Here is a 143,854-nt window from a genome sequence, read left to right on the forward strand (position 1 = left end):
CGGCTTTTCGTTGCCCCAACGTGCACCAAGAAAATCGGCGGTGCGCCGGGGTGCAGTCCCATCAGGCATTGCGGCCGGGAGCGGGAATCGAGAAGATGGCGGGAGTAGCAGACGCGCAGACTGTCGAGATGGCGATCTTGCAAAAACGAACACGCCTTGCAGCTGCACTAGATGATTTCCTCGGGTCTTCTGACGGCGAGACGACGAGCTTCTCACCATCGCCGCGATTACTGGCGATTGCTGCGGTGGCAAGGAGCGCCCGAAAAGCACGAACTTCGTGGAAAGCGGCGCGAGGCGTTTCGATGACAGCGAGGTACGGTATTATCCGTATTATCTGGCGTTTCGTTTTCTTGAACCAATAATGATGGCCAACATATACATGTGGAATTGTCACCCGCTTCGTGAACCCATCGACAATCACGTCCACGATGTTTATTTCTGTGGGACCGTCAAATCCGCGAGTAAAGAAATAAAAGCAATTGACAGCAGACGGGCATCGTGCGCTGACCTACGCAAGAAAAAACGAACAAAACGCGAAGTGACGCAAGGTGGAGCTCGCCGCGGTGCACCGGCGCGGCGCAGTTTGTCCTCGACAGTGGTCCTCGATGTTGCACCGACATCGCGCTGCACGACCGAGGAGCGCTGTGCACTGTGCTGGTTTCAGGGCGATTCCGGTTTGGGCGCTGACGTTATTCCGAAACCGAAACTACAAAGTGATTTTGACAAAGCAGCCTTTTGTATTTTATTGTCAGCACACTGTATAAGCTATTCATAGAATATTAGTCGACCAACTAAACGACCTTATTAGGAAGCGCAGATGAGTACGATTGATTTTGAAATAACGTCCACTGGGTTAACAAGAGTAGCAAGGCGGAAATCCAATCCGATCCAGTTGGCTGGCTAGCGGCCAATTAATTTTTCGTACGCTGTAGCGATTCCAAAGCTTTCAGCAAGTCAGCCGCGCAGCTCTCTATGCTCTCGGTTTGTTAAAGCAAAGCAGCTCAAAGTCACACAACTGGTGAGTACGCAGGTGAGTTGGACAGCAGGCAAGCTTTCTCGGGGCGAGCTTACATTTTGTCTGGGCTCTCCCAGCAAGCTTGAGCGCGGGGCCTTCGGACGCGGGCCACAACCGACGTGTGTTTCGTTTGAAGTACAGCACGGTTAGTGCGGAGGCAAGCTGGTGGAAGTTTACCACGACAATTAACCTGAAACTAGAGCACGGAAACGAAAATTCAAGGTGGCAGAAAACGGGAGTAAAAAAAAGTGGGACAGACAACATTTCTAAACGTAGGCTGTCCTTCTATTTTCTTTTTCTCTACCGCTTTAAATTCCATTTCGCCGTGCCCCAGTCTCGGGTCAGTGACATAGTGGTGTGTTTTCCGCTTGAGCTCCGTTGTCAGAGGCTACTCAAGTCTGTCGATCGATCGCGTCGTTTTTAATTGTTTTCTTTTTTTTATCTTTCGCAATAGAGCGTTGACCGACGGCGCACCTACCCAGCATTCAAATGCCCTCTGACGCTACTACAACCGACCGTTTAACAGCCGTCCCTTAGGGAAATCCAGCATCCTTTTTGCATATTGCAGCCTAAATTATAGTCACTGACATAGCAAGAACGGCGAGAAGGCCCGTACCCCCGCACGCGTTCCAGTCCAAATGCCAAATTGCGTCGTCGAAGGCAGAGAAACTCGCGCTGGAGGCGGTACAACTCCCTCCAAACCCTTCTCACTTTGTCAGCGACTATTTGCCCCTTTTTTGTTTAGCAACAAACTTGATGGCGCCTTCTAGCGGGTGGCCCCGACACACTTCCGGTTCGTGTATAATTCCTCATTTTTTTACTCGGCAGATTTTACCATTAGAGTGAATTAACCCGTCGTTTAGTTCGGGACCGGACACGTTTGAAGGCTGTTCGCGCACTCGGGAAAGAGCGAATAGTATGCCTACTTTCTCTGTACTACTTTGTATTTATGGCCAATTATGAGTATACATAGCTCGCACCTTCGTCGCCAAAATTGCGTTCAGGAATGGCCGTTCGCCATGCTGCCTTACCAAATAGACCCTTTCCTAAATTCAGTGCCATCTGGTGGTTCGTATAGCAGTTTATGTTTTGCCTAATCAATGGCGGAAATGAAATGGTATCGGCACCGTCACTTTCGCAAGTCAACGGCACGCAAAGAATTGTTCAATGTGAGTTCTTTCTCCATCACTTTCAGTTCGATGGTGACCAAGAACCTGCAGTCGGAACAAAGCTACAACCCACACCGATGCCTCGAGAACATTCTATACACCAAAGGGCTTTAAAGCCGATTGTGTGCTGCACAGATTGACCGAATCTGAGTTATTAGAAATGAACACTTACGTAGCTCTTGTGTTCCATTCATACGTCACGTCGTACGAGCCTCCCGAACGTACAGGCCTCTCATCATCCGCTTTGGAGCATCTTCAACGTCTTCCTTTATCAGCAAGGAGGTTGTTTATCAGTCACTAGAAGGCCGCCATTGGCCTTCTAGTGACTGATAAACAATCTGTGGAACGGCACAGATGCCGTTCCACAGATGATAGTGATCAAAGTGGCCAGACTGGATTTCGGAAAGGGTCTATTGCCATCTCGCTAGTGCTGTCAAGGAGGCTCTTGTACCAAACAGTGTCAACCTAGCGTCATTCTGCTTGGCTGTGTGAGCATTGGGCTGTACGGTTGCACGTTCAAGCATCAACAGTGGCCGTCGTTATCAGCGGAACGGCGAGGCGGACATCGGAAGTTCCATTTGTGGGCCCATGTCGCTGGCGATGCTTCAGTATACACAAAGAAGCAGGAAAACATCACTTTCAAGGTCTGCACTTATTGTTTTTCTACCTTTATTATCTGTACAATCGGCACGGAATGAAACCCGAACGCCGGAACGCGTGGCCATCGAGACAGGCTGCTCCACCTGGTGGGCCCCTGAGAACTAATGAAAATGCGCCCGGGGTTTGAGGGTGCGGGTCCTGCTAAAATGTGCTCGACCTTCGCGCGGCGCGTCTGGGACTTACGCGTTTCGCCGGTAGCGCGCTGTAAGCGCCGTCACTCGGGGTGTTTTCGTGTCGCCACACTGTCTCCCCATGTCGCCCATTCGACACTGGGCGGCCGCTTAACCTGGCTATAGCTCTTTGCGATAGGTCCTGCCCAGACAGGGTGGTGAATTTATTCCGCTCCGGAATTGATACGCCTGGCATATCGGTGGTTACCGAAGAAAGTGTCAACAAGCAATTCCTCGCTTTTTAAGAATCGACTGATAACTTCGCACGAAAGCATGCGCATTGCTCATAAAAACCGAGGCATCCGCGTCAGGCTGTTGTAGTATTTTTTTTTCATAAAGAGTATGGTCATGCGAACAAACTAATTTTATTTCACGTTTATGACGTTTCACTATTTCTCAGAAACCTCGCGTGGCAAGATGTTCCGGTGACACGTCATCAAGCACTACGGGTCTTCCGTGCACGAAATGTTTCACCTTTCATTTCGCCCTTGCGATACACAAAGCGATAATGAGTGACAGCTCTGAAGAGATATCGCTGGGAATTCAATACACAAAGCGAGTGACAGTGCTTTTTGTATCGGATGTGACGGCGCTTACAGCGCGCCACCGGCAAAACGCGGAACTCCCAGACGCGACGCGCGAGGGTCGAGCTCACCTTCGTAGGACCCGCACCCTCGCACCCCGGCGCATTTTCATTAGTTCTCGGGCCCTCTAGGTGGAGCAGCCTGTATCAACGGCCACGTGTTCCGGCGTTCGGGTTTCATTCCGTGCCGATTTTACTTACTTAGCGAAAAACACCGACGTCCCGCAATGTACAACAAGAAATGGAAGTTCACAAGCTCTTGAACAACTTAAAGTTGTCGCGGCAAAACAAACATGCCCAACATATTGTGTGGTTTCTTCTTACACTTTTCTGTCGCTCTCTTGTGAATTTCTGCCTTACGCCTCGTATTGTTAATTAAATGTTTTAATATTTTTGGGGGTTATAGCCCTTCCTGCCCCCCTTGTTCAGACGCCTCCACAGTCTCGTGCAGAAACTTTGTACGCTAACCAGCGGCACGTCTCTTGAAGTCTGTCCAACGCAGACACTAAAAGTGTGTGGCCAGTGTTGAGCACTGTGTCAAGCAAGCTCTCTCAAGTATTTTTTTTTTCATTTGTGCATGGCATGTGGACGATGCAGCACTAGGCTGTGTGTTATTGATATACCATGTGCAAGGGTAACATGACGCTGCAAGAAGCAGGTTCATGGCAAGCGAGATGATGGCAATTCATTTTATTTTTCACCCAGAAATAGAACAATTGGACGTTCGTGTTCAGACATTGTGAGGTCGGTCTCTGCCTTTGAGGTACGGCAACACTGGTTTATGCTCTAAGTAGTGTTCCATGTTTTCGGATAAATTCAATAAATTCTGAAAAAGACTCGCCGCTAAAAATTTTTGTAGATTCGGATCTATCCGAAAAAATCTGAATTTCGATGGTGAAAGAAACGGTATTTTATAAATAAGCTTGGCCAGAACACAGGGTCAATGGTCCTGAGGAGAGGCCTCTCCAGTTTCCTTTCATATCCGCAGTATTGACAAAAGAAGGTTCACCGTTTATCTTGTCAAGTTTTCTTCGGGACAACTGGTCATTGTGATTCCGGGTCACGACAAAAGCCACGGTTCAAGTTTTGAGTTTGAACTTCCTAAAGGAACGTGGGGCATAGTGCTTTTATGTCAAGGAAAGCTATCATCACAGGGGGGAAGGGGCAGCTAAAGGTTCTACACACTTGTTGCCAGTTTTGTTGTGGAACAGTTAGTGATGCCGATGACAAGGGTGCAAATACCCAATCCAGCTGAAGGAATATCGTTTGGCACAGGTGAGTTTTTTTTATAAATTTAGGGCAGGTGTGTAAATCTAACTGCCCGCCTCTGAACTTTTTCTTGCTTATCTATGTCTATTTTAGTAAGCCTTGTAGGGCCATCTTCCTTTCCATCTGGGTAGAAGCTGAGGGAGAGGTAAAAGCAGAGGGTACATTGAAGCACCGGGCTCTGCTTGGAACGATCAGTGGGCATCGGCATTTGAACGTGTTCGGATGCCGATGAATAGAGACAAGGGCAGCTAGCTTTGTGTCTACCCACCGATCATTCCAACCAGAGCGCGGCATTCGACGCCCCCTGAAGCTCTCATCTCCTCCTCCCTCAATTTCTACCTGCATAGACCCTCTACACAAAATGAAACAAAAAAACTATAATGTCCATGTTTGGGGGATCGCTTCCATTTAGCCCAACCCCAAAACTAATGCGCCCTCCAAATGCTTCCGTGTCTAAGGTGCGCCGTGAGTCCACGTCCAAAATATGCCACAGCCGTTACTAGGTGGCGGACATGGGTATTTGTAGTGGGTCCAGCGTCTCGAAAAAAGATGCGGTAAATGACAAATTTTGGGCCTTGAGACGATGCCCCCTTTGGTGGTCGAGTCGGCTCTTCTGTGCAAAAATTCTTTCTGCTGTGTCCTTACTAAAGCAAATGGGATGGCGTCATATATCTTGGCCAAGTCTGCACATCTGATTCTGTCTGCAGAACTCGAGCTGGCTGGTTCTGTCTTTTACTGTCACCATGTCGAGGAAGTGGTTGTGCAATAGACTCGTCGCTCTTCTCTATGTCTGCCTGTCTTTGCTAGAAAGTGCAGGGTGCTTAACCCATCTTTCAGTGGAAGTGTTACCGCAATGATGCTTAAATAGTGGGCCAGATGGTGACTGTTCATAATTGGACTTAACGTTCGTCTTGCTGTTTTACTTGCAGTCTGTTATTTTTGGTTTGCCTCCCATTTGTAGTGTCACTCTGGGAACTCCATATATCATTCTATATTCAATGATCCCGGCAGAGGTGCGGCAGCGTAATTACAAGTCGTGCGTGTAGGGGTGTGCGAATATTCATATTCAAATCGAATAATGATTGTTCGAATAACTCTATTCAATCTTTGATTTCCTACTGTTCTAGCTTTTAAGTAATTCAATTCATTGAATATGAGTGTTGCTTAAAAAATTATGGTTTATCCAGGAACACTGTTCATATGGTGAAATAGTCTTCACAGGCATCTGTTGGATCTAAATCAAGCCTGCATTCCAAAGCCTTGACAAACAAACCATTCTGACAGAGAGGAGTCGTTTCTTGTGTTCCTCGAAGGAAGCAGCCATGCTCCCAGCTTTTAGGATGCGCTCTCCAGAAACCCGTAAACAACACCATTTTAGCTTTGTGCACCATAAACATATTCTCGGTTGTAACGTTTATAGTAGAAATTATTATTAAAATACAAATAGTATGCGATAATTGAACCGACCTCTTGTGCTAACTCCTCTTTCCATGCGGCATTGAGCGAGTTACCAGTGTGGGGCTAGGTGTCTCGAGGCATAGCTCGATTCAAACTGCTCAGCCATATCCACTGATTCATCCAGCACGCTGCATATCCATATGTGCATGGGTGGACTGGGGGCCACATCATTCAGCTTTGTTGTTAAGTGGGGATATTATCACCATTTTTATTTGGGCTTGCCTTCCTTCGTTCCACGTGCCCTGCAGGAGAATAAATGCGTAAGATTTCTAACCCATACAACTTTTTTTAACAATCTTGCAAATACAAGTTTTAGTATTCGTATTCAATTCATCATTCAACTTGTGGCCACTATTCAGCACTATTCTATTAAATTTGATTCAAGTTTAAATATTGTGGCGACAAAGTGGCACGCTCGTGGCAGCGCATGTTTGGCAGAGATGGAGCTCGTGTTTTGCTATCTACCTTTCTGTGATCTCGAAAACTATTAGTAACTCTGTTTGCTTATTCTAGAGCTAAAACACCTCCACAATATCACTATTTGCACGCCTCTAACTTCATGCCATTGCATCATTAGATGACAAGCAAACTTGATATTACTAGATAGCAAGTGAAATGATGGACATGTTCACACGAATTTAACGTAGAAAGCCTATAGTTCGCATGGAATGGGAAGTTTTATGAACAAACCCAACATAAATATGCACTGCCTCAGTAACTAGTGTTTATGAATCAATGTAAATTGCAAGTCGGCACTCATTTGTGTTGTATCCCTTGTGGGCAGTTTTGAGAGAAATTCTATGTTGTGTCTATTATGTTGCAGTGTGCACTCGCGTGCACTCATGTGATCCCTCAAAATCAGTTGTGAGTACTTGCAATGTGCATTCCTTATTCCCAATCCCCATTGCATCTGTCCCATTTAAAGGGGCAGTGCCATGATTTTGGCCCTCCCATAAATATCACTTAAAACAAAGTCCCTGATGCTTATGACCTCTAAGTAGGGTTCTCTGTTTTCGAATAAATCCTATAAACTTCAAAAACACTCGCCAGTAAACTTTTCAGCTATCCATATTTATTAAAACAAACTCAGAATTTCAAGGTTACGATGGCAAAATAAAAAAACGGAAGACTGAATTTTACAAATAAGGTTTGTCAGAGTGTCAGTGGGCCCTTAAAAAAACCAATTCAGTTTTTTTTTTTTTTTTTTTTTTTTTTTTTTATTATTTGGATTATTGACAACAGGTAGTATCCCGTTTATCTTGTTGATGTTCGTTCAGAACACTGGGCCAACACTTATGGGCAGCGACAAAAACCACTGTTCCGCTTTCCAGTTTGAACCATACTATTCATGCTTTTTAGAGGGAGGAGCTACGAGTTGTGTTTTTATAACAGTGAATGATGTGAACCTGTACATTTCATAAGATGGGAAGGGAAGCTGAAGGTTTTATGCACCCAGGGGTTTGTCTCTTTCAAAGTACCAATATTTATTGAATAACACATATTTTCAAGATTTGTCGTGGGACAGTTAGTAGTGCCAATAGCAATGGTGTCAATGTCACATGCAGCTGCAAAAATATCTTTGGATACTAATGATAGTTTGTGAATTATGTGTTTATTTTTGTCCAGACATTTTTATTTTTACTTTGAAAAAAAAAAAAAAAAGAACAAAGTAAAATTAAAGTCAGAATTTTGGAGAATCGGGGTTCTATCAAAAATAAACACTGATAAACCCTGCATTTCTAATCAAAAACAAACTCTGAAAGACAACCTCCAAATTTCACGAAAAATAAACTCAGAAAACACAAAATTCTACCTATAGACCGACATGCGGGCTTGACGTCGCGGAGCTGCGGTGGCGCTGCGATCGCGCCGGAGCCGGCTGGTGTGTGCAAAAGGGCGCACGTTTCGCATGGGCGTCGTAGCATTTCAGCATGCCACGAAGCTGTTTTGCCGTTAATTGCACCGAAATGTACAAGAAAAGTAGCGGAGTGAGTTTCCACAAGTTCCCGGCAGACTCTGAAAGGCATATATAGAAAATATCCGTGGTCGAAAAGAATGGTCGCCTTGGGCGAACGACCGTTTGTGCAGCAGCACTTTCTTGAAGGCAAGTGTGGCTTCCATTTCAATTTCCGTCCTGAGGCTTGCTTATGTGCAGGGAAACCGTCGCCTGATCAAGACCACCCGGATTTTGTTCCCACTGTGTTCGTGCACAAAGCACCGGCCAAGCGCTTTTCGCTCCACCCGCCGTGCTACCCAGCAAAAGGGGATCGGCGACAGAACGGCAGTGTTGTAGGCATTACCGAAAAAAAGTAACGAAATACGTTACTCATTACTTGCAAATAAAAGGTATGCGTTACCGAGCTACCTTACCTAAAAATAAAAGGAACGCGTTACCGCTACCAGTAAATAGTAACACACATTGCTTCTGCGTTACTTTTTAAATTATGATTTAATATGTTTTAAGGCTTTGATGATACAGATAAGCATAAGCTCATATATCAAGAAATATTATGTTCATGCAGAAATTGAACATAATTACTTTATCTACTTTTACGGTTTCACCTAAATACTCACGAGAAAAAACGCAAAGAAAAACATGGGTTGACGCCTAAAAACACAAAAAAATTAAAGTGTAATTCCTTTAAGACTTGGGAAGTAGTAACGAGTAACGTAAGTATGTTACCCGCTACTGTTTCGAAACAGTAACGAGTAGGTTACTACTTTAATGAAAAAAGTAATGCGTTCCTGGTAACGCCGTTACTTGTAAGGTGTTAACGCCAAGACTGCAGAATGGACAAAGCGTTACCGCTTGTCCTGCCTTGTGGTCGTGAGGGTAGGAAAAATATCATACCTTGACTTCAAGACGCTGTGTGTATTTAATCAATTATTGAATACACTTCCGTTGACCCACAGTATGCTGATCCCGCCGGCAGTACGGAAACCGACTCAAAGCAATCGTAGGCCTCGAGAGACTTGTACGCCTGCACCGTGCCGGCCGTGAACTGGCTTGGCGAAAACTAAATAAACAACACCGTGAGCCGTCGATTCGGTGGCAGCAACTTCACGTCGGAAGTCTAGCAGGCCTTGTTTACGGCGTACGGATCCTCGAAGGCAATGCCGTCCACGCACAGTTTGTTTCGATACCGTTGCCGTTCAGGCTCGGGCAGCGAGCTCAAATAGTCGGGCATAGCATACAACATACGTTGTCAGGAAATACGACACACAAATAAAGCTAGAAGTGTCCCTACAACGTTAAAAACGAGCGCACAGCACACAACGCAATGGCGAAAACACAAAGAGCCAGTCCGCTTTGGCCCACATAGCTACTGCGCATGCGCGGCCTTCCGGCCGTGTTGGCAAACAGTCGCTCCGCGTGTCGGTCTATAAACACACACATTAGTTCTTTTCGCTTGTTTTATAGTAGTTACAAAACAAAAACAAAAAAAATGGAAGAAAAACGAGCACAGTGTTTTTTTCCGCAGCTCGCAGCCAGAACAAGCGGCCATGTGATCTGGAGCCGATTATATTCCACCATTGTTTATCATATCCACGTGCTGGAGTTGGAAATGCACAGGACAGGAACAGAGTTTCAGACATTGTTAAGATTTGGCTATTGTCGTCATTGCAGCAACTGGACACAAGCCAATACCTGAATGGTTGTCAAGCTATTGATTATTGTGAGCCCAAATCAAGTGTCCATGCAATGCTCATGTCCAGTCTATGAACCGCATTCAATTATCACTGGGGGACTATGCCAATGCTCCAACCTCCAAATTACGTCTTCAAATTTCTCGAAGAGATTGAGAGAAAACGCTCACTTTTATTCTTGAAATTACATTGCAACAAAGAGGTTTCTTGGTCAATGGCATTGTATGCAACTACTTGGGTCCCACTAGTGCCAGTAAGCTCATGTAAGGTAAAAGACTTCTAAGGTGAGCCAAAGCTGGCTCAGAGATTGTCTTACCTTAAATAATTTTTGTTTAAAACCATATCTGTTTTTACTGTTATGTTTTATAAACTGGTGGCATAGGATACTGGCCCTTGGAATGAGTTATGCTATGATAAAGCTCGTTAGGTATACAGAGGGACCCAAAAGAAACCGGAATTTATTTTTACAGATTCAAATTTTAGTCACCTTCAAAGTTCTCTCTGCCTAATGCAATACACTTGTCGAGGCATTTCTTTCAATGCTCTAAACAGCCTCTAAACTCATCAATTTTTATGTTTTTCAGTGTTTCTTATTTTTGTTGCACATCTTCCACATTGGCAAACCATTTCACTTTCAGAACTTTTGTGATTTGGAGAAACAAATAAAAGTCACTTGGGACAAGGTCAGGTGAATAGGGAGGGTGAGGTATGGGGTTCATGCCATTTTGGTTGAAAATTGCTAAACCCTTGCGGTGTGGGCAGGCGCCTTATGGTAAACGAACTGGAATTCCCTTCCTAAATCCATAGTACGTGAATCTAACCCAAAGACGTTCCGTGAACTATGCAAGGCACACCCGAAAAGCGTTGATCCTTAACATGTTAATCTGTTAATTACTTTTTCTACATGTTATGTTCTGATATCTGTCTTATTAGTTTGTAGTTTTTTGTTTTCTTTGCGTTTTCCTATTATTTACCTTGTCGTCACTCATTTGCCATCTGTATATGTCATTTGATCCCCCCTCATGTAATGCATTTCTTCTGAAATGCCTTTGAGGTACAATAAACTGAACTGAACCAGTCTCCTGTTTGCCAGAACTCGATTTGTCATTTTGCCTACACGAGATAACAGCAGTTTCTGACCAAAACGGTATGACCACTGTACCCCACCATCCCTATTTACCCAAATTTGCCACGCGTGACTTTTTTGTTTTTCTGGATGAGAAGGTTCTTAAAGGGAAACAGTTTGCCATTGTGGAAAGAGGTAAAGCAAGAAACGGCAGAAGCACTGAAAGTCATCAACATTGACGAGTTTAAAGGTTGACGATTATGAGAAATTCTTGACAAGTGATTATAATGCAATTAAATGCAAAAGTGCAGGCGAGCTGGACAAGAATGACCTAGCTGTGCTTGGAGATTTGTGTTTGTCCTTTGTCTCTCTTGTTCCCCTTCTCCAGGGATTATTTTCGTCATTCTTGGCAGGTGTTTGCATCAAGCAGATAGTACTTTGAAAAATGAATGTGTAAAAATAAATACTTGATTTTGTAAAAATGAATTTCGGTATCTCTTGGGTCTACTCTCGTATAATGTGCCGTGCTTGGAAGCTGCATTGAGCCACTATAAGGGGAAAGGTAACAGAGAGATTCTTCATTGTCCATCCATGGGCATTATGGGAGTGCTTTACTCAAATTTACAATATGCAGTTGTTTACTACACGAGCTCATATACCAATGTAAAACAAAATGCAAGATTTTGTACTAAGCTGAAAAAAATGCCTGTGTCTATTTTCCTGCTGAATCACTGCAATAAAACATTTCATTCTAAAAATACAATATGCATTATGACACTATGATGTTTCATATGCTAACTAATGCCCAGCACTTATTCTTTTGGGGCTGAGGAATTCCGAATAAAGTTATTGTTATTCATACGATTTACTTTAACAACTCGCGTGTTAGCATCTCAATAATTGGACTTTTACTGTCAATATCTAAGGTAGGCTGTTTTCTGGGGTTGCACATTGAAATCAAGGCAGCTACTCTAAACTGAGGGCAATGTCACTCTCTTGACCCGATTTCATGCGTCTTCCCAACAGGTCTACTCAAGACAGTGTCAAGCGGAAGAGCTTCGAATGAAAGGACAAGAACGAGCTCTTTTTGCGAGAAAACCGATTGGATAGAGGCACTGAATAATGTCATGCATGTGTTGTTTCCACATCCTGTTTATACTTTTGAGGGATGTGCACCTCATGCCTCTCTTGTATATCCATCTACTGACTGATAGGAATATGTAATGTGCATTACCTCCATCAAAAACTAAGCATATATTACTTTTTTTTAGGAATACATTCTAAACATTGTGTGATGGTGTGCTTGTTTATGCATATAGGTTTCCTTTGGCTCTGGTGTTCTTGAGGTAGTCTTATAAATGTGCAGGTCACAGATTTGTTTATTTATTGTGGGTGAGCAGTGCTACCCTTTCTCTTGTCTTCCCCCTTTCAGCTCGGTGCAGCTTTTGTTCTGCGTGTTGCAATACCACTAAAAAATGATGTATCTTCCCAACAGACTTTGTAGGCTTCTACGATGAGAGGGAAAGCTTGAACCATCAGGACAGCGAGAGTCAACTCTCCTTCCAAGACTGGTGGACAAGGCGGCCATGGGCGAGGCAAGCGCGACAAAGGGACAAATACCAGTGCCGCTTTTGTCCTTACACTGCGCGGCAAAAAGGTTGCATCACCATTCACGAAAGAATGCACACAAAGGAGAAACCCTACAGCTGCCTAATCTGTCACAAAACGTTTGCACGGAAGGGTCAGCTGGACTGCCATAAAAGAGTGCACACGGGTGAAAAACCGTTCCGGTGCCAGATCTGTCACCGGCAGTTTTCGGAACGGCGCCGCTTGGTGCGTCACATGAGGATCCACACGGGGGAGAGGCCGTATAGATGCCAGTTTTGCCAGCAGGCGTTTGCTCAGAGCACCCACCTGTTGGCTCACGAAAAGATACACACGGGTGAAAGGCCATTCAAGTGCACCACGTGCGGGAAAACATACAAATTGAAGCACAGCTTGAAGCTTCACGAGAGGACCCACACGGGAGAGCAGTCGTACAGGTGCGAAAGCTGTGGAAAGGCATTCTCGCTGAACCGATATTTAACTGAGCATCGGAAAAGGCGCCACATGTGATGGATACTCATCACATGTGGCTTTTCTGATTCTGTGGTCAATTGAATTTAAGAAAATAAATGCAGGTAAAGGACAATTGAATTTAATTCCATTGACCAGATATTGCTCATATATAAATTATTGAATTTGTATTAATCAAATCAGTAAGCCGCACTTTCTTGTCGCCAGGTATTTCAGCACACTGACAACACTGCTTTGGTTCTTGTAAGGAAGGATGAATTTGATGCTATGCTTTGTGGCAGGTTTAAAAAAGCAGGACGATCTCCTCCCGTAAAGCCCTCCACTTCAGCAGAGCAAACATGGAAGGGAGGTGAGTCAACATCACCTCAATAATGCCGTAGCGCAGATAGAGATATCATCAGCGAAGGCCAATGCTGATCACTGATTGGACATGACGATTGCATCAATGTTCGTCTCAAACTTGACTCGAAGCCGAGCGCTGACGCACCACTCGTTTCCAATCTGTTCGGCGTTGGCCTTCGCTGGTGACTCTGGAATGTCAGAATCATGGCCTTGTGTTCTAGGCGTTGTTGGGCGAGTGGATTTGTCTCCCTCTCTCACTTCCTGTCCGGCATTTGCTTGGTAGAGTGGGAGTCTGTGCAGGAGGAGTTTATTTTGCGTTTCTTAATTTGCAACAGTGCATAGATTTTCATTCCAGATATGGACTAGTGGCATCATTCAAAAACAGGCATATGTTTATTGACATCAGTAAAACAATTACTGTGGTTCCATAATCACAAGTTGTTAAAACTTATTGTGCCATTAGCCTTAAGGCCCGTTCACACTCTTGCGACCTCTTAAAACTGGGTTCCTTAAAACCTTTTACAAGAAGAGGACACACTGGCACCATCTATTGGGTAGGAGTGTAAACTTGGCGGTCCGGCATATTTTCTGTTTCTCTTGTGCATTATCCTTTCTTGGCTCGAAAAACTTTTGTCAACGTTACAAACGAGCCTTTCTTATAAGTATTGCGCACATTTGACCTCGGAAATCCCGCAAAACCTTCGCTCTTGTGAAATGCAGTGCCAGGGTCACCGCATAGATGGCGCCAGCGTGCCAGTGTGTTCTCGAAATTTTAAGAGGTTTTAACAAGTCTCGTCTCTCTCGGGCGTACTCGGTTGCAAGAGTGTGAACAGGCCTTTACATGTGTCCAACTGCAAAAACCAAGAGTTCTCCACAAAAGTATGGGTCTGGCAACAGAAGTAATAAAACAAACTCCGGACAAGGGACAACATTGTCCCTCGTCCGGAGTTTGTTTTATTCTTTCTGTTGCCAGTCATTGTTACCAACATGCTCTTCACTTAATGGGTATGAGTCGTCAGTAAAATATCTGGGTATGTTTTATATTTTTTATGATGTATCCTGAAGCGCACACATCGATTGCCGGGCCAAGTGCCTTCGAGCAGTGTCCACCTATCTGGATTGCAGCTGACACTCAACTGAAATGGCTTTGAGATTTAAAGTGTGCGAGGTACTTGAATTATTCAAAAAAGCAAACCAGCTGAAAAAGGAAGGAAGGAAAAACAAAAGACAAAAGAAAAAAAGTATAAGAACTAGTAGAAGAGCAGGATGATTTATTAAAATGGTCCTCCAGCAGTTGGTTGTCTTCTCTGTTTCTCCCTCCTTGGTTCCACCTGTGATTTACGAGACAACTTGAAATGCAGCATATGGAGCGATATTGGGTCATTTAGAAACTAGTTTAAAAATCGTCATTATAAATTTTTTTGCATTAAAGATTGGACGGTTTGCTCTACCGAAATATTTACCAATGTTAACAGGCAAACTTTTTCAACTGCAGTCACTTGGAGCTTGTAAAAGAGAGCTTGGTGTATCGACTATGATACCTGAATTGTTGTACGGGCTGTATGAAAAGCTGCATATTTTCTTTTTTGCTTTCCTTTTTTATGTGGATATTTGTAATATAAAAAAAGAATTATAACTAGTATTTCTGCTGTTGGGCCTCACATACAAGCACTTTTGTGGGCCTGTGTAAGATTATGAATTTTTTGTTGTGCAATAAAAACAACGACCTTAGTGTCATTACCAGTGGAAAAGATGTGTAGAATGTACTCATTTATATCCAGTGCTGTTCTCAAAACTTTTCATGTACACCAACACGGTGTTTTGTTGGCAGTGTCCTTTGCAATGTTTCGTAGGCTAGCCCTTCATAAAAACAAACTGTTTGTCCAAATATTTATTTTCAAGGTACCCCTGCAAAATATTGACAAATGATAAAAGAGGCTGCCATGTAATATCTGTTGACAAGTACACGAATAAAAGAGAATGCCAATTTCTTTGTTTTTCGTTTACAAAAAAAAAAAGTTTTTTCATTTGGCTTTTGAAAAGTAAATGCTAGTCCGGATATGTGAGTAATATGAACAGTAGGGTGCCTTTTGTAACTCTGAATTGTTTAGGAATACATTGTTTCACTCGCATAAGACATTTTTCATCTATAATTATGCTATGTGAACGAATCAAGCGAGATAAGGTTTCACGGAAGAGATGGTTGTTTAAGCGAAAACCAATTTTCAATCATATCCTGGATTGATGCTAAACCGCTTTGTGGTTTACTATGTAACTTTGAGCTCATACACGTCGGGAGAAAACTTCCTACATTTCTCATTTTGTTGTTTGTGAACACTTAATTAATATTTGCATGACTTAAACATGCAAACATTCTAATATTCATATTTATTAAATTGTACTATAGGTTGGAGATAATAAACGCCGGTGGTCTTAGTTTACATGTAAATTCTGATTTTTTTTTTAAGTTGAATTTCTAAACATTGATGGCCTATGTGCCTTTCATTTCATGTATGAGAAAGCATTTGCAGTTACCGAATTTGGGCACATTTATTCGACATAACGTTTGTATTTGGGACATTAAAATGTCACAAGCGACCACCACAGCATTTTGTGGTGGTCCGCTTAGCTCTGAAGTGGGCTTCTCTCGTGACACTTGTGCATGGAGGCGGAAAACCGGCCTCCATGGCGAATCCCTATCATTTCGTCGAAACTCGTTTCGTGAAATTACGTTTCATTGACAACTTTTCATGGATACACGTTTCATGGACACACGATTCGTCGACGCTATTGTTTCGTTAACACTTGTTACTCGAATTGCATGCTGTATGGACATCTCGTTACGCATGTATCACTGGGGTGTACGTTAATCCACCCCCCCTCGGCGAAAGTGTGTGGCGGCTCTTTGCAAAAATGTTAACCCACCTGACCAACCCGTACACGCCACTTTGCAGCTACAGTCTCGTGCAGCTTATTACAGAAAAAAAGATCATTTGAGCTGTCGATGACACAATTTGTCAATGAAACATTGCGTGTTGATGAAACGTTTGATGAACTGATTGCCACTGCTCCATGGCTACTGTTGAAGGCAGCTAGCTTAGCCAAAACACATCTTTCAGACGAGTCCATATACCATATTCAGAGCACTACTATGCGACTGGTGGTTTTTTTCCTGCGGCCGCTTCATGAAAGCGTGCGCTCGGCTGTAGGCTGCAACCTCAGCCGTAGTGAGATGTGGTCGTCCACACCTGTAAATCGAACCAGAATAACGACATTCATGCTTTTGCATTCATAACTTGTAAAAAGTGCTTAGGTGTCTTCGGATTTTTCTTTTATTGAGATCTAAGGTTTAGTAGGGATTGCTTTACTGACAACTTGAATAATATAATAACTCGCAAAGAAGCAAAAATAATATTGCAAGCATTCATTCTTTGTCGTGCATTTCATTTGAGCTATCGTTTGTTGCCAAAAGGACCAACGTTGGAAACAGCTGGAAGAACCAAAGGGTTAAGCTGAAGTTCAAGTATCAACAGTTTGGCACGTGACCCCCCTCCCTTTCTATTCACATTTGCGAGACAAACTAATGTTTAATTACAGAAGGAGGGATCATGTAACATGCGCGTTTTCCTTTCAGCAGGGCGGAAAATGAAAATCGGGAATTAATTCGGACCATTTTTACTGTGATTTAATTTAAATCTTCACAGAAGAAATAATCCCGAAAATCATTTTTATTTACCATTTGTCTAACCTTTGATATGGTATGCCTTCCGTGTTGGTTTTTAACTGAACTCAAGGAATCGTCATTCATGAAAGATATATATCAGATTGAACACAGACAGAAAACTCTTAGCAAATCGGGTCACTTAGAAACAGAACGCGAAAAACAAAAATCAAGACTTTTTAGCTAATTTAGAATATCAAACTGTTTTTGTTCTACTATGGCGGGGATTACGCCAATAAAAAGTTAAGTGTGCACTTTACAGTAATTTTCTCCGCATTTTTATCATAGAGTGATCGGATTGATGAATCGGACATGTTGAGCAATTCAGGATACAACAAACTTTGCATGATTTTTGTCACTGCAAAAATAATCTACGCATTCGGTCTCTTCCTCGAATCGACGAATTCCGTATAGCGCCGGTCGAAACCGAAAGTAGGTAGCATATTTTAAATACGTGCACTCTCATTTAAAACTTAGTAATTTAGTAAAAAAAAATGTTATTAAAAAGGAATCATGTCCCGAAACTTCAAGCTACCTCACAAATGTGGTAAACACCCGAAACGTTTGACGATAATCGCGAGAACACGACACATGCTGCCATCTGTTTAGAGTCGCAGAAACTAGACAAAAAAATATAAGGAAAAAGAAGTCGATTTCGAAATCGGCGAGGTCGAGAACTTCAGACCCCGCGAATTTCACTTTCATCGTCTGTTGGGAAGAAAAGATATCTAACGAACACTGACATCGCCGGTCAAGTCAACAGGTAAATAGCGACCAACTAACACGCTGACAGCTTCTGCTCGTTTCACTGGTACGGAGTGATGTTCATTCGTAAACGCGCTCGTACGTTTCTCCCGTGGAATATGCCACATCGACATCACCCCTAGTCCCGTTGAAACCACTGTGGTTGAAACTGTGATGACCTGTGTATGACTGGTGGAAGTAACCAGAGCTTTTCGCCGACGTATTCGTGCACATTTCTTGATGGACTGAGGCGAGCACTTGTCACGACCCAGGTATGTCTACCCGCAGAGCAAGGTACCGTCGAAATGACTCTCTCGATGGTTCGCGTTCTCACGTCCATTCGTCGTTTTTGTTTGTACGAATGGCTTCCCGCTGCAGGTGGCTGTGGTCGTACTTCTTTTGCCTGCTTGGGTAGAGCTCTGAATTTTGTACGGCGTCATAATTCACGCAGCAAAAGAGGAACCTACGTTCGCGCGAAGTGCGCCTATTTATTGTAACGCGTGCACCACACAGGCAACAATGATTTATTCCCAACACACATATCCTACTTATTCAACACATCTCTTGATATAAAACATGAGGTCTGCTCACTGGCACATAGTAGATTTTGTTTCTTTCATGAATGAACTTTGTAGTTATGTGGAAACTCTTAAAAACAGCCTTCACATTGTTAGCCGGCCGGGACATGTTGAAGCGTTTAACAAAATTATTCTAGAGAGCTGGAAATTAGGACATTGCACTTCAGTACGGCTACGGTGCCTGGAATGTGCCTGCAATTAGTGTGCTTGGTATATTGTTTTTCCGTGCATTGGAACAGGTGCTCGCTAAGGCAACAAATAATATTGCTATAGAAGCTTGCAAGGGAATGCTTTGGGTCGACGTGATCTAGCACTCTTTTCCGATAGCTGCAGTAAGCAGATAATGGAGTCGGTCAAAAGCAAACGATGGCGTTCAGACGAAAGCAGACGACGGCGCTCGGTCGAAAGCAGCCATCACCAACGTTTGCTTGCCGCATCTATCAAGAGATGGCGCCACCCGCACAACTCTCGGTTAACTTCGTCCGCATCTTAGCGAGGCAAGGTTTGCGACGCGGCTGACTTCTGTAGGCACGTGTTTTACACCAAACTCTGTCCTCCGACGTCCTTGTGCAGAGGGGAGCATGGAGTCCCTTTGGACCCTCGTCGGCCTGCACCCTTACGAGGTGGTCTACGAGCAGGGGGTGGTCCTGGTCCGTCCCGAGAAGGTGTGGCCTCCAGGGAAGTCCCTCCCCAAGGAGGTGACCCCCGTGGGGCCCTTCCTGCGGGTGCCGGAAGGGGCCCTGTCGAAACACCAGGATTTCCTCAAGGGGCTGCGGCCCGAAACGGTCGTCTTCGCGGACTGCCTCCCGTTCGGGTCGAGCAAACGCTTCGATCATGCCGTTGCTCAGGTGCGTCCACCGCTAGAGTAACAGTATGTGATCCACTTGCAGTGCAGATTATCGCGGTGGTCTCAGCTTTCGGTTCTTAAAGTATTGCGGGAAGCAATGGGTGCTCTTGCATGAGATGGGGTGGGCACGGCACTATGCAGCGGGGACGCACCGTACATGAGTCATTGTGCACCTTTGGTGGCTTAAAATGTGTCGGCTGCTTCTGTCGTCTGCTGCGTCAGTGTTCTAAACCACCACTGGAATTATAAACAAAAATGCAGTTGCACAGTCTCCTCTTGGTCCACACAATTTTTTAAAGGTTTAAGAAGCTTCCTGCTTGTCAGATTTCAGAGAAAGAGCTACTCTTCGCAAACACAACGCGAAAAATATGTCCCGTCCTAAACTCTGCGCTTCCCCCCCAGCACTTTGGATTGTTTTGGCACAGCTGACCCTTTTTCACTAGTGAGGACATGGCGGTGAAAGGGAAAGGATGGCGATACTTTGGCTCTGCCATATTTACCTACAGTACCCACTGCAAGATGCCGACGAGCTGGTTGTAAAGTCACAGAATCTTCCCCAAGTTCCGCATCATCTGCTTGGACGAGCTTTCCGGTTGGTTGATGTCGGCCATCATAAAGCCGGGAGAAAATATTTGCTCCATTCCTACACTGTTGTGGCAGAGGCAGTAATATCGGAATGTATCGTGCGTTGCTTCGTGGTGGTGTTGTGCAGAAGAGCCTGTACGTATCTCGGGCCTCAGTGGTGCGAAGATAGTCGTTGCATAGCATCTCTCGTCGTGAGCACCGTCGTGTGTAACGCAATGCTTTATATTTTTGGTAGGTGGCAGAGCTGCAGAGCTTGGGAAGCACTGCTTTGCAATATTTTCCTACCTATAGTCAGCAGACTATACATGTTTAAAATTTAATAGTATATGCTGTGCAGTTTATCTAATGGTGCAGGCTACAAAAGAATTTGTTTTTCAATATTGCTTTTTTTCAGGGTGGTCGTTGAGATTATGCTGTCTCATGCTAGGCATTAATCAGCAATAAAAGCTTAGTCTGTCAGTTTGTTGCTTTTGCCCTCGGTGTTCCCGTGGGTGGCGCACAAGGTAGCAGCACCCAAGCCTACAACATCGGTCAAGCTTGATCTCAATGGCACAAACACCCATTTCTTGGAATTGTATAATCCAGTTGTTCTCAACCACTGATGTGTCGGCGATTCCTTCTGGCTTGACAGAGGTGATGGGGCCCCATTTGCCCGGATGGGGCCCCTGATTACAATGACAAAAGGGTATGTAAGAAAACTAAATGCATGGAAATCCACTTTGAAGCTTTTAAATGAAAAGTAATCAACCCTAATCACTTGGATTCCATCGCTTGGTTTGTCTAGCTTTGTGGGACAGCCAGCCTTAGTAATGAAAGAAGTTTTGTTGCTTGGCTCGACTGAAGGTCGAGGGCTTTGGGGACCTTAAGAAGGCCTTTGGGCACCCCAAAGGGTCCACGGACCCCCATTTGAGACCCACTGGTATATTCATTACTAGAGGTAAATAAGTGACTGCGACATCTTTCAGAAGCCACGGTTAAGGGCAACACAAGATGGGCTCTTCCAACACGCATTTCATGTGCTAGTCTTCCCCCTCTCCCACATCCCCTCTCTCCTCTCTCTCGGGTTTGATCAATGCCTCTGCGTCACGGCCACCAAATCGCTACAGGAAGCGACGCTTTGAAAGGGGAAGGGGTCATATAAACGTGCTCGCGATTGGGAACACACTGGTAAAAGATGAGAAGGAGTTCCGAGTATGAGCTCCTTAAAAATGCATTATAAGTTTCTATCGGCTCGAAATCTTCTTCCCACGCCTCTCGTCAACACGGTAATGCCCCGAACAATGAAGCCACAAGCGCCGCGTCGGCGTTCGGCTGGGACTTGCGTTGAACGTGTCAAGACCCGATTCCCAGCTGAATGCCGACGCGGTGGTTGCGCCCAGTCCACGACCCGCGCTGGCCGCGGGCAGACGACGCAGAAGACGAAGCGCTGTGGCCTCGTCATCGAGGAGGCACTGCTGGTCTCCTGCAGGTTTTCTCCCGGACGCCGACGGTGGTACTGGTGCACAACACGAACCTCCTGAGCTCCCTGGTGAAGGGCTTTGCGGGTATGCGGACGCTGTACCTGCTGCACGACTTGAGGGTGCACGTGGGGGCGAGGGACCCCGGCATGGTGCACGTCGGCCCCTTGGAGCTGCGTCAGTTGTACGGGGACTGCTCGGCCCTGGGTGTGAACCACCTGGTGGTGGACACTGAGGCGGCCTGTGCCCTGGCCGGAGTTTGCCCCAACGTGAGTGGTGGCCGGCCCCCCTGGCTCGGAGCGGCCGGGTGGTCAGCTCGGGACGTTGGTGCTTTTTATTTAACCGTTTAAGCACCATGCCCGAGTGTACCTGGGCGTGCTCATATGCGGGTTTCAGTTTATATTTGCTCACTACCTCTCCCATCTGGGCTGTCGATTTTATTTTTTGGCATGTGGGGCAATGTCTTGTATCGTACTAACACCTGTTGACGGCACGTGAAAAGTTTTGTTTAGGGGTTTTCGTCTCCGGGTTGCTCCTTCGTTCTTCCAGAAAAGCTAATCTTGAGTCATTCAAACATTAAAAAAGAAAATGTTGGTCAAAATTGTTTTGAAACGAGATAGAGGGGCCACTTTGCATAGTACCGTTCCTCGAAAAGTATAATGTGAGAAAAATATCCTAGGTTGGAGGCATACAGACATCAATGCGGAGTGTAAGTCGTCTGGTTGTTGCACAGGGGTCGCGGGGACGTCAGAATGATGCCGAGCTCTGATTGGCTTTGATTGAAAAGATAGTGGGTAGATCTCAATACTAGATGCCCTGAGGTCTACCCACTATTTTTTTCAGTCGGCCAATAAGAGCTCGGCGTTATGACATCCTCACAATTCTTGTGCAAGAAGCAGACAAACTTGCACTCCGCATTAACTTTCAGCCCATAGCTCATTGTGTCTTCGATAAGTACACTTCATAATCATGCTACTCTTTTTCTGCATGGGACCGCAATATTTGTTCGACATGTGGGAAAAGAAACCCAGCTTTCGAAAAGTCAATGCAGAATACAGTTTTAACGCAAGCAAAGTAGACATTTGTGCAACCATCGTATTGCTGTTGCCATAGCCTTAGCTCTTTCGTCATGAGGTAAATTTAGTGAGCCAATGTCATGCTAAGCTTTGAAGGACACCACTCTGAGTAGCATGGTCAACTGACTGGTGCCACTATTGGACATGTGATCACCTGACCGTGTGATGTGCATCAGGCCACGCCAGGTCACGTGACCTTGTGGTGTCACGTGATATCGCATTATCATGCGACTCACAGTGACGTCAGGCAACACGTGACATCAGGGTGTTGCACTTCCCAAATTTTTATGTTGTTTCTTTTCGGACTTGACAGATTTTTCTAAAAAATGGTGGGAAAGTTATGGCCAATTCGCCTGGGCCCGCATCGCACCGGTGCAGTGCGGTTCGTGGTACACAAAAGGCTAGAGGGGTGAGGGGAGCTTCCTTCTCTCCTCGCCAGTCTTTCGTGTACTAAAGTGGAAAGAGTTTACTGCACCGGACGGGTGCAATGCGGGCCCAGACGAATCGGCCATTACATTAACACGGTCTGTGCAGGTGGGCTTTACGGCCAGGGCAACCTAGTAATATAGGGGGATAGTTGTCACGATAAGTTGGATAATTAACTAGAGTTTGTAAATTATCTTTCTAGTTAATGAGAATAAACCTATGGTTCTATTTAGAAACTTTGTAAGGGTCATCAAGTACTACCTGTAGCAATGCCACAGCATGCCGGAGCCCGCGCGAGAAAGACAAGCTGCTAGGTTGACGAGTCTATTCCGTCTGTCGATTCAGTATACAGACCAACACGCATCGACGCGGCTCTGTTTAGCAACACGGCCAGAGGGCTGCGCATGCGCAGAAGCTATGTGGGCAGAAGCGGCCAGGCTCTCCGTGTTTTCGCCATTACCTTATGTGGCATGCGCTCGCTGTTGACGTTCTAGAGACGCTTTTAGCTTTATTTGTGCGTCGTATTTCCTAGCTTTTGTTGTATGTTATGCCTGACTATTTGTGCTCGCTACCTGAAGCTGAACGGCAGTGGTATCGAGACAAACTGTAGGTGGTTGGCGTTGCCTTCGACGATTCAAACACCGTAAACAAGAACTGCTGGAGTTCCGACGTGAAGTGAAGTTGCTGCCACCGACGTCGATGGTTCACGTCGTCATTTATTTAGTTTTTGCGCCAAGTCTGTTCACGTACAAGTCTCTCAGGCATACAAGTCTCTCGGGGCCTACAATTACTTTAAGCCTGTTTCTGTGCTGCCGGCGGGATCAGCAAACTGTAAGTCCGGAGAAGTGTATTTATTAATTGATTAAATATGTGCATCCAAACGAGATCTCAATTGGTAAGACCAGCAGCATCTCCGATGGTGATCTTTTGGTGCTCTGCGGCGTCCGTCGGTAGTTGAGAAGTACCTAACCCCATCAGATTGTCTTCCGTGTTCCCTTCCTTCATTTTCCAAAGGCCATCCTTTACAGTTTGAACCACTCTTTCTGATGCTCCATTGGATTGAGAATGGTACAGAGCCGTCTGGAGGTGCGTAATGTTGTTAATTTCCATAAATGTAGCAAACTCTTCACTTGCGAACTGCGTTCCTTTATCTGAAACTACGGTGCGCGGTACGCCGAAACGACTGAAAATGCTACGTGGGCCGCTGACCGTCCTCGTTGTGTTGGCGTGTTTGATGGGCATGGCTTCGATCCATTTAGTGTGGGCATATGCAACGGGTGCCGGCTTCCCCGCTAACGGCCCAGCAAGATCTAAATGTTTACGAGACCACTTATCTTCGTTTTTCAGCCAATTTACCGGGGGAGCTGCCGTTTGCATGCACAAATCGGTTACGCATTTCTTGCAGCGAGATGATAGGTAGCTCTCCAACATGATGCTCTGGCCCGGGCCACCAAAACGTCGACTGCGCAATTGATTTCAATGACGAAGAACTTTCATTTCACGCAGAAGTTGCAGCATTCTCTTTTGGGCTTTGGCCGAGAGGACCATTCGAGTTCCCCAGTACACCGGCTCATGCGCTACCGATAACTCCAGCTTACGATCGTAACAAGGCGGCAAGGGCGGCGCCAGAAACATTCTGCTTCTGGGCCAGCCATGGAGTATGTGGTGTTTTGACACGAGTTGGAGCGGAATTTCTGCGTTGGTCACCACTCCCTCGTCCATGCTTTTGAGAGCCAACATGCTCTGGGGTCTTGCCTTTGGTAGCCAGCTCCTTTCACTGCAGCAGAAGTCTGCCGAGGGCACCTGAATTCAGTAGCTGTCTCTCTGGCACGTACTGCAGCTCGCAGCAGTAGCCACCCAAGCTTAGCGCCCAGCGTTTGATGTGAGTGGTGGCCATTGCCGGTGTCTGGCGGTCAGTTGGTCCGTTGGGAGCAGTCCCAGGAAGGGATGGTGTTCGGTAAGCAAGGTAAACTCTCGACCCCGACCTGAAAGGTAATCCCGACATTTTATCCCGCAAAACAGAAGTGCCAGCGCCTCTCGCTGCCGTCGAAAATAATTTAGTTCAGCTTGGGGTAATGTTCTGGAGGGAGAGCCAATTGGTTTGTGCACGTTGCCGGCAGTGTGGAACAGAACTGCGCCTGCGGGTTATGCAGACGCATCACGTTTTAACTTTAAATCCTTTGACAGATCAAAATAAAGCGGGACTTGGGCATCTTTTAACGTACTGTACGCTTGGCGTTGTTGACAGTGCCTTCTTTGTGCTTGTTTCCACCGCCACTGTGCATTCATTTCCACGAGTCGATACAGAGGGAAAAGCAAAGCAGACATGTTTGGCAAAAGTCTGGAGTAAAACGCCAACGTTTCAAGGAACAAATGCAGGTCACCAATGTTGCGCACACACTGGGTGCTTGCGTGATGGCCTTCACATTTTTTTCTGTTGGCTGGAGGCCATTACGGTCTTTCCGATGACCGAGATAGGTAACAGCCGGCTGGCAAAATGTACACTTGTTCTGCCCTAGTTTAATGCCGTGTTCGCGGAAACGCTTCAACAAGTTTTTCAGCTACTCCCTGTTATCATCCCTTTTCTCGGCAACAAGCGCGTCGTTCAGATACCCTTGAACGCCCGGTAGTCCTTCCAATACAACATCCATTTTTCTCTTAAAAATGGCCGGAGCAGAGGAAGTAACAAATGGAATCAATTATAACCAAATAAGCCTCTCTGAGTGTTGATTACACAAAGCTTTTGGGCGACTTTGTCCAACGGCACCCGATTATAAGCATTACGTAAGTCAAGAGTGCTAAAAACTTTACCGCCGTTTCAACAGGCAAGCGTGTCTCGAACCACGGGCAAAGGATACTGTTCAACTGTGCAAGCTGCGTTCAAAGTGGTTTTAACATCTCCGCAAATTCTGTCCTTGTTATCTTTCCTAAAGGTGCCCCAACAATATTTGGACTTGGGTCAAATAGTTGTGGTAGTTGTTCCCTGTCACGTCTGGAGTAAAGAACTGGAAAACCAGTTTTGCCCGAGTCCATTAATCCTTGTTTTTTTTAAACTGTCAAGCAGTTATTGGGCACCTCCCAACCACTCTCAACTCTTACACCGACTCCAGAGTCACGTGAGCAGTGACGTGTAGCAGGGTGCGCTGGAGAAACAGAGTAGCCGGTCAGATTCTCTTTCGGAGCCTCGAGCACACGCTGCCTCTGCTTGCGATTCACATAGCTACCTTTAAGCTTGGTCTGAGCAATGTGGAGAGTGGGGAGAAAAAGGAGGAGGAGAAGGGAGGGGGAGGAGGGAGGGGAGGGGAGGAGCGAAGCGCTTGACTTACCATAAGGAAGTCGGGTCGACAAAGTAGGAACGGGGTAAGACTCGGAGAGAGGAATGGTTTTGTTCACCTTGAGGAGATGGCACCGCTAAAACTGCATATAGTATAATTTTGTCCATGATACGAGGCTTTTGACACACTTACGTTGAAACAACAATATTTATAGATTATGGGCCATTATGTGCCTTGGATTGAGCACATAATGGCCCATCTTGCCAACTTATTACAATGCAGCCAGCCTTCCACCTTGCAGCTGCAAATTGCGAAATATTCCCATTGTTTGTTTGCTACTACACAACGGAATTGCGATACCTCCAAAGAATGAGGCGGCTTGTCTGTCCCTTTCAGTAACATAAACAATATAAAACTTAATAACTACAGATTTTTTCGAAGTTAATATATTGTTGCACCACACCTTTAACTCCTTTTAGGCCAACTGGTGACTTTTAACGGGGAACTTGTGAAAGGGCTGGGATTCCCGAGGAAAGTGTGACGGAATGCCCCAGAAACTGTTGCGCAACGTGCAACACGTTCTTGAGAGAGCAACCTACAAAAGAATGCACAATTGAGAAGGACTAGTCATTACGTGAGAAGAAAGGAGAAAATTCCGAACGTGCCCCGACGGGAATCGAACCTAGGCCCCACAGTCACGAGCCCGATGCTCTGTTTGCTGCGCTACAGGGGAGACTTGCGGGGAGGAAACACCGTTAAAACTCGCTGTTCGCACGCCAAACGTCTTTGCCCGTCGTTCGGCGCTTGCGTTTGAACAGGGAGTAGAGACGAAGGGCAGCTAGTTTTGCATCTACCTACTAATCATTCCGACCGGAGCTTGATGCTGCGACATGCCCGCATGCTCTCATCACCTCTCCGTCGGATTCTATCCGTATAACCCGAGGAAGCTAAAAGAAAAATTCGGTTGGAACCAACTTGGTTACTGAAAGCTTCTACACTTCTGTTTTCGTCCTCCTGCTCGTTTTGTGCTTTCGTACTGTTACATCTGTTCCAACACGCTCATCAAAATCTTCAACCATGTTGTCGAATTAAGCAATTAGCTGCAGACATAACTGAAAGAGCTGCAGCCGGTCACATGTAAATTTTTGCGCTAGCAGGTAAACAGATTTTGTGTCTAGGTCACATGACATCAAGCCGTGTGAAGTCATTTTCCCCGCTATATCTAGCGGGGAAACTGAATTCGTGTACAGGCCACGCGACCCCAAATCATGCGACGTCATTTTCCTCGCTAACTTTAGCGAGAAAACTGAACTAGGGGGTTCCAATCATGTCACATCAATTTTCCCGCTAAATCTAGCGGGCAAACTGAATTTGCGAAAAGATCAGATGACATCATTTCCCACTTTAAATTTAGAAAGGAAGATAAGCAGCCAGTAACACCTTTAAGTGGCCTGAAAATAAAATAAAAAAACAATTATCGCTTAAAAAAGAAACTGTGAAGTTTGTTGCAAATTGTAAAGAATACTGTGGACACACATTTTGTAGATACCAACTTTACCTGTAGGGTTGGGATAAACTTTCGAGTAAGTGTAGCAGAGGAACAAGAGAAATCGTCGATTTCACCATCTGCTCAGTTGACAGAACTGGAGACAAACCTGGAGCAGATGGCCGCACTGCCGTCGGAGATCCTGAGGGTGTTCGACATGAGGGGGAGTGAGCTGCGCTCCTGGAAGAGCCTGGTCCTCGGTTCGAGCCTGTCGAATGCAGACGTGCCGACCTCCGAGGAGATAGTCTCCATGGCCGCCCAGCGGAACCCGGTCTTGCGCCACCTGCAGGTGAGCTCCACCGCTTATTGCGCGGCATTCTAAATTACCGAGAGTCGATGACGCCTCATTTAGGGGCTTTTTTTTGTCTGCACTCTGACGAGGTAGAGTTGACATAGATTATCCGACGTTGCCATCTGGAGACGGTCTAAAGACGACGCCTGGGTGCTTGAGTGCTTCGGGAATTCCATAACGACTTTTGCCCAGGTCTACGGAGCGTCGCTGTCTGCAATCTACGCCATCGTGGACTTCGACGAGATTGCCTCGCTCTCCATGAGGGCAGAGTCCCGCTCCATATGGAACATGAGCTTCTGCTACGAGCTCCTCGACAAGTTCAGCCTGACTTCGCTCGCCCTCAAAGGCTTCCTGGGGATCGACTTCTCCGCGATTGCCGCACGCTCCGCCAGACTCCGGAGACTCTCGGTCACCTCGTGTCACACCTCGAAGCGGCTCGTGTCCAAGAGCTCCTTTCCGGAGCTGGACACTCTGGAACTGGACGTCCTGACCGACGACGAGCTCCAGAGCCTTCTGGCGGCGTGTCCGAAGCTGGTGACCCTGAGGCTTCGAGGCCTCGCGGCCAGCCGTCGCTTCTTGAGCACGTTCCCGGGGAACTTGTCTCTCAAGAGGCTGGAGCAGTTGGAGCTGGCTTGCCCAGAATCCCTCGCAGACCTGGGGGTGTCCACGGCGAGACTCGAAACGGTGTTTGACAGCCTGCCCTCTCTGCGATACGTGGCGGTAGAGTCCTACGCGCTGCGGCTGTTCCTGGAGAGCCGCCTGCCCCACGTGGCGCTCGGGTGGCTGTCGTGCACGGTGTGTGCGGCCAAGTTCCCGCAGCATAGCAAGGAACAGAGCAGCATCTGGCACAAGGTCCATCGCAAGTGATGCTGGAGCTGCCATTGGGTCTTCTCATCCGTGCCTTCCCAAGTGGTGCGGCACTCTGGGACGGTCGTCGTGCCGTGGACTTGTGATCCCTACCGTGCCGTTCGCTGCTGGAACTTCGATACTCGTGAAAAAAAATGGCGGTGCACCGGGGTCCGTCTTCATTCCGCGCTGGACATTGCCAGAAGTGTTGGAAAGATGACGACTCTACGGCTTTGAGGCAACGACGGGACCGACAACCACACCTTAGGTCTTCGATAGTGTTCATCGACGCGAAGAAGCACCAATGCATGCCTACAATTCCACGTTTGGCTTGTGTTTCCAGTAACTAGGGGTTTGGACTTGAGCTCCTGCATCCAGATTTCAGTTTGATATGTCTAAATGACGGCCGAGGATTTGCCGAGTGATGTATAGCTATGTGGGCCCATTACCGTGTGAACCGGGGTCTTGTTTATGTACAGATGCTGAACTAGAGACCATGAGAGGTTACAAGACATTCCTCGAACTTGCCAAAGATTTGACAGAATGTGTCACACTTGTATTTTATTTGAGAATGCTGACTCACGACTTGGCAGCATTGGAAGATGTAGGACGAGGGGATTCTACACAAATTAAGGGCTACCTGTGCAGGCAATGTCCATTCTGCCTTTCAATGTGTGGATGATGCGCTGTTGATTATTTTGGGATAGAACGCTTTCTGCGCGTTTGTTTTACGAACCTAATGACCATTACCGAAACAGAATTTTATAGCGGGTTACATACTGTTGCCCATGAATCATAGAAACATATCAATTTGGTTCAACAATGAATGACATGCCAGTCATATAGTACCGGAACGGAAACATACACTGCCTGCATGAATGGTCTATTGGAAACGTGCTTTTCGCATCATTATAGTGACTAGATTGCATGCAAAAATGACGGGTTCAAAAATTGCCTCTTTTTGTGGGGCTCATAAGGCAATGCTTAAGATATGGTGTACAGCGGTAGCCAATAGATTAGACTAGCGCATGCATGGATGTTTGAAGAGGAAAGGATGGATGTGACTTACTGTATTGTAGAGCTGGGAATGAACATTGATGCTTGCAACATATCACTATTATTTACTGGTTTTTCGAAACCTCCAATCCTTTATTTGTTATCTTGTGCTAACCCCTTGAGGCAGCATGCAAACCTGCTGCGACTTTAGAGTTGCATGTTCCGACGATTTGTTAACTCAAATGGAAACTATGTACGTAAAGTGCAAAAAACTATGGCCGACACAGCTAGTGCAAACAAATAAATGATGGTTTTATGATTTTTATCTGTGAAAACTAGTCGTTCAGCAGTGTGGTCACCAGTGCAGCAGCTTAAGCGGTAACCCTTGGTGTTAGTCACAACACACCACCCGGGGAAGATGCAGTCATACAGCATGCATTTTACATCCTGGTACATTTTCTATGGGAGCTAGCCTGTCTTTACAGCAGCACTAACATTACACCTGTTCAGGATGGATGTACAGAGCAGTCCACTCGTAAAGGGAGCAACGCGTGGCTGGCACTCCGTGCAGCGCCGCCTGCAAGCACTCGCACAAGCCCCGCACAGACACAGTGAGCACCAGAGGTGGTGTGTGCCGTACGTCGTCTGCTACTGTACCGCTTTTTCGCGCACGCTACGGTGCAAAGGCAGACAATGCACATGCACTGTGATGTGTGTGAAAAAGCGTTGCAGTAGCTGGTCGACACATGGTACACTCCTCCGGTGCTCACAGTCTGTCACAGTCGCTGGCACTCTGTGGAGTGCCAGCCATGCGTTCTGGTGCTCCCTCTAAGAGTGGACTGCTTAAACAGTTGGGCAAGAAGCTAGTAACTCCACGTGAGCGGGTGTTTTCCTCGAGCGCCTGACTGGCGGCTTTTGGTCGAATTACTGCCAGCGTAATAGCATCGTCTGTGTGAAGCAGACGGGGGGGGGGGAGCCCATTGACGCAAATAAACTGCCATTATTGCTTCTGCCTGCGTCTTCGTCCTCCAAACAAAAGGAGGGAGAGGTTTCTTGAGGAGGCAAGCACGGCAATCGCTGGTGCGAAAACAAGCTAATAAAAAATGGGCCTTTTTTTTTTTTTGACAGTGCTTCGTTATCTTGTTTCAATTTGTTCACTGGTGAATATTTTCTTTTTACGAGTGCCCATTATTCATCAACTTGTGAATCCTTCGCCTTTTTTTATTCACACGATGCTGTGGCACAAAAGTGATAACAGCTGAGCCCGCAACATTGGCACTAGTTTGAGTGAAATCCACACAGTCAGGCGCTCCCCAGAAAGAAAAAAAAACGCCCACTTGCATGAAGTCGTTAACTTCCTGCCCGACACTCTAAGCATTTTGGCATACAAGCTGCGGGGCCAATTCATTCTGCGTCTGCTCATAGCCAAAAGGGTGCCTCGCCGATTATTTGCTAGTCGTATATTTTCTGAAATGCATCGAGCCCATATTACATTCATTTCGACGTATTCAGACCCAGCAATACCTTGGCTGCCCGATGGGACACAATGATCAATTTGTTTTTTTTGTTACGCACTAAGCAGCAAAGATTGTGGGCAAGCAGTTTATTTACAGCCAGAGTTGATGCGGCGCAGAAAAACCTGTCATGTCTTGCCTGTTCGAAATAAATTTGGTTGTTTTATATCAGACTCATATTTTGAATGGGATAACAGTTTCTGCCATTTTGTTCCGTGTAGCTTCGATGGACGAATTGGGAAACACTTTTTGCAGTGAGCAGTAGTGTGCAGGGAATGTGCCAGCTAGCTTTCTCATCTGCCTTATGAATGCACCAAGACAATGTATATTGAATCGGAGGCATTCTGCATTGGCTTCCAGAACACCGGATTGGAGGTTGGATGCTGACTACTGAATACATACTGGTGGCTTGATGTCGGATAGCCATGCCATCGCGTCACTCCTCTCGACTAACCACTGCATATTTTTGGGCGCTGTAAAAGTAGAACCTGAAAAGTAATCGAGTTGCAGCACAGTAATTATGCAAGAATACGAGGAAGATGAGAGAGCAAATCATTCAGATTTGATCGGTGGCTTAACACTCTCTCGTCCTTGTGAAGGAAAAAAATAGATTTTTGGGGTTATGTTTTTTCTGCAAATGTCAATTTTTGCTAAACGTTATTGGTAAAACGTTAAAATGAAAACGATGAAAGTTGTTCCATGTTTTCGTTGACAAAAAATAACTAAACAAGATATACTACATTTGATTCTCACTTAGAAAGAAGAACGCCGTTTACAACTTCCTGTAACGCCGAATTAGAGTGCAGCTCTTGAGGAAAAGAAGGGAAGGGTACCGAGGGTCATGTGTTCTCGTGGGGAGAAAGAGGGGGGGGGGGGGGGGGGTCACGTGACCTTGGCGAGGGGTCACGTGACTCCCCAGAGAAATGTTTCCGCCAGATTTAGCGGGGAAATTTACCCATAATGGCACTGCACAGTTACGGCGACGGCGACACCGCTCAAGCCAAACTGGCGCCCAAGAGCTCCGCTCTAAATGAAAAAAAAAACGTGATAAAAATGAAATAAGATGCACAGTGGTATGCTTCATCTGGCTAAACTTCTTTGAGACATGATCACTGCTGGCTTTTAGTAAAAACTAAAAACATGAGGTTGAAGGTGGCATTCATAAAATGTTTATTCATCCAAAAGAACATAAAATGAACACTAGCCTAGTGTCAACGGTTTTGTGCAACACTCGTAAAGCTGGTACAACTTTAATTCTGCAGAGAAAGATGGGCAGATTATAACTGGAAAAGCTGGTTCATATAAAAAAACATGCTTTCTGCACAACAATTTATAAAAACAAATTTGTTTAGTGAGATTTAAACAGCAGCAAATACATGCTGCTGTCGTACGTTTGGTACAAAATAAGCTGGTTCTGAAGACACTGGCTTTGATTAGCTAGCACAATGTGCACTAAGGCCCACTAAAAATGTAAAAACAATGTTAAGGAACACCAATGTTACATAGATGACGTTTCAGCAAAATCTCTACTCCAGTTTCACCCAAAGAAGGAAAGCTTCTAAGGCTTGACTTCTAAGGCTTCACCAAAAGTTTAAAGCCAGTCTTTTTAAAGCATTCCAGTATTTAGTTTATGGTTTCTAAAATCAGAAAGAAAACCTATCAGACTGCAAGGGTGGCAGCGTTTACGAGTTCCATGAGTTAGCTTTGATATTTTTAATGCTCTTTATAAATTACATAGATGATGAATTACTTGATCGACTAGATATGCAGTTGCTCTTTATAAATTCTATAGATGATGAATTACTTGATCGACTAGATTTACAGTTAAGACTCAAACCTCAAATAAACATTAAAGTTTACCAAAGGCACGTTTTCTTTGCATGGCACTGATAACTCTAGGCATAAGGAAGTATGGAAGGAGCTACGAAGGAAAAAAAAAAAGAATATTACACAAGTTAGTTTTTTAAAAAAAAAATCTTTTGGGGCCATATATTAAGTGCTCAACCTTCGTCACATTGAAGGCCGAAAATTCACTTAGTAGCTTTATTAAAACAATCAAGGAATGCAAAGTTTCGTGAGAAGGAACTGCACCTATGTGTTTGCTGAACATAGTTGGGCACTGTACTGCGTGAGCTTGAAAACAAAAGAGAAACACTCAGATTCGCATAGAGTCATCACAGGTACCTAAAGCTTTCACAAAAATACTTTTTTTTTCTGATTACAATACTTTGCAATCAACACTTTTTAATGACTGTGTTACTACAAAAACAATATATTGCCAAATGCTCAGTCTCCTCCTCCTCCTCTTCTCTTCCCCCCCCCCCCCCCCCCCCCCCCCCCCCCCAAATGTAGTTCTGGCGGTATACACCAGATGTGTAAGTTTCATTACTAACCGTTATCCAACAAAAAAGCAATTTTCGGAAATTTTCAGTGAGACAATGATGGCCCGAGAAACCCACAAATACATGGGGATATGAACGGCGTCGGCTCCCGGGAACGGGCCTCCTCCTCTTGTCTCAAATCTCTGAAAGCTGCTCGGAACTTTTGAATCGGATAAAGGCAAGTTCTCAAACTTTGGCATTTGATAACAACCGCTATAGTCTGCTGCAGGTAAACAGAACAAGCCCCCCCACCACCCCCCCCAACAAAGCTCTCTGCTCGCCATGACTAGTAGTTTCCTCCTCCCAGTTGCCTCCTCATTCGCTCTGCTGAGGGATTTAAAGAAGCTAGTTCCACTATTCTTAACCTGCACCAGACTCCAGGGTATTTCAGCTAACTTGTATACACTATGCATGTCTAACTAATGCAGTCAATTCTGTCTTATAGAGTATGTTGAGATATTTCTTGCGACGTGCCAAACTGTCTAATTGACGAATTAATTACTTAACTTTTAAAATATTAGTTTGTGCGCAAGCCCTCCAATGCAAAAAGGTGTGCGTGTGTTAAAAATATCCGGCCATGCTGTTTCCATGGGGTGGCCCCTGCGCATTTAATTCTTTTGAGGTTCAAAGAAAACCTGCGAGAACTTAAAAATATTTTACGTGACTGGAGTTTGCTAGCAGGTAGCCTCATAAAAGTTTTTGCCACATGATGAGAAACATACACCGTGAACAATCTCGTGTCGATTCGACGTGCATACTGTGCAATAGCATTTTGTAAGCCTTTGCACAAGTTAGCTGAAACTTGTAACTGCTGACGCGTTGTTCCTTTCTTCGTCGAAGAAAACACAGCTAACTCTTTTCCGAAACACCTGACACAGCGTACGTGCTGCACTGTCTGTTCATCACGTCGGCCTCGAGTGCAGCTTGTTCCACAAGTTCCCGTGCCGCCTGCTCTGTTGGGGAAACTTGGCCGCGCAGACCGTGCAGTCGTACCAGTGCAGTGTTGCGTGCTTCATTCGGTTCTCGACGTACAGCCGCACGTCCAGGCTGTCTGTCGCCACGTGGCGCAGCGCCGGCAGGTCCTCGGTCAGCTGACGCAGGTTGTCGACGTGGAGCCCGCACTGCTTCAACGGCGAGTGCAGGCGCAACTTGAGTACCTTCAGCTTCCGCAGCTGCGACTTGGGGAAGGAAGGCTGCAGGAACATGATGCAGGCATCCTGGTTGTTGAGTGTCAGCGACGTCAGGTTGGGGCACCTGCGTGTCGTGCGAGGGTCATTAACCTTCCGACGGTTGTCCTCGTACCTGTACGGCGTCCGTTCTAAATTTGAAAAGGTGATGTCCCATACCACATCCGAGAACTTCCTTTCCTTGGTACAAAAATTCCCTTTTTGAGCTACTTTTGAATCCCCCCCCCCCCATCCCCAGATATTTCCCCACATTTTTTTACCTTGATCTTTCGCAGCAACAGATTTCTGTGTTCATGCAGGCCACTTTGCGCGCATCTTCCCACAAAAGCCGCGTGAAATCGCTCGTTTAAAAAAAACAAAATTTTAGTCGTCAGTTTATATTTTTAAACATGGCCCCTGCTGTGCCTAGGAGTCGTTGAGACACCCCTCCTTTTTACACCGTGACTCTCACTTTCTCTTGAAACATTTGGATCACGAGACATTTAAAAAAATATATACATTTAGTTATTCCTAAAGCTTTTCCCGAATTTTCTCGTTATTCCTTAAAATTCCCTGCAATTGCATTAAAATTCCCGTTTCCCTTTTCATGAATATTGAGACCAAAAATTCCCTGTAAAAGAGAAAATTCCCTGCATATGGAACATGACTAGGTTGAAGTGCCCGACCAGATGCGAAACCCCGTGCACCGTGCGAGGTGTTGCTATTCGTTATATTTTTGGCAAACTATAATATTGTTATGTCCCTTGTCTACTGCGCGTGTAAGTTATTAACGAGACAAGAAAAGTATAGAAACAAACAACTGCTTTCTATTGTGGTGCCTCTGCCCCCTCCTTGTGTTACCGTGACCTGCTCATCGTCTTCTACTCTTATGATCACAGGACACAACAGCATTCACACAGTTTTGTCTCGCTTTGCCAGGGGCTATTTATAGTTCTAGAACTAGACGCTTCGCGCACGTGACAAGTGAGAGATGGTCACTTTGCGTGTTGGCTTCTAGCGCTTCTCAGGATGAAACTCCAAGGGTAAGAGCTTGCCGTCTGACGGAGAAGCTCTGAAGGTACCTCCGGTTAGGAATCTGAAACCACCGAATGTTGCAGAAGCAAATGTGTTCCAACAGAATCAAATGGAAGAAAGGCGACTTTTCACCTTCCATATTTCCTTATGCTTCTAAACCTGAACAGCTTGCAAGCACTTTATATGCTCCCACTAGAGATAATTAAGAAAAAGCCATCACATTGACCCTTTCTTTATACTATATTTTAGAAACAAAACCCTATAATTGGGAAAAATCTTTTGGGAAAAAAAACTTGGCCATGAAAAGGTCAAAAATAGGAAAATATGAAAGTTTATTGTTCACAGTTGGGAGTATCTGGTCACAAAATAAGAATACCATATTCGCTAACCTAGAAGTCTCACTGGTGTATATGTCGCACCCCCTATATAAATATCAAATGTCACAAAGAAGTACAGGGTGTTTTAGGTTTTAATGTTGTCCAGAATTTCAAAAAAAAAAAAAGGAATTGTGCAGGATTGAGTAAGTATATTGTGTGCTCATCGAGTGCCTTCCGCACCCACGGCCGTTGAAGCTCGTCTGCTTAAATGGCTTTGGTGGCACACGTCCAAAATAACAGAGAATCAGGTGGAGCCATTTAAGCGCGGTTATTGCGATTCGCTGCTTTCAATGCATGAATTGACAGCGCACCGCATCCAGATTGTGCACCTTCCACAGGAAGGTACACTTGTTGTTATTTTAAAGGGATACTGAAGCGAAACTTGAAATACACCTATTATGGTCAGAAATAGGTTCAATATGATCAATGATATTCATAAATCATAATCGCGCGTTTGTATTTTGAACGGATGGCTATATTTTTCACCCTGATGGGCTCGATTGGGCGCGCGCTCAAAAATCGGCCATCGGAGAGCGCGATGCGTCTTGGGATATTGGCCGCATTCGTGACGTCACTTGTGCCAGACGGGAAAGGCTACGGCGTGAATGTTGTAGTTACGAGCGTTGCCACTTGGTGGCGCGTCGACGATTTACCACCTGTGACAACGTGGCCATTTGAGATGTGCAAGGGCTGCTCGCACGCTGCACCACGGCAAGTCGGCAACCACGGCACCACTGACAAAACCAGCTCTGAGGCCGGATTCTCAAAGCGAACTCACGACGAAAAAAGTGCATAATACAAATTTGAGAGAAAACCCGTACTTTCGAAATGAAATTGTCGTAACCTTTACGCAGGTTACGACAGAATCCTACGACAGCTCCGAAGCTGTCTTACGCACTTTTTACGATCAAATCAACAAGGCCGACAGCGTTGCTCAGTTACTTGGTATCAACCACCAACGGACATTTATTTTTCTACGTGCTCTTCTCGTGCGTCCCGACTTCAACTAGCAAGAAAAAAGAAAGGAGTACTTAAAACAGACCACGACGATCAAGAACGCAGGATCCACAAACACACGAGAAGAGCTACAACGGCCACGATTCTGCCGACCGAGCGAGCTCGGCAGAATGTAGTAGGCCTAGCAGCAACATCGACTCGGCGCACCGTTGCTCCGGCGGTCCTTGGCCAAGACCGTCGGTCCATGACCGGCTGGCCTACTGAATGGAATATGCTCGCGCGACCCTTGTGGACCCTTACCGGACGAGTAGTTTGATCCCTCAACTAAATTTCAGAGGTCAATATTTTCCCCTCGTCATCTCGATCTCCTTGTTTTCCGAGACAGCGGTGACGCACGCTGTCGTCGAAAAGGAATTCTCATTGATTCTATCTCCTTGTTTTGTGTGATATAGAGCTCAAATAAAAGCCATACGGATTACCTTCGCAACTCGGTATGTACACTCTGTTATTAGTATGCCATTTTCATTCTGACTCAACGCTACGTCACTGTCGGTCTAACCTTTCTTTGCCGAGTGTCATGTCAGTATCGAGTTGCAATCGTAAAAGATCGGTCCAGAAGCGCTTACGGAAACGCGGTCTAACAGAGCGAATCCAGCACTTCGATCAAATGCATGTGTCCGCTCCGAGTGTGAACAGGTATTTGCGTGGCTCTTGCTGACACCCTTGTAGTTCAAACATATTCTTTTTAACGTCGGCTCGCAGCTCGCGACTCGCAGCAACTAATACCGGCCGTGCCAGAAGCATGCTCGGGTCGTGTCGTGCGAAGTGCCGCAACGAGAACGAGCTCACTGTAGCCGACTACGCTTTGGCTTTCTCCGCCAAGGCTTTGCAAACGCGTTCAGGCCTAGGCGAATTCTGCCGGCACGCCGTATTGCCGCAGAACGGCGCTGCTATTATGGCACAAGTGATGTCACGAGAACTTCCCCCCATCCACCAGATGAGAATTTGAAATCGTTTAATTATGTTTAAAATTAGTTCTCCTGTGTTTTACAGCGCAATATTTATATTTCCGAGGTGGTGCCTGTCCCTAGCCCATATTTATGCAACAAGATCGGCGCTAAAATTTCGTTTCACTACCCCTTTAAAGTGTGAGTGTAAACGGGAGCTTCTCCACATTCTCGTCCTCGAAGTGACCTTCATATTCTTACGTTCAAAGCTGGAAATGTTAAAACGTAGTAGATGGTGTCGAATTCCTTTTCCCAGAGCATGGATAATGAAAGTATAACGCCACACATTTTTCAAACAGCGCATGAAGCAAGCTAACGAGCCAAGGGATCCAAGATCTGCATGATCTGTGCCAGTCTGTCCTGCCCGTGACGTCACGAAGAACGATGACGACAGCTAGAGAAGCACCCCCTGAAGTTTGTGCATGCCGCTAATAGTTTAATAGTTTACCCCCAACGTAGGAATAAAGCAAGTTTCTGTGTGAGTTACGAATAGAGGAAACGCCGTCAGGCACGCCAGTCTGAAGCCTTCTCACCCATCCAGCAGAAACCGCAACGACGGAAGTGGCATGGCTCCAACCTCCAGCTCCTGCAGCTCGCCGAAAGGCTTCATGGGCGCCTCGGTGTTTCGCATCGTGCAGTGCTCGAGCGAGAGCTTGCGAAGGCCGGGGAGCACCGCCGCGAGATAGGCGACGTCGACGCCGTCGAAATAGCGCAGAGAGAGCGCTTCGAGGCGTCGGGACATGGCCAGGCACGGCGTACAGGCATCAAACGAGCACAGTCCTGGGACGAAGGTCACAGAGAGGCTCTCGACGTCGAAGCACATCGCCATGATCACCACGTCCGGCGAGCTTGTGCACACTGTCAGGTGCTCCACGAGGGGGCAGACGAGGTCGACCATCCGCAAGCAATGGAACGACGGTTCGGAGTAGGACTCGGACACCCCCCCGCTTCCCCGGTAGTGGTGTCCCAGGACAAGCGTCTTCCACTCGTGAACGAGGCCGGACCAGACAAAGCGATCCGCCTCTGCCCTCGTGATGTCTGGGAGACTCGCATTCAGAACTGTCACCTGCGAAACACGGCAATTTTTGCAACGTGTCGCGAGGTCCCATACGAATGGCCACCTAAAATTAACGGTTGATTGCGTGGCAAGAAATTATTACGGAAGCAGCAGGTTCGCGTTTCGGGCAGGGTGTCGAACCGGTCATTATTCCGGTTTGATTCAGCTTTGGGTTCAGTAGCTTGTTCTGGTTCGGTTCCGGTTCAGTCGTACGTGCAAAATATTGGTTCGGTTGCCGGTTCAACCAAACGCAAACTGGCTCATGTCTCGACATTAAATATGGTGGCCAGACATTCAGCTTTCACTGCGATAGTCCCATTTTAAGGTTTGTACCGGCCGTCCTGTCATGTTGTCTCAATAAAGCAAAATGTCCCATTGTCGTGGAACCTTGCTTGCGAAGTCAGTACTAAGCGAGCGCAGTGTATTAGGATAAACATAGTATAAAAATGTAAGTTCCAGTAGGGTGCAAGTGTTTAGCTTCTTCACTTGCCAATAAGCTTTGTTTGCACAGACATGCTTATGGAGGACTTCTTTATTTTACTAAATTTGGCATGCTTAGGTTCTGTAGGAAGTGTGCGTTTTCACCTTGAACTGAATAGTAGGAAAGATGCGCTGTAGATGAACCTGTAATTGGGCTAGCTGGTGAACATTAGGTGCCTGTATGTGTCTTCTTCCTTGTGTCTATCAGTTTTTGCACCTTACACCATGCTTTCTAGTAGAAAAGGTTTTTCTTCCCCTTTCACAATCAATTTCGGTTTCAAATTAGTTCTGGCTTGATCAAAATAAAAGGTTTTGATCTGGTTTTCGGTTTATGCACAGTTCGGTTCGACACCCTGATTTCAGGATATGATAAACACGCAGGACACCGCTAGAAACCCCTGTATCAAGGAAGCCGATATTGCACATGGGGGGCGGATCCAGAACTCCTTTCTTTTGGTGGGGGCGGGGGATATATTCACAAACAAGTTTGAAGGATTACTTATTGCACATTTTTTTCTCATGCACTATAGTGCACAGGGAAGATCAACAAAAGTTATTCACTTGCACTGTTGCATTTGCTTGGTATATCGGGATCTCTTATATTCTGTTATATTCAAATTTTGCAGTAGGAAGATCAACGAAAGTCATTCACTTGCACTGTTACATTTGCTTGATATATCAGGACCTTTTATTTTCTATGTTACATTAAAATATTTAGCCATCGTAACTTTTTTTGTTTTTATTAGTCACAATTTCAAATGTTTCCTTCGCAACTGAGTTCTTGGAGCCTCCTGTGCACTTTTCTACGTCGAGATCATAATTTAAAGGTGAGATTTTGTCTTGATAAATTGTGTGTGTGTGAGGGGGGGTTGTGATTGCAATAACGTTCTAAAGCACCTCCCAAATATTTTCTGGCTATGTAAGTGCTGCCTTGTATTAGGTACACTGTTGGCTTATCTTAAACTTAATTAATTTCAAAATGAGAGGTACTAGACAATAGCTTGGTTCATTGGCAACCTGTTACCAATAAGTGCAGTCCAATATTGAAGGTCGTCTGCTTTCGCACAGCGATCTTACCCTTGGGGGTCTTGCTATAGGCGGAATGTAAATATTTTCAATTGCCTTTTGGCTGTGTTAACTTAATTGTAAGAGTTTCAAACTCACCCGAAAAAAATAAGGATGCTGTACCTAATACAACTCCATGAGTGCAAAGTGATAATTGGGACAGTTTTTGAGTAAATGAAAAGAAACTACCTAGTTTCGCCCATTGATTTACAGGGGCTCCCGCTCTCGGTCGCAGAGAGATGGCGAAAGTAGTTGGGACGCACGCTTGTCCAATATTCCTGGTGTTTTTAGGAAATAACTGGTTTACTGAAATCTGTGAACTTCTAGAAGTGGCGATTTTTTTTATTGAGGTGTAGCCATGACAGTCATCATAGTGCACATCGGGTCGTAAAAGGAAAGCGAGGTGCCGAGAGCAACAACGGCAGTTCGCAAAATGGATGCCACCGTTATTGAACCAAAGCCGCATAATGCCTGAAATAATGACTGCCGCCCAAGAGTCCACTATGCAATGATGAACTACTCCAATATAATCAATTATATCTTAATATACGTAAAAACAAAGTCTGCTACAAGCAGAGTTGGTTCAATGGCATAGACAGGAAAACCAGTCAAACTTCACAAATTGGTATGTTATAACCGAACGTCTGCTTAGACCAGATCTTTGTAACGAAGCTATACTGTACTGGGGAAATGCACCAGTCAAAAAAGCGTTTCGGGCACCTCACCACAACCCTAGCACAAGATGCAAAAGGTGCTAAAAGAGAATGAGCCGACGGACCTTTGGACAACGCAGCCCCATCTGCAACACCCGCCGCTGCGTCATGACCAGGTGCTCGCTGCCCAGTGCAGCGCAGTCTCCGTGCAGCTCCCGCAGCGGGTGCCGCGGCCCGTCGGGGAAGGCTGCGGACTCCTCGTGCAGGCAGAGGTCGTGCGGGAGGTAGAGCACGCCCGCCTCGCGGAACACCTCGAGCAGGACGTCCATGGAGTCACTGTTGTGGACCACCACGACCGTGGGCGCCTTGCCGGCGACGTCCGCCACCGCTTCGGCGAAGGCCCCCGGGGGCTTGAATGATGGGCAGTCGGCGAAGATGGCCGCCCGGTACTGGATGCTCGTGAAGAAGGCGCGGCACCGCACCAGGATGTCCGTGTCTAGCCAGAGCAGGCTACCGTCCTTGTCGGAGAAGGCGCCCCTGCGGACGCGGCGAAACGCGGTACCGTTAGACAACAGACTTTAAGGCGTTGGCCGGGAAATACTGAAAAACAACTGCTGCGGAAGAAATTGTTTGAAACTGGAGGTATTAATACACGTCATATTTTATGAACTGTACATGCTTAAAAGATAATATTCTATGTTGTGTGGACTATAGTTAAAGCTCTGGACTATACTGCCCTTGCAAGCGTGGTGAAATCTGGTACAGTCAGGCGGCAAACTTTTCGGCATTAACCAGAAAATAAAAATAAAAAAATAAAGGCTGCGGAAAAAATTGGCCGAAATCGGGGGTATTGACACTTGTCGTATTTGATGGACTTTAGACGTTTTGATAATTTATGTTGTGTGGACTAGCTAAAGCTGTAGACTATACAAGTGTATATCTGGTTTTCGAAATTGCTCGTTATCAATGCAGTTGTCACACAGTTATTGGAATCCATGCAGCTTCACGCTAACATATATCAGTAAGAAAAGTTGAGACCGTCAGCAGCGTGTTGATTTCACCCTCAATGGCCCCCTGGGTGATAAGCAACGTAGGTGTGGCCAAGCGGACAATGTGGATCCAGCTTGAACTTGATGGCACAAGCACCCACTGATGCAGTTGTAAAGCCTTTACTACAGGTAGATAGGTAACTGTAGTCTTTAAGGAACCACGACTGAAACTGCTCTTCATGCACACTTTTTGTTTCTCTTTACACAATACACAATATACAAACAATAGGTACTATGAAAAGATACATTTGAATTGTTTAAATAATCTTTGCAGAATGCTATTTGTTGGGAAACTAATGACTCATCATTAGACATATCGCAAACTATGCACCCGGCAGGATAAAGTGAAATTTAACAGTGCTCTACTGCAGATAGAGGACTGGACAAACAGGTGCAAGTGTAAGTAAATTATGAGAAAGCTGCAGCGATGTCAATAACTTAAAAAAAAAAAGAGTCCCATGAAATTGAACTATTCACTGAATGGAAGAGGAGTGAAAAATGCAGACCATTACAAATATCCTTGGGTCACCATTAACAAAAAAAACTGACTTGGAATCAGCTACAAACACTGAAATGTGCAGACTTTGAAACAAGCATGGCATATAAAACCTTAATTAGAGCTCTGCTGAAGTATGCCAGCACCATTTGGTTTCCCTAAACAGCAGATGTACTGAGCTGAATAGAAAGCATTAAGAAAAAGGCAGTTAAATTCATCCTGAATGAATTTTGGAACTACAAATCTCTGTCAAACTTGCTTAAAGAAGCCAACAACCAAACGTTACAAGCTAGGACAAAAATAAATAAATCTAAAATATTTGTGATCCTTATTTTGTGACAAATTTCTTATCACCATGAAAAATATATAATTTTTCATTTGACGGATGGTCCAGGATTAGTCACACCAGATCAATTAAACACTACAAATTTAAACAACGATTTCAAACATTCATTTTTCCCACAAGCACTACGAGACTGAAATTCCCTTGAAACTTGTAAAGAGGGTTCCGTGCTATTGGATAACTACAAAAGACACCCTGAGAAATACTCACCGGTAAAATTTTCTGCTCTGTGCGGAAAACAGTTTGATCATCTGCATCCAATCTACATCTGCAGACTTCGTATTCACATCCGCAAAGTTCTTAAATAATTTTATCTGCCTCTGATCTGCATCCGACCCTAAATCAGCACATTAATTTTACATAATGAAATCAAGCATTAATAAAAATTAAAAAAAAGCATTTGAGTGGTACCCTACGAGCCGTCTGCTCACCTTCGTACGAAGAACTCTGTGTCAGAATATCGCAAAAGTTATTTTATTGTATTCCGTTTTATCGAATATATAAAATAAGAGATCATCCTTCCAGACACACTTCACATTGCTGGAAAGATGATCGCAGTTATCGGATGGTCATTGGGAGTCCGTGACGCTGACACCCAGAAGACGCGATCAAAAGGAAGGAAATTCTATTATTTATTTTTCTTTTTGTTTTGTAAGCCCACTTTACGCAGGCATGTATTTTATAAACATTAAAATTAACCAAGGACAGACTAATAACATTGTGTCATTTTAATTAGCCCAAACAATAAAAAAGTGGGAGAGGAGAGGCACTCAATTCACTGCAGCTAAATATACTCGTGTATATGTGGTAAGGTGCAAGTGTAAAACTGGGAAAATATCACAATATATATTAACGGCAACACCTCCTGTCAGTTTCAGTTTTAAGCACCAACCCTAAACTGCATGCTAGAAGCCATATACTTAAAAACAAGTCAGTACCAACTGTCAAGAAAAAGTAAACGCACAGACATGCAACGCTTCACTTGTCGAGGTTGCTGCTATGGTGCCTGAAGCGCCTTTTTGACCTGGTGTGTTTAGCCTCCTATACATCAAAAGTGGTCCCAATGTGGCAGCAAATGACGTCGCAAAAGCTGGAGTGTCACGCTGCAGCCTGTCGCGATCCTGGTGGTTGGCCGAAGAAATGCTGGCGAAAAGCATGAGCTAACGCAAGTGTCGCTGTCATCACTGTCATCCCCGCCGCCTCGGCGGCTCAGAGGCGAGAGCGCCGGCCTACGGATCCCCAGGTGGCGGGTTCGAATCCCGACCGAGGTGCCCACTATATGACGGAGGCTTATTGCGGAGAAGGCGCCGTGCAACCGAGCTTTCGGTTGCACGTCAAAAGAGGTGGTCGAAATTAATCCTCAGTCCTCCGCTGGGGCGTGCCAGATGCCCGTCGTAGGTTTGGCACGTAAAACCCCCAAATTTTTTATCACTGTCGTCCCAGGTGTCCCAACTTCCGGTTGCTATAGCTTCCGTGCACTGCCATAATGGAGAGCGACCTGCAGCAGAACAGGAGTCTGCCACACCCACCATAGCTGCTGAGACACTGCCAGGGTCGTCACCGGCGACAGCATGACGCTTCTATGACGTCATCGGGCGGAAATCGACGGGCCACTTTTTTGGGATGCAGTAAACACACCAGTCGAAGACGTGTTCCAGGCGCCATAGTTGCTGTGTAGAAGAAACAAAACATTCTCAACATGGGACGGATTCAGACTGGTTTGTCTCTCTTATATTGATACCCACTGATGAGAAGTCTCTCTCTGTTGGTACACTTGATGCTGGGGTAGCATGCACAAACTGCGCTGCAAGAATGGGGTGCGGAAATTCGTGCTTTCACAAGTTCCACCACTCCGGAGGATTGAATTCAGTCTCCTCGATCTACTTGTGTGCGAAGAAGCCACTTACAGGCTTCTTCTACTTTCTTGTGGCTCATATGTTCTGCGTGTCCTTTGCCCAAAGAATGTTTTCTGCCCTTTCCCAGCCAAACAAGAATGCGCTTTCCTGGGACGGCTGATACTCCTGCGTTCTTTACTTCTTTCCAGGGACAGCATTTTTGATGAGGTGGAGCGTTCTAAAGCGATCTTTGGCGAGAATCACGTCTTTCTTGACATAAAGAACAACTTTCTCCCCAATTGGCACCTTTTATCGAAAGGAGTATTTTGCTACCACAATACTTTCAATGCTGCACTTCATAGTATCACTCATTTATTCACTCCACACTGTGCGGTCACACACGTGGGCTGCCTCGTCAAAAAGTGTGGACCCGGACACGCATTAATTCGAATCCGATCCGGATCCACAGCCCCGGTAATCCACATCAGCACCGGAATTCACAAAATCTGATTATTATATGCATCCGCCAGTTTACTGCGGATATCCACTGATATGCGGGGCTCTAGCGATAAACCCCGTATTTTAAAATCACAACGTAAAAAAAAGAAAAAAAGAAATGGTATTCTACAAATTAGTTTGTTCAGAGCAAAGGGTTATTAGTGCTGAGCATAGACATTTCCAGTTTTCTTTCAAATCTCAAGTCATTGCCAGATGAGTGTGTAAAGCTTATCTCTTCAAGGTTTGATAAGGACCAGGGTCGGGGTCGTTCCATTTCGGGATTTCACGGCAAAAGCCATTGTTCGGGGTTCCAATTTGGACCATAGTACTTTTGATTTTTAGGGGAAGAGGGGTTGTGTTCTTATAACGGTCAAAGTTATGAACCTGCAGATTTTATAAAAGTGCCCCTCCCCCCAACAAAATGGGCAACAGAAACTTTTATGCCCTTCGCCACTTCCCCAGATCCGTGCAACCGCGCAGAAGGGTGGTGGAATCGTATCAGAAGAAAATGACTTTCCCAGCCACTATGTTTATAGATTTTGAAGTGTGAATGTTCACTGAAGCACCACTTGTTTGCAAGTTTTGTTGTGGGACAGTTAGTATTAGCAACGACAAGGGCGCTGATGCCGAATCCAGCAGAAGAAATATCATCTGATATACAGGATAGCCCTTACAAATTTAGAGCAATATTTTGAAAAAAGGAGAAACAAGCAAAATGGAACTTCAAACTCTGGAAAATTAGTGATCTAACAAAAACAAAATTTGATAAACTCCGTCATTTTGGCAAAAAGTAAACTCCAAAAAATGCCCTCCGAATTTCACGAAAAATGAATTCAGAGAAAACTCGCACTCAATAAACATGCTTGTCATTTCTCTTGTCTTCTTGTTTCGGTGTCGCAAGAAAACCAAAACAAGACGAGAGAGGTAATGGAAGTGTATTTTTATCTGAGCGTGACCAAGCCACATCTGTCTGTTTCCCCTCAATATTGATTCAGAGTTGTCATTATTGCAATTGTTCAGGGCTAAAAAGAAGTGCTAAGCGAGTGAGAAGATTGGATGATGTGCCTTGTTATCGCTGCACATGTTTTTTCTGAAATTAAATAAGTTGACAGCAGTGACTTGTGGTGTACGTCCTTCTTCTACTAGTCCATGTTTTTAGTGCTTAGAATTCCCTACACTGAAGCACCAACTCAGCGAAGTTTGTACTTTTTTACTGCAGCACTTGACAAATTATTTTCTTAGGCTGGTTTTAGTATGTTGATGTTTTTTTTTTTGTATGTTTTAAGATTGCATACTACTCCTGCTATGTCTTTCAGTAGACAGCTGCAATAATAGCAATCAAAGAATAAAGAAATAATATTAATAAAAATCAGATGGTTGCCTCGGCAGCGCGTCCGGTGTTGGCCAGGGCTTGAGGGGCTTGAGGATGACCCTGCAGTGCTCTTGCATCAGCTGGTACTCTTCCAGCCCCACCAGGTCTTGCAAGGTCTGCATGACGCCTGGTGAAAGAAAGCTGTATCACAGAGGGCATCCCCGGGAGCAACGCAAGTACAGAAGGATGCCCCTATCGAAACCCGCCCGCGGTTCAGCACCCTGGAATTGCATGTGTGCAGCAATCTGAATAATTTGAGAAGGCACACAAAACCATAATGTGACCTTAAAATATTGCCAACAACTTTCCCCTACAATGCCTGCGCAAACTTTGAAGGCTGCACACGTAATGCGAGCAGAAGGAATACGGCATAACAACTTCAGGCTCTTGGCTTTGCACCGCTAAACCAAGGGCTTGGGTCCACCGTTTCGAAAAATAAACTAACTTACAACGTGCACAACAGCCTTCATAAACTGCTGCATGTGTGAAACGCTCTAGAACAGTGATCTCCAAATGATGGTCTACAGGGCTGTAGTCCAAGGAGCCCCGAAGTCTTGGGCAAATGAAATGAAATTCACCAGTTTACAGGGAAGCCAACAAATGGATGACGATGGCGGCTATACTACTTGTATCGGTCAGCGGCTTGTACCAGTCAGTCTTGTACCACACTTCCCTAGAGTGTTCCTTCAATATGAAACTCATTCTTTCTGATCGTAATCCTCTTGTCACTCGTGCCTCCATTCTCGTCGGCAAAATACAATTGCACTTTTGCCAAATCTGCAGCTTCTCCAGGGTGGGTAGGACAAAATTAATCCTTGTGCATTTTAAAGCCACTAGACCCACTGATGCTCACTTAGGCATACAGTACCTATGCACACTGTCCATTATGTCAAATTGTTCTTTTCTTTTCACTTTTCTCCCTCCAACTGCCAAGTTGCTATTGTTATGAAAGAAACTAAAGCAGCTGTGTTTGCTCCTGCCTTGTCCAACCAACAATGGCTCGAAACATTGGTACATTAATCAGTGATGGAAGCGACATTCGACCCTTTGGAACAGGTTCGGTAGCAGGCAAAATATCCGTCTGGAGTAGTCACTGACGCTTTTGAAGCAGATGCCATCTGTTAACATATCACTTAAAAATTAAAAAAAAAAAAAAAAATTGATTGCATCGTAAATGAGTATATTTGATAATAACTGAGGGTTTGTCAGATACTGGAGCATATTACTTATTACCTTATGTAATAAGAACCAATAGGGCACAAAAGGTACAAAGAGTTTTCTTTTTAGAAATAAGGCTCTGTTCAGAGTAGGTTCCATTTACAATGGGTACTAATCAAATTGATGAAAAATGAATCACACTTCACTTCGGATAAAGCCTCCCTCCCCTCCCACTTTTACACCCGGTAGTTTATTTAGACAGCGCTCGTCCCGTGTTTCTTCGCCGACATTGTCCGAAATTATAGAGGATGTCGGTGATCAAGCCGTTAGCGCATCAGCTGGCCAACGCAATGGTCGAGCAATCTTAAAACTTTGTTTCACCATAATTTAAAGTGCAGCCGACGCTAGGAGCCAATGGGATTAACTAAACAAGGTAAAAACGCAACATCGAGGCATCTGACCTTCTTACTGTATGTGTTCCTTCATCGATTAAACCGGTCAAACGCAGGGAATGTTTCATAACTTGCGCTTTTACAGTGTTTGTGTTGTATATGTTCGAGCCTTCGACTGTGCTCCGACCTTAGATGAAATGCCGTATATGGTGAGTAGAAACACTTTGAAATACATGTTTCTACCGTTTTTATTTTTTTCTACTTCTCTGAATATTAAAATCAACCAATAAAAAAATATATAAATTCCCCCCCCCCCCCCCCCCCCCATCTTAATGCAGGTGTGGTGCAATTCTTAGCCGAAATGGCACTTTGGCGCAAGATGTAGCAGACTTTCGCTCAAGGCGCAATTTGGCACAAATGGCGCAGCACTTCCATCATCGCGTTAATAAATAAATAAATTTTTACAATTTCGCCGTTCAGTGTGGGAGGACATTTGTTTAAATAATACATAGCAAAGACAGAAAGAAATCCACAAGGGCTATTTTAAAGCTCACGTTGACTGCAACCGTAGCTCTATGTGTACTATGGTCGGTGACAGGTTAAGAAGTGGGGGCGACGGAAAGGAAGGCTGGGGTGGAGGAAGCAGATAATAATAATAATCTTTATTTTGTTGTGTCCACAAACAGCACATAGCCTTAATAGTGGCACACAGTTCGTCATTGGAAATTAAATGCAGACAGCCACATAGATTCAACATTATACACTATTGATTGACACCAGTGTACGTCGAAAAGTTGTCACGTCACTAAAAATGTCTATAGCAGATTGGTCAAGCCTGTTCAATTCCAGCTGCATTCTTGTTAAAGGAGACATACTATATAAAATCCGGGGGTAGAACGGACTCTGAAACCGACTTGACCGCAAGGGAAAATGAAAACAAACACTACTAACAAACGTGATGAATCAACACTTCCGTTCACAACCTTATGGAAAAACATAAAATCATGTAAACGCCTTCTATCGAGCAAGGTGCACAACCCTAGTTTCTTAAGTAGTACATTATAGTTGTAGTAACCCTTGCGCCCGAAATGCCTGTCATAGATTATGCCCATGAAGCGTCTTTCAACACGCTCAATAGAGCATGATGCAGTGTGGTTGATACAATTCCAAATAATTGAAGCAAACTCCAGCTTTGTACACACTAAGCAGCAAAACAAACGCACGAGATAATCAGGAGAAGAAAATTGCCTCGTAAAACGAAATATCACGCCAAGATTCCTGAGAGAGGCATTACATATAGCTGAAACATGATTGGTAAAATTTAAAGATGAATCAACAAAAATTCTAAGATCACGAATGACGGACACTCGGGAGATGACACTGCTGTCTATTGTGTAAGGGAACACAAGTGACTGATGCTTTCTAGACAGTGACATTACTTTTGTCATTTTCTCATTAAGCAAAAGATGGTTCATAGAACACCACCTTGAAATTGCCAACGCGTCATCCTGAGGAAGTTTGCACTCCGAGTACGAACGAACACAGCGATACAGATTGAAGTCGTCGGCAAATAGAAATACTTCAGAGTTTTTCACGCTATGAGAGATGTCGTTCACAAAAATCAAGAATAAAAGTGGACCAAGGTTGCTTTCTTGGGGCACTCCGGAAGGCGACAAAAATTTATCGGACATCAGCCCTGACACACAAACATAATTTTCATGACATGAGAGATAACTTTTAAACCAATGGCAGGACGTTGAACACAAACCATACTGCGTTGTCATCCCCTTTTTGATGACACAAAAATCCTGGGGGGACATGACAGCAGATTCGGCAGGGAAATCATAGAATCATTCGCGATGACCACAGCAAAAAACAATGTGTCTAACCCTTCCCTCCTGCTGACGAAAACTGAGGTTGAATTTTTAAAATCCGAGATAACCCTACCACCCTGACTTGCACTTCGAGTTTCTTTTCTTTCCTTTCCTTCTCTCCCCCTTCTTTCCCCTACTCCTACTGGGTATAGTCGGCTGCTCGCTGTTTGAAAGTTTACTCGTCTGTTGCTAGTTGAAAGATGTGGTTGTGTTGTCCCTGTTTTAATTGTTTTATTCTTTCTTCATCCACAAACCATAACTACCAAGTTTGGTAAGAAGAATATTGTGATCAACCTTATCGAAGGCTTTCGTCATATCGAAATATATTGCACCGACTTGTGCATGGTCACAAACAAATGGAACAGTATAATCTAAAAAAGAGCACAGATTAGATTGAACTGACTTGCCCTTCAAAAATCTGTGTTGCTCGGGGTTTATTATTAGGCTGAAGTAACTGTACAGACGTTTATGTATTACCATCTCAAAAACCGTGGAAAAACTACACAGTAATGAAACGGGACGGTAGTTGTTTACAATATTAGGATCGCCTGATTTATGAATCGGAACAACTACGGCGCTTTTCCAGATAGACAGAAATATTCCTGAACGAAGTGATAAATTAAATATGTGTAATAAGACAGGAGACAGAGGCTCCGCACACCCTTTCACAATAAAACTGGGAATGCCATCTGTACCACAAGACAGCTTAGGTTTAATGTTAAATACAGGGTGTCGAACCGGAACCGAACCGAACCGAAAACCGGAACAGAACCGTTATTTTTAGCCGAACCGGAACTGAACCGAACCGAAATCTTCGCCGCCATCTTGGAACTGAACCGGAAAGAAATATAACGGTAACCGGTTCAAAACGGTTCACGGTTCTTTTTTTTTGTTAGTATTCCAAATTTATTATTTGGGAAAAAAAAATTGGCGCGTGTATTCCTCTACGTATTGATCAAATCGTCATATACAGAATTGCAATGTATAATAAATCCTGGTATTTTGCGGCGCTTTCTTATTGCCACTATGATTAGCCATGTGTGACATCGTCACGTGACGTCATGATGTCAAGACATGCCGTCAAGTAATGCCACATCACGTGACCCCGTGACTTACCGCGTTCAGTCGATTCAAATTGAGGACGTCGCTAGATCTAGTAACGTTGTTGATATCGTGACGCCACATGATATGACAACTTCGCACTGAGAGTCAAGTGACACCATGATGTACCCGATTGCCATGATCCCAAGTCGAATGCTCTGGTTCATGACAACCAGCATCGCCAAACATTCGGGTAACGGCTCGTGTTTAACTCAAAGATTATGATGGGCCCGAGTCCCACTAGAGCTAGAAACAGAAACAAACGACAGCGACAAGCCTCAGACACATGCAGCATGTTCACGATGGTACCTTTATATGCCTTTGAGCTGTTCGGTGCTCGCGAAGTCAGCACGAGCGTTTACAAGCCTGCAAATGGCACCATCTTGTGCATGATACTCGTGTTTGAGCTTAGCCTTCTTTATTCTACAAAGCCTGTCAAAATCGCGAAATACCATGGTTTAAGGCTAGCCGCTGTCGTTTGTTTCTGCTTGTCGCTTTAGTGGGGCTCGGGCCCATTATAGCCCAACTAAAACTATATCTGAAGATCAGCCCATGCTCTCTGCTTTGCCAATCCTGCGTATGACTATGATAAACACTGACGGTGTATATATTAGGATCAGATCACGTGGCTGATAGTTCTAATTGCGAGTTGAGGAGGGGAAAGATGTTTCATTTCTTTCTTTCGACTGTCTGCCATTTCGCGGACGGGCAAACTAATGGATGCTTTTGCAAGTTATCAAAATCAGGAATTACATCTTAGCGGTATTTATTGAACTTAAGGTAAAAAAACAAAAAACGCTGCATGACCCATTTTACATGTATGCACACCATTGAGGCTCCCAAACATGTTTTCGTTATTGCTGAACTGCCTCAGAAAGCTGTCCCGAGAATAGAAGTGTTAAAGGGTCTAAATGTGACGTATTAGTCCGACGTTACATGGAACTATTGGTGTGTACGGGAGGGACACCTTAGAAGAAAGATCCTAGTGGCCTCAGAGGGACAGCCGAACGTTGGCAGCCGCTCTAAGTCTCACAGGAGTGTCGTTCTCAAGTTCTCCAAGTTTCGACCGCCCTGTATTTTGTTTAAACTTCACAGTGTGGTGCAAAGTAAAAGCAAGGAAGAATTACTGTTAACAAGTGACACAAATATAATTGTCGAGTGAACACCACTCAATACGGAGCAGGCAATCCCTGAGGAATAAAAAGTATCTTGAGGAACAACTAAAAAAAAAGGGGGAGTGGGGAGGGGGTAGTTTTAAAGCATAGTGTGTCGTAAAGATTCCTCTGCCCCGCATTTTTGGCGCAGACTAGGAAGCGTGGCCTGGAAACGGTAGTGAGAGATGGGTAGCTCGTATAACTTTTATTTGTAAAAACACTCTTGCCAGATAGCAGGTTTTCGTCGTGCCAGATACTCGCGCCGTGCCTAACGACGATGCACCAACAAGAAAAATGTGTGCCTCTCAAATACATAGCTTGCACTGAGCGCGAAACTTTTGCAGCGTGCATTTCGCCCCACCGGACTTGATTTTCTCAGCAAGAACAACTCGCAATGACCACCAGCGCCTAGTGCGATTACGTCACGTGCAAACCATGTTAAATACTTCAGCTTTCTGGTGAAGTGCGACGTTTGCAACACTAGCAGTAGACGTCCAAGGTGTAAAGTTGTGTAGTATATATAGCAGTCTCGCGATGATATACGGCAGCCTAATGAAATGTTGGAGCACATGACTGATAAAGAACAGAGTCGTGAAGTAAGGTCCCAAAACAAGTGCACGTAAACCCTAAGATAACATTAGCGAGTCCCGAGGTAGTATCTCGCGACGTTTCGAGCTGAGGCAAGCTGATGCCCAAAAGTGATTTATATTAGGATTCTAAAAATCTTAGATTGCCCTGCGCGGAATCTATGTTTAATTAGGAATATCATTTTATGCATTTCTATGCATTTCTTTTTGCAGTAAAGCGTTGTATAAGGGATTATTTAGAAAAAATTGCGTGTCATCTCTTTATTTCTGCACATTTCGTGTATTTGCCTTCCGATATATCATGTGACCACAGTGTTTTTTGGCATACCCTGCAACCCAGTATTTTACACTGCAAAACAGCTAACAAAAGCACGTTGCCGAAGACTCAACAGCTGGTGTATTTTCGAGTATCGTCCTTTCGTGTCGGTCTCAGGCGGTTATGTGAACTTCATAAAGTCAAATTTATCGATGATAATAAAAATATACTTAATTCCTATCTGAAGATTTGGCAGCATAAATAGAAGATTCTCACCTCAAAGATATATAAGTAAATGCACCTTTAAATTATCTGAAAGATGTTCTGAAAATCTTTTTCGGCGCTTTTATCCTTTATAGACACGTTATACGTGATTTGGAAAAGCTTTAAATAATGTTTTTTTTTTATTTTGAAGCTAATTTAAATAACTATATGTGTTCCTCACGCATATATAACTTTTCTAATATATAAAAGTTTATTATCGCGTTTTTTTACTGGAACGAATGGTGGAACTATGACGATTCCACACTTAAATTCTCAGAAAGTGCCCAATTAAGTAGCTTTCGAATTGAGTAGAGCATGAAATACCACTTTGTTCTATTCAACAAAAAATCATCAATTAGCGAGGGTGATGCTTATTTGCAAATTAAATTGACCGGCATTTTGTCAAGAGCAAACATCAACATCCAGGCTATGCCAGTTTATCCAATATAAGAAAATTTTCACATGGGTAAGCACTGTTTTAGGTCAGATTCGATCTCAGTACGAAGGTGCTCATAGGTTACAGTGAACAATTTCAGCCACTCCTTTTCGCATGATTCGTCGCCCGCATCATGGTGCTGAGAGCAAACAATGCTAGTTAGAAAAACAAGCATTGCGATTGTCGCTTAGTGTTTCTATAAAATATAGACTGGAAGGACTTGTCCCGTGACTTTCGTGACATTTTGAAAATTATATTCCCTTAAGCTCAGTCGTCTCGTCATCATATATATATTGTAAAACGTATTCCGTAAAACACATTTTATGGTATATATGGCGACCGAGGTGCCCATTTCATGATTTTATTCACTCTAATTAATTTCTTAGTTCAAGGGCAAAACCACAATTCAACATCTAATACTGCGATACAAAGTTGTACCAATCACAGGTATTTTAGGCAACCTACTTCACTTCGCGAAAACATTTCGATTCAGGTACAATGTTTGTGACTCTGGTAAACAAAGGGATGTTGAGTCGTATAAACACGACGTTTTGTATGTTAATGTAGATTTTCCTTTCTTGTTGTGTAGGAATTAATAACAGAATTTTATAATTTTGGTACCTGAAAATAAAACTGCATTGAACAAACGATAAAAAAAAAGAAAACTATATACTGTAAGCGACTTATTTTTCGTGGGCTCAATATTTCGCGATTTAGGTCAAAGCTGAAGTTTTGGAATAATTCGCAGGTTGTAATTTCCTCGACGCGGTGGAATCTCAATATAAATTTCAATATGTTTACATTTGACCGAAATTGTTCGCGGGATCCATTTTTCGCGAATTGTAGGCGATTCGCGAAATTCTCAAAAATAGGTCCTCGCAAAAATCAGATCGTTTACAGCAGTTAGTTTCACGGCCTAAATAGTGCCTATTGACAAAACAACGCGGAAAATATATTCTCAATTTAGCGGTTCAAACCGGTTCGAACCGGTTCGAACCGTTATTTTTTGCGCCCCGGAACTGAACCGGAACTGAACCGAAAGCCGTGAACCCGAACCCGAACCGAACCGATAAAAATATCGGTTCGACACTCTGGTTAAATATGCTTTCCTTAATTTCAAGTTCATCACACAGGGTAAAAGAAAGAAAATCTAATGTGCCTTGGCACGTCGTGCTGCCGTCAGTGACTGCCGCAGATGAAAAACAGAATTTAAAATGCACTGCAAACTTATTGGCAATTTTACTTGGATCACATGTGTAACCAGAATCATCTCTTATGGAAACAACATTATGATTTCGCTTCTTTTTTGTTGGTACATACTTCCAAAAGTTTTTGGCTTCATGTGCATATCGGTCTCAAGTACAACCGTATGCATACTTTCGTCTTGTTTAAAAAGCCCTTTTGCCAAAGCACGACATTCACTAAATTTGGCGTACCACTTATGCATTCCAGATTTTTTAAAAAGACGATAATGAAGCTTGCGTCCCGAGCAACACCTGAGCTCCCTTGAAAACCGTGGCGGGTACTTGTTTGCCCGAGAAAAGCGCTTAGGCACGAATTTATTGATGGCGCTCGAAACTGCTGTTGTAAGAGCCTCAGCAGCCGAAACCGCGCAATTATTTTTCAAGATGGATTGCTGGAGAGGAGGAGCCATCCCCCTCTCTTCACCATTTCACTTGCTTCCTCCTCCCAGCACCTCCCAGAAGCTAAGGCTGTCGCGCTCCGAGCAGTGACGTCACAATGGCCGGAGAGGGAAAGCCTCGTCGAGAAAAGGCGCTTGCTCTGGTTGTCTTAACCCAGCCGTGCAGTCTGCTCACTCGGGCCACGCAATTTGTTTGTGCGCATTTATCCAACATTATTATACATATTAAATGTACACTCTCATATAATTTATTACAAATATAACATAAACGTAATACACAACACGTTACCAAGGTTGAAAGTACCAAATATATATTTACGATTATCCCAGAACCGCAGGACCAGAGAGCAGTCCCGCAGCTCCCCAGAATTTTTGAATGAACTGGTTCTGGCAGATACCGTATTTTCCGGGCTATAGTCCGCGGACTATACATGTTTAAAAGTTTAAATTTCTGGCTGTGTGGACTATCTATGCGTGCAGACTATACAGGAATTATGTTTTTCAAGATTGTTTATTATGACGAGACGTGACGAATTTTGTGCACGAAAGTGTATGTTAATGATGATTTATGCATATTATAGGCTTTATTGTGAGCTAAAAAGCAGACATTTGTAAACGTGTGCCGTCTATGAGAAGATTTTCGTGTCGACTAAGCACCAGGTGCGGACTATGCACCGGGTGCGGGCTATGCACCGGGTGCGGGCTATGCACCGGGTGCGGGCTATCTAACCAAAATCTTTTATTTTTGACCCCAAATTTCCCCCTGCGGACTATACACCGGGTGCGGACTATAGTCCGAAAAATACGGTACATCTTTTTCCCTCATACGGACACAGATTCTGGTAAAGTTGTGTTGTGTGTGAGCTGCTGACTGCCTAAAAAGGAACGCCGAGACATTTCAGAAGAAAAGGGAAACAAAAAAAATCCAGTCACCCTTACAGCGAGAGCAGACGAGCAAGAGATGGGTCAACAACGTTAAGTCTTTCGTTGTAGGCTCTAGCAACACCTCCTAGAAGAAAAGGCCATAGCGCTCTGAGAGGTTACGTCACAATGGCGGAGGAAGGAAGTCCATGGCGCAACTACATGAGAATGCGCTATCGACGTGAAAAAAATGTTCCTTAACAAGCGGCGCGGTTGTGTTCGTTCAAGCGCGTTTATCAGACATTAATATACGTTTCAAAGGCGCAGTCTTGTACAATTTATTATATATATAATATAAACGTAATATACAACGCGCTACCAAGGTTGAGAGTACCAAATTTATATTTATGAGTATCCCCGTAACCGCGGGACTACGTGCAGTTCCGCAGCACCCCACACTCTTCGAAAAGACCGGCTGCGATGCTGTCGATGCCACATGGCTCCGATTCTGGTAAATTTACGTTGTGTGTGAGCAGCTGACTGTCTGAAAACGAACGCTGAGACATCTCAGAAGGGAAGGAAACCGAAAAGAAATCCAGTCATTGTCGCAGGGAGCGCACACCAGCAAGAGAAGGGTCGACAACGTTAAGCCTTTCGTCGCCGCTGCTCTCGTGTGTGGTACTTTTGAGACTTGTTTCCAGTCGCATTTCTGTCATCACCGTAGTCTCGGGTAGTTTTTTTGTGTTCGCTTGATACTACGGCATCTATGTGGATTCGTGAAACAAGTCCTGCTACGGTTTAAGTGACATGTGTGACAACTAGCCAACGAAGACTCTGGTTCATTAATCGATAGACCTCTCTCTCTCGAGAGAGGCTTCTTGGGGTTCGTGTTCAAATGTGTTCGTCACGGATGTTGTAAGACGTATGGATACGATCGACAGGTGAGAAACAACTTATTTACGGGCTTTCTTGGTCATGTAGGGCGCAAGTAAAATGCTGCAATCGTTTTTTTTTTTAATCGCATGATAGATTGCAATTTTGTTCTTCGTCATATTCGTATGCAGTTGCGTCGACATTTGTAAATATGTGCGGTAATCTAGTTTTTACTGGAAGGTAAATAACAAGTTTGTGTGATTGTTGAAAGTGCGTTGTTTGTGGTTCTGTGTTTATTTCTAGGTCATGTAGGGCGCAAGCAAGTATTTCTTGGTCATGTAGGGCGCAAGTAAAATGCTGCAATCGTTTTTTTTTTTAATCGCATGATAGATTGCAATATTGTTCTTCGTCGTTATTCGTATGCAGTTGCGTCGACATTTGTAAATACGCGCGGTAATCTAGTTTTTACTGGAAGGTAAATAACAAGTTTGTGTGATTGTTGAAAGTGCATTGTTTGTGGTTCTGTGTTTATTTTTACTAAGGTTATTGTATTGCCTTTACCGCGTTTATACTAGAATCTTAACTATTAAGGTAATAGTATTATTATATACAAAATAAGTTATGTTTTGTTCTAAGGCAGCTCGAGCCCATAGGGAGAGGTAAATTAGCAGACTAAGTAGTATGCCTAGTACCCCTGCCACACGGAGAAGTTAATATATTTTCATTCAGTTATATATGATTTAATCAGCTCGCGGTTTTGAGTGATTATACGAGCGCCGCAAGCGGATTTGTCGACCCCATAATGTCATTCGATCGAAATTACATTAATTTTGCCATGTGGCCGGGGTATGATGCAAGAATTCAGTGACTGCAAGCGATAACGTCGCTTACATGATCGTGAGAAACACTTGTCTTGCCTTGTCCACGTTGACTACGTCTACCTGATTTTTAACTGTTCTGTTTTGCTGTTTCCAAATCACTGCGTGTCTCGCCATTTTGTCGAAGTATTTCTGTAAAAAATATGCATTCCTACAACAGTAATTGCATGACTCAATGTTTTCGACTTAAAACAATCACATTTTTCTTTAGACGTCTTATGCATACCTCATGCCCTTTCGTACCGATTATTTAGCGGTGTAATATTTTGCTCATGCAATAAAATGTTTTCTATACCCGTTGCTATGTGCAGCTTTCATTTTAGCTAATATGACACGCGTATGTGACTAAAAACGCGTTACGACGGTCGATCCACGCGCGTTGCCTTCGCTTCGACGCGCGCCCCGATGGCCTTCCTTTGTGACGTCACGAGAAGAGCGCTACGGCCTTGTCTTCTAGGAGGTGTTGGCTCTAGCCACTGCTCTTGTGTATGGTCCTTTTGTGTCCTCTTCATACAACGGCATTTACATGGATTCGCAGTGTGAGTGACATATCTGGCCACTAGTCAATGATGAGACTGGTCAATTATAGGCAGACTTCTTTCCCTCGACTGGGAGAAAGAGTTCTTGGAGTTGTGTTCAAATTTCTTTTGTGGTGGATATTGCGGGACGTATGGATATGATTGGCAGGTGAGAAATACCTTATTTACGGGCTTTGTTGGTCATGTAGAACGCGAGTAGAGTAATGCAGTCGGTTGCTTTAATCTCGTGATAGAATTGAATCTCGTTCTTCTGAGTTACCCATGTTCAATTGAGTCGGCCTCTGTAAATATTCGTGGCAACGTTCAAGTTCTCACTGGAAGGTGAATAACACAACAATCTTATGTGCTAGTATTGAAAATGTGTCGTTTGTGCTTGAGTGTTTATTTATATGAATGTTATTTTATTGCCTTTACCGCATTATTACTACAACCCTAGCTGTATTAAATAGTATTTAAAAAAAATATTTTGTTCTAAGGCAGCATGAGCCCATAGAGAGAAGTGGATTAGTTAATTGTAAATAGTAGGTTTAGTTTAGTAGCCCTGGCAAACGAAAAAGCTATCATCATCTTATTAAATGCATGATCCTAAGTGACTATACAAGCGTCGCGAGCTGATTTGCAAACCCCACAAAGTCATTACATGGAAATTACATTAATTTTACCACGTGGCCGGGATACAATGCAAGAATTCAGTAACAGCATGCGTTAACATAGCTTCATTCACGTTTCATTCTTAATAAATACAAACAAACAGACTGTGACTGAAATGCTTAACCAATGTGGACTTCAATCATTAGAAACTAGACGAAGAATAGTGCGGCTAAAACTCTTATTTGCACTGTATAACGAACACTTAAACATTGAACCTGAAGTATATTTAAAAGAGAAACATAAGCGATCGTGCAGATTAAATCACAATAAAACAATCCAACCGTATAACAGTAGGATAGACGTTTTTAAATATTCATTCCTTGTGCAAACAATTAAAATTAGAACCAACTCCCAGATTATGTTATTAACCCTGCAAATATGTCCCAATTCGAGTCTTCTTTAGAAAAGAAATTTATCCAGCAATAAACAAAAATAAGTGTTTTTCCTTTTCATTTTCTTTTTTTTTTTTTTTTTTCACAAGGTGTAGCGATATGTTCATGTTGTCTTCAATTAAAAATTGTATAACAGTCTTCTTCCATTATGTACATATGTATTGAGTTCAAATGTTGATACGACTGTATATATATCAGGCACGTAGCCAGGATTTTGTTTTTGGGGGGGCCCGCCCATGACAAAATGCTATATGAGGGGGAGGGGGGAGAGGCGGTCCCAGCAAAATGGAAAATTTCGAGGAGGGGGGGGAGAGGCCCGGGAAGGATAGGCCCCCTCCCCCCCCCCCCCCCCCCCCCTGGCTACGTGCCCGATATATATTGTTGTTACCTCTCCTGTAATAGCCTTCAAGAGAAGGCTGTCAGTATTGTTTAATAAATGAATAAATAAGTTGCCTTCACTTCTGCACTTTGATGTGTGCCCCCAATGGCCTTCCTTTGCCACGTCACGAGAAGAGCGCTAATGCCTTAGCTTCTAGGAGGTGTCGCTCCTCTGCAGCCTTCCTTTTCCCTGTCCTGAACTCTGTCTTGTTGTCTAGTTTAGTTTCCCTCGTTGCACTGGTCAGTGAGAGGGAATACTTCTTTGTGTAAACTTGGTGGCTTCTAAGCAAACTGGGAAAAAAGACAGGTTTGGCAGATCTCAATCTACGCCACCTTAGTGAAGTTGCCTGGGGCAAGGAGACTCAAAACAAACTCCTCAAATGTGAATTCAGACAAAAAGACAGTTACAAAAATTACGAAGAGAACAGCTTCTCCAAAGTAGGCTCAAGCTACAGATAAAATTTCTGAATAATAAATTTATGGTTGATTATATAACGTTTTTTCTAAAAAAAAAAAAAAAAAAAAAACAGAAGAAAATAGATGGTGCTATGGAGAATTCGACAGCCTTGAAATTAGCCAGCACCATTTCAAGGCTGCCCATTTCTCCCATGGCACCATCTATTCCCTTCTAAAAAAAAAAAAAAAAAAAAAAAAAACAGCAGTGTCATTTTACTCTTGGACACTAATCATTTTATTTGGAACAACGTCCCCTTTGGAGGCCATGTCGGGCACACAGCGGATAATTTGCGGGTGTCTAGAATTCGCGAAAGACGCAAGTCAGCCCTAAACAAGGAGTAAAATTAACCTCTTTAGAGCAGCCAACCGACATCTCGCAATGAAACCCTTGAGGCCTAAATGCAGGGCGCGCATTGTTGTAATCGCTACTGCGTGCTAGGTCAGAAATGCGACGCCACTGCATGCGGATTGACTTCTCGTTGTGATGATACTTACACAACGAATTTCTCTTTTGTGACCTTACAGCAATGGTTTCGCACAGGGAAGCAATTCGCTTTTCCATCGACGATCGGGACGCGATACCTTCCCACGGTCGACACACCGATCTGTGTAGCAGCGGCGATAGTTTAGGATTCATTCAGCACACCGATTTTGCGACAAGCGAAAGAGGGCCGGAATTCTTACCTGTTCTGCCGCAACAAGAACGCCAAAAAGTTGGTTTCCTTGAACCTTCCCAAGCTTCACACTATCGGCTGCCGCGTCGAATATCACCATGCCCATCCAGAAATATTACACCGAGTTTGAGTTGCCGCCCGGCCGCGTTAGCACGCGCTCACGCGGTTGTTTATGTTTTGACATTTTGACTACGGCAATCTCACTGGGCGTGGACGTCACGTGTGACGTGAGACGGCTCGAATTGGATTGGATTGGGTTTTTGTTAAACCAGGAATGCTATAATAATAATAATAGTAATAATAATTAGCGAAACTTGAGGTACTGTGGGTGACTCTCAAGGCTAGGCAGATACGGGCAGAAAGGCGGGTGGATGAATTTGTGGGTGCCCGTTCGCGTGAGCGTCTGCTAGCCAGCCACCCAGAGTAATGTGCTGGTCTGAGTTTTTTTGTTGTCAAGTTTGTCACTTCAATATTATTCATTACTTAAAACATGCGATGCAATCTGGGTAGATTGGGCAGGTGTGTTCGCGATGTGCGCCGTGCACGCCGGTTGTTGTTCAACCCAACGGTTCGACCCACAGAGGTTCGACCGGTAGATGGAGAAGTGACGGCTGATGCCATCGCTATCACCATCACTATTTTGATTTTTCAAAGATAGCCGTTTTTGTGCTGCGAACGTTCTGCGAGGCGAGTTCGGCGACTTGCGTGACTTACGAACAGAACTGCCTAATTGGTATGTTAATTTTGGTGGCTACTTATCGCGGAATATCGTGGGTATCTTGTATTTGTACAAGAAGTAGTATTTAAGGTTCACATTGTTCTTGGTACAGAGCGTAAGCTCGGCGGGTCGTCTAGTCTCTTCTAAATTGCTTGGTTGCCTTTTGTCCACGTTTATTTCCCTCCCAAACCCATCGCACACTGGTTCATTTTCCTGTTTCTAGTACCTACAATTGAGCTAGCAAAAATGAGGTTTTGTATGAATTCAGAAACGTAGATAGAGACCATGCAGCTCTGCCTGCACTGTTCTTTTTATGTTGCGCAATTGAGACATCGCAGTGTCGAGCGTTACGTCCGACGGAACCCGAAATAAAAATTAAAGTTACGTCCTGTCTAACCTACGCAACCTTCTTGAATGTTACGCTTTACGGCCGATACATCACGCCAATTACTACGTTACGTCCGATGCAGCATTCCCTAATTGTTTAAAATCCGACTGCATCTCCGGCAGCCTTGTTGCGAACTGGCACAATCTTCACGTACCACTCGAGTCGCCACGCGCGCTAGCTTTGGCAGTGTTTTCTTCCAGACTGCCTAAATAAGCTGTTTCGAGGTGGCCGCCCGGGTGTGAGAGTGGCAATAGACCCTCGGCCATATCAACTTTGCTCTCAGCATGGGCCAGCGAGGGCTGGCCCATGCCGAGAGCAAAAAAAAAAAAAGTTCAGTAAATTGTTTTAAAAAAGGGGATGCCCAGCTTCAGCAGCTTCGATGTGCGAGGAACACACTCCAGCCCCCTCAACAAAACTGGAGGTGCGGATAGAGTTGAGATTTTAACTGACTAATGAATGCTGCATCGGACGTTATACAGTAGTAAGTCATGATATTTTTGTATTTATGTCGTGCATCGGCCGTAAAGCGAAACTTAGGTTGCGTAAGTTACATAGGACGTAACTAACTTTTATTTTGGGTTCCGTTTGTCATAGTTTTAATTTTCATATTAGGTTACGTCGGACTAAACTTTTTCATATTGGGTTACCTTGGATGTAACTAGAAATCTTGGGGTAAGGTTACGCTAGACCTGTGTAGTTGAAAGATACTTTTATTTTTTTGAAAAGTATTCTTCAACTTATGGCAGTGGCGAATAGCACTTGTGTTGACGAGATGTTTCGCTTCCGCATATCCGGAAAGCACCCTCGCTGGGACAGCTGTCAACTATCTATATACGACGGTAATGTTGCAGGTACAAAACTGAATAATACACTGTGTTGAATATTTATTTATTGGTCTTTTTCGGCAGTGCCGCTTGTGCCTGGACAATGGAAGATGATGCAAAGGCCGAAAGAAAGCTGTGTAGTTGATTATACTCTGCATCTGCACTCTGAATAATGTGATGTCTCGGTAGCTACACATGCTTTGTTAAAGGGAAGTTTATTTCGCCACCTGCTAGGCATCATTGAGGTGCTTTGGCTGTGTGCCTTTATTTTATGCTAATAGAATGTACTGCATTTACAACTGCTTGTTGTAGGTGCAGCCTACAACAATCAGTTGTAAAGGAGCGCCGTTTAGTGAATCCATTCCATTGGCGTAAGCAAATCTGGAAGATGCTAAACGCTAGAGCATGATTCACTGAGGCATGTTAACCTATGCTTTGAGCACCCACTCTCCTCTCTTGGGCTGTAAACCAGGCAAAATGTAAAATTATTCTTGCGAAAACAGCAGGGATGTGGCATGCATAAAAACTTGTCGATCATGCTCTGAATATGCTGGCCGCCCAAGCGAGTGACTCACTGACTGACTGGCTCGGCTTTGCCATCAGCCAAGGCAGAACAAGCAAATGCTAGAGCAAGCAGTCAAGTTCAGTGAATTGTGTTTTTCTAAAAACAAATTTGCTAAAAGGAGATTCGTTGCCATTTCCTCTAAACGGAGTGTCTTCTTGAAAAAATTCAATAAAAAAGGGGTTTCAAAACTAGGCTTGGGAAAATAGATGTCTCTGCTCGGGCCGTACACATCAACGTTCTTAGATCTGTCGGTTGACAAGCTCCATGGAAGAGCAGCACTAAAAAAATAAAATGAAAGACGTTTACAATTCTCTGTAACACGAAATTAGAGCGCAGCGCTTGAGTAGGAAGAGGGGAGGTTATGCCTCTCCTATCCCTCCATACCCTCTCCTCCTCCTCCCATTTAGCAGGCAATTTTCGCTAAATTTCCTGCTAAATATAGCGAGAATTTCCCCGCTAAATTTAGCGGTTTAAGTTTCCCCTCTAAACCTTGTGGGGAAATTGATGTCACACAACCTCAACACCAATTCAGTTTCCCCGCTATATATTTAGCGGGGAAACTGAATTGGTGTTGAGGAAACTTAACCCTGCTAAATGGCACATGACTTCATGTCACATCACTCACAAATTCAGTTTCTCTGCTAGATTTAGCAGAAAAATTGACATCGCGTGACTTCAACACAAATTCAATTTCTCAATAAATTCAGCGGGGCGATCATGCAGACGGCGACGCAATGAAGCGTGGAAATGGGCACCTAAGAGCTGCACTCTAAACCAGTTTTTCTCTGTTGCCGGTGCACAAGCAGGTAAGGGCGGATAGCATTCCTTGTGCCAATTCTTTTGCGGTCAACGAAAAACGCTTTTTGAACAATGCTCTTTCCCCGCGGCAAGCCGTCCCCAAATTGGCCAAAGTTAGAAAATCGTTGCACCGCCCCTTTAAAAGAGAGAACCTGCAGTTATTAAAAAAAAAATCTTTTTTTTGACTAACTGCAAAGTTTGCTACATGTTACAAGGAATGCCACAGGAATGTGTTCTGTGAAAACCAACTTTACCCGAAGATTCCCCGAACCAGAGCGGTAACCATTTGTGTTCAACGCACCGCGTGCAAGTCCGAACCATCATCTTCGGTTCCCGTTTCCGCAGGAGCAGCTGCAAGGTCGTCCGCGCCGCGTTCTGTCCACGCAGAGCGCGAGCCCTCAGAATCTTCAAAGAGGGCAGACGTTCCCGAGGCATCGACTTCAGGCGTCGGTCGCCGTCCCTCAACCCCGAGGAGTTTCGGCGCGAGGTCGTCGGAGGAACGACCTCGGCAGGCGGGACGGAATCGTCTCCGCCGTCTTCCGAGGACGACGAGGGGCCCGCAGTGTCTGCATCCAGCGCCGTTCCGCAGGTTGGTCGTCGCGGGTTACGACGGGTCGGCTTGCAGCCCGAAAGGGGGGCACTGAGGTTTGTCTCGAAACACAAAAGTACAGCCGTGCTGTGGCCTTTTTTTCGTTGAAAACGCGACCAGGCTTTGCGGCAGAATTGAGTCTCACGATGCCCAACTCCTACGGAGAGGCCGACGCAGTCGGCACACCTTCCGGTTCTAGTACGCCCTAACGACGTGCGGGCTTTTCTGTTGTTATTCGTCGCCACTTGGAGACCGCTTTCGGTGCATGGGCGGGACAGGACGCCAAACGCACCGGCGTCGTCACGGTGCCGCGTGAAGTCGCAGTAGCTTCATTCGATTTTTCCGCACCGGTGCAAAAAGTGCAGGGCGGTGTACTTCCAGCATGTGTGTCAAGATACGACCGGAAGTGCGCTCCCTTACACGTTTCTGCACCAGTGAAGGAGGTGCGGATAGATCGAACGAAGCAACTGTTGCACGCGTGCCGTCCACTAAGTTCTGCGTCAGCCAAATCTACCCTGTTAGATCAAATTATGTCAAGCTTTTTTGCTTCTTTTTTCTTTTTTATAGGGTTAAGGACGTAAATATGTACCGGCCAGGAAGGATTCCTTCGTAGCCTTCGGCGACTGCATCTGACTCTCCGCAGCCACCAAGCCACGGGCGAGGTCGGAGCGAGTGTGCATCGACAGTGCGTTGTCACATGCCTCGGTCAGACATTCCAGGGGCCCTGATCTGGACACTCGGCAAAAAAGTCGGCGAGAAATTTGGCGGCTGTGATTGGACGGTCCCAAGCACTGATCTATATTTTAGTAGGCTGGATCGCAAATCGGGAGCCTGTCGGTGTCGCCACCGGCGGCCATTGCTTGACACCAGGCAATGCACGCAAGTCTATGGGAGAAACGCACAAAAGTAAGCAGATTGAAGCATGTACGCTGTACTCGGAGGCGAGTATTTTATGGTGCGCTGCGATTCTTATGCCGGGTGTTTCGAGATCGATTCGGTATTTGTCAAACGTCCGGTCGCCGGATTAAAAGATCAAACGTACCTACGGCTGAGCTGGCAGGGTTGCTCTCATAGTGAAGTTAGCAAAGGAACCTGCCGTCAATAAGTCCGTCCTTAGGGAAGCCGAGAAGTTGATGTATGACAAAGAAGTTCCACCTCGACAGCAACTTTCCGGGAGTAAGCGAATTCCGAGTAGCAAAGCCTTCTAGTTTGTCGTCTGCTAAACCCAACTCAACGAAACCGGCACCGACCTGCGGTAACTCTAGGTAACTCTCGCCTCATTGAGCTGCACTACAGCGGAGTCACTCTCGACTACAAAATATTTATTTATAAGAACTGCGAGGGCTGTCAGTTTTAACGTTTGTAGCCAAGCTATTTGGCGGGCTTATCGGAAGCATCCAAAAAGTTTCAGTGCCGACAACAGCTAAGAAAAAGGGGAAAACTTCGCTTTTTCTGGTGTCAATCAATGGCTGCCGGTGGCGACACTCGGCTCCAGCTGCCGAGGCCGCGGTCCGCGATCCAGCCTACTACAAGAAAGATCAGTGGTCTCAAGGTCAAGTGCGACGTCGGCCAATAACGGCCGCAGGATTTCTCGGCGACTCTTTCCCCAAGTGTCTAGGTTAAGGCCCCAGTTGTATCGCCGGGGCCTTAGCTTATGTCGTTTGTCAATTCGTGCCGAAACAGTTCCCAAACGTGGATTTGCGAGACTTCCTTACCTCAAACAAAACACTAAAAGAAAAAACATTTTTTTACATTTATTTATTTTATTTTTCTAGTTTTTAGGTTTTCTTTTTTTGTTTTTCTTACTTACCTTAACCTCCTTTTAGAGGCCGAACCCCCGCCAGAAAGATGTCTGCCGACCCCGGCACGCCAAGCACCCGCACAGCCATCGCCGGCGGCATGCCGAGCTCCAGCGCCACCGGCACTGGAGCCTTTGGCATCAAAGGGACCCGGCACCGGCCATTGGTACCGGCGTCTTTGGCATCAAAGGCGAAAGTCTACCTCTCCCAGGGGGGTAAGTGGCCCTTTCCTCGCAGTCTTCGCGTGGGTGCCGCCATCTTGAAAAATAGAGGCACTAAAGCCGCTCGACTAGATGTGCCGAGAGTAGCGTCAAGTTGTTGTGATATTCGGGAAGAAAAGGCCCCACGCATCTCGGCCGCTTCGGGGCGGCGTAGACGCGGACGTCGGAGGTACCGGAGGAAGGTGCCGACGAGCCCGTGTAGCCGGCAGCTCCTTAATGCACGCGGAGAAGCGGCAGAACGTCGCCCTTGAGGTCGGAGCCGCCTTCTCTTCAAACATGCAAAAAAAAAAGTCAGCGTTGCTTATGCCACGAAAACAAAGTCGACCAGTGCTCCAATGACTTCCAGTCGCTGCGGAGAAAAGCGCACGTCTGCTTTCTCTTCCCTCTTTTCTGCCGCCGTCTTTACCGTCCCTTTTCACGGCACCGGCGAAGTCGCCGCTCACGATTTGTCGTGCACAGCTCCCGTCTTTCCCACCCGGTTGCAGGGGCGCCGTCATCTTGAAACCGTGCGACGGGGGCGCCGAAGCCGCCGAAGGAGGTGCGCTCACGAGTAGCGACGCTCCCCCGGCCGTCTCGCGGGCATCATTAATGGCACCCGGCAACAGTGGGTGCAATGGTTACAATGGAGAGATGCAACTTCCTGTGATTTTTGTACGGTGTGTGGGGCATTGTGCCATCAAACGCGTCGTTGCGTAGGTGTAAATGAACGCCATTTGGAAGTATTTAGTGCGTGGATTGTAAACAGGTTAAAAGATATATATTTCAGGCGTCTGGGATGACTTGCACCAAATCGTAAAAGAATTTCCAATTCACAACTCGGCCCTTAAAGGAATAACTAAAGTTTGCTAATTGGTCTTAATCGACCGAATAATTGGGCAGATCGAGAAAAATGTGGCAACTATGTTAAGACGCTTGCTAACGACGTACAGTTGGTTTTACTTCCCTGGAGGACTCCGTTTGCTTTTTTTAACGTTTGATGCAAGTAATCTGGGACACCCTGTAGCATTGTCTCGATGTTCTCTAAAAAGCATTAAATGTAAGGGTTTTTAAGAATCCCTTCTCCCCAAGGAAGTTAATTTTATTATCTCGGAACTGTTTTCAGCTACGGCCCGCCACGGACCATAAATACTGCTCAAACAAACGAGAAATCACATAATTTTAAGAGATTGTAGCAGACGGGTAACTTTTAGTTGTCGATTGCGTGCGCGAAGTTCGCATTTTACTCCCACCAGGGCATCCAAAACGGTTCCCCGATCGGCGCATTTACCGCGTCCAAAGAAAAATGGTCCCTCGATTTCCGCCCGATGGCATCGCAGAAGGGCGTTGTCCCAGCGCCGGTGTGTTCATTGCCATTTCAAGACCACTTTCGGTGCGCGGGCAGAGCTTACTCCGCTTTTGGCGGGGCTCTCTTGGAGAGACATAGCGCACGGCAACATTCGTGCCGTCGAGGCGCAAGACGCGTGCAGAGTTTTTCCCAGCAGTGTCAGTGCGAAGCAGTATGCAATGCATTCCTTAAAAGACACATGCACAGGAAAAAAACATTTTTTTTTACACGGCTTAGATGGCAAAAGGACGCCATAAAACGATTTTACAACGAAGAAAAAAAAAATTTAGAGCTATATTTACGGCGCAAAACGAATTTGTAGTTGGCGCCCGCGGGCACCGCGGAAAAGTGGTCTGTATTTATCACGTGACTGGTCTTTATTTATCACGTGGTGCTTGCGCTCTTTCGGAAGCTTCCTATGGCCTCTAAAAGTAACTTATTCATCTTTGTTTGAAGTATAACAAAAAACCAAGACGAATAAGTAACTTTTAGAGCCCAAAGGAAACTCCTGAAAAAGCGCAAGCAGACGTGATAGACCTGTGCGCCGGTCAGACGACGGCGGCGGCGCCCCGAAGCAGACGAACTTGTGCGGCGGCGGCGACGGCGGCTTGAAGAAACGCGTTGAAGCGGCGTTCGCACAACGCTCAGCGTGCGGCGGCGACGCAGCGCGGCGGCGCGCGGGCCTACCACGTGACCAGCAGCGGCTCCCGCGAGCGCCAACTACAAATTCGTATAGCGCCGTAAATATAGCTCTAAAAATTTCGTTTCTTCGTTGTAAAATCGTTTTATGACATCCTTTTTCCATCTAAGCTGTCTAAAAAAAATTTTTTCCTTAGCATGTGTCCTTTAAAGGGATGCTGAACCGAAATTTGGATTTAAAAAAAAAACGATGCAGGAGATGTAGGCGGGACGCTACAATCGCTACAACACTACTCGTAAGGCGATATCTCAAATGGACGGCCGTATTTTTTGAAAAAGAGGTCGAGATTGAACCAGGCCGACGAGACGCGTGATGTCAAGATACCTTGTTTCCTCCTCTCTTCGCTTGGCTCCCTCAAGGCAGCGAGGCGGAGAAGACGCGAGGTCGTTCCCTCTCCTTTTTGGAGAAACATGACGTGAACATATCTGTCAAATGCGCCTCCTTTTTTTAAAAATACGGTCATCCGTTCGAGATATCGCTGTATGAGGGATGTTTTTGTGTTTGTAGCATCCCGTTGCACGCTTTTGCCGCATGTTTCGGGGAATCCAAATTTTGGTTCAGCATCCCTTTAAGTCTGCCTTTGGCACAACAATGCAAAAAGAGCTTTTTTTGTGTGTTTATTTGGTATTGATTTGCCTAACTGCAGGAATTGCTAGAGTTCTTTTTTTGAAGGTGCGAAATGCTTTTCAATGGAGCTCTACCAATCGGAAGATTTCGCCCATCCGTCTGCCCGTCGGTGCATTTCCCGCCAGGTTTAGCGGTAAAATTAATAAATGTATAGCTTCTTTTCGAGACGACCGTTAACTATCTTCTAAGCAAATTTAGACAACCGCTCCTGAAATACCGCATTTCATGCAGCGTAAGACTTTAGAAGAAAAAAAAGTCGCCATCAGCTTTCTTTTTAAAAATGGCGGTTGACACTTTAGCCCGGTGGAGGCCAATCGGCGGGAGCTAATCAGCGCGGTTGCCACTCCTCTTCTGTCCAGGGCAATCGGAAGTCGACGCATCGCACACCACCCTGGCTCAAGGACGTCCGTCGCCTCCAAAGGACCACACGGCTCCTCATTCCACGGCTGTCATTTGCGCGGGTGGTGAGGGAAATGCTGCAGGGTTTGGCCCCCAGTCGCTCCGACCGCTACTACATGCAGGGGCTCGCCTTGCAGGCGCTACAGGTGGGCCTGCCTCGTCTTTTGGTCGCCGTCGTGGCGCACATACCAGTCGCCGTCGGCAACGACCCGCGTCGTCTGTCCGTCGACGTTGGCCCACATACCGTAAAGTACTGAGAGATAGCCCACCTAAAATAGTTAGAAAATTGGGTGCAAATGAGGGGTGGGCTAACTTTTGGTGTGCAGTCAAGGCAAGTTGAAAAAATGCTATTTTTTTATTGTGTGTTTCTGTCAAAGTTGTTATTGCGGCAAGGGGCAATGAAGCAAAGATGACTGTACTTTCCAACCAGCAGTGTTCGCTTATATCTCGCCATACCTAACTAGACGCATTTTCGCCACGGTCATCATTGATCCGAGACTACGATTATTATTAGTGGGCTATCTTTCGGTGTTTCAAATAAAATAGCACCTCGAGCCAGAAATGGGGATGGGTTACCTTTCTGGGGCTCTCCGGATTTTACGATTGTCCTTTTTTTCGTCAATACATGCCTATTCAGTCGTAGGTCATCGATTTACGTGGCCTATTTAGTTGGCATACGCCGCTTGGCGAAACACGACCGCACGCCGGTAGGATGCTCGTCCAGATCGAAACGGGCAGGAGTGGGGAGAATCACAGGAACCTTTGGTCTTGCTGTGCGAGCTTGCGCTTTCGCTCCCTGAGCCATTACATGAAAGAGCAGTGTCTCCTCTTTAAAGAGGCGGTGCAAGGATTTTCGAACTTTGGCCACTTAATTGTGGGAAGTCGTCAAGGCCACCCATGATACGAGGAGCGGGAACGCTTTCTTTCTTGCGTGCGCTAGTTTTTAATCTACAAAGAGATTGAACAAGTAGACGTGTTTCGAGTGAGGTTCGGTGTCGTCTTTGGGACCAGCAGCCTTCCCTGCATGTTGGCCAACTTTTCAAGGTCACGCTTGCCCTCGTCGAAGGTTGCGGCGAGGGATCGAGGTGGGACGGCTTGCCGCAGGGACAGACGTTAAAGGTAGCGAAGGAGAGGAAACGGTTTCCCTTATTTCCGAAAGATGGATAGATAGCGCCGCAAAAACCCGCGTACCGCGAAAAAGGTCACGCCATAGTTCCGATGACAACCACACAAAACTGCAAATTAAACAAAATATGGTTTTGTTTTTTGCAATTGCAGTAGATTATCGATGATATGAATCTGGAGGGATCGCAGAAATATTTGTATCATCCAAAATTCATACTAACAGAAAACAAGTCACATGACTATGTGAAAACAAAGGGGGGGCTACTTCCAATTCATTGGTCACACTCCCATCTGAAGAAGTCAATAATGTTCTTCAGAGTCTTCTTTTTTTCAATGTCACCCAAACGGCACTTTTGGAACATGGAAGAACGAGCATACCTGTCGTCGCTGACCTTGATCTCGGGCTCACTATGCGGCGCAGCACATCGAGGGCATGCAGTGTTTCAGCCGTCGTTGGTGGCTGCTTGTCATTAGTTTACGTCGCCGTCATCATCTCCGCTACTTGACCGTCCTTGCAGTGCCGTCACTTTGTCAACAATTGCCTCGGCAGTCCTTAATCCGCAAGTAGCGAGGCTGTCATCTGCGGTAATGAAATCAAAGGCCGATTTCTCAGCACAAAGCAGGTCTCAGTCCTCAATTCTCAAGTTTCCCTCTGGTTCCGGAGGAGCAGCCACTGTAGGATTTGTGAATTCACACTTGCGAAAGCCGTTAGATAAGCGTCGATTCCACGATCAACGTCAATTTCGAACGTCATTTCTCACATACACTCGAGTCAGTCAGAGTTGCTGAAACCCATTTATCGCGTGGCAATAAATATAAAGCAGCAACCCTGGAGTAAGCAAACGCGAGTTACTCCAGCGAGCCAAATTTCATCACGCGACAACACAGCAGCGCTGGATGTGGGTATGTTTTCGAATTTTGGAGCGCACCTACGGTTATCGGGATTGCATGTTGCGTATATAGAAAGAACGGCGAGAGAAATGACTCAAAAAGCCTGCTACAGTCGTAGGAGCCAAGTGATGATCAAAAAAACTGCTCCGACTTTACTCAACAAGATTAACAATTTAATCAAACGTTTCGTCTCCCATGCAGGAAACATTGTCAGTGAAACCTACAAGCAGGAATGAGAGAAAAAACTTCAACAGTCCTATTTAAGCAAGTCCGCGTACACATCGGGGAGGGGGCCGCGGTTCGAGTTGCAAGCTGATGAGTCACTTCGGATGAACCATGATTCCACGAACCTGCGTGGACCCCACCTTTGTTCGCGCGCCAGAGTGGACGCATTCTCAAAGTCGAAACAGTGACCCGTATTCCAACAATGGTCTACGAGTTCCGTCTTCGCTCTTGTCGCATGCGTGGCCTTCGCCACGTCCCTTTTGTGTTCGTTTAAGCGAGTGCAGCGCTTGCAACCTGTCTCCCCAATGTAGGATGCGTCACAGTCTAGACAATTCACTTTATACACAACACCGCACTGGGACTCTGGGGGGGTGTAATCTTTAGGTTTAGAAATGAGGTCACGTAGTTTACGATGGGGTTTGAAAGCAGTACGGATATTCAAAGGGGCGAGGGCCCTGCGAATAGACTCAGACTTTTATTGATAACACGCGCAAACAGATGGGGCAAAGAAGAAGTCAGGATAATGGACGACTTAGGACAGGGCAAGTAACAATACCCTATTTGAGAGGTGTTTCTGAGTCTATTCGCAGGGCCCTCGCCCCTTTGAATATCCGTACTGCTTTCAAACCCCATTGTAAACTACGTGACCTCATATCTAAACTTAAAGATTACTCCCCCCCCAGAGTCCCAGTGCGGTGTTGTGTATAAAGTGAATTGTCTAGACTGTGACGCATCCTACATTGGGGAGACAGGCCGGAAGCGCTGCACTCGCTTAAACGAACACAAAAGGGACGTGGCGAAGGCCACGCATGCGACAAGAGCGAAGACGGAACTCGTAGACCATTGTTGGACTACGGGTCACTGTTTCGACTTTGAGAATGCATCCACTCTGGCGCGCGAACAAAGGTGGGGTCCACGCAGGTTCGTGGAATCATGGTTCATCCGAAGTGACTCATCAGCTTGCAACTCGAACCGCGGCCCCCTCCCCGATGTGTACGCGGACTTGCTTAAATAGGACTGTTGAAGTTTTTTCTCTCATTCCTGCTTGTAGGTTTCACTGACAATGTTTCCTGCATGGGAGACGAAACGTTTGATTAAATTGTTAATCTTGTTGAGTAAAGTCGGAGCAGTTTTTTTGATCATTATGATTCCCGGCTTTTGGAATATTTTTGGAGCCAAGTGATGCCGTCCCGCAGGATGTGTAAACGTTGATGATCGTTCACATGATCCACCGTGGCCGAGAAAGCATTTGGAGACTATCCCGAAACGTAATAGATAAGTCTTAACAAACTTCGGCCGGGAATTTCGAAAAATTTGTGTCGTACCGAAATTCGGACGAACCGTCGTCATATCACGAGATTCTACCGTATGCAGCAAATTTGCAGCATTTTGAACGAAGGTGGCACATTTTCTCCTCTTGTGTGAATAGAAACGATATAAAAAATGCGGGTCGTAAATTTTTCAACATTAAAATTTGGGGACTGTCCCAGTTCTAACGTGTCGACTCGTCGGCGTTTGACGGTCGTCGCCTCTTTTCCAGGAGGCGTCGGAGCTCTTCGTGACAAACTTCTTGTCGGCGAGCTACCTGTGTTCCCTCCACACCAAGAGAAAGATCCTGATGAGGAAGGACGTGATTTTCCTCCAGGACCTCCTCAAGATATTTGGCACCAGCCTCGCCACGGACTTGAGAACTTTTCTACGGGTTTTATTCATTTATTTATTTACCCTCAAGACCTGAGGCACTATAGAGGATTAAATTTCATAAGACAGTACAACATTGTGCAGTTATTAGTAAAGACAAATAAGAGGCTCCTAATCATACAATGATAGCTAAGGCGTTCTTGAAAAGAGTGTGGTCTTCGATGGCTGTCGTAGGTGCGGGAAGGCGATTCCACTCATCTGATGTGCGTGGGAAAAAGGACTGAAAAAAAGCGTTAGTTTCGCAGAGTGGAATTCCATCCTTAAAAGCATGATCCAACCTGGATGAGATATACGGGGGAGGCAAAATAAAATCGTGGCGCAGGTATGGGTGATGAAAGAACTTGTGAAATAGACATAGTCGAAGTGATTTACGGCGAGATGCTAGAGTTGGTAGGTTGAGGCTAGGTTTCATTGAGCTTATGCTGGCAGTTCTGTTATAGTTAGATAGGATAAAACGAACTGAATTATTTTGAACCATTTCAAGTGAATCTATTAAGTTTTCTTGGTAAGGATCCCACACAGATGAAGCCTATTCAAGTTTTGAACGGATTAGTGTTTTATATAACAAAAGATTTAATGACGAAGGGGCTTTTGAAAGGTTACGTCGGATGTACCCAAGCATTCTGTTAGCGTTGTTAGTAACATACGAGATGTGAGCGTTCCAGGTGAGATCGGCTGTAATGTGAATACCAAGGTATTTGTAAGAAGTGACGGCATCAAGGGGACGGTGATTTAGAAAGTAGGTGGGAAAACTATTTGCTATTCTAGATACGTGCATATATTTGCATTTATTAACGTTTAGGTCCATATACCATGCCTTGCACCATTCAGAGATAGCATTAAGGTCCGACTGAAGATTAGTTATATCGTCGTCGCAAGTTATTTCACGAAAAACCACTCAGTCATCGGCAAACAAGAGATTGTTAGAAGAAATGCAAGAAGGTAGATCGTTTATGTAGATAAGGAAAAGGAGGGGACCAAGAACAGAACCCTGTGGCACACCAGAGTAAACACCGGTTGGCTGCGAGTTTAGAGTTGTTAGCTGATACAAACTGTGAACGGTTAAGAAGAAAACATTCAATCCATGTGAGAAGTTTGTGATCAAGGTTAAGTTGGTGTAGTTTATATAGTAAAAGTTTGTGGCATACCTTGTCTAATGCTTTAGAGAAGTCTAAAAAAATGCAATCGGCAAATGAGGAATGGTCAAGAATGAGGTTTAGTTTATGCGTAAATGATACCAATTGAATTTCACAGGAGTAAGTTTTGCGCAAGCCGTGCTGTGAAGGTGTGAAAAAGCAGTTTGATTCAAGGAATGTAACGAGATATGAAAACAGAATGGTGCTCAAAAAGTTTACAAGGAATGCTGGTTAGTGAGATGGGTCGGTAATTGAGGGGAGAGGACTCGCTACCTGATTATGGAGTGGAATCACCTTCCCGACCTTCCATTCCTCAGGAAGATAACCGTAGTCGAGCGACTGCTGAAAAATCTTAGAAAGTATAATAGAAGAATAAACACTAGTACTTTTCAAAAACTTGGGATTAATTGAATTGCATCCAGGAGACGAAGAATGTTTAAGTGATCTAATGAGGCTCTCTACACCAGTAGGTTCAATGAGTATGGGAGACATGACGAGAAAGTCAAAGCCATGAGTATCGGGTATGGGGACACCTGACGTTACAGAAAAGTCGCATGAAAACACTTCATTCAGCACCAATGCACACTGGCTAGGAGGAATTACGTTTCCAGTGCTGTCGACTAAAGTGATCATATTCTCATCTTTTGGTCGTATAACACTCCAAAATTTTCTAATGTCGTTTATTAACATTGATGGCAAAGTGCTTCGATGAAATTCTTCCCTAGCATTTTTTAGCGCAGCTACATATTCGTCGGAGGCATGTTTGTAAGCAGCCCAGCGGGCACCATTTCCAGATAGTTCAGCTGATCTTTATAAGCGTTTTTTTTTTGTTCGATAAACGTCGGAGGTTACGACTATATCACGGAGCATCACTATTAGATGTGATGGTGAAAGTGGGAATGTATTTATTAGTTAAATCATTCACTTTAGCCACAAAAATGTCCCAATTAGTTTGTACAGTGTGATTATCAAAACCATTAAAAAAATTATCAAGAAAAATAGACAGTTCATAATTAATTGCTTCAAAATTTGCTTTTGCATAGTTACGAATAGTTTTAATTTTCTTAAGGTTCTTTGGCCGTGACAAGCGAATCTGGAAAGTAAGCAAACAGTGATCGCTTAAGCCAGGCAAGTGACTAATCTCGGAGACAAGATCAGGCTGGGATGTCAAGACAAGATCAAGGGTGTTCGCGACAGATTGTGTTGTCCTTGTAGGTTGCTTAATAAGCTGTGTAAAGGAAAATATAGAGCACAAGTTCAAGAATTCAGTGGCTAAAGAGGAGACGGGATGTATACTGGGCGGTTCACTGTTTCATGATATATTCGGAATGTTAAAATCACCAAGCAGAAATAAAGGAAACGGTGGGTATCGAGATGAAACTATATAATTACATCATGAAGTTCATCTACAAAATTGGAAGAAAGCGTGGGGGGTCGATAAAAAACACAAAGAATGATTTTCATATTACTTATTTCAGCGACAGCCCAAACAATCTCAAGGTTGCAAGGAAAAAAACACACTGGGATGGAAAGTTTTTCAAAATGGCCAGCAGAACACCACCACCTTGTCGCGTTGTGCGGTCGCAGCGATAAATAGAGAAATGCCGAGCAGATAGGAAAATTTCATGATCACGAAAGTGCGGATGCAGCCAGGTCTCGGTTAGTGCGATGAAATCGGCATTGCATGTATCGATGGCAGAGGTTAAAGAATCGCGCTTGCTCATAACACTCCGAATATTGTAAAAAATAATTTATGCATGAGATAAGGAACGTCCACTGCCCCTCGCGTCCCGCTAGGTCATTGTGTGTGTTGAACAACTGGGATGCGGGTTGTCTTGTGTTGATTTGGGCATAAGTTCAACCACGTTATCAATTTCGGCAGCGTAGACGTATTGCTTTTTGATTAAGACAAGCTTGTTATATCTTAGCTGAAAGGGAGGTGCCCTGGGTTGATTTTTAGCGAAGTCGACAAGTTTCTTTCGAGCGGGGCGTGTGGCGGGCGAAAAATCTTCGCTTACGGCAACATTTTTTTCTTTCAGTTTTGTATGCGCGGAAAGTATCCTTTCTCTTATCTTGTATCCAGAGAATTTAACTATGATAGGGCGACACTTATTCGGCAAATAGGGGTCTAAGCGATGAGCTCGCTCAATTGCATTCTCGGGGAAGGTGTCAATTACTCCTGCTAGAGCGTCTTTCACTTTTGTCTCAGATTGTTCCCACGATTCACGTGAGTCAGGAATGCCATGAAAAATAAGATTATCGCGTCGCGACCGGTCTTCCAGTTCGCCAAGAGGCACTTGCAACGAGCCATGCTGAGCTGTTAGGGTTTTTACTGAGTCTTGAACGCTAGCGATATCTTGACCAAAGTGGTCGAGCGAATTTGTTTTCTCTTCTAATTCGTCCAATCTTTTCTGGATACATCCAATCTTAGTTTCAATGCTTTTCCGTCCAGCCTTGATAGCTTTTACGTCAGCCGCCAAGTCAGTTTGACTCCTTGCAGACTGAATCGACCGCGCTTGAAGACCCTTTAAAAGATTGAATAATGCAGCCATCTGTTCAGAGGGCTCATCAGGCAAACACTCTACATTCAAAAGAGCCTCAGCACGAGTAAGAGGTCCTGGGTTCATCTTAACATCACCAGAATGTAGTAGCAAAAGTACGGTCAAACAGCAATCATAAGCAATTTTACAAAGCCCTTGTGGGCACGGAAGCAATAACAAGTAATGATTGTCGTTTTTTTTAGTGTGAAGTGAAAAGCGGTTACACACCTGCAAAGCGCAGAAGCGCGACACATAAGCCATGTTTTCGTAACTGCTTCCGCGCCCACTGAAGAGAAGGTTCCACTTCCAGCCGTTTATATCGTTGCTGGCGTCGCTGTTAAGAAGTAATGTCATCGTTGATGACGTTGCTTCTTGGAAAATCCAGCCTCTCAACGACAAGAGTTCCAGAGAAAAGGCGTTGTCAGGGCGCTGTCAGTTGATGCACTCCCGCGATGATGGCAGCGGTATCAAGAAGCCTGCTGAAGTCTGCGTCGGAGGCGGGGACCACAGCAGAACAAGAGCCAAGAATGCCTGCAAAGCGCAGAAGCGCGGCTCGTAAGCCATGTTGTCGTAACTGCTTCCGCGCCCACAAATACGACACCGGATTGGTGTCGTATTTGTCCGTTTTCGTATTGCGCCTGAAGTTCGGGCACTTTTCCCTTTTTTTTTCTCATGTATTTGAGCATATCAGTTTTAATGTTTGTTTGTTTTTATTTCAATAAAGTTGTTTGTCATTTTAGAGATTAGGGCTAAGGTGTTTGAATCGGCATCCCGATTTCGAACGGAGGTCACAGTATCAAGAATGGGAGGGGCTTTAGGCCTTGTCATTTGGTGAACTCCTTTCATGAGACATGGAAGCAGTTCCTACTGCAGTAGGTTGCGTGCAAGCACTGTGACTGAGCAATTCAGTGTTGCGGAATGGGCACCCCCATTCCATTCCGGGGAATTAGAGTTATCAATAATTCCATTCCTTTTAACTCCTAGGAATGGAAACACTGGGCCCATTCCCACTCCTGGAATGGTTGAATCGTTCCATTCCATTCCTCCAATTCCTAAACGTTAAACGTGTCACTTGACAGCTGCATTACGTTGCAGGGTTGGGCAGAAATAGTCAGAAATGTATTTGGAAATACAAATACTGGGATAGATGAAAATAGTTGCTAAGATACTGATACTCAAGTCTCAAATATATCTATAAAAATGTATCGTGATACGTATCGGAAATACATTTTAAAAATAGGCAAAAAGCCTTTGGAAACACAAATACAAGAATACACTTTAGGGGGGGGGGGGGGCAGAAATATAAATACTGATAATACAACACATTTTTCAAATTTCTTTGAGACGCCAACTGAGATGAGGCCTTAAAGGGCAACTCCGCTCAATTAAAAAAAAAAATTAGGCTTACATGTGATTCAAATTCACAAAGCACTACTAAACAACTATACGTCTTCGGATTCGCGAAATTTGGAATATTATTTGTGTAATCCTAGTTTAAACATCAGCTGATACCAAAACCGAAACTTCGGTTGCGTCAGGCAACATTGGTCTCGGGTCGTCAGAGTCATGTCCACGTCACGTCGAACCACGTGGCCTTGTGACGTTCGGGAGGGAGCGAGAAACAGGACACGCGACGCGGGCTGGTCTTTTTTTTTTTTTTTTTTTTTTTTTATTGGACGCGGGCAGGTCGTTTTCCATGGCATGGACGGTGATGGCCCGGGGGAGAGGGGGGAAGGGGAGAAGATGAAAGAGGAGAAGGGGAGCGGAGAAACAGACCGATAAGCGCGCAGGGCAGCGCAAACTAGCGCATCCGTGTTACGGTGATCACGTGAACGCCCGGTCAGCCAACACCGGGAGGAGAAACTCATGACGTCATCGTTCAATTTCGCTCTGAGAAGTAAAAACAAGCAAAACGTGAGAATGACTTATGCATGCCTCTGACATAGCATGGTTCAACGTTGGCCGCTCCAACTCCGTGGCATTGACTGCGCTGATGATTGCGCCTCGCGCCGCACGCTAGAGTTGGCAGATTTCGGCGACTTGGCTCGCTTGAAGGTTTGCTGGTCAGTTTATTAAATATATAAACGGAATTAGATCGTAATATTTGACATGGAGTCTTCCTATATGATACTGAAGAGGGCTACATAGTTTTCTAAATATCAAAAATGAAGCGGAGTTTTCCTTTAACGCATAAATAATTGAGAAAATAGTGTAATTTGTCAATGTACTTACGATAAAAAAATCCGGAACTGACTCCTTCGTACTAACTGTCACGTTGTTTGCCGTATCGTCAATGCAACAGGGGAAAAGGGGTTCCGATTGACCGCTACAGAACTCTTGGGGGAAGGGGGGGGGGGGGGGGGGGGGGTTAGGACCTTTAATTTTCCCCCCACGGACCCGTGGGTGCGCCACTGCGGGAGACTGTACACACCGCGACACTGTTAGCGTGAATACGATCATCGGCGGTTTTTTACATTTTGCTCGGACAGTGTATCGAGGGGCGCAAGGCTGTGACACCTAGATTGGTGCATCAGATGAGCACTTTTCACCACATAGATAATTTTGGTAATAGTGTGTCATCTGTCAATGGAAGATTGCATATCATCATTCATCATTCATTAAACCTTGAAGGCCATTGCTGGCGTTACACAAGGTGGGAGTAACTGCTGAAGAAACATTATATAAAGGAACAAACAAAAAAGTGGGTTACATGCTGGAAAATATTGTTATATAAAGCAGCAAAAACAGGAAAAGAACACTTAAAACATTTTTAGGGAAAAAACAGCTGATAAAACAGAAAAATACCCAAATAAAACATTCCTATAAACACGAGTTGACTTTGCTACTAGTGCAAATGCAGATGGATGGTCAGTTGGGCTATGAATGTATTATAATCTGTCTGGGTCACGATACTGTTAGGCAGGCTATTCCAGTCCGTTATTGTGAATGGCAAGGTGGAGTTCAGAAACAAAACTGACGAGGCGAAAATTGGACGAACTTTACAGACGTTAAATGACTTGCTCGTGCCGTGTACATCACTAGTACAGCGGCGAGGGGGGGGGGGGGAGGAGGAGGGGAGGGGGCGATGAATTTATTAAATTTTAAAGGTCCTCGTTGCGGACATTACAATAAAAAAATCGTCAAAATATGCCCACAAAAAAAATTTTTCTCACGGAGCTCTGGGGGGGGGGGGGAGGGGGTTATGACCCCCCCCCCTCCCCCCACCGTGGGTGCGCCACTGGACGCAACCACTTCTCAGCTTGTTGCAACAAACAAGTCAGCGAGGTGAAGCACGACGACGAGGACTACGACGTCTTGGACGTGGGTGTTTACGGCATCGAGGATGAAACCACTGACTGGCAAGCCCCCTTGTTATTGTGAAGAAAAAGGACGGCAGCCTTAGGCTATGCCTGGACCCTAGAAATATTAACGCGTGCACTTCCAGATGCCACAGCGCGAAGATATTGAGGCTGAGCTTCACGGGGCCAAGTGTTTTTTTTTCCCGGCTTGACGCTAACTCGGGTTTCATCAGATTCCATTGGACGAGGTTACGTCAAAGATCTGTACGTTTGGCACCCGGTTCGGTCGCTACCGTTTCCTTCGGCTTCCGTTTGGAACCTCGTCAGCACCCGAAGTATTCCAGAAAACGCTGAGCGAGATATTTGACCCATCACCAGGGGTAAGGGTTGTGGGCACCCTGGCTGCTCCCCAGCCCAGTTGCCGGACTGCGAGGCAACGGTGCCGAACTTTTCCCGCGTGGCGGCGACGTTTCGCCAGCCACGCGCACATTGCGTGCGCCGCCTTGATAAGGCACATCAGAGGCGGCGCACAGGGAGTCGCTGCCTGCACTCAGGCACCGGTGGTAACCATGTTAATCGTCTCGTCCATGTCCCATTAAATGTAGTTTCTTGTTGAAACCGTTGGCTCCGTGTTATTCCTCCGGGTCGGGTATGCAGCAAGGCAAACCGACCACAGGGTTTACATAAACGACATTTTGGTGTGGGGATGCTCTAAACACGAGCATGACGAGCGCCTCAAGGTCGCTCTCCGGAAGCAGAACGAGCGGGCTTGACGTTCAACTTGACAAAATGCAAGTTCAGCGTGCGGGAAATTTCTTTCCTGGGGGACGTAATAAGCGAGGCCGGCATCCGCCCCAACCATAGGTTAGTGAGCTGCCTGGGCGAGATGCCAGTACCAACTGATAAGCTCGACGTACAGCGGATGTTGGGAGTGGTAAATTATTTTGAAAAATATTTACCTGCGCTGAGCAAGAAAAAGCTACGAAGTTTAATACGTAAGGACACTGTCCTCGAATGGACAGAAAACCTCGCACAAAAATGGGCTTCGCTCTGCGAAGCACTCGGCAAGGAACCGTTATTAGAAATTTTTGACCTCACAAAAAAAAAAACAACAACAACAACAAAGATAACGGTAGACACCTCAAGGGTTGGCCTCGGATCGGCGATACTGCAGCGTCATGGCAGTAGCTGACGTCCTATTGCCTATGGCTCTCGGGTAATGACAGAGGCGGAAAGACGTTACTCACAGATTGAAAAAGAAGCCATGGGAATTACGTACGGCTGTGAAAAATTCCATCACTTCATCTACGGACGGCGCGTTTTAATAGAAACTGATCCTAAACCTCTTATCGCTATTTCATTGAAGGACACAGGGGACATGCCACCAAGACTACGACGTTTTTTCCTTCGCCGGATGATTTACAACTACAAACTGCAGTTTGTTCCCGGCAAAGAATGGGTCCTGGCTGACATACTCTCAAGGACGGCGCCTGCTGCGTCAGGGGACACCGCTGGCATTATCGACGTTCAGGTACATGCTGTCGGCATTCTGTCATCCTTAGTAAGTGAAGCCACAAAACTGCGTTTCGCTGAAAAAACTAGTAAGGATTCAGACTTGGAGAAGGTTGTCGAAAGCATATCCAGTAATAAAGGCGTCGAAGGGGAACTTAAACCGTTCACTTTGGACCTTTCAGTGGTGGAAGGAATTTTGCTGAAAGGGTGCAAAGTTGTCGTTCCCCCCAAAATACGACCGGAAACGCTCGGACGAATTCACGAAGGCCATCTGGTCTTAAACAAGTGCAATGCTGGGGCACGACGTCTGGTTTTCTGGCCAGGTCTATATTCAGACATTCAGTCGCTTGTAAGGAAGTGTGCCGCGTGTACAACTTATGCATACAAGCAACCAAGTGAACCACTTTTGCTTCGTGAAGTTCCGGATTATCCCTGGTACACGGTCGGTGTAGACCTTTTTCATTACGCGGGAAGTGCGTATCTCGCAGTGTTTGATGCACACCCTAACTTTCCAGAAGTCGAAAAGCTCGGTGACACTTCTGAAAGCACGTTTATCAGTAAACTGTGTGCCATCATTTCAAGGTACGAAATTCCGGTGGAGGTTTGCACTGATAATGGACCCCAGTTTTTGTGCCTCGACTTTCCTGCGTTCGCCAACCGATATGATTTTAAGCACATCACCTCAAACCCCGAGTTTCCTCGTTCCAACGGTCTCGTGGAGAAGAGGGTACAGATTATTAAGAGGCTCCTCAAGAAAACTGGAGATGCGCGTGAAGATTTCTAATTGGGCTTACTCGGCTACCGTTCTTCCCCTCCAGAGGACGGCCGTGCCCCGAAAGAGCTGCTGCATGGCAGACGCCTACGTACGCGACTTCCCGACTTCAGCTTGCAGCCGGCATCTACCGTTAAAGGGCTACTCCACCGATTTTTTCATTGTCTCCGATTTGCTTGAAATTTTGCTAAACTAACCAACAAACATCGCGAAAATAGTATCCCAAAGATTAGGTCAAAATATTGTTTTTTCGCGAAGTTATTGAATTTACAGTTTTAGTCCTCATCGTGTTTTTCAAGCTCGAAGTCTCTACTGGCAACAATGAAAAAGTGACGTCAGTGGAAGGCAGGGGTTCACTCTTTGGGCTGTAGATTTTGTTTTAAACTGATTCGAAGCAGGTTCATGGTGTCAAATGAATGCTTGGGAAGCTCGCTGCAGTACCCGCGCTCCAGCACGGAACAAATGATTGGCATATTCTATTTTTTGGCTGCTTGCTCGACTGGCAAGCCTGCCTGCCACTGACGTCACGGCCCCGAAAAGCGCGCGTATATTTGAATGTTGGTTTTTGCATCATTTTCATTTGCCGATTTCGCAATAACTATTATGAATTTCGCGATTCTAAATAGCATACCGGAGAGAGTAAAGGCCGGGGAGTCAGAAAATATAGTTAGTTGGGGTAGCTCAAAAAATCGGTGGAGTACCCCTTTAAGAAGCACCGACAGCCAGAGACCGCAGGGCAGCGACTCCAGCCGCTCTATAAAGGACAAGTCGTCCGAATGAGGAATAAGGCCTGGTCTTCAAACGCTAAGGTCACGGGTACAGCTGCGCCTAGATCGTACAACGTGGAGACGGAAAGAGGAACAACACTACGGCGGAACCGTCAGCATCTTCTGGCAACACCGGAAACATTCAATCGCGACTCGTCATCTGACAGCGATGTCATGTGACTTCGAAGACGCCGGAGCGGAAATGCAACTTCATTAAAAGCTCAAGGAAGAGCCAACGAAACTCCTCCCTGCGCAGACAACTCCTCAAACTCAAGGAACACCAAACGCGGCCCCACTAGCGCCTAGAAGATCTACGCGAGCTACGGCTGCCCCCAAGCGCTTGCAGTACGGGCAGCAATCCGAACAAATTGTTTAGCATTGTTTCCCCTTGTCGTTCGTTAACTTACGTTATTTTATGTCTTTCTTACTAAACCAAAGGGGACGTATCATGCCGATATTGTACCGCATGCCAATCTTATCATGCTGCTTATACTATGTCATCTATAGCACTAAGTCATGCCGCCGGTACCGCCCCACTGTTTTCGGCTATATAAACGATGCCAAATAAACCTTGGTTGTTGTTGCGTTCACGAAGCCAGCAGCGTCGGACTGACTTTCTTATCAGCCGAGAGCCGGCTGATACAGTGTTGATAATTGGAGGTGCCGCCAGTGCGTAGCCATAGCAGGCCCGTTGTGCCCTTTGTATTCGAGGGCGGCTCCTCACACTCCGAAACTTCTAATCGACGGGCGGCATCAGCTGAAATGGACTTCTCCTAAAAGCGAAACGCGACTATATCGCCGCGAAGTCTAGCCGTCAAGCATACTGCGGTTAAAAGCGGAACTATTAAACGACGCAAGAATTTCCGTTTCAAAGCCGATTTAAACACAAACGAGGCGTGAGCCTCCAACGGCGCGCATTCGTTAACACCTCATCGCCTCGTCGTTTGAGATTGCCCGTTCACTGGGCTTTTGTGTTTAATTTTAAATAGGGTCCTGACGTTGACAATAGAGAGTGATTGCAATCTGTACGTAGGAAACAGCAAGCTTACTAGTGGACGCTCTGACCCGGCAGCGCTAAGCATCTGCTGCTATCAAGACAGTGGAAGACCACAGGAGGGCACCGCCGCGCAAAACAATCTAAATAGGAAAATCCCTAAAGCAACAACAGTGTAAAAAAGCTTCTTCCCACCAAGATTTACCCGACCACTCGAAGTCCTGCTGTCTACCTGCGTGCGCACACCGTAACACCGTCGCACGCTTTGCCAGGCTCGACAGTGGCGTGCTGTGCAGAGAAGAGGCGCAAGAAACGACGCCAGGTTGCGGCGCGAGAGCTCAACTTCAAAATGTTTTTTTTTCCACTTTAGAACAAAATTTAAACTTTCAAAAACAAAAGGCAATAAAATAAACTCTTCTGTAAAAGTCACCATGTTTTGTATTTTTCTTTGGGCAACCTCATGGCAGAATTGACGGCTCTTGAAACGGCAAAACGAAATTTTGCTCAAATTTATGTTTTTCTGTATGATAATTAGTTGTACTGCCTGAAACCTTTTTTTTTTCTTCGTTTGTGCAGTATACCTACAGGGCTGTCAATAAGAATTTTTACAGTCACCTGGAGCAACGAGATAGTTTGTAACAAAACTATCAAAAATGCTAAAATTCTTACATATTCCATACTTTTTTAAATTGCTTCGAGCCAATATTCATGATACTTATTACATAGCAATCCAAATGCCGTGTGGTTTTTAGGCAAAAATATCCCACCTTTCCATAAATATGTCTTAATTCTAATGGAGAAGTAAGATATATTTATGGAGAAGTCCACGTCGCCTGACGCACTGAAAAGTCCACGTCGCCTGACGCATTGAGAAGTCCACGTCAGCTGATGCCACCCGTCTCGATTACGCATCGCGTTTCGGAGTGTGAGGAGCCGCCCTCGGATACAAAGGGCACAACGAGCCTGCTGTGTCTATGCACTGACGGCACCTCCGATTATCAACACAATGCCCGCCGTTTCTTGCCTTGCAGCTGAAAAGACGGACATGGGGAAGCGGCGGTAAACTCCGTTCTTTCTTTGGACATAATCATGCCAGCTATCGTCGCCGGTGGCGTGCTGTGGCGAAGAGGCGTTAAGAAGCGACGCCGGGTTGTGCTCCGAAAGTTCCACTTCAAAAATTGTTTTCTCGCTTTAAGCAAGAATTACTTTGATGAAACTTTCAGAATCAAAAGACAATCGATCGTTCTTCCAAACCCACCATATTTTGCATCTTTACTTGGACCACCTCAAGGTGAAATAAACGGCTGTTTAGGCGTCAAAAAGCACTTTTTTGCAACTTCAGGATTTTTTTTACTGCGAGATATTTAATTGAGCAGTTTAAACATTTTTTTATTGATAATATACCTACAAGGCAACTGGTAAAAGGTTCTATAAAGTCCTCGGAGCAATTAGATATTTTTTTAGATAAAATAACAAAAATGCAAACATTTTGAAAAATTTTTGTTTTAAAAAAATATTTAATTAAACAAAACTGCACAAGCCCAACCACATTGTAAGTGGAAAGCCGTGCAAATTAAAAAAAAGTTATGTGTTCCATAAAAAAGTTGATTTTTCATAAATTATGGAGTGATATTTCACGCTATCTTAAATAGTTAAAACCGGGCTCACGCCATCAAAATTGTTTTTTCGACAAAAATATTTTAGGGCATGGCTACGGACAATGCAACAAGAGGCCATGAATTTTTTTTTTTAATCGAGGGTGGCCGAGCGCAACGTCTGGGACGTTTGACATAGAATGACCCACTTTCTAACAGTAATTTTTCGTGTTTTTTTTTATTCATGAGTGCTGCCAAATGGCTGGCGGACAACGCGTGTTTTGCCAATTCATATAAAGGGTGATCACTCTGTTCTAAGAAATCATCGTCCCATTTCTATCAATAGAAAATAATCCAAACTTACGAAACATATGGTTAGTTATATTCGAGCTTTTTTTAAAAGAGGCTTTGCTGACTTCTCTTCAGCATAGTTTCCGGAGGGGGTACTCCACAATTGCGCAAGTGGTTGCAGCCTTGGGCTACCCTCAGAGATAGTTAATTGGACAGGATCCTATTCGTTCAATCGCAGGCAGTTTGTTGAAGTTATAGGCCATTTTTCTGGTACCCTCGATGTTTCCTCTGGTGTTCCCCAGGGCAGTGTACTTGGTCCCCTGCTACCTCTGGTCGATATAAATGATATTGTATCAACTGTGAGTACCACAGACAAAGTATATGCTTTTGTTTAGAACAATATCCTATGTCGATGACCAAAAAATCATCATCATCATTTATTAAAACCTTGAAGACCATTGCTGGCATTACACAAGGTGGGTGTAACTGCTGAAGAAACATATAAAGGAACAAACAAAAAAGTGGGTTACATGCTGGAAAACATTGTTATATAAAGCAGCAAAAACAGAAAAAAAACACTTAAAACATTTTTAGGGAAAAACAGCTGATGAAACAGAAAAATACCCAAATAAAACATTTCTATAAACACGAGTTGACTTTGCTATTAGTGTAAATGCAGATGGATGGTCAGTTGGGATATGAAAGTATTATAATCTGTCTGGGTCACGATACTGTTAGGCAGGCTATTCCAGTCCGTTATTGTGAATGGCAAGGTGGAGTAAAGAAACGAAACTGACGATGCGAAAATTGGACGAACTTTACAGACGTTATCAATGCGAGGAAATATACGAGTGGCTGGGGATAATAGTCAAGTTCTGATGTCATGGTTATGATAGTAAATCTTGTGAAAAAGAGACAGGCGTGATAATTTCCTTCTGGTTGAGAGGAGATCAAGGTTAGCTTTCATTCGTAAAGAAGTGATGCTGGTGTCTCGTGAATAATCTGAAAAAATTAACCTGACTGCGCGACTTTGAAGTGCCTCTATCTTTGTTATCAATGAATGTTGCCAAGGGGACCAGATGGATGACGCGTATTCAAGTTGCGATCTTACGAGTGTAGTGTAGGCTAGTTGTTTAACTGATAATGGTGCTAGTTTCAGATTCCGTCGAAGATAGCCAAGAGAGCGGTTAGCATTAGACAGGACGTGTGTTATATGCGTGTTCCATGAGAGATCGTCAGATAAGTGAACACCCAGATATTTGTAAGATGGACACTTGGTAATTACCTGGCTGCACATGGTGTAAGTGAAAGAGAGAGGACAATGAGCACGCGTGAAGGAAACGAGATTTGTTTTAGAAAAGTTAATTGTCATTTTCCACTGTTTACACCAGTCGGCTATTAAGTTAAGGTCAGCTTGTAGGGTTATGTTATCGTTCAGGTTAGATACAGATCGGTAAATTACGCAGTCATCAGCAAAAAGTCGAATACAGGATGCTATGCGATCTGGTAGGTCATTTACAAATGTTAAAACAAGCAGAGGTCCGAGAACACTGCCCTGGGGGACTCCGGATGACACAGGAGAATAAGCTGACGACTGGTTGTTAATAACAGTATGCTGAGTACGATTGGTTAAAATTGTCCTATCCATGATGTTACGAGTGGATTTATTTATTTATTTATTTACAATACTGTGAACCTTACGGTCAACACAGGAGAGAAAAATAAGTTGTACAAGCCAAGCAAAATGCATTCACACTCAAGTGAGCACTTATGCACATGCAGTGGTGCGTCACACCCTGCACATCTGAAGATGTATTCCGCACACATACATTATTCAGTTAAAAATTCGCGCAATGATAATTCAAATGACTTGAAATTAGAGCAGCTGACGACTTCGTTTGGCAGAGCGTTCCACTCTACTATTGTCCTACAAAAGAAAGAATACTTAAATACGAGCAATCGCCCTGACGTTGCTAGTCCTTTGGGAACGAGACGTTGAAGGCCGCAAGTAAAGCTGCGGATCTAGCTTTGTCATTCCAGTCGTTATGGAAAAGAGTTCTTTTAACCTTGATATTTTCCGTCGCTTTGCCAGCGAGTCAAGCTGCGCCTCTTGTCTCATTGAAGAAACAGATTCTGTACGTTTATATCTGGAGAAGATAAATCGAAGAGCCAGATTTTGTATTCTTTCAATTTGTGATTCGTGGCATTTTCTATACGGGTCCCATACAGTGCATGCATATTCTAACAATGGGCGAACATAACACATGTACGCAAGTTGTCGAACATCACTATTGGCATGCCTAAGTTGTCTTCTGAGGAATAATAACTTTTTGTAGGCCTTTGAACAAACGTAATCTACATTACTGTTCCATCGCATGGTAGAACTAAAAATAACACCTAAATATTTAAATTCGTCCACCTTTCGCAGTTGCACGCCACCTATGTTATAGGAATATTCTAAAATGTTTCGTTTGTTTGTAATGCTGCAGAATACTGTTTTATCAAAGTTAATTACCATACCCCACCTTTCACACCACAAGTAAAGTTTTTCTAGAGAGGCATTAAGCAAGTCTTGGTCTTCGACTGTACGCACTTTTGAAAACAACATGCAGTCATCCGCAAATAGCTTTACCTGGACAGCTGGCGGCATATCATCTGCAATATCATTTATATACAGTAAAAACAAAAGTGGACCTAATACCGACCCTTGTGGCACACCTGAAAACACTGCAAGGCGGGTAGAGCATGCATCATTGCAGTAGACATACTGTGTTCTGTTAGTTAGGTAAGATCGGACCCACGACACTATATTGCTGTTTAGACCCACAAGGTGAAGCTTTTCAATTAATTTGTTATGAGGCACGCGGTCGAACGCTTTTGAAAAATCCATGAACACGACGTCAACCTGACCCCGCTCATTTACAACAGATGAGAACTCATGCGCACACTCAATTAATTGTGTGACCGTCGATAGACCCCGTCTAAAACCGTGCTGATGTTTGTATATTAAGTTGTTTTCTTCTAAGTACTGAGTGACATGATTTGAAATAATGTGTTCCAGCAGTTTGCAGCAAGTCGACGTTAATGATATAGGACGGTAATTTTGGACTGTCATTTTGTTTCCAGATTTGTGAATGGGTATAATTTTACCACACAACCAGTCTGCTGGCAATTTGGATTGTTGGAGAGAGGCTTGAAATATTATGAAAAGATATCGGGACACCCACTCAGCATATCTTTTCAGAAATGCATTTGAAATGTCGTCTGGCCCCGACGCCTTTTTTACATCAATATTCAAAAGCAAATTAAGTATACCACTTTCCGAGACAACCAAATCTGACATACAAGGTTCATCAGAGCTGCTGACGTGGTCTACCGGCGGGTCACTCGAGACTGTAAAGACTGACTGAAAATACGTGTTAAATTCCTCTGCCACTTCAATGGGACATGATACAACCTCATCGCTTACCATCACTTCTGTTATTACTTCTTTTTTCGACGAGAAAAACCGCCAGAATTTTTGCGGAGATTCTAGCAAGAAACGAGAGAGCACATTGCCACAGTAATTTTCCCTAGCTTGGGAAATAAGATTCTTCAATTGTCGCCCCAAATTTGCAATGTCTGAGGAATTTTGTTTTGCTTTCCTTTTGCGCTTGATCTTTCGCTTTATTTGCAAAATTTCTCTTGTTACCCATGGGTGATGTCGTTGTGCTCTCACGCCCCTTGTCGGAACAAAGTGATATGTACAGTAGGAAACAATACTCTTAAATGTTTTCCATAATTCGGTAACATCACTTAACTGACTAAAATGGTCAAAATGTTCATCTAAATAATCGAGGATGGACACATCATCAGCATTTTGAAAATCTCTGACAGTACGTTCGTGACGAGCATTATCGGCAGCTGTTTTATGTAGTTCTAAGTCAAGAAACACCATTTTATGATCTGACACTCCGTCGAGCACATGTGCTTTATCCGCTTCCACTATGTTGCTAACAAAAAGTAAGTCCAGAATCGATTGGCTCGTATCTGTTACTCTTGTCGGGCTGTCCACTAACTGTTGAAGATTAAAACTGAGTGCTATATCTAATTGTTGTAGCTTATGCAAGCCGAGTCATGACGGCAACATACATCTTTAATGGAGACAGGCGTTCTTCAGTGACCATGGCTGGTTGCCGATGATCGAACCACACGAGCGCGGGGGCAGCTCGCGCACCTCAGAGTTCACGCGCCGGTCACGCCTGCCGGTCATGCAACCGCGGCATTGTTGCACTATATTACATTCCTTCCCCCTTAGGTAGGAACAGTTCCGTAGCGGATGACTGGACGTCGCTCTCGTGCTGATCTTCTGAGCGGCTGCTCCGGCTGAGCCGCTGGCGATGGCACAACCTGAGGAACAGGTCTTTCTGGGTTTCGCCTGGCAGGAGATGCTTGTGGCGTTCCATGTCCAGGCGCAGCCGTTAGTGGCAGCTTGACGTCGTAGTCAATGTCAGCTTCAAGGTTCTCATCCCAGTCAAGCCAAGCCTTCCTGAGGTGATCACGATGACGGCGATAAACTTCTCGATTGGCCAGCTGTACCTTGTAGGAGACTGGTCCTGTGACTGCAACAACCTTTGCTGCTTTCCATCGTGGTCCCGTCACAAAATTTCGGGCGTAGACGGTGTCGCCTACGTAGAACCGCTTGACCTTTGGTTGATCCGCTCCTGGATCTCTCTGGAGGTCAGGATGCAGTCTGTCCAACGGCGACCGCAGCCTCCGGCCCATCATCACCTCTCCCGGAGTCTTCCCGGTGTCCGAGTGTGGTGTCGTGTGCTGCTTAAACAAAAAACGTGAAATCTTGCACTGTGTGTCGCCTTGAGTTAGCTTCTTTAAGGCAGACTTGACTTCCCTCACCATTCTTTCTGCCCTGCCATTGCTCGCAGGATGGTACGGGGCTGTGTAGATGAAGCGAACAGCATTAAGTTTCAGGAACTCTTTCATTTCTGCACTTTTGAACGCCGTTCCGTTGTCCGACACAATTACGTCGGGCAACCCATGTGTCGCGAATAGCTTCCTCAGCGCCGTAATCACTGCAGCTGATTTCGTGGACGGCATAATCTCGACTTCGGCCCAGTTAGAAAAGGCGTCCACCACAACGAGAAAACTTTCACCTCGAACGGGTCCAGCGAAATCTACGTGCAGGCGGCTCCAGGGCTGTTCTGGCTTTATCCAAAAGTGAACAGGTGCTTTTGGATCGCTCTGCCTGTTTTCCTGGCACTGTTGGCAATGGCGCACAAAGTCTTCGATCGCTTGATCGATTTTAGGCCACCAAATGTACGCCCTGGCCGACGTTTTCATTGCTGTCATTCCTGGGTGGTTGGCATGAAGCAATTGTAGGGCCTTCCTTGTGGCTTGCTCGGGAATGACCACTCTGTTTCCCCACAGAATACAATCTCGATGCAAGGAAAGTTCTGTGCGTCTCACCTCAAAAGGTGCAAAAGATCCTCCCAGGGTTTCTTGTGGCCAACCCGAGAGTATCCATTGCTTGACTCTTGCCAGCGTAGGGTCTTGCTTTGTCAGCTTTCCGATGTCTGCTGCCTGCAGTGGAGGGTACTGGACGGCCTCGAGGAGGAGTACGTCACCTGGTGGCACTGGCTCGTCGACTTCGCTTGGTGCTGGAAGGCGGCTTAACCCGTCTGCGTTGGTGTTGTCGATTCCTAATCGAAACACCAGCTTGTAGTCGTACGCTCCCAGCAGCAAGCTCCACCGCAGCATCCTCGGTGACAGGATTTGTGGCATTGGCTTCTCTGTGTCAAAAATCCCAAGAAGCGGTTGATGATCGGTCACGATCGTGAATTCTCTTCCCGCGAGATACTGGTGAAAGTGCTTAACACCATAAACTACAGCAAGCCCTTCTTTGTCGATTTGAGCGTAATTACGCTCACTTCGCCCCAATGTTCGTGATGCATATGCTATCGGCACTTCTGCACCATCATTGTCCTTGTGAGAAAGAACTGCACCAACACCAACCGGTGAAGCGTCACACGACAAGACCAGTGGACGGGCTGGGTCGTAGCGTACTAACACTGCGTCGGAGCTGAGAAGCCCTTTTAGGTTCCGGTACGCTTTCTCATGCTCCCGCGTCCACGCCCATTTTCTTCCTTGGTCTAGAAGGCGGTGCAATGGCTCAGCAACTTCAGCTTTCCCTTCAAGAAATCTGCTGTAAAAGTTGACAAGTCCCAAAAAAGCTTGTAGTTCTTTTTTGTTCTTTGGGCTCGGCGCACTCTTGATTGCAGTCACTTTTTCTTCACTTGGGTGAATGCCAGTAGAATCAACTCTGTGACCCAAATACTCTATACTTGTTTTACCGAACTCGGATTTGTCTTTGTTTACCCGCAAACGCGAGTCTTGCAACCGCTGCATGACTGCTCTTAGTCTTTCATCATGCTCTGCCACGGTCGAGCCCGAGACAACGATATCGTCAAGATATACGACGACCCCAGGTATACCTAACAGTAAGCTGTCTACTACACGCTGGAACAATCCTGGTGCGACTGATATACCGAAAGGAAGTCGGCGAACTTTGTACAGCCCTTTCAACGTATTCACGGTGAGGACTTCTGATGACTCGTCGTCAAGTACGAGCTGCTGATAGGCCTGGGTTAGGTCTAGTTTCGTAAATATCTTACTGGACCCTAGAGTGGCAAACAACTCGGTGACAGTCGGTAGTGGATAGACGTTGCTCTTAACCGCCTTGTTGATTGTGCTACGATAATCTCCGCACAGGCGTAAAGTTCCGTTTTTCTTTCTCACCACGACGAGCGGTGTGGCCCAGTCGGAGTACTGGGTCGGCTCCAGGATGCCTTGCTTCTCCAGGCGATCTAACTCCTTGCTCACATCCTCTCGAAGGGCGAACGGCACTGGCCGACTCTTTAAAAACTTGGGTTGCACGTCGTTGAGCTCGATGTGGATCGGAGCTCCCTTGAATCCGGGCAAATCGGTGCGAAAAACCTCGGAAAACCGCGCTGTTAGCGCTTCGTCGGACGTGCTGAGGTGTCGGATGCCGTGTAACTCGATACCTAGTGGTCGAAACCAATTTCGTCCCATCAAGCTTCTTCCGTGCTGTGCCACAACCATGATTGGCAAAACAGCCTTGCGTCCTTTAAACATGACGCTCACCATTGCTTTGCCAAGTGTAGGCAATGTCTGCTTTGACCAGGTTAACAACTTGGTGGGTGTGCTCTCGATGGGAATCAGTCTCTGGTCTATCTGGCGAAACGTTTCTTCGCTCATGATAGAGCAAGACGCTCCAGAGTCAACTTCCATGATTATTTCTTGTGACTCTATCTTTACTGGCACTAGAAACTTTTCTTCGGTTTCGTGCACCTCGCAGATCGAACAGAGTTCGTCTACTTCGTAAACGCTGTCGCCCTTTTTTGTGTCTTTTCCTTTCTTTGATGTGGCTGCCTTACTGTGGCATGCCTTTGCTATATGCCCCTTCTTCTGGCATTTGTAGCAGACGGAGTCTTTAAATTTGCACATGAAAGGTTTGTGCTTACCGGTGCAACGGTGGCAGTTTTCGCTGTCTGGTTGCTTCTGAGGTTTCATAGTTGTCGCTTGAATTTCACCATCAGAGTCAACTTTGCCGCTGTGTTGCCGTTGCTTCCTGATGTCTCGCTGTTGCTGTGACGTTGCCTCTGCAGTGACGGCCAAGTCGTAGGCTACGTCGAACGTCAAGTTCCGTTCAGCCAAAAGCCGTTGCTGCACTCTCTCGGGCGCGATGCCGCAGACGAACCTGTCTCGCATCATGATTTCAAGTGGCAGTTGTCTATCTCCGAAACCGCAGTCTTCTGCCAGCTTTCGGAGCGCTGTCACGTAGTCTGCAACTGTCTCGCCGGCGTGCTGGTCGCGCTTGTAGAACAGGAACCTTGCGTAGAGTTCCGACGGCCTTGGGTGCAGATGAGCCTTGACCGCTGTCACTATCGTGGTATAGTCTGCTGCTGTCGGTCTCGTCGGCTTCACCAAGGTTACGATTAAGGAGTACGTTTCTTCTCCGCAGCAACTCAGCAGGACGGCACGCTTCTGCTCAGGCGTTGTCAGACTGTTGGCTACGCAGTACATTTCGAGTCGTTCTACGTACTCGTCCCAGGAAGCGTTGGTGCTGAGGCGATACTCGCTGATACCGCCCACAGCCATCCTTGAGGTCCGGACAACGGATGCTTGCCCGTTGTCTTCGTCCGCTTCGTCGCCAATTGTTGTGGCTTATGCAAGCCGAGTCATGACGGCAACATACATCTTTAATGGAGACAGGCGTTCTTCAGTGACCATGGCTGGTTGCCGATGATCGAACCACACGAGCGCGGGGGCAGCTCGCGCACCTCAGAGTTCACGCGCCGGTCACGCCTGCCGGTCATGCAACCGCGGCATTGTTGCACTATATTACACTAACAAAAGCTCGGAGGACGCGATTTCATTTTTACCTGGTTTTTGCTTTGCCCAATCAATATCAGCAAGATTGAAGTCTCCAGTCAAAATAATTTTAGTTTTGTCATTGAAGCGCAACGCCATGTAATCATACAATTCTTCTAAAAACCTCGGGGCGGTGTTTGGTGGCCTATATACAGCACCAACAACAAACACGTTGCCGTGAACTTTAACCTTACACCATAACACCTCCCCGTTGACAACGCAATCTAAAGGTACCAGGTCCACCGAACTTTTTGCGATAATAGCCACGCCGCCGCCCCTTAACCCTCGGTCTTTCCTAATCATTCTGTAACAAGGCGGAATAACTTCATTATCACCAATACCACTGTGAAGCCATGTTTCCGTGATGACGATCACGTGGGGGTCATGAGTTAGCAAGATTGTTTCCAAATCATCTACTTTATTCACAATACTTTGCGCATTGAAGGAAAGAAGTCGAAATGTCTTTCGATGGGGTTTCCCGGAGTGTGCTTGACGTCATTTTACACTTTTTTGTCGAGTTGCCCGATTTCTTTCTTTGCATATTTGCCCCACATTATCATCCCATTCGAAAACTTGGCCTCCTATCTTCATTTTATCGTGAATCAAGAAGACAGTTTCCCCGTTATCGCGATTGGGTTTACTGGTTTCCCACAACTGTTTGCGCTTTTGAATAGTCTGCCAAGAATAATCGTGTTCTAACGTTATTTTAGTCCCTTTCAAACACCTTCGCTTTTTTAGCACGTTTTCCTTTTCTGCGTAGTCAAGAAATTTAACTACAACTGGGCGGTTTTTGTTTGTTTTTCGCCCCACGCGATGTACACGCTCGACTGTATTAACATGAATTCCAAGTTTTTCTTCAAACACATCACCAAGTACTTTCGACCGCAATGAGTCATTTGTTTCCCCTTGAGCCTCTGGAAGACCGAAAACCATGAGGTTGTTACGGCGGTTCCGATCTTCTAAGTCGACGATTTTTTTTGGCATTCCTTCAAGTCATTATTGATTGCCTTAACATGTTTTTCAATGCTTATGATTTGAACTTTTTGTTCTTTCATTTCTTGAACTGTTGCTTCAATTTGATTTACTTTTTTTGTTAGACCTTCAAATTTGTGTTCAAATTGCTTTTGGTTATTTTTTATTTGACTTAGATCTCTCATAATCACGTTTTGTGTGTCCAGAATCGCCTTCACCATCTCTTCCATTGTAGGGTTACCACCCCCTTGGCAGTCATCAGGTCCCGGATTCGATTCAATGTCACCGCTTAACAATAAATCACGAGTGACACAAATGCACTCAATAAATAAGGTTAAGCACATCCGGGGGCAAGGCAGCAGGAAAAGGAAAGTATTGCTTGATCGTTTACAATGCAATGAGTGACAATTACTCACCTGCGTGAAGAAGATCAGAGGATTAGACATAGTGCACACATGAGTGCTGCCTTGCCCTCTGATGGCGAACCGTTCAGACAGCCCTTTTGTAGCTTCGTAGGCCACGGTTGATGTCGATGCCGATCTTGTGCTTTCGTCAAAGACGAGGCGCTTGTTTCTGCCGTCGTCCTCGTTGTCGGCGAGGAAGGTGATGCCGCTGACGTGTCCTTGAGTAGTCTTCAAACTTGATAGTGGCACAGTGACGGAGCGGTCCGCTGGGTCATGCTGGCGCGGCAACGGACAGGCCAAAGCAGCCTGAGCGATTAGGAGCTGCGTGAAGAAGATCAGAGGATTAGACATAGTGCACACATGAGTGCTGCCTTGCCCTCTGATGGCGAACCGTTCAGACAGCCCTTTTGTAGCTTCGTAGGCCACAATTGATGTCGATGCCGATCTTGTGCTTTCGTCAAAGACGAGGCGCTTGTTTCTGCCGTCGTCCTCGTTGTCGGCGAGGAAGGTGATGCCGCTGACGTGTCCTTGAGTAGTCTTCAAACTTGATAGTGGCACAGTGACGGAGCGGTCCGCTGGGTCATGCTGGCGCGGCAACGGACAGGCCAAAGCAGCCTGAGCGATTAGGAGCTGCGTGAAGAAGATCAGAGGATTAGACATAGTGCACACATGAGTGCTGCCTTGCCCTCTGATGGCGAACCGTTCAGACAGCCCTTTTGTAGCTTCGTAGGCCACGGTTGATGTCGATGCCGATCTTGTGCTTTCGTCAAAGACGAGGCGCTTGTTTCTGCCGTCGTCCTCGTTGTCGGCGAGGAAGGTGATGCCGCTGACGTGTCCTTGAGTAGTATTCAAACTTGATAGTGGCACAGTGACGGAGCGGTCCGCTGGGTCATGCTGGCGCGGCAACGGACAGGCCAAAGCAGCCTGAGCGATTAGGAGCTGCGTGAAGAAGATCAGAGGATTAGACATAGTGCACACATGAGTGCTGCCTTGCCCTCTGAATGTGAAGTTGGTTTATCTTGAGCATGAGTAAACTGTGGGATACCTTATCGGATGCTTTACAAAAATTAATGAATATGGCGTCTGTCTGTATGTTATTATCGATGTTACTGTGTATTTCATGAACAAGTTGTACAATTTGCGTTTCGCAAGAATATGATTGTCTGAACCCGTGTTGGTTTGGAAAGAGGATGAGGTTATTTTCGAAATGCTTCATGACATTTGAATATATTATGTGCTCAAGTAGCTTGCAGGGGACACTGGTTAGAGATATAGGACGATAATTTGATGGTGAAGTTCGATCCCCCGATTTGTGTATGGGGACCACTCTGCCAATTTTCCAATCTGTAGGAAGCTCGCCGGAAGACAAAGATTGTTGGAAGATTATTAACAAAAAACGAGCTGAGTGTAATTTAGTGTTTTTCAGTAATTTGGGATTAATTTTGTCGTCCCCAGAACTCGACGACAACTGTAACCTTTCTATAGAGCTTATGATACCTGCATACGTTATTTCAATGGCAGCCATGGGAGTGTGATATGCGTTGTTAAGATGAGGCATGCTACTGTGGTGATCTGTGGTGAAGACTGAGGTGAAATAGTCGTTAAGACAGTTGGCGCTTTCTTCATCCGATAATGGCAACCGATCATCGCTCATTAGTTGTACAGGTCTACACGTTTTTGGATTAATTACCTCCCAGAACTTTTTAGGTTTATTGCGAAGAATGTTTACTAAGTCATTGTTAAAGAATTTTGCCATCGCCTCTGTAATAGATTTCTTATAAATTTTAGCAATATCATTGTACTGTTTCCAAGCGAGATCGGTAGTCAGTTGTTTGGCACGGCTAAATAGTCTTTTCTTTTTTCTGTTTAGTTGGTTAAGCGTTTTTGTGAACCAGGGATTTGATTTGTCACAAGTTAGGTTTATTGATGGGATGTAAGTGTCGGCAAGGTATGCAAGTTTATTTCTGAAGAGAATCCAGTTTTCATCAACTGTCCTGCTCATACAGCAATGCTGAAAACTATCGAAAAATATTTCAAGCTCATTGTTAATTGCGGAGTAATTCTTATTCTCTTACTCTCGTTGGCGATTGGTGTAATGAGTGGGAAATGCAACTGAACCCCGCGAAGACTTCACTTACGCATAATCAGGAAAATTAAACCTTTGAAATTCACGTATCAAGTAAATAATGTTCCAGTAGCCGAAGTGAATGAATACTAATATCTTAGAGTAACCCTAATAAGCGATCTACTATGGTCAAGGCATATCCAAAATATCAGCTCCTCAGCTTTCCGAAAATTAGGTTTCCTACGACGCAAGTTAAAAAATGCCCCAACCCCCGTCAAACTCGAAGCGTAAAAATCCCTGGTAAGGTAAAAAAAAAAAAGTATGCTCGTATAATCTAGGATTCGAACACGAGAAAAGATGATTCGAAACTTGAGATGGTTCAAAAGGGAGCAGTTTTTTTTATTAATGGAAAGTACAAGAGGCTTGACCCTCCATCCTTCTTAAAAGCGCAAGCAATATCATGTCCCTAGAACAGCGTAGTAAGATTGCAAGACTGAAGTTCTTGTATCTTCTTTATTATATGGCAAGCTGGGCGTCGACTCTAGTTCGTATTTAACCTCATTATCTTCCAGAGCCACTAGGAACCACCATCAGTTTTCTCTTCAACCACTATTTACTCAAACCATTATTTTCAAGTTTTCATATTTGCCACGCACCATATCGCATTGGCATGCCCTACATTACATTATATTCCCAGCCCCTAATTTTAATAAAACACTTGATGACCACCCTTTTTAGGTATTGCCATTGTGCTTTTGTGTTGTAAACCTCTTTGAACATGTGTTGCACAAACGTTTTTGCCGTTGATCGTTAGTTATGAAAGTGTTAATTATTAATAATTATGATAGCTATGTGTAATGATGATTTGAATGTCTACTGTACCCCACAACTGCACGGGCCTATCAGAAGGCCTGCAGTATGTAATAAATAAATAAATAAACATCCCGATCGTGTCCCACTAACAGCTTTTAATAAATTAAAACATGCTTGGTTGGCAAAGTCAAAGCAGTTTTAAAAGGAATTTTCGTAACTGACAGCAACTACATCGTCGTCCTTGAGCTCCTACAGGAGAGCTTCGGTCAACATACTGTGATCGCAAATGACCACCTCTCTCACCTTATAAACATGAAACCCATCAGATCATCTGAAGACACAAACGGCCTCAGGACATTCTCTGACAATGTCACCACGAAGATCAGGGATCTTCAAGGTTTTGGAGTACATATCGCATAATACTGAGCCCTTCTCCACAACGTTCTACATAGAGCGCTTCCTCCTGACAACCTGTTGAGATACAACCCCCATTTGGACTTTCACAGACCTTTAGGAGAAGAGGAAGACGACCTTACCAAACTTTTTTTATTCATTGACACTGAATTTACCACAAGAAAAAGGTGCCTTCAGCTGTCCGTACGTTGTTTAAAAGAAAATGAGCATTCATCACGAGAAGGGCCTTCAACTCTCCACACGGTTTAGAAGGAAGTTTTGCACCCGCTCTCTCTGCCTTTGAAAATGTTGACACACAACGCTGTGTATTTAGTAACTTGGATAAACATTCTTTGAAGGAATTCACAGCATTCCTAACAGTGCAAAAACACACACATGAAAACGTTTTCGATGCGCAAAACAGTTCCACCGATCAAAGGATTGCAGAAGCATACGAACTCCTTCCTGTGGGAGGTGTGGCAAGCATTTTACCGTCAAATTCAAACGACCGTACGAGTGCTTATCGACTAAGGAAGCCAACGTTCCTTCATAAAAAGACTGTGGCTCAGAACCAACGTCACCGACCACTAGGCGAAGATCTAAAAATTTCGCATTCGGTTACTCTACATAAGGAACAAAGGTACGGTGTCGTCGTATTAAGACACTGCTAACGAGCCACAACAGCAGAGCCGAGTTTTTCACAGACGCATTGGAGGTTCCTGAGATTTGCGGAGAAATCCTCTGCGTAACAGATGACATGCTCATACAAAGTCTGCAATCGAAAGGCATAATCTTTGCTGACCCTCACATAAAGGCCAACCTGTCATAACCTGGAATTAGCATCCTCATCGGTTAAGATAATTAGTGGAACGTCGTGACAGTAAAATATCAAATACATTAACTCTTCTCTGCCTGCTGTAAAAAGTATCTTTGTATGCTCCTTACAAGATCCCATGAAGGTGAACAATTCCTTTAATGTGCGTACTTCAACAACTGCATTTAAGGTAAACGTTAGCGAATTATCAAACGAGTTCAATTCAGATATACATAAATCCTACAAGCTAGAGAACTGGTAAGTAAAGATTCACCAACAAAACAAACAAAAAAACAAAACGGACTCGTCCTTTCAGAAGCTTACTTCGCTCAACTCTTCCGTAAGGAAAGTAGACGCGAGATATGAAATCCGATTACCCTGGAAGTATCCTGACTCACTGTTTCAAGACAACAGGGACACCATAGAAGCAGCATTGGTGAAGCAACCCCAACAAGAAAGGTACAGTGCACCCCAAACTTAACCCCAAACTTAACGCCGCCACTGGGTTCCCAAACCTCGGCTCGTGTCGGCTACTTTCTATTAAATTTGTTACCAAAACGTTCGGGATGCCTTCTTAGGATGGTATAGAAATCGGGAACTCAAACATTCTTCAGATAGTTCAATCGGTCGCTGCACGGACTGTCAGAAACGGAAAATGCCATGGCGGCGTTAAGTTTGAGGCGTACTGTACATTCAAGAGCTCGCGTACACTAAAAATATTTTGGAAAAAAAAAAAAAAAGAACGTCAACTTTTTTTTTAGTTTGCTTACACCAGGCCTTAACTTTGAAAACAATCAGGTCGGCGAAGACTCCAGAAGACACAACTAAAAATGGAAGAAATGCACCCTATTATTCTTCCTAACAGCCATATTCTCACCGAAACACTTATTTGCGCTAGTCAATAACGCCTCTCACACGCTGGTCTATGCGACACCCCAACGTGTCTTTGATAAAAATATCGGATAAGAGCACGACAAGAAACTAGAAAAGCAGTTAAGCTGTGCATTACTTGGGATCGATTTCGCTGCGTAAAGGCGAAATGAATGCTGTAAGAGAAAGCTGCCATATAGAAAGGTTATCCACCGGCCCATACAACTTCTATAGCCGCATACGTCCATAAGTAAACTAAAATTATCTGATGGGTGAGTTTGCTAAACGTAATACACACTGCAGAGAAAAGGACAAGGGCAAGTGAAAGACTTAGACAGGGCAAGCACTGAACTCACAACTGACGTTTAATGGAAAGGTTGTGAAGGAGAAGAAAGTTGTTACGGGTATTTTGAATTTCGAAGCAATTAATGGAAGGCTGAAGAAATTACATAACTGTTGTTGAGTTTAAAACTGGTACATAATATTAATAACTTATTCTCAGGAGTATACAGATTAATCTAAACTGCAGGAGACATTAAAACATTTATAGGCAAATTTTGAATGTTTCCTGTAATTTCCTGTTCCATCATTCTTTACTGACATGAGAGCGGCGCCCAGAGGCCGCTGCTCTCATGTCAGTAAAGAAGATGATGGTAGTGGGAATCGCTCCTCTCGGTGCCTTTACATGGCGGCCCCTGAGGCATTTTTATCGCCGGCGGCCGTAAACTCGGGAGTAGCAAAGCGTGGCAGGCCAGAATACCGCCGACTAACTAAGGGAGCGGCAGAACGACATTTAATCATAGGATTTAATAATAATAATAGTGTTTATTTCCACCATTAGATGGTGGAAATAAATGCTATTATATTTAAGTGTGTTTATTTCCACCATAAAATGGTGGAAATAAACACACATAAATAAACGACATTTATGCTTTCGCATTCACAACTTGTACCATGTGCTTTGGCGTCCGGAATTTTCTTGAATGTTATTTTATGTGTTTATTATGACTGAACGTTATATCTGTTTGTTGTTATATATCGGAAAGTTCTATGTGATTACGTGCTTGAACGTTATATATATATATAGATATATATATTTGCGCGTGTGTGTGTGTGTGTATGTGTGTGGTGCCCCTTACTGTAATGCCGTTTAGACGCTGTAGGTAATAAATAAGCATAACGTTAAAAAAGTATTTGTCTTGTTTTAATTCTCTGGATTAGATTGGATGGTTGGTGGTGGTTTGCTTCTTTTCGTGTTTTCTCTTGTCTCATTTAAATTCAATTCACTCATGTGAACTCGTCATTGTCTGAAGATTTATTTTTAGCCCTTAGTGGTTTAATTCTTTGAACGGCCTTTACTTTGTGTAATAAATAAACAGTTGGCGGAACGTTGTCGTCTTGATATCTAATTATATTTGTAAGTGGGAAGCTTCCGTTAAAGGCTCGGCAACACTTTCGTAAAGGTCCAAGAACAACTCCCAAGGTTATGATTCCGGAACTATTGGTAAGTTTCGCAGACCTTCTGTACACGGCGTTAAAGCCGTGACGTGTGGAACTGGAAAACTTAAATGCGAAAGCTTCCGCGTATGCTGCGACGATAACGTTGTATTTTAGTTACTTCGCTAGTTTAAAAAAGATTTTTTTTTTTTTTTTTTTTTTGCGGTAGAGCGTAAAAGCGGCTGTGGCGTCGGAATAAGGCAGTGCCAGCTGTTTTGAGCAAACTTTCGGAAGATACGCTTCAATAGGCTGCCAGTAATGCGCAGCGCAGTGTTAGTTTTGGTCGTTCTTCTCCTTCTCCAAGGGTAAGACATTCAAACCGTTCTAAAAGCACCGATAAATATTCAAGTGTAAAAAATTTGACAAGACGTTAAAGTATCCGCTAGTGCCCTGAACAGGTTGTGTATTTGGGATTGAGTTCCAGTTGTGCTTCACAAAAAAATGTCCTTGCATGTTTTTGGTAGTCTTCAAACGAAATTTAATGTTTCGCTTTTGAGTCTTGCCTTCCGCGACTTATATTTTCACCAAGTTACCTTTCCATCATTCTTGATCTCCGCTAAAGAAGTGTGCCAACAAGGCAGTTGCATGTACCTTCTACATTGCTTTATGCGTATACATGTAAGCATAACCTGCGCCACTTTTTAAGTGTAAGTAAACCTTAAACAGCGACTGGGAACAAGGACTATATAGAGAGCGCACCCTTGTATACTTTTACGAAAAAAAAAAGTTTGTACGAAATGAGAAGGGGTGTAACGGCTGCAAATACACGCCGTTCATTTTGTCGGCAAAAAGAAATACACGGATGTTGTACATCCATCAAGCAAGATGTACACGCAGAATAGTTGTATTATGTTTAATATACTTTTAAGGCTTGCATTAGACCACTAATAAAATTTTAGTGCACTTCATATTTTAGCCGTTCGGTCTGCGCGTCGACCCAGTCTGGCAATTAAGGTGTAGCTGCTTAATGTATGCCGGAATAAACAGTGAAAAAACATATTACACTCATGTGCATTAGGAACATGTGTAGATTTAGCATACGTTTAGTGCATCACGTTTTGCCAAGGGGTCTCATATTTTCAGAGGGTGCCATGTTTTGACAAGCGATACTTTTATGCTGCCAGCAGTTCCTTAACGGAAAGTCAATATTAAGGCAAGGAGTTTTCTTCGCAATGAGATTGAGTTTCAATACAAAATTTCGTTCTTAGTAAAGCTAAATGAGATTTTGCGAGCGTTGCATAAGTGCGGGGCGCGGTATTTTAGTTTTTAGACAATTCTTTATTGAACGAAAATAATTGAACTGGCAAGGGTTACTACGCCACGGTATGGCCAGAGTTTGCAAGCTGTGGGTGGCTCTTCAGGTTCTAAGGGTTCTATCTCCACCCTGAGAAATAGGTCCAGGGAGTAGAATTTCTAGACGATGTCTTTCGTCGAGTTTGACGCATTGTTCTTTACAGTGCCAGCACTTGTACGGCTCAGGGACGAAGGTGGGATCCACCTCCACCTGACAACTGCATTTTTGTTTTGTACGGGTTCTACCAATTCGTGTCTGCACGTGCCTTTGGGGAAACTCACAGCTTTCTTTTTGAAGTTATTTTTAATTTGATTCCGGGCTTATATAACACTCGGAGCTTTAAACGCAAGGCTGCAAGACATTTAAAGATGTAATCACCACAAAACTTTTAAATTGGTTAGTTACTTTTATTAACAGTTTTTCCAACCGTGACGCTAGTGCGCGATTTCGTTTATAACCCTGATATCTTGAAGTGAATTTGGTGAAAGGACGAGACCACAACATTGCCCTGCTATGTCCGTGACCGGCAAGTTGGAAAGTGGTGGACGATTATGACGGTACCAACATGTATATGAGTTGCAATCTAGGCCGCCAATACCGGCCGATCACGTGGTGATAACATCGGCTCTCTTTAGGATTTGATTTAAGGAGGGTGCTAACGCATTAAATTTAAACACTAGGCAAGTGCCAGGGGCTAATGCTTTCCACCACCCTTGCTCGTGATTTCGATCGCTTGCTCGCGATTTTAACTCCTGCAGCGACCATTCTTCAATTCGCCAGGTGAACGGAACACTTCAACTCCAGCCCAAGACCGTTTCAATACCATCACTATAACGTTCTACCTAATCCCACCTAAATAAGGGTTCCGCGAAGCATCACGAAGTGATCCAAATTATAGGTTAATCCTTATTTGCGTTATCGAAACGCGCGGTTTGCTTTTATTTCAGTTCTTTGTAAACATTTCAGTTTGTATCATCATTTTTCAGAATTTGCGATGGCAGACGTAGAAGACCGACTCGACCTAAAGTTAAATGTGGAGAGGTGGTATATTCACTAAAATTGTTTTTACGTTTATCGAAGGCAGAACCGCGAAGATTACGTTCCCTTACCTGTGATCACGCCAGATCCTATGAACTCACAGCTCTCTACATATAAAGACAACTTAGATTTTACTATTTAAGTTTACAAGAACACTACATTAAGAGTTTATGTTTTGACGCTGAGAGCCATCAAACCGCCTGTAGTAATATTGCAATCTATACTATGAATCGAAAACTTTCAGAATAAAGTGCTGGAGAGGACGCACTTAAGGTAGGCGCCAATTCGGGCCATTTTTAGTTCATCAGTTAAAAAAAAAAGGCCGCTTAGGAAAAAAAAGAATAAGGGAACTTTAAGTACTCTTTACGATACGTAATTGTGGCTCTTAACTGGTCAATCTTTAGTATAGTACCAACGCGCTTTGAAGAAATTCCTAGTCGTACTTTTATGACACTTTTGTTAACGCCGTACACGTTTTAGAGAAAATAACACTGGGTTTATTAACACCTAAAAGGAACGGCGCAGATCGACATGGCCTCTGCTCCGGATGCCCGAGTAAGAATGTGTGCAGGAATGAGAGTTTTCACCTCGGGGCTGCGCCGCGCACACGCCCCCGCAAACTCCGGGCGTGGGGCGAGTCCGGGGCATGTCGCAAATGCGCGCCTCGCCGGCGACTAGACAATGACATGCCGCGGCGGATGTTTCTTTCCTAACGCACGTTTCCCCTTTTTTACACCGTAGAGAAGGGAGGGGGGCTCGAGGCTTGAGTAAACACGAGCCAGCGTTTTACGCTTTTACGAATGCCGCTTCGAGATGGAGAATGCCGCCTCTAGGATTTCGCTTGCAGGCTTACGGCCCCCAACCGAAGCCGACGCCATTATTTTCTCTTTGGAGCTTCTACACGCGTAATTCTATCATGCGGACCGACGCTTTTAAGCGCGCCACTACGCGGTGTTGGGTTGTTTTCGCCGCCAAAAGCCTACTGTTGTTTACCGCGATATACCTTCATCACCCCATCGTGTCGCCGCCGTCCTTGGTGGTCGACACATTGTAAGTAGCGGCTAGCGTTGGTCTGTTTACTGTGTCAGTAAACGAGCCGTCTCATCTCGAACAACAAACAACGAGCGCGAAAGGTCACTGTCGTCTCCTTCTTGCGAAAGAGCGGGGCGTTCAAATATGTCAATGAGGGCCCTGGATTTGCTCCATGGTTTTACTCTATGAGGAAGCTCCAATACTCGTCCCGGTCAGAATCCACTTTGAACTCCTCTGAGTAAAGGTCGCCTGTACTCCAGGGTTTGAGCCTGTTCACAGGCGCCAGGCCGCAGTAGGGTGTTCAGTGTCGCCGACTTGACGGAAGCTCTCCGATGCGGTAGCGATTTTTTGGAGGTATTGCAGATGGGTTTGGATTTGGGCTAGTTGGTTGAACATGTTTAGGGGTTAAAAGCGCTAAAAACGATTGACGAGTAAGAGAGACACACACCACCGAGCGCTACTCGCAACTGGTTTAATGTTGGAAAAACACACGTACCGCGAAACCAACAAGACACACATCCGATTCAGTTCCAATCGCCGTTTATCACATTTCGTACTCTTACACCGTGCATGATGGTAAAAAGGATAACTCCGATTCAAACAGGGTTATCGATGGGGCACTTACACACGTACCTTCGTCACACTCGGAAATAAAAAAAACAAAAAAAAACGCTTTCGTTATCGCCCTTGTCTTTCTAATTTTGTTTCGTGCTAAGATCACGGTATTGTCTAAATAGGGTAAACACTCACACCAGTCTTGTGCACGTTACTAAAAAAAAAGTAATCGATTACAATTACTATTACTCTTGGCTAAAAAGTATTCGATTAGATTACTTGATTACTCGATGGCAAAAGTAATTGGACATTACTTAAAGAAGTAATCGTTACTTTTCCGATTACTTTATTGTATGAAAACACATCTTTAGCGCTCATAACAATGAACTATTTCCAACCTATATTTCACATTTGCACAAGTATTGAAGAAGAAAAACTGGCTCCCTCTTCGTGGTCTTGCACCTTCACAATGCGGACACAAGCATAGAATTCGTTTGAAAACGTTTAATGATTTGGGCGTTCGCCAGTGTGTGTGTGTGTGGCGGGGGGGGGGGGAGTTTGCGTCACTCATTTTATTATTCACATGTGGATGAGCTCGCAAGTTATACAAAAGAGCAGCAGCTCCAGGATTTGAAACGGATCATGTGTAGTATCCATTAGCGGAAGAGATCGCCCCGACCACTTCTCAACTCGAAAAATTGCTTGTCACAAAGACCACGTAGGGGAAATGGGGAAATATTTCAACCGCCTTTGTTATATTTTGCATCCGCTTTAGGCATTCTTCGGTTCTGGTTCTCCTACGGGCTGCGAGTAGGTACCCTAAGGAGGATTTTCTTTATTTTTTTTTATTTCTGTGTGTGTGTATGCGTGAGGGGGCTAGTTTGAACGAAGGACTCACAAAGCTACATTCTGCTTCCTCAAACTTCGCCCTGAATGGCCTTTGTCACACACTGTGGCTTCCCACTCCCAGTCCCAGCTCGAAAAAAAAAGAAAACGGACATTCCACAGAAACTGTACATTGAAAGAGATTGACCTCGTTTCCTATAGCTCCGCAAAAATCTTTCTTTTTTCCGTTCTAAAAAAAAAACTTTTTTTTTGTCATTTCATGAAAAAAAGGCGTGTGACGGGGGAGGGGGGGGGGGGGGGGTCCCGTGGACAAATTGTAACGGTTACAAGTAATTTTATTACTTCAAAAAGTAATCAGATTACTCTTGTGGTTACTGCCTAATAAAAGTAATCAACTGATTACAAAATTACTCCAAAAAGTAATCGATTACAAGTAATTTGATTACTTGTAATGCGTACGGTACAAGTCTGACTCACACCTATGCGGAGGGCAAGTTCGTCTGCTTCTTGCGCAGAGGGTATCGGTGACGTCAGAACGTCGAGCCCTGATTGGCCGATCGCGCCCCCCTATCTGAGCGTCGTCTGCTCCTTTGCAACGTCGTCTGCTCGCAACGTCGTCTAAGTCTGTCTCACCTTTCCTGCGACTTTCGGAAGTGCAGAGACCAGATTCACGAAACGATCTTACGCCAAAAATGTGCGTAAGACAAAACTTAAGAACAAATTTGTATTCACGAAACGAAATTTTCGTAAGTTTTGCGCAGGTTACGACGAAATCCTACGGCAGCTCCGAAGCTGTCTTTGATCAAATCAGCATGGCCGACAGCGTCGCGGTCGCGACGACCCACGGACGTTTATTTTTCTACCTGCGCTTCTGACGCGTCCCGACTTCAAGCAGCAACAAAAAATTAAGAAGTACTTGAAACAGACCACGACGAACAAGAACGCTGGATCCACACACACCCGGGAAAAGCTCCAACGGCCACGATTCCACCGAACGCGACCAAACGAGCTGGGCAGTTAGGCCTAGCAGGCACTCCGCGACTCGGCGACCGTCTACCCACGACCGGCTGGCGTGCTGAATATGATATATGCCCGCGCGACCCTTGTGAACCCTTCCCGTATTATACTTTGATCGCTGACCTCAATTTTAGCAAACAAACCTCGGCGCCCCGGGACACCTCGCCAGTGAGTCCTTTGACTTCCCTCCTTGATGCGCGTCTGCTAGTTGTTAGACAAAAACAACGTACTGCTCGAATTATTTCGTCTGCCCTATCTTAAAGGCGAAGTCGAGTTCGCTCCGAAAGTCGTAGGAAAGGCAAGACAGACGCAGACGACGTTGCGAGCAGACGACGTTGCAAAGGAGCAGACGACGCTCAGGTAGGGGGTCGCAATCAGCCAATCAGGGCTCGGCGTTCTGACGTCACCGCTACTTCCTTTGTCATGCGCAGAAGACGAAAATGAGCCCACTTGCGAGCCGTATTGCAATGCACCGCGAGATTGCCAGAGGGGGCTGACCTCAATGACAGGGCATGTTCCCTCAGTCTTTCGTTCACGCATCGCCCCGACTGCCCCACGTATACCCTCCCACAGGACAGAGGAATTCTTTACACAACCCCCACTCTGCATCCTACGTATTTTGTTGCGTGCTTTTTCTGACAGATATCTACCCCTGTGTCATCCCGTTCCACCTCCCACATAGCTTGCTTAATTTCTGTGGAGCTGAAAGAAGACCTGAAATGTCATGCTTTTCCCCCACCTATTTTATATTATGACTAACGTTATGTATATACGGTATCACCACTGGTCTCTTATCTGGCTTGCCATTCTCTTCCCTCTTTCCCCCTCCACGAAACTTCTTTAGCACCCCCTTAATGATCTCACAAGGACAATCTCCCTCCTCCAGCTTCTTCACTTGTAACCCGAAGCTGTCGGCGACGCTCATCCCCGCGCGCTTTCGTCTCGTCCTCTTCCCGACTTTCTCGGCGCATAGTTCCTGACCGCATGAAACGGCAGGGCGTCTCTTTCGAATACTCATTTTCCAGACGTGCTGGTTGACGCGGCGATGTTATGGCTGCGCTTGCACGCTCGCCTCACGAGACGCTGGATTGGAGGTAGGCAGCACGTGTTTGAGACGAGGCGGCTGAAGGATCTCCTGACCGTTTCATCCCGTCAGTGGCTCCAGCGTACTTCAACCAGGGATGGGCAGTATTTCAAATACAAGTATTTGAAATACGGATTTCAAATACGTTCTGTATTTTGCATTTGTATTTAATTAAAAATCGGGTAATGTATTTGACGCGTGTATTTAAATACTAAAACGTGGGTATTTCAAATACAATTGTAATTAAATACAATTTTGTGGGCGAAAATACATACCTCAACTTTATTGTCACTACAATTCTTGTTTTTATGCATGTGGTCGTAAAATATAGTTTCCATCCTTTATTCGGCCATAAGGATTTTTTTTTCTCCTCTGGCTTCATTTTAAAGGCACTGTATTTAAAGGCGTTTAGTGACTTTGTGATTACGGTGCTAGTCCAGGGCAAGAATAGTGACGAAATTGACGTTCACTGGCAGACTGGCTAAATAAGTGCGTGTGACAATTTGTGATGCTTTCCATCCTGATTTCCATCCATATTTTTGCCTGGAACATTGTAAATGCGCGGGTCGTCCAGATTTTCGTAACTGGTGCGAGTTGCAACGATAAAAAATTCTCTAGCTAGTGCTGCGCGTCTTGGTCGTCTCGGTTCTTTGTTGGTCTATACCAAAATGTAATCGACAAAAAAAGATGCTTGAAGCTCTGTACTTTTTTCACCTATTACATTCAAGCTGATTACAGTTTTCTGTGATTATATTTCTATTACGTTAGTAGAGCCTCGCACAATTCCCGAGTGTGCGGTGCAAAAATTAAATGGGATACCCAAAAACCCGTTGCAGGTGCCCTTAGATCGCTGACGCAAATTTTGAGGAATGTATTTGTAAAAGTATATTGAGGAGACCAAATAAATTTGGTTGTATTTGTATCTTGTACTTAAATGCTTTTTTGGAAATGTAATTTGATTTGTAATTAAATACATTTTTGACGAAGTATTTTGTATTTGTATTTCGATACATATTTGTATGTATTTTGCCCATCCCTGCTTCAACCCATAATTATAATCTTAATAAAGTGTTTTGAATGCTTTCAAGAATTCCACAAATGTGTTGTGGACGAATTTTCTCAGTAGGACCTTCATGAAACATTGGATTTTGTAATTAAGTTACAGTAAGCTCTAATTTGCTTTTACTTTGGTAAATTAAACAATGACGCCTCTAAGCATTTTGACCGAAATAATAGGTCAATAAAAAAATATTCGTGGGTTTTCGGAGCAAAAACTACAAGGCCATCTGCGCCAAACTAATTGAAAGGATTATTGTACTATACGAAGGATTTCACAAAGAGTATCACCAGAAAGCTAGAATTGGCGTAAAAGGCCAATACTTCATAGAAAGTGTATTACTCGTTCAAAAAAGACTAGAGGATTCTCTCCCACATGCAGAGCAGGATGATATGGAATATGGTGTTGGAAAAATTTAGAAAAATGAATGCGGCGCTTGGGCTCAAGGCCGGAACACAACCACAAGATGTGCAAAACAGTGAGCGTGTCATTACACTGATCACACTCTGGTGGATCTTTCCCCCAAAGAAGATAGATGCCTATGAGTTATAAAAGAATGCCTAATACTCAGACGGCACAACACCGTTTAATTAAGTCGGCTCTTGCATGAAGCGCTTTCCCAAACTTCTAAAGCAGGTTTGGTAAATGGAGCTTGTTTTCGCATTCCATGTCAACAATGAAGAATCGAGGACTTCACCAAGGGCTTAAAATCTAGATAGGGTAAACAGGACAGCGATTGTGGAAGGTTACCGGCAGACCCTGCAAGCTTGTCGGCTTCTTCATTGCCTAGTATGCCGATGCAACTGGGTACCCAACAAAATTTTATATTTTGACCCCCATGCAAAGCAGAGTTAAGTTTATATTGAATTTGTTTTACAAGCATATTTTGGTATCTCTAAGGAAGCAAACCGCGAGAATCACACTTTGAGAGTCAACTAACAGAACTGCCTTATGTGTTTTTCTGTTCATAACGTATTCAATTGCCATTATTACTGCATAGAGCTCTGCAGTAAAAATGCTTGCAATACAATCAAGTAGGTGAACCTTGGAGAAGCTTTCAGAATACACAGCTAGCGCAACTGACAAAAGCGGAAGTCTTGGCACCATCTGTATAAATCTAAAGATAACCATCGTACTTAATTTGCAGTTCGCCAAACTCTCGCTTAACTACAGCATGGGAAATGCCATGCTTGTTGAACTTCGTGAGAAACCACTCGGAAATAACTCGCTGTGTCTTCCAAGGCTAAATACCTTTGACGTTCCGAACTAGGCCGACCTTGTCCAGAGGAAGATGCAGAGAAGTGCGAAGATGTTCAATGCGGAAGTTTAACGGCGTTACAATGCTTGGGTTATTTTCAAAAAGGCGAATAAGCCTCGACCTTGTAAGTAAAGAGTAAGTCGGATGCTGAGGGTGGGCCAGAGTTTGTAGGCAAATGTTACACTAATATATGTACGACGTATGTTCAGTGACAGCTCGTTGGATTCTGCATTTAAACAGAACGGGGGACGTTCGGAAAGCTCCCGCTGTCAGTCGCAACCCGAGATGGTGAACTGTATCCATCATCTTAAAAACAGAGGGCCGAGTTGATCCATACACTATCGTACCGTGGTCAAGACGGGGTCGTACAAGAACGCTGTATAATTGCAGGATACATTTTCTATCAGACCCCCAAGACTTGTGAAATAACACTTTCGAAAGGTTTGAAGACGGTACCACGTTTTGCTTCAGCACTTTAAGGTGCGAAATAAATTTACGCTTTTTATAAAATATTACACCAAGAAATCGGTGCTACTTCCTTACAGAGATAGGGATTCCATTCAATTCAGGGGATAGGTCTAACGACAGCCGATAGCGCAAAAAAGGCACATGAACTGTCTTTGGAGCGAAGAACTGAAACCCATTTTAGTTGGCCCAACTGGACAGTTTTTCATGGCTAACTGCAACTCGCGCTCACAACCGGAAGGGTTAGAAGAGGATGATAAAATTTGTATATCATAAGCATAAAAAGAATGTGAAATTGAAGTTGGCAGCAGTCGTGCGAGTGAATTCATTGTTAGCAAAAATAACTTCACACTTGAAACACCCATTGAGGGACTTTTAAGTTTTACGTAATCGAGGAGTCTTCTTGGGCAGTGAATTTAAATTCTCTGATCATGAGGCATTTTTGAGCAACGCGTGTTACCGTACTCTGGTGCGATTACCAGAATTACGCGCGATTTCAGGGGATATTCTTGTTTTTGTATCTGTATCGATCCCTCATCCTATCTAAACTAGATTTCTCCAGCGCTGTTTGGAATTGTCTAAACTAGACAAACTCGAATGAACTTGAAAATATACAAAAGAAATCTATTTGATTGCCCTACAATCTATATTTTCAAAGGCGAATTTATTTCAGCCATGAGCGGTTGTTAAAGATTTTAAACTTTCACTGCCTCTTCAAAAGGAGACAGGCACGGGAGTTTTTTAGTTTCGCACAAATGTCTCAACGGTTTAATCGATTGCCCGAAACTACCGTCCTCCGTTTCCACTGCTGTACCTGGCAAGACTCTTCGCTCTCATCGTATTTTCGGTCCTTTTGAGCAAAAAAGCTTAAGACCTATCGAATGTAGAGAGTATAATTTGTACTTGTCGACTGTGATGAACATGCCCGATGTAGATATCTTTTTGCGGGATATTTTAAGTATGCAGTCTCTGCTAATGCTTTTATAAGATGTGTTTTCACAAATGTCTTTTAGCAAAAAGTGTTATCTTCAATTTTATGTACTTTTCTTTTTTTACATTTATATATGACGTTTTCATTTTCTTCATAATATATAGATGCGTTTTTGTGTGACTGCCCTTTATGCAACACTGCATGTATGTGTAAACGGTGCACCCTTATGTAGGCCCCTGGGCTGTTCAGGGGCACCGGAAAAGTACAAGTGAATAAAATAAATGAATAAATTACATTATTGTCTTGTTATTGATATTTTAGCCACTTTTTAAAAACTGGAATCTACCGCAAACTCCAGTGCAAAAATTGGCAGTTGAAGTGCAATATAAGTATTGAATTGTTTTTCAAATGTTTTTATTGGACAGTCCTAAAGACGCGGAATGATTTCATGAACTGTTTTTAATTAGAACAAGAAAATTTTCGTGAACAGGAGTAAGTTATTTGAGGACCTTACTGCCTGGCAAATTACTCACTATTTTATAAAATAAAAGTATAAAAAATCCAATAATTCCTTTTAAAAGACGCCAGAGCAATACTCTTCAACGAAAAAAGACAGGAAGATATTGTGAGTTGAAAAGTTTTGTGGCTTAAAAGCGGACCATAGAAAAAAATGGCAGCTGATATATCTTCTATAAAACTGTATTCCATTGAAATGGCAAATTGCATTTTCAAAAGTATGACTTTTATGCCTGTTTGTGATGCGCACCTGAACTAATAGAATTAGCTGCTTTTCTGAATATGGGGTTTTGCGTTGCGCGTTTATAATCTGGGTAGTACATGTCACCTATTTTTCTTGCATACCAGGCTCATAGAAGTTTATAGTTGGGGTTACATTTACATCCTGTTTTATGTTCTCCTTTCTAGTGTCGAACACCAAGAGCGTGCCCAAGCCAATGTCTAATGTGTACTACTGGAACGTACGTACCCGGGCTTTAAAACATGCGTACGAAGTATGCCAGTATTAGATTAACGCAAGTCAGTATCGTTATATAATTTCGTCCCCGTTTACAAGACGAGATGGAAATATAACTTGCAGAGATGTTGAAAATAAACGAATTTTAAGAAAAAAAAACACATCGTCTTTTTTTCAGTGTGAGTTATGAGGAAATTAATGAAAATTTCGGGTTTCACGCTCCGAAATGAACAAAAGAAATCTTCCACCTCCCAGTGAAGGACTTGGAATTATTTTCTATTTTAACATGCAAGAGAGATCTTGCCTACATGGCGTCTTCTCTACAACGAGCCACCATCAGGTTGCGGGCACCTCGGTCGGCAGTTGAACCTACCATTGCAAGAAAGGTATGCCGAAAAAAGAGGCAAGAAGCAGTGAACTAGATTCATACTTAGCTAATTAATACACATATTTGTGGTAAAGCCGGGAAGTAGTGTATTGAGAAAAAATTATAATTCGTCTCGCACAAATACGATATATAATGCGTGCATCACAACATAAACCTGGGAGAAATATTCAACAAAAATTGCACGGGCTCAAGATCAATGCAGAGGAACTGCGAAATTAATGTAAGTCAGATTCTGCAATCCAACCACGTTCAAACTTGTAAAAAAAAAAAGTAGAGATGCATGAATTCCAGTTTTGTTACATAGTAAAGGTCAAATTGTATCAAAGCAGTATAGTCATCTGAAAAATTCACTACTAGAGTACTAGATGCTAAAACGTAATTCCTTACTTTCACAATACCTTAACCTATTGAAAAGAAAATAATGATTTTTGCAATACACAACCCCAACTCATTCAAATTATATAGATTGTAACACATGGATATGAGTTATTCTGCCATCTTATATGTTCTTTCAAGTCAATTGCACAGATGAATAAACCATACTTACACAAATGTAGCAGAGTTTTTTTTTTAAATTTCGTGTGCTAAAACTGGTTCTTGCATTAGAAACAAATTACTATGATATTAATGTCATATGTGCTGCCATGTTTGAGTAACCACGATTTACCGCGTACCTGATGTTTGTTTTTGTTTCTATCGGAAGCTAACAACAATAATTTATGTGGATACATAAAATGGGAACTGTCGAACACAGGTCAGAATTCATCAAAACCTTCATGGTACGCGCAGTTTTCTTCACACTCGTTCTTTCTTTTATCGTTTGGAATAAGTATACGAGCCAAGTGGTTTATGCGTTCTTTATACTGTCCTCACTATGTGGTTTACTTCTGAGAACCAATATTTGTTCGTGTTGGACGTTTTGACGAAACTGATAGCAATGCCCTACGGGTCTATTGATAACTTCCTACTGTATATATGGGCGAAGCCTCTGCCTTTCGCACCAGAACGACAGACTGCCAAGTCTCGGGAAAAGTGGCAAGCACGGGGGGCAATAGAGCCTGTATTATAGTTTCCAACTGCTCGATCGGGGTCAGGTGGCCTATGAGACACGTTTTTAATATTGTCACGGATTACAAATGATGGGGCGGCGAATAACTGGAGAAACTAACCGTTTGATAGGGCTAACGTGTGCCCAAAACAAAATAGGAGAAGGTTAGTATCGCAGGTGTCGATGTTAACGAAACAGCAGAATCGAGCGCTGGGGCGAGACTGACTCCGGTTCGCCACGCGGAGCATCTTATGTACAGGCGTGGGCCTCTGGAACAATTGGCTTAGGACGTTCGACGCGTGGAACATTTGACCTTGAATAAGCAACAACATTTTCGAATACACCGAACCGTGACATTTACAAAAATAAGAAAAAGGTGCGTCAGCTCCAGGGCACTGAACCTCGGCCTTTTCCGTGGAAGCCAAGCACGATAACCATCGGCCACTGGCGCGCTAACTACTTGGCTAGATGCGTGTGCGGCATTACTCCCCCCTTTAAAAAGTGCCTCGCCCAGATGCAACGCCAAACAAAACAAAACAGATAAAAGAACGGTAAAATAATGAGTCATTTGAAACATATGAAGTTCACAGTCACATCGAGCGTAGTATCACTTGAGTCGAACAACGTGAACCACTTCAAGTCGCAGTCGGCTTCCTGGTTATGTGTGCGTTCTATCGGGCACCACTTCGCAGTTGAGATCTGTCTAAGGACCTTGTATGGTCTAAAGCAGCGCTTTAGAAGCTACTCACTAAAGCCACGACGTCGTATCGGTGTCCACACCCACACCCGATCTCCAAGTTGTAAGCGAGCGTTCAGACGACGAAGGTGGTAGCGGCTTGCGTCGAGACCTGGTTTGTCTTCGATCCGGACTCGGGCGAGCTGGCGGACTTCTACTGCTCGTTCTGCAACAACCTGGACGTCGTCACTTCTGTCGCCAGCTAGCTCGTGAGGTAGCATGGCGTCAATCATCGGGGTCACCTCGCGACCATGCACTAGCTGTAATAGTGTTACACCAGTGGTCTCTCGACCCGCTGTTTTGTGAGCGAACGTGGCATACGGCAGGACCTCGTCCCACGTCTTGTGCCGTACATCGACACCACATTGGTGGTGTTATTGTTTAGGCGTTCTGTCAGCCCATTACTCTGATGATGGTACGCGGTGGTTCGCCGGTTGTTGGTCTGGCTGAGGCGGAGGATCTCTTGCCTTAGCTATGCCATAAACGATGACCCGCGATCTGTAATCAGAACTTCTGGAGCGCCGTGCCGGAGGACGATGGACTCAATGAAACGCTTGGGGATTTCCACAGCAGTTCCTGAGGGAAGGATTTTCGTTTCGACGTACCACGTGAGATAATCTGTGGCCACGATTATCCAGCGGTCTCCCAATATTAACGGCGGAAAAGGCCCAAGTACATTGATTCTCATCTGCTGCAACGGCGTGGACGGGGAAGCAATCGGTTTGCAGAAGTCCTGGCGGCTTCGTCGGTGGTTCCTCGCGTCGCTGACACTCATGGGCAGATCAAGTGTAGAGGCGGACGGTCTTCGGGAGCCTCGGCCTTTGGCACTTTTCCTGAAACCTAGCGAGCCTCCTGCTGCAGCCAAGCTGCCCAGCCGCCGGGTAGTCATGGCAAGATTGAAAGATATCTTCCCGAAGACTGGTAGGTACTGCTAGCAGCCATGCTGGGTTGCTGGTCCCGAAATTTATTTTGAAGAGAACATGCCGTCGAATGGCGCTGCTTGACAAATTTCGGGAGAAAATGCGAGAGGCGGCACTTCCTTGATCTTCCAGGTGCTCAATCATGGCATGGAGTTCGCAGTAATCATGTTGAGACCCTGCCGTGTCGGCTACCTTGATTGCGCCTAGAAAACCTTCGTCCTCCTCGTCGTCGGTGCCGGCAGGTGGTGACTCAACGGGGATTCTAGACCAACAGTCAGAGGCACTCTGTTTGCAACCTAATGTTTATGGAATGGTCATGTCGAATTTTCGCAGTCGGAGACTCTAGCGGGCGAAGCGTCCGGAGGGATCCTTTTGGGTTCGCTAGTCAGCACAGCTAAGGGTGATCTGTGACCACGCGGAATGGACTTCCATATAAGTACGGGCGAAACTTCGTTATCGGTCAGACGACAGCAAGGCATTCTTTTTCTGTCTTAAACTAGTTTCCATCCGCCTCAGACAGCGTCTGAATCGCGTAAGTGATTACTCTCGTACTTACCTGCCGTTGATCCAGTACCGCGCCAAATCCGGTATCGCTTGCGTCGGTGTGGATTTCTACTTCTGGGAACTGGTCGATATGGCCGAGGATCGGTGGTGTCTGGAGTTCCCGCTTGAGCTCGTCAAATGCCCGTTGTTCTTTTTCTCCACATTGGAAGTTAATAGCCTCGTTTGTGAGATACGTGAGTGGCGCCGAAAGCATGGTGAAATCTTGAACAAAGTGCTCATAGTAGGCACAGAGACCAAGGAATTTTTTAAAGGCCTTTATGTCCAAGAGCGCTGAAAATGTGGCTACGGCGTGTGTCTTCTCGGGACAGGGCGGACACCTTCATTGTACAGGACGTGGCCTCAAGAACTTCAGTTCGGCATAGTCGAAATATTTCGTCGGTTTGAGAGTAAGTCCAGCAGTCTTGATCACTTGTAGTACTGCTCTAAGGCAGTGGTTCCCAGCCATGGATGTGTCGGGGACCCCTTGTGGACCGCTGGCAGTGATGGGGGACCCCTTCCAGCGGGGGGGGGGCGGGGTGGAGGGGGGGACATTAGTAAGTTAACACATCTGGAGCATGAAACAGGTGCCTTTTATTGCTACGTAGCAGAAAAACATAAAACAAAGGTGCCACATCACTTCATTCCGGTCAGTTCATCAATACGTGGCACACTCGCGCTTCAAACTACAAAAAACGTGCCAACTAAAAAAAAAAAAAATTTTTGTTGAGGGTCTCGCGGACTCCAGAAGTGGCTTCACGGACCCCCGGGTCCGCGGATTCCTATTTGGGAACCACTGCTCTAAGGCGTCTCAGGTGCTCGCTGAAGTCTCGTGAAAACAGAACGACGTCGTCTAGGTAGACAAGGCAGCTCTGCCGTTTCAGGCCTACTAGCACGGTGTCTATGACATGCTGAAAATTGGTGGGTACCATACAAAGCCCAAAAGATATTACTTTAAACTCGTACAATTCGTCGGGCATGACAAAGGCCGTCTTCTCAAGGTCTTGCTCGTCCGCTTCGGTCTGCCAAGGGCCACTCTTCAGGTTCATCGACGAAACATATCGGGTGTGGTGCAGCCGGTCCAGGGTTAACGTCGACTTGGCGCAGTGGGTAGACTTCCTTCTCCCACACGGCGTTTAGACGACGATAGTCTACACGGAACCTTAGAGTCCCATCCTTCTTCTTTACCAAGACGACTGGCGACGCCCAGGTATTACTTGAAGGCTGGGTAACCATTTCTTGTACTTGTTCTTGAATTAGCTCCTTTTATATTAAGGAGACTCGGTACGGCGAGTGTTGCGCAGGGAGCGCGTCATTATCGGTAACAATGAGGTGCCTCGTTACCGTTGTTTGTCGCATTCTTGGGGAGGTGGCAAAGCACTCAGTGAACTCGCCGAGGAGGTCAAGTAGGGTTTACCATTCTACAGCTTTCCGCAGCAGGGAGCTTCGGATAGATGTCCAGTTCCAAGGGTGGCGTTCTCTGGGGCTACAATGGAGACGCTTATTCCGAGTGCAGTGATGGCGGCTGAGTCCTGAAGTTCTTCGAAGTGGCCCATGGGCGTACCTTTAGTAAGCTGCTATGGCTATTCTAAGAAGTTGCTAACGAGGATTGTGGCTCGCCGTTTTCGAAACCTTTTACACGCCTTGTGACTCCGAGTCCTCTTCCTAGAAGCAAATGGATACAGCTCTGGAGCAGAACTTCGACGCAGGAAGCTTCCTTGTTCTCGACGGGTGCAAAGCACTTAACTGCGGTGGCAGGTTTACATGGTCGGCAAGGACTCAAACCACATATGACGTCGTTTTTGTTTCCTCTAGGGGGGGGGGGGGAGGAAGGACAGATTTGGCAGTTTGATACTTTAGAACCATGTTACGAATAAAAAAAAAAACGGGACGCGGGATGGCCAAAGAAAAAAAAAAAAGGAAAAAAAAAGAAAAGGCGTCTTTCGTGTAAGGCTCGTCAAATTATGAGGCGCTGGAGAAATGTAGCCTTCTGCGTTAAGCCCTTATTTCGACCTCTTTTTGTTCACCTCCGCCCATTGAAAAGCATGCGGGAAGGGCCTTAGCGAGCGATACCACATGGTACCGCTGCGCCGCAGCGTTCTTCCGCAACATAAAGTTCGTCTGCTTTCCTCGCCGTCACCATGGCAACGAGCGCCGAATGAATGGAAGCACGCACGGTACCGCCGCGTGAAGCCAGCAACAGCTGACGTCATTTTACGAACGCCGTCTGCTAGCCAAAGCCGAACGCGGTGTGTCAGATCAACCGCGCCGGTGCGCCGGGCAAAGACGACGAAGCTGAGACACGCCAACGGCGATTGAGCAAACAACAGCACCGTGGGACGACTGCAACGGCGGCATTTATTAAGATAAAAGGCGCGAAATAAGCAAGAACAATTTTTATTTGAATCATAACACGCGATATCAAAGTTGGGGACCACATACCTTTGCTGGGTCTTTCCTGTGAACTTTTTATAAAGACACGAGGTGCCGCATTCAGAAAACAGCTCCGTTCGCAAAATATGGGAGCCCTGAAAAGGGCCATTTAGACCGCTACCAGAACCTATAACTGACGTAACAAGCACTTGACAAGCGGTTCGCACCAAAGCCGTCTTTATGCATGCAGGCGGGCGACGGGCTCAGCGCAGCGGATCACTCGAAGCCACCGGGGCCGTCAGAATCCTCGCCCTGTCTGCGTCGTGGCTCTAGATTTTGGCGGCCACGGCGACGAGAGACTGGAATCTATCAGTGTTTTCGCGCGCCTTGTCTCTCCTCCAAAACATGAACTTTGCAAGGTGACCAGTGAAATGGTGGCTCTCGCGCCGTCCAGATGGAAGAGAGTTTTTGACGTGGGCCCAGGTGCCCTCCACCGTATTGGTGCGCGCAGCAGTGTTCGGGTCGACAAAGTGCAGCTTGTAGTTGACGGTGAGGTGCGTGAAGTGAGCGTCATCTGCAAGCCTGCGATAGCCAGCCCAACAGTCAGTGATTATTCTTGTTCCAGGGCGGATCCACTCGGCTATTAGCCCTAGCACTGTTTTAGCGTCACGGGTCTTCACGGGAACAAGAAAGCCACACCCGCTGCCACGCTCCACACCGCCGAAAACCCACTGGCCAGGCCTTAAATACCCGCGATGGTACTTTCGCCGACCGAACATAGTTTCGTCTAGTTCTGCAGTCACGCCTTCGCCACCAATCATGTTTGAATCCCTAAAGACAGCATTTAGCACAACCTCCCGACAAAAGCTCCTCCAATCAGTTATTTTCGTACTTGCGACATCAGTCTCCCGCTGAATGATGGCGCACGGTAGGCTCTGGCACCGGAGGATGATTTTCATGAGTTGGAGAAGCGTCAGGTGCGATCCTTCGAAAAAGAAACCGCTCCGTACGGAGACCTCGCCCCGGCACTGAACTTTGACCGGCTTCCTCTTGGACACTTCACGAGTCATCCACACACCGCACCCCCACGAGTAGCCATCCGCAGATCTAGCGCGGTCGTGCAGCTTGTCATCACAGCTTCGCACTCTGGACACGCACGAAATTCTAGGAGCCAGGAGCAGGCCCGTGCGCTGAAGCAAATTAATTGCTTCAAGAGGGTCTCTCATGGCGTCCTGAAGACGGCACAGGTTTGACCCCAAGGCACTGCGATGCTCGCCTCTGGAAGAATTAAGCGCCGAGGGGGCTAAACGAGCAGAACTGCTCGCTTCTTTGCATTTATTATTTTTATTTGATACGCCATTTTATACCTCGTGACACAATTCTAACAAACTCATTTTTTGACGTCGGACCACACCATCGCGTGACAAAACAAACGCCAAACGTATGTCCACAAACGGGATCGTCACAGAGAATGGAGCAGTCGAACCCAACAACAAAATGAAGTAACAAAGTGAATAAAAAGAAAAAAAATTAGAAGGGAGCCCTTGGATTTTCGGACGGCGTCTTCTTTGATGAGAGGCCGTGCTGCTCTGGCTGCTCAAAATGTTCCTTTTTTTTACCCTTGAGGGTGCCACAACCCTTATTTGAAGCTGTTTTGTTAATTTAATAACAAACAACGCGTTGGAGCGGAGGAAGTATAGAGTCTTGGCGTCAGAATTCTACGTGGTAGAAAAGAAAAGAAAATAACGGATGCACAGTACATACCGTATTGCAAGACCGTTATGCTCCGCACTCGGGCAGGCCTCATGATGCCGCCGACGACCGTTAGGCTATTTATTTTGTTTCTTTAGATTTTTTTCTTATCGTGACGACTACTCCACCGTGCCTCAGTCTCCAGCGGAGATCCGGCAATTTTTAGTGATTGTTATTATTTTCGTTTGAAGGGCACCCTTACTGTGCTGCTTTGTTCCTGATGCCATAAAAATATGGGGCGGGAATAGTTAGCACCACGTATAAAAATAAAAAGTTTAGTTCGTGGTTGATTTGGTTTGTGGATACAATTAGTCCAATAAAATTTGTCCAATATTTAATTAGTGCAATTATAAAGCTTCACTATTAGCATCTTTTTTGTGCATGCGTGGAATACACTGCAGCTCCCAACGAGAAGACTCGAGAAGAGCGCTGCAACTGCTGGACCATAGATCACTTTTGAGAAAATGCGCCGTAAGACATGGACGGAGTAAGGAAGGCAACACATAGACCATTGAACGTCACCAAGATCCTGGGTCGGAAAACACTTGGTGGTATTAGTGTATCGTTTTGAAAGCGCTAAAAAAACACGTCGGGGACACTGGACGTCTTGACCAGCTTAGATTGCGTGCGCGTGTGATGTGTAGGTATGTCATTCTTTCCTCTTAACTTATGTACTCCAGCTTACCATTCCCTGAGGAGTACCCACACCAAGAACTCGGGCTGCCTTCTCCAGTTTTTTAATAAATATTTTTATCCATCTCAGTAGGATATATAGTTATGAAATGGAGGGTCCGAGCACTTGCGTATTCAAGCTCATTTTTGCGGGTCCATATCACATGAGCGATGACGCTTCAGTGAACAGCGACGTTTTAGCGAATCAACGCTTTAGCAAGTACTGATTTTTTTTTTATACGTGGTGCTAACTATTCCAGCCCCATATTTTTATGGCATCAGGCACAAAGCACCATAGTAAGGGTGCCCTCCAAACGACAATAATAATAATTATTAAAAGCTGCCGGACCCCCACCGGAAACTCCGATGCACGGTGGAGCAGTCGTCACGATAAAAAATCTAAAGAAACAAAACAAATAGCCCAACGATCGTCGGCGGTGTCATGAGGCCTGCCCGAGTGCGGAGTATAACGGTCTTGCAATACGGTATGTATTGTGCATTCGTTATTTTGTTTTCTTTTCTACCACGTCTAAATCTGACGCCAAGACTCTCTACCTCTACCGTTCCAACGCGTTGTTTGTTATTAAATTAACGAGTCAGCTTCAAATAAGGGTCGTGGCACCCTCAAGGGTAAAAAAAAGGAACATGTTGAGCAGCCAGAGCAGCACGGCCGCTCCTTTTCTCATGAAAGAAGACGCCGTCCGGAAAGCCAACGGATCCGTTATTATTTTTTTTTATTTTTATTCACTTTGTTATTTAATTTTGTTGTTGGGTTCGACTGCTCCATTCTCCGTGACGATGCCGTCTGTCGTCATACGTTTGGTGTTTGTTTTGTCACGCGATGATGTGGTCCGACCGATCAACCAATGAGTTTGTTAGAATTGGGTCGCGAGGTATAAAATGGCGGATGAAATAAAACTAATAAATGCAAAGAAACGCAGCGATACTCGTTTGGCCCTTGGCGCGTTATTCTTACAGAGGCGAGCATCGCAGTGCCATGGTGTTTAACCTGTGCCGTCTTCATGACGCCATGAAAGACTCGTAAAACAATTAATTTGCTTTAGCGCATGGGCCTGCTCTTGGCTCCTGGGTTTTCCTGCGTGTCCAGAGTGCAAAGCTGTGACGACAAGCTGGAAGTCCGCGCTATATCTGCGGATGGCTGCTCGTGGGGGTGCGGTGTGTGGATGACTCGTGAAGTGTCCAAAAGGAAGCCGGTCAAAGTTCAGTGCCGGGGCGAGGTCTCGGTACGGAGCCGTTTCTTTTTTCGAAGGATCGCACCTGACACTTCTCCAACTCATGAAAATCATCCTCCGGTGTCAGAGCTTACCGTGCGCCGTCATTTAGCGGGAGAGTGATGTCACAAGCAAGAAAATAACTGATTAGACGAGCTTTTGTCGGGAGGTTGTGGTAAATGCCGTCTTTACGCATTCAGGCATGATTGGTGCCGAAAGCGTGACTGTAGAACTTGACGAAACTATGTTCGGTCGACGAAAGTACCATCGCGGGTATTTAAGGTCTGACCAATGGGTTTTCGGCGGTGTGGAGCGCGGCAGCAAGTGCTGCTTTCTTGTTCCCGTGGAGACCCGTGACGCTAAAACCCTGCAAGGGCTAATAGCCGAGTGGATCTGCCTTGGAACAAGAATAATCACTGACTGTTGGGCTAGCTATCGGAAGCTTGCAGATGACACTCGCTTCACGCACCTCACCGTCAACCACAAGCTGCACTTTGTCGACGTGAACACTGGTGCGCACACCAATACGGTGGAGGGCACCTGGGCCACATTAAAAACTCTCTTCCATCTGGACGGCGCGATATATTCACTGGTCACCTTACAAAGTTCATAGTTTGGAGGAGAGAGAAGGCGTGCCGAAACACTGGATTCCAGTTGTTCGTCGCCGCGGCCGCCAAAATCTGCAGCCCTGACGCAGACAGGGACCTCCCCTATAGTGCGGAGGACGAGGATTCTGAAGGCCCCGGCGACTACGAGTGATCCGCTGCGCTGCGCCCGTCGCCCGCCTGCGTGCATAAAGACGACTTATGCGCCAACTGCTAGTCAAGTGCTCGTTACGTCAGTGAGAGGTTCTGGCAATGGTCTAAACGGCGCTTTTCAGGGCCCCCATATTTTGCAAACGGAACTGTTATCTGAAAGCTGCCGTTGCAGTCGTCCAACGGTGCTGTTGTTTGCTCAATCGCCGTCGGCGTGTCTCAGCTTCGTCGTCTTTGCCCGGCGCACCGGCGCGGTTGATCTGACACACCGCGTTCGGCTTTGGCTAGCAGACGGCGTTCGTAAAATGACGTCAGCTGTTGCTGGCTTCACGCGGCGGTACCGTGCGTGCTTCCATTCATTCGGCGTTCGTTGCCATGCGGACGGCGAGGAAAGCAGACGAACTTTATGTTGCGAAAAAACGCTGCTGCGCAGCGATACCAGGTGCGTTCTAATGCCTTCCCGCATGCTTTTCAATGGGCGGAAAGCGAACAAAAAGAGTTCGAAATAAGGGCTTATCGCAGAATGCTGCATTTCTCCAGCGCCTCATTGACGAGCCTTGTACGAAAAGCATGTTTTTAGACCGGAGTTTTGAAATCGTTTTTTTTTTTTTACAACAACATGAGTCTAAAGTATCAATGTGCCGCGCTCCAGTAGGCGCTCATTTTTAGCGCTACAGGGGTGCTATTCTGGTCACAAACGGTCACGTTCGTGTTTCTCGAAAACTCCTCCCCCCTACGAACCGCGCGCTCCTATTGGCCACAGCCCGCGTGATAATTCCACGCGGTTCCCATGGGAACGTTCGCGAAACACGAAAGCAACCGTTTGCCGTAACTGTCGCTCTTCGAGTTCGGACCGTGACGACAAAGTGACGTATGACCACGTCCGACCTACGTAGCACATAGCGGAAGTCGCGTCACTAGATTAACTGCGGTATTACTCGACACACCCTACTCTCTGTTTCACTATGAGTGCGAGCTAGTGCGGGTGTAGGAGCTACAAGAACGTGCTCCGGGCTTTTAACGTCCCTGTCGAGCAGGCGCGCTTGCGCAGTGCAAGCCAACGTTCGTGCAAGATCGTTCGGGGTGATGCGCTCGTGCTTTTAACCTCTCCTTCTATTGCACGAAGGGGAACAAAGCTTTGGGCAGGATTCTAGAGCGTAGAAAATGGCGGCGATGCTTGTTGCTCAACCATGGCTCGACCAACGCGTGCAATGACGGGTTGTCCGCGAGCACCCGGTTGCCTTCGCGATGCACGACGACTGTTTCTGACGACAATACCGCTTGTCGAAAAGCACCGTGTGACCGCAGTGTGACAACGAGAGACGGCGACGATGAGAGATGATGACCGTCGAGCAGCAGCTACTAATGGAATCGCACTGAGATTTTTCGCTACGGGGAACTACAAGCGCGCAGTTGCCCCCGATGATCACATAGCTAATGCCCAGTGGATGGTGATCAGAGCCGTGACGGCCGTCGTGAGTATCGCTGTCAACCGGCTGGGAAGAGACGGTTGGGTCAACAAAACCCCGGACCGAGGCAGCTGAGGCGTGTGCGAAAGAAGGCTTTCGTCGCCATCATGACAAGCACACCGACGTCGTCGGGTGCGTTGACTAAACTTAGACTCTAACTAAACCTTCGTCACCGTCATCATCGGTCTGAAGCAGACCCTCACCATACTGAAGGACTCCAACACTGCCGCAAACACCATTTTGCCATTAACAACATGGTGGTAAGTTGACGTTTAAACTTCAGGGTTTCTACCGCTCCGAAGTTAGTGCACGCTTAGTACCTATGTCTTCAGTTGACAATTTGTTGCGGTCTGTAGCTACTGTCAATCACGCAATAAATCTGGATGGGTTGCTGATGGCATTTTGTTGTATCAATTATATATTTTACCTTTTCACGCCAAGCTGCTGGAATTGCAAGTCAGTCATCGGAAAGTCATAAGAACACTATTCGATGCCCTGCAATAAACTACCAACAGGTCTGTCCTAAAATGAATCGTTACTTGTCTAGACAGCAGCAGTTTAGTCTGACAGAGTATGGTAGCATTGTTACCCACTGTAGACGAGAAATTTAGCCAGTGTCTTGTGGACAATTGTCATCTTCGTGACCAAGAAAAACAATAAAAATAGAATTGTCCTACATTCGACACACGTGTGTTTAATGTAAAGGTTAATATAGCAATTAAATAGATTGTCGTTTCAAAAGTGACAGTAATTCATTGAAATTAAAGAGTAGTGTGAGCTGGATTTTTGAAATTTGCCTGTGATGCAAAGCAAATACGCACTGTTGGCTTATCACCATCAAGCATAAACGGCAAGCGGAGGCAGAGTAGATGTGTGATGGAAAAGCGAGCATATGTACTAAAGAAAGAACTGCCACGTAACGTGAAGAATGTCAGCAACTATCTTGCCATTGTGGTACGAGCTCAGTGGCTATGCACATGCTTATAGCAGCCTGTGAATGTAGGATGCTCCCCTTATGTGGCAAAGCCAGGGGGGGGGGGGGGTGTTTATGGGGCTTCGCTCCTTCCCTCCCCAAATCCGGCGGGCCCTAGAATATACACACAAATTCCGACACCATCCCCCCCACACCCCAAGTCATGAACATCCTGCAGCCACCTCAACCCTTCTCCATCCTCACCCCCTTAGAAGTTCCTGGCTACGCCACTACTATCAACAGCACTCAATAGATAGTCAACATTATCAAGACAAACGAAATTTCTTTTATTTTATGCACCATATAGGGCAGTGTTTTTGTCTTTATATGCATGCAGCCAAAGCACACACTGTAGAAAACACTTGTGTGAAGCCTGCGTTCACAATGCGGTCCCCGTCAAACTTTCAAGGCGTTAACGAATTCCAGAAATTAAATTTTCAACGAAACGAATTTGTTTTGCAAAACGCTGGCAAACTTACGTTGCGTTTTACATCATTCACCTTTGTCGTCCGATGAATGAGTAGTCAGCACTACACAAACCTCAATGAGCTTGTCGTTTGTTTTCTTGCCGTTGGGGCGATCGCTGGCGGTCGTGGCGGCGGCACAATTCTTTCTCAGACCGTTGGCTGCTGCCTCCGTGCTCGCGGAAACGTGGTTCCCTTTGTGTCAAGGTGAGGTTTTGAATCTTAATGCACAGCAACGCTGAATATAGGTCTATTACCGTCTTCATAATCTCAGCAACGCTACCGTACGAGCCACAACAACACCACCACTTTCAAGCTTCATAACACCGGCACAAAATAGAAGCAAAGTCTTGCATCTCGCCAAGCGTTACATCGGAGACGTTAAACGCCAGCTCACTGTGCTCTTCGACCCGGTCCTGCCGCCGAATGGGCTCATCCAACAGCACGAAAGCATTCGTGTGCGCGTTGATCAAGTGACCGATCGCATGTCAAACCCCAGCCGCGGTCGATCCGACGAGCATCGCGGCCATGTTCTTTCGAGTTTAACTCGCCAAGGGTATACGGTTGTCGAGTTAAAACAATGCAAATAGTCCCGTGCATTCTTGTTCTTACGTCATTTTGTCGTCACAACCCGAACTCGAAAAATGACTGTTAGCGGCAAACAGAGGCTTTCTAGTTTCACGAACGTTTCCATGGCAAATGGCGTTGAATCGTCACGCGCAATGAAGCCAATGGGAAAGCGAGGTACCTATGTAGGGACGTGTAAAAACGTAAAAGCCGTTTTTGTTTTTTTGCACGAGCTATTCTCCAAATAAACACAAGTAAAAAAGACTGCCCGAGATTATGCCGTCGCGTGCATTTCTTCAGCACCGAAAGAGAAGAGCATGGCTTATGGAGATTATACCGGCATAATCACTGCAGTGAGCAAAGGAGCAAAGCATTATTAAAACTGCCCGAAGAAACTTTCCTGCATCATCCACAGAATGCTCACAACCGTTGCACTGTGCGTCGATCTCATGACTTGTGATACACTACCATAGAGTCGTCGTCAGCTCTGTATCCATTTGAAGTCTCCTTCACAGGCAAACAGGAGATTTCATTTGCAGCTTATGTTCACGGCGGCTTCACAAAGGATGATCGGTGTCGCAGCGCACCTTCACGTAATATATTTTTTCTCGTAATGCCATCCGTATCGTGCAGAAGCAGGGAAAGCAACGACGTAAACGAGGCACAAACACCACAAGGTTGTTACCGCGGGTTTCGCCATGTTTGTTTTCAAAGAACGTAGCGAAAGACTTCGAGAAAACAAGCTGAGATATCTTAGCTAAATTTACTTTACGTCATAATTATTAAAATAATATTTCGTATTTTATAAAAAGATAATATTATTTTTCTCTGTTTCCTTCCATTTTCCGGAAGGTAGCCTTTTCTCCGTTATTCGCTCGTTTTAACTCCCGGAGGAGAGAAAGAAGAGAACAAAAAGAACAGGGGGAAATGCGGGGATTTCTGCGCCCCAACTGCGTGGACACGTCATCGCGACGTAGGGGGATCGTCAGATTTAGTGCTACTAAATAAGCTACGCTTATTTAGTGGCTCTAGTCAGATTCTAGCTGACCGCGTGCGTGAACCCGAACGTTGGGGCGGAGCCTCAAACAAGAATCATTCTAGTTTGAGGCCCCGCCCCTCCTTTCTCGATACGTCACAACTCGAAAGGTTCCGTTTTACGACCAGAATAGCACCCCAGAAGCGCTTCAGTAGGCGCTCGGTTAGCGGCAGAAAGGAGAAGACGACGACGACACTGCGGCTGGTTACCCTTTTCGTGTCTCTGAATTTTCCTCACGTAGCCGATAAATTGCGTGTTTAAACAGTACATTCGGTGGTTAGCAACTAACAGAACGACATAGGATCTTCGTGCGCAAAGGACCTCCTGAAGAAAGGCCAGGACATCAACAAATATGACCTCGGACATCGAGTCATCGAACGCTCCCATGTCCATCGACATGGATGAACCTCAGGCAAGCACATCGACGATCATCAAAGACGGCTATAAGATTCCGCCCATACACCGCACCGCTGAAACAATGAGCAGTTCCTCATCGACAATCGTGTCTACTAACGACGAGTTGCACTTCGACGACGGTGACTACGAGGTCGTTCATGGCAAGAAAAGACGAAAGACAAGCGAGAGCTCAGCATCGCATTCTAAAGAAAAAACCAACCTACAAGTCGGATTCACCGTACTGCAACTGACACCAGAAAGGTTGCATCGCTCAGCAAATTTAAACTGACTGACAACCTGAACAACGTCGCACCAGACATGGTTAGTGTAGTTCGTATCAACGAAGCTCGTAATATCGTTGCGGTTGATGTTAAAAAACCTGCCCTCAAAGCCGAACTCCTGAAGCTAACCAAGCTATGCGCACTGCCGGTGCGTGCTTTTCTACCTAGCGACCGCACAAAATGCTATGGCGTCCTTCGAGACATCGACCCTGACTGCACATAGACCAACATAAAAACGCGACCACAGGCAACCGCCTGCCTAACGGAAGTGACGCGCCTTGGCAAGACATCACCCGTTGTGCGAGTGTCATTCGCAACAAAAGTAGCTCCTCAACATGTCAATGTCGGTCTTGTAAGAACGGAAGTAATTCTTTACCGAGCACGCCCCTTGCAGTGCTACAGGTGTCGCAAATTCGGCCACATCGCAGCTGCCTGCGCAGAAGAAACCCAGTTATGTTCTCGGTGTGGACAATGCCACAAATACAAGTGCGAAGCCAACCCCTGCTGCGTCAACTCCCTTAGCAAAAAGAGGCCGTACTTCAAACGAAGTTGAAATATTTTTAGTACGAATATTCATTTTGTATTTATTCTGTATTATTTTGGCCGCATTCGAAATACGCGCGTAATGTATTCAAAATACATTATAAATATGAATCAAAAAATATTTTAGATAAACCAAAAATATTATTCCTTCACACTCAAGATGCCATTTGTGGATTAAAAACCGGTTACACAATTTGTTTTTTTTTTCGATTTTGTCAGCAAATGGTGTCCCTGTGATATTTGAAGGCACTACTAAATACATCTCACAAAGCCACATTAGAAACGAACACAAACACAAACACCATGACGCACTGAAGAGCTCATTCACAGTCCGGTTGACTGCTCTAGAGCCTTATATAGCCTACATATTGAAGGTAATAATTTTTTCGGTGACCACCTCTGCGCTTATTAAGGTTACAAGTATTCGATCTTCTCCTCGGGAGTCTGTCAAGGGGGAACCAGTGTTTTGAAGTTCGTGGACGATATCTCTTACTAAAAGGCATTGGTACAACTAATAACAATTCGGCACAGTCCCTAAAACAATATCCACACAAACGGCTCATAAAATACATGTTATTGCTTCTCTGCGTAGCACCACTCAGGGCGAAGCGAATCAAGGCAGTTTCTTCACTTTAAAATACTGTAAAGGACTTTATTTTCGTGAGGACCTAATTCTCGCAAAGTTGGCGAATTGCCTACAATTCCGCAAAATAGGTCCCGTGAACAATTCCGGCAAAATGTAAAAACATTAAAATCTATATTGCGATCCCAGCGCGTCGCGAAAATTAGAATTTGCGAATTATTCCAAAACTCCAACTTTGACCTAAATCGCGAAATATTGAGCACGCGAAAAATAAGTATTTTAGAGTAGTTGTTTTGCCTTTCCTTTTTAGTAGTTGACTATTTAATATGGTAGTTAATGTCACTGTATTAAAGTCACTATTCACATCACGTACAATGGTGAGTATACACGTTCAGAGAACTAACATTGTGCTAACAAAACCACGCCAAACGTATCTGTTCACAGCACCTGCTGAAGCTTTCCAGCATCAGCAAATGTTGTGGTTGTAGTTCCCGAACCCCGTTTGTGATTGGTGTGCAAGGAACTGATCAGGTGTGTTCTTGATAGAAAAAAGGAAACAATAACATAAACTGGGCTGATTTATCAGTGCGATGCTGCGCAATTCAATTGCCAAACTAATCAAATGTATTTAGGCGCTTCAGTATACTCCATATCTGCTTGAAGTGAACTTCAGAAGGGGAGCCTTTAAATATTTTGGTGGTTTAAGTCAAACTACCAAAGTATTGCAGTCAAAAGGTACTTAGAGTATAACACAACAGTATTTACGATTTTCAGGTATTTTAAGAGTATTCTGCACGTATTAGAGTACTTGCTCCATTTTTTTAGGGTTGGAGAATATTTTGCATGAATTAAATAAATATTTCAAGAAATATATGTGAAAGGTATTTTGTGCCTATTAATTTAGTATTTAAATATTTCAAAACGCATGAAGGGAACTTCAAATGTAGTTTAAGTAAAGGTATTTTAAAATTATTTTTAGAAGTATATTTTAGTACTAAGTAACAAAAAAAGAAGTTTATATTTTCGGTATATTTTTCGTGTACTTACAATTATGAATTGTATTTCAAATACACTCAAATTAGAATGTGGTATATTTCAAACGTATTAGTTTTCGCTAAGGGCTGTCACGGAAATCACGCCTCCAACGCACCTGAGTGCCCAGTGAGGGCAAGGGAGGCAGAAGTAGCGAGGTACAAGTTAGAGCACAACACCACATTTCGTGAGGCAAAAAGTGCTGTGCATGCAAAAAGACAGGCAAACAAAACAACGGATTCAAACAACATACAAGAATCTAGCGCCTCCGCCAACACTACTCCGCCTCTGACTGCTCAAGACTTCCCCCCTCTCGAAGACGTAGAGAGCACGCCTGCAAATCTGGTCACCGCTAAATTTACCGCAACAGCTACAGTGCCAGTTTCTAGGAAACCTTCGTTTGGGGAGAAACCACACATCAAAAACATCACTTCACATAAGACCTCCAACGTGCACATGACGGGACCCAACCAAGAAGGTGGAACAAAGACTGACTCTGTGTTTAAAGCCATAATCCCACTTATGTTCACTGCTCTTCGCAAGATACTGGCCACAACGTCCCACACATCAACAATTCATCAAGTGATCAAAGCCGTCCTCACATTAGAACCCATTATTGAAATGCTATGCTAGAGCGTTTCCAAGAGCCTTACTTGTCAGTACAGATATTTTCTTCACTGTAACTCGAAAGCTAAATGGCATCGAACAGATGAGCCAGATCATATTGAAACTGAGTCTGTTGCAATCGAGTAAAACGAACCCTGTTTATCACAAGCCCTCTACAAATTTATATGGTATACGCTTCGTAAAACGCTCTCATCAGATAATTTAAGGCACAAACACCTCATACACCAGTATGAATCACAGATCTCAATGCTGCAGGACAGCAATTTTCCACCATTCGTTCGCCCTCACCAACTCATCCACGATTGGAGACAATAATAGGAGGACCACCAAACATCTTCAACCCCTCTCCTGCTCAGTTTTTCAATGGAACTGTAACGGATTGAGAACGTGACTCCGAAAACACTTACTGGACAACACCTACAATGCAGTAGCTCTCCAAGAACCAAGAATGTCAGCCGGCGACATGCGCATTGCGGATCATGTAGTGTACGCCAGCAAACCACATGTGGCAAGAGGGTTTCCGAGGGCAGCACTACTAGTGCGTCGAGAGTTGCCACAAAGTGAGGTGGACCTCAATGATTTATGCACTGAGAGTGCGGAGTTTGTGGCGGTGACGGTAGAATGGAGAAGACGTCCACTCACCATCGTCTTGGCATATGTGGCCCCTAACGCACCCTGGGACACCCATGTACTTGCGGACATTCGAGTCCGAGCCAAGGGAGACCTTATAGACCCGGAGACCTCGATGCGCACTCGCAGTCTTGGGGAGACAAGCAAGACTTCCCGACGGGAGCTACAGGCAACGGTCGAAGCACTTGACCTGAGGAACATCACAAGTGGGAGCCAGACGTTTATCCGCCCTGGAGTGACGAGAAGCGTGATTGATCTCACCTTCACAACTTGGTCCCTGAGGCTCAGTGCAACCCCTCAGGCGGACAGCTGGGGGAGTGATCACCTTCCAATTGTTATCGGAAGACCGCCGAAAGTCCCCCTTAGGACTTGCCAGGTAGTCGACTGGGACCACTACAGGACACTGCTTGGAGAAGCACTAGAGGGGGGATTTCCCTTCAATTCAGAAACACTGTCGCGCGTCCTCAAAGAAGCCACCCGTGAAGTCAGCGTGCCATTAACACGTCCTAACCCTGACCTCGAAAGGCTTAAACTCCGAGCGAGAAGGCGGCGAGCCCAGCGGAAGTCATGGGTCACCGGAAAACCGGAGGATATCCTGGCCTCTAGGCGACTAGATGCCATGCAGGTTCAGGAAACACGGAAAGAAACTGGCGCGCCGACAATGGCGTCTCAAGTGTAGTACTCTAGACAGGCCATCCGGAGGAAGCCGGGCTTGGAGGATGTCGAGAACACTGGCGGGCCGCCCGATTCCCCGAAACCCAGTCCTTGGAATGGCCGTGGCCATGAATCTCCGATCAACAGATATGGTAGAACTCCTCGCGGATACTTTCACTAAAGTTCCGCTGGTACCGACAGTGGGACCGCCCCCCGAGAATTGGGACAAGTTTCGTCATCCCACGGCACCTCTGATGCAACAACCGGACACCGACTTTACTCTGCACGAGCTGCAGTACGTCCTTGATTCCCTTCCCAGATACCGCGCGTCACCAGGACCGGATGGAGTCACCAATTAGGCCCTGAGAAACGTCAACGAGTCTGCACTCCCAGAGATGCTAGCTCTCATCAACAGAGTCTGGAGGACAGCTGAGCTGCCAGACGCCTGGAGGGTAGCAACAACGATACCACTGCTGAAGCCCGGCAAGCCCCAAGACCAGTTAAGCTCACACAGGCCTATCTCCTTGACATCATGTCTCGGGAAAGTGATGGAGCATATGGTGCTACGCCGTCTTGTTTACCACCTAGAAGGGGCAAGGGCTTTACCGGACTGTTTTTCGGGATTCCGGCACCATCGGAGCACAGTAGATGCAATGGGAGATATCGTCAGCTCACTGGAAGAGGCAAAAGCGCAGGGTTGGTCTGTGGTGGCCGTCTTTCTTGACGTCCGCAAAGCCTCTTATGCGCTCCCCCACAAGGCCGTCATTTCAGCTCTACACCGTTTCGGGGTGAACGGACGTCCACTGAAATACATTTGTGCGTTTCTTAGTGAACGCACTATGTGTGTAAAGGCAGGCAACCCCCGGAAAATCATCCGAGGAGTTCCCCAAGGGAGCGTTGTTAGCCCGCTACTCTTTGCCCTGGCCATCGCGTCACTCCCAGCGGCGGCAAGGGTTGGAGAAGAGCCGGCGTACCCTATTAGCATGGCCGTCTATGCAGACGACGTGGCACTCTGGTTCACTGCCCCCAACTACAAAAGTCAACGTATGGTATGCGCTCTCCAGCGAACCCTGACAAATGCAGTGTATCGTCTCCACCAACTGGGCTTGGCAATATCAGCCGAAAAAACGATTGCGGTGTGCTACGCTCCAAAGAGGCCAAGCAAGTTGATGCCCACACTACGCATTGGGGACATTCCAGTGAAACTGGCGAAAACGGCCACATATCTTGGCGTCACGTTGGACTCGAGGCTATCCTGGGGCACAGCATTGAGGGAAGTGCTTCAAAAGATGCGAACCCATACAAACATCCTCCGGATGCTCGGCGGAACTACTTGGCGAACCTCATCTCACATGATGCTGCAACTGTATAGGTTGCAGCATCCTGGCCCGCCCATTGTACGCCCTACTTTTCGCCACGCTCAGTGCCAACCAGCTCAAAAACCTTGAACAAGCGCAACGCGTGGCACTCAGGATTTGCCTCGGAGTTCCCCGCACAGCCTCGTCTCGACATACGCTCACAGAATCCAGGATTAACTCTGTAGAGAACATCATGCAAGAACGGGTGCTGGGTCATCTGACTCGAATGAGCAACTGCGACTCGACCATCACGCTCCTTATGAGGATCGCCGAGCGCGCTGAATCAAGACTATAGGAGCGCACCTCTGCATTCTTGGTGACAAAGCTGGCACACCAGGACCACTCGTTCCACTCCCAGAGCTGCACAAAGATCCCCACCCCCTGCGGATCAGCCTTCATATCCCTGGACTGCGGTCCAAGAAGAACGTAGCAGTGGTCGCAGCAAGGCAGCTCACGGAAGATCACTTAGTTACCCAGTACGATGGGTGGACCAGAGTGTACACCGACGGATCAGTGGACCCCTCCGGAGGCAGCAAAAGCAGCGGCTTTCTTCGAAGCAGCAGCTGTGGGTACCAGTGAGCGCCTGGATCACCAGGCATCCTCCACCACGGCAGAGCTAGCAGCCATACGGCTCGCCCTCTGGGGTATTCGGACAGGCTGCACACAGGCCTTACGCTGGGTCATCCTGAGCGACTCAAGATCAGCTCTCGAGTTGCTATCTAGGCTCGAACGGGCAACGCCCTTGGGCCGTTCAATCGCGCAGGATGCAGTCGAGCTGCAGTAAGAAGGCAACGACATTGCCTTCCAATGGCTCCCAAGCCACTGTGGCATTAGAGGCAATGAAGTCGTTGATTTTCTAGCGGTGCGGGCTCAGAAGGACGCCGAGTGCCCGCTTTCAACCGTTCCCCGCTTCTCAGACGCCAAGCTCCTTGTGAGAAGAGCCATCGCCCTACAGCACCCGGACCCTTTAGTGGTGGCGGGTGCCTTCCCAGCTCGGGTACCGCGCGGCTTCGACCGCCAAACTGCCGCAGTAATGCACAGATTACGGACCGGAAGCGCCTTCAGCCCGGCGTGGATAAGTCGCTTCAGACTCAATGTTGACCCCATATGCCAGACCTGCGAGGAAACGGCCGACGCCGAACATCTCCTCCTGCACTGCAGTGATCACGAAGAGGAGCGCACCAACCTCCGTGATGCTTTTTCCCACCTAGGGCTACCTAGTACCAACTTGGAAGAACTCCTGCGTCCAAGAGCCTCACGAGCTACTACGGACAAGGCACTCAAGAGTGTAGTCAGCTTCCTGAGGAGCGCGGAACTCCTCGAGATCCTCTAAGACTTCCAAGGGATCTGGGTTGCTTGCGGCTCCTGGGGCTCTTAGAGATCTTACATCCAGAGGTTTACGGGAGTTCCAGGAGTCGCGATTCTGTACCGAAAGCCGTAAGAAAGTCAACACTCTGAAGAAATCCTCTTCCCCCTTCCCCCTCTCTCCTCCTCTATCTCTTTTTTCCCTTAATTTCCTTTCCCATCGACAGTGACAAGTGCGCCCAGAGCGTAACTAACAACAACGTCGATTTCCTAATAAACATCGCTTCAACAACAACAACTCGGTTAGCGCTTCAGCAGCGCAGGGTAAGCGCTCTCACGTTCCTTGTGCCGTGCTTGCTGCTGCGGAACAGCGCGTGCACGGCGATTCCGTTGTTGTTTGTCCTTTGGCATTGAAAGAAGAGGAAGTAAAAGAGCCGCTCTCCAAGCAAAGGGTCGGGCAGAAAATCCAGAGTCATGGACTCTGAGTGACTATTTGATTGGGTACGACCTGGTCGCTTTCTATTCGATATGCGTGACCCTGGTTTCAAAGAGACGCTTTTAAAAAATAATCACGTTCTAAAGAGCTTTACGTCTTGGTCCCTCAGCCTGGGAACTCGGTTCGCCGGGTACCCGTCGGTATTTCGGTGGCGAGAGATTTCGGGCATCTAGAAGGCTCTTCTAAGCGCTAAGTCGTCCAAACATGTATGCACTACCTGCGTATGTAAGAGCATTTGTCGCGTTTCTACAGGGTGTCAGAAAAGAAAATTTACACGGTCTTTTTTACCGCAAAAATAAACTATAGGCATCGCCGAACGCTCATTCTCCGCCCAAAGGTAGCGCTAGAGGTCACAACCAGATGCTAAAGTTTCAGCCCGATCCGATACCTTAATCAAAAGTTATAAGTGATTTTCTGAAAATTTCAATGGGAAAATGGCGGCCTGCGGAGTTTTCAAACACATGGGGCACTGTGGCACCAGAAACCGAAAACGGGCGAAAATGGGCTCCATTTGCCCATTAAAATTTTCAGAAAATCACTTAAACTTTTGAACAAGGTATCGGATCGGGCTGAAACTTTGGCATCTGGTTGCGACCTCTAGCTCTACCTTTGGGCGATGTCTAGTTTATTTTTGCGGTAAAAAAGACAGTGTAAATTTTCTTTCGTGACACCCTGTATTTCAGCGTCCCACATGTCCGCCATTGTACTGTTGATGCACACCCAACCACAGGAACCGGAACCGCGGTGCACGCGCTAATCTGCAGCACCGCGGTACAAGAAGCGTTAACAAGGCGCTATTCAAGCGCTAACAAGGCGCTACTGGAGCGCTAACAAGGCGCTACTAAAGCGCTAATCACGCGCTATATTAGAATGAAGTCACGCGCTAGGAAGCGCTACATGAACGCTCCTTCGAGCGCTCTGCTGTATGTGGGAACAAGCCTTTAAGCTTATGTATGCATAGTTAGCGAATTTGCAGTGGGGCCTTTTCTTTTGTGTAAATTGTAAGCCAAGTCCCTTTTTACGTCAGTTATACTCACCTCTTTAAAAAAGAAAAGAAAAGGGTTTGAAAAATATAAAATACATGCCATAACTAACGCTAAAAATGTTTGGTGATATGCGGCACAGCCGCTATAACGAAGACGTCGGTTCGCTCCGAGTGAAAGTTTGTCGTAGCTTTTCCCGTTTGGAGGTCATATGTAGCTCAATGCTTCGCCATCACAAGTTAGTTCTAGTCACTGCAAAGTGCCAAGGAGAGTTTAAAGAAAATAAGAGATAGCATTTCTTTTTTTTTTTAAATATCGACGCCCAAGTTTGCTACATTTTGAGGAATCAGCTGCATTTCCGCGTTAATAACGAGAGTATAAGTAAGGGTGGGCATATTAGGGAGTTTTAGAATAACGTACGCAATTTTAGTGCACGTTAGCGCTAAATTTGGCGCTTGTATTAGCGCACGCGACGCAAGAGAGTTTTAGAATAGCGTTTCTCTGTCGCGACGCAAAAGCCCAAGCAGCTCGCGCTTACGTGGCCACCGAGATACAGTCACAATCGTTATTTCACACACGAAATGCTGTAACTTTAGAAAAAAAAAAAACAAACAAGTATTTTGGTTCGGAGTATTATTTTAAATTTGTTTAAACATGAGTGCGACGCGAGCGGTTGACCGGTCGTGTCCGCTTGCGTCGCCTCGGCAAGACAGCTGGTCTCGTGTACTAACCTTCGCCGAAAAATGTTCGCGCGTCGCAAGCATCAAGTTGCCAGTGATCGTTGTGAAACCGAGTACAATGTCGCCCCGTATTGAAAATCGCAGTCGCAAGGACGCCGCCAACGTCACACTCACGCCGCCGCCAAAGCAGCCGCCGACATAATCCTGGAAGCCGCCATTTTTTTTAAACTCTGCTCGTCTTGGCTTTAGCCAACTTGTCATCACGAATCCTCCTTGGAGAAGCGCAAAGACTCTTTGCTTACGCACGCTATTTCCGAGAAATAGCGCACGCTAAAATTGTGCACGCAAAGCGCAAAACCTGATTTGCGTTCGGAGCATGCGCAGTGGCGACAATGCTATTCTTTGCGTACGCACAGCTTTAGCGTGCGCTATTCTAAAACTCATTATTATCTTTATATATTCGTAAAGAATATTTAAAGACGCCCATTTTGATATGTTTTGGGAAATATTAGGAAAGATGGTTTATTGGCAAAACAATTGTAAATATTCCTATAGAACGCATATTTATGCCGTGTTTGACTTTTTTATTGTTTTGTTTGCAAGGAAATATTTTATTGACAGTTTTAGGTTTTGTGTATGTGTTGCATATTGTCTGTGAAATGTACGAAAAAGTTATGGTGATGTGAAAGCTTCGATGAGAAAATGACGACTGTGCAAAGTGGCATCGTGAAACCTAAATTTCCACGCCTCGAGCTTCTCTATTGTATACCTCAACAAAAGAAATTGTTACGGCGTTCATATATAGCTGAACGTTGCTCCCAAGAATATGGCTTTTATATATATTTTAACAAAAACCTCAAAATTGGGACGTGAACCATCAGTTCACGGACTGACGGGGAATCATCCTAATACGGGCCATACAAGAAGCTATATATGACTAAAGGAACCATTAGAAAAGCCATATGCAGCTATAAAGCTCTGGCAAAGAAGACCAAAAGAAAAAGCCATAGAAATCTCTATATCAGTTCATACAAGGAGCTATGGACGGCGACAAAAACCATCTTTTCGAAAGAGACCCATAAAGTAAACCATACGAAATTAAATAACTGTCCATTTAGAAAGCTATAGATAGTTGTAACTAATCAGTGGTAAGCCATAGAAAAAGCTATAGACACCGATAGGGGAGACAATAGAAAAAGCAAGAGACAGACATAGAAGCGGGAATAACTGTTTGCTCCAATTTTCTATAGCCAGCAATACAAAGGACGACCATAGGCCATTTTTGCTTGCGATATGTGGTGGCGGTGGGCTCTAAGATGTTATTTTCGCCGGGTCGTAGCTTGCGGGCACTCCTGTGGAAAAAAGACTGGGCCGGCCTCGCTCGCAAGTTCTTCTTTGGAAAGACCCAACCGGAGGGCCATGTCTTCGCCGGCTGTCCTGAGTAGCGGGCGTTTTGCCATACTAGTAAATAAATACGTCGTCCAGACCTTGGCCCGTTTGAAGCGTGCGTGGTCGGCCGGTGGTTTGCCGCCCTCGAGGCATTAGTCATCAACTTCCACAGATTGTGCAACTGCTGGTCGGCTCAACTTTGGACGTAGTAGTAGCGGGAGCACGTGGCGTTAGACCAACCAGAAGTGGAGAAAAGAGAGGAGGGTCGCGTGTTCGCTCGCGCCACTCGACGATGCGTATCCTCCGTTCTCCGTTTGCTGAACCTGCTTCTCTTTTTTTTCTTTTTCTTTTTGGGGAACGGTGGTGAATGTACGAGAAGTTTCTTTTCTGGACTGCAATGCCTCAATATAGACAAACGGGATTGTCCCAAGATCGATCACTTCGACGCTGTCGCCAAGTGCCACCATATAGCCTTGGATTTCGCTTACTACTGGTGAGCCACTAGTGACAATAGCGCGTTCTTATTAGCTCTTGACTGCGGTCTATTTTGTGTCCACGCGGCTGTGCGTACAAGTTTGGCGCAAGCTATAATCGCAACACTACGCGTCAGCTTGCCTCTAGGGAACGCACTGCATTCAAAAACAAATGTGCATATGCGCAAAAAAACAAACAAACCAAATATCTTGACGTGCCGCTTCTCACGTACGCAAATGCGATTCGTTCTGAAAAGATTTCTAGCCTTTTCGTTCTTTTTCTGCGAACGGATCAGCATTTTTCTGGTCGAGGCGAAAACGTATTCGTGGCTTGTCATTCGACAATGGTATTGGATACGGCTTGACCGATCGGAGTTGGAGACAATTTGTTCACACTCTCCTCTGTAGCAGAAGCAACATACGTTGTCGGCGTTCGGCTCGAAAATTAAAAGCTGACCAAGGTTGCGTAGCGACGATAGAGCTCAATAAGGTCGGCCATCTTGCAAATATGTTAGCATAATATCAGACGCCAGATGCCATCATTTGACTTGCGTGCGTGACGTCATTATGACCAGTCACAGAATCAAAGGGGGAGGGGGGGGGGGGGGGGGAAGAGAGTTCGGAGGTCTTGAACCCCCCTTCTGGAAACACCTCATTCCGCTCCTGATTATTTTGAGGTTGGAGCGATATCTGAAGCTCTGGCTTCGCTCACCAAGTCCAGTCTACGTCGCCATCTTGCGCAGACAACCAGAATTCTCTATTTGTGACCTATCGTGACGTATTTGTAGAAGCTCCTCGTAAAACGGTAGTTATATTTTTTAAGCTAGTTAATAAATCCGGACGGTAAAAAGATTGAACGTAAGTCGCGTAACGATGGACAATAATTGCAAATAGAAAAATAGCTTAAAATTTTGGAGAAAATGTTTCATAACCCGTTTTTTCTGTGAGACATCTGCCAATGCCACCAGCACTACAGCTCGAGATCGTGACATTGAAAGGTTCTTCTGCAGGACGAGTGCTCGCGCTAGAAGGGCACAAATCAAGGAGTGCGGACTAGCTCACGCTTGTAGCTTTGGCTGCTGCCTCAGTTTAAAAGGGTGATGAAGCAATTTTTCTACTTGCAATAAATGCAACTTGGAATTATTTGTTGACATATATAACCTATAAAACATGTTGCTTTGTTTTCTTTCTGCAATAGCAGTCGCAGAAAAATACGAGAAAACGAACACCGTTTAACTGCCTCAACTCGCAGCCAGAAAAAGCGTCTATATGATCTGGAGCTGATTATATGACGCCAGTGCTTTTAGCGTACCCACAGGTTTGGGTACGGAGAAAGAGCACAGAGCGTTCGCTGAGTTTTAGGCATAGTTGAGGTTTCGCTATTCCTGTCACGATCGAGCACGAGCCAGAATGCATGTCGAAGCATTGATTGTCACGAGCCAACATAGATTGCCTAAGCAGTGTTCGTGTCCCTAGTATAAGCAGCATTTACTAATCGTCACAGCTGGGATCGCAAAGCTTGGTGACGCACTCCCGCATTGTTGCATTCGCATTGTTGTCATTGTCCCCAAAGAGAGACTGAAAGAAAAGGTCTGCTTTTATCCTTGAAATTCCACCGCTACCAAGACGCTTCTTGGTTAGTGGCGTTGCCTTTGAGCATTCTTGGGTACCACTAGTGCCTGTAAGCTGGTGCAAAGTGAGAAAGGTTCTTACAATATAGTAACATAGCACCTCTAAAAAAAAGTTCAAGATGTCATGGAAAAGCAACGAGTAAGAGATTAATTGTAGGGTATTTTTTATCCCGTGAATTTCAGTATCACGTTTGTTTTTCCCGAAGATTTAGCTGAACGCAAAGAAAACATGAAAAACCTCCGACCGGTCCTAACGTCATACTAGGATCTTTGGGCTGCCGAGCGGGTGTCACTCGTGTGGGCAGCGCGTGCAATTGCAAGTTTTGGTAGGTATATTCCCCCGCACTCACACCGGTCATGGCGTCTTCTTCTGACCTTCTTGAAAATAGCAAGAGTGCGTGTGCATATCTTTAATAAACGCGGAAGATGCGCGAGATCGGAGATTCCGATAACTCCTTTTATGATGCAACGCTTTGAGAAGGAGGAGCTTGAGCGGTCTTCGAAACTAATTTTCTGCAGCTTCGTGTACCAAATTGAAAAATAGTT

The 143,854-nt window shown here is 45.4% G+C and overlaps 6 protein-coding genes and 1 pseudogene across 8 annotated transcripts; 3 read left to right on the plus strand and 4 right to left on the minus strand.

Annotated features, from left to right (window-relative positions):
* Positions 1-990: 990 nt before the first annotated feature.
* On the plus strand, positions 991-15,443 carry LOC120846016 (gastrula zinc finger protein XlCGF49.1-like; the record flags this gene model as incomplete). Its single annotated transcript, XM_040217614.2, has 2 exons — positions 991-1,018; positions 12,534-15,443. Coding segments are annotated over 2 exons (648 nt in total), but the record flags the coding sequence as incomplete, so codon positions are not given.
* Positions 15,444-17,799: 2,356 nt separating this feature from the next.
* LOC8037518 lies at positions 17,800-31,525 on the plus strand. The gene is made up of 5 exons (XM_029976511.3): positions 17,800-17,940; positions 19,073-19,347; positions 21,400-21,657; positions 27,800-28,000; positions 28,196-31,525. The coding sequence occupies exons 2-5, from the start codon at positions 19,081-19,083 to the stop codon at positions 28,868-28,870; spliced, it is 1,401 nt and encodes a 466-aa protein (XP_029832371.2). The 5' UTR covers positions 17,800-17,940; positions 19,073-19,080; the 3' UTR covers positions 28,871-31,525.
* Positions 31,526-32,426: 901 nt separating this feature from the next.
* LOC8037517 lies at positions 32,427-61,930 on the minus strand. The gene is made up of 5 exons (XM_029976512.4): positions 61,707-61,930; positions 47,140-47,257; positions 41,663-42,074; positions 38,816-39,348; positions 32,427-34,994 (listed from the first exon to the last, which is right to left on the minus strand). Exons 2-5 carry the CDS (start codon positions 47,250-47,252, stop codon positions 34,643-34,645), a joined length of 1,410 nt encoding a protein of 469 aa, XP_029832372.2. The 5' UTR covers positions 47,253-47,257; positions 61,707-61,930; the 3' UTR covers positions 32,427-34,642.
* A 2,243-nt stretch (positions 61,931-64,173) lies between these two features.
* LOC115316963 lies at positions 64,174-74,710 on the plus strand. Its single transcript, XM_042293516.1, has 5 exons — positions 64,174-64,188; positions 65,335-65,578; positions 67,405-67,592; positions 70,609-70,794; positions 74,430-74,710. Exons 1-5 carry the CDS (start codon positions 64,174-64,176, stop codon positions 74,625-74,627), a joined length of 831 nt encoding a protein of 276 aa, XP_042149450.1. The 3' UTR covers positions 74,628-74,710.
* A 1,405-nt stretch (positions 74,711-76,115) lies between these two features.
* LOC121837565 lies at positions 76,116-83,932 on the minus strand. The gene is made up of 2 exons (XM_042293197.1): positions 83,872-83,932; positions 76,116-78,797 (listed from the first exon to the last, which is right to left on the minus strand). The coding sequence occupies exon 2, from the start codon at positions 78,618-78,620 to the stop codon at positions 77,520-77,522; it is 1,101 nt and encodes a 366-aa protein (XP_042149131.1). The 5' UTR covers positions 78,621-78,797; positions 83,872-83,932; the 3' UTR covers positions 76,116-77,519.
* A 7,690-nt stretch (positions 83,933-91,622) lies between these two features.
* LOC120846013 (uncharacterized protein K02A2.6-like) lies at positions 91,623-93,124 on the minus strand. Of its 3 annotated transcripts, none has more exons than XM_040217603.3 (2): positions 92,960-93,124; positions 91,623-92,844 (listed from the first exon to the last, which is right to left on the minus strand). In XM_040217603.3, exon 2 carries the CDS (start codon positions 92,840-92,842, stop codon positions 91,790-91,792), a length of 1,053 nt encoding a protein of 350 aa, XP_040073537.1. In that variant the 5' UTR covers positions 92,843-92,844; positions 92,960-93,124; the 3' UTR covers positions 91,623-91,789. The 3 variants fall into 3 exon arrangements, with proteins under 3 accessions (XP_040073537.1, XP_042149215.1, XP_040073538.1); XM_042293281.1 differs by lacking the exon at positions 92,960-93,124 and having other exon boundaries at positions 91,623-92,430; positions 92,647-92,866; XM_040217604.3 differs by lacking the exon at positions 92,960-93,124 and having other exon boundaries at positions 91,623-92,308; positions 92,390-92,866.
* Positions 93,125-95,928: 2,804 nt separating this feature from the next.
* Positions 95,929-98,289, minus strand: LOC121837723 (annotated as a pseudogene).
* Between the last annotated feature and the right edge of the window lie 45,565 nt (positions 98,290-143,854).

This window comes from Ixodes scapularis, unplaced genomic scaffold (assembly GCF_016920785.2).
Source record: "Ixodes scapularis isolate PalLabHiFi unplaced genomic scaffold, ASM1692078v2 PGA_scaffold4__175_contigs__length_147842914, whole genome shotgun sequence".
In the NCBI taxonomy this organism is placed as follows: Eukaryota; Metazoa; Arthropoda; class Arachnida; order Ixodida; family Ixodidae; genus Ixodes; species Ixodes scapularis.

Excerpts from the sequence above, each read along its gene's own strand:
- LOC8037518 (XM_029976511.3), top strand. The coding sequence starts at position 19,081 with ATGGAGTCCCTTTGGACCCTCGTCGGCCTGCACCCTTACGAGGTGGTC. Across the intron at positions 19,348-21,399 it reads TCGATCATGCCGTTGCTCAG|GTTTTCTCCCGGACGCCGAC; the intron begins GTGCGTCCACCG and ends GGTCTCCTGCAG. Across the intron at positions 28,001-28,195 it reads CGGTCTTGCGCCACCTGCAG|GTCTACGGAGCGTCGCTGTC; the intron begins GTGAGCTCCACC and ends ACTTTTGCCCAG.
- LOC8037517 (XM_029976512.4), bottom strand. The coding sequence starts at position 47,252 with ATGCAGACCTTGCAAGACCTGGTGGGGCTGGAAGAGTACCAGCTGATG. Across the intron at positions 42,075-47,139 it reads ACACCGGACGCGCTGCCGAG|GGGCGCCTTCTCCGACAAGG; the intron begins GCAACCATCTGA and ends CCGCGTCCGCAG. Across the intron at positions 34,995-38,815 it reads TTGCGGTTTCTGCTGGATGG|GTGCCCCAACCTGACGTCGC; the intron begins GTGAGAAGGCTT and ends CACGACACGCAG.
- LOC115316963 (XM_042293516.1), top strand. Across the intron at positions 65,579-67,404 it reads CATCCAGCGCCGTTCCGCAG|AGGCCGAACCCCCGCCAGAA; the intron begins GTTGGTCGTCGC and ends ACCTCCTTTTAG. Across the intron at positions 67,593-70,608 it reads AGTCTACCTCTCCCAGGGGG|GGCAATCGGAAGTCGACGCA; the intron begins GTAAGTGGCCCT and ends TCTTCTGTCCAG.
- LOC121837565 (XM_042293197.1), bottom strand. The coding sequence starts at position 78,620 with ATGACATTACTTCTTAACAGCGACGCCAGCAACGATATAAACGGCTGG.
- LOC120846013 (XM_040217603.3), bottom strand. The coding sequence starts at position 92,842 with ATGACAGCAATGAAAACGTCGGCCAGGGCGTACATTTGGTGGCCTAAA.